The sequence below is a fragment of the Trichomycterus rosablanca genome, chromosome 14 (assembly GCF_030014385.1).
Source record: "Trichomycterus rosablanca isolate fTriRos1 chromosome 14, fTriRos1.hap1, whole genome shotgun sequence".
NCBI classification, from domain to species: Eukaryota; Metazoa; Chordata; class Actinopteri; order Siluriformes; family Trichomycteridae; genus Trichomycterus; species Trichomycterus rosablanca.
The window spans coordinates 19841189-19973365 of NC_086001.1; the positions used below are offsets into that span (position 1 = coordinate 19841189).

The window sequence follows — 132177 nt, forward strand, 5'->3', positions numbered from 1 at the left end:
CCAGGGATTTAAGGGGACGAGGTGTGTTATCAGTAGAGATACTGTGACCACTCGCGTTCACCTGAGAAGTGGAATTACAATTAGGGCAGGTGCGAGACGTGTAGCCAGGTAGAGAACACTTGAAACAATGCGTTTCCTTAGGTAGGTCGCCCCATTTTTGATCATTCGAGCTGCGACGACTGCTGGGGCCAAGAACAGAGTGGAGCTCATGGGTCCGTAAAAGAAGATCCATTACTGAAGACAGAGGAGTGCCACTCTATATCTCTCCAGAGTGTGCTTACATATAAGATCAATTTGGCTTTGTTCAGTGGGGGGGTTCAGCAGTTTGTTGAACTCACTAAGCATGTGAGCTACAAAAGTAGGAAGTGGTTTTTCAGGAGCCTGAAACCGGTCCAGAATTCCCCTCAGAACTCTCTCCTGGTTGTCAGATGGCAGAAAGACTTAGAACAATGTCTGTTCTAAGGACACTAAACCATTTCCGTGGTTCCTTGGCTAGGAACCGCGGAAGTTTAAGGAACACCTGCCCATCTGTTAAGTCAAGTAAATTTCTGTAAATGTTCATGGACTGAAGCCAATCCTCAGGCAAGACTTTACCATCCCCAGCAAATATAGGCAGCTGCTAGACTGGTGGTTATAGGCAGGCACCCTGGCATTTGGAACATCAGTTGGTGAAGACATTGTACAAGGTGTCGAAGTGACTCGGGCGGAATGAATGTGATTAACATCTGAAACATGTATAGCTGAGACACTAGATTTGCTCCACTGGTCAAACATGCTTTTCTGTAATTTCAGCGAGTCATTTAAACATTGTTGGAGGAGTCTCACCTCATCTTGTAGTGACTGTACTTGGTCTTTCAGTTCGCTGTTTGAATGCTGTGGACGCCTTTGTCTGACAGCAGGCGCAGGGTGAGGTAAGTCAGTCTGTGAGTCAGGGGAACAGAACATGCTGCAAATATAATTAGTACAGTATAATGAAAATGTTTCAGATTACCCGAATAAATACAATAACTGAAATAACCATTTTCAGAGTAAACCCCCAAGTCATTAACAATTTCAATGATAAACCGATTAATTTCAATATATCAAACTTGAACTTAATAATTGTATTAATGGAACAAAATGATGACCTATATAGGCAACAAAGCACATACGGCATTACTTAACACTTTGAAACTCAGGTTTGGTTGTTTTCTCTCTTCCAGCGGTTACAATAATATGCAAGGTTATGAGTACACTTAACTTTAGAAGGTCCGAGTGTTAGTCCAGTGCGAACACGCACAATGCGAGGAAGAGGAGAATTAGAGAAATTTTTTTTACCAAAAACAGGCAAACATTCACTAAAGTCACTCACTGTACAATTACTGAGCATCCGTTTCACTCCAACCAGCAAAACATAGGGGCGGAGCGAGAGGAAAACGTGCAGTTTCACCCACATGTGCAGCCGTATACACACACACGAGGGGTAAACAGTTCAGTCACTCCACGGCAAAGTAGGATGCAAACACGCAAAAAAAAAATCACGAAAACACTCACTGTTTGCTCCTCGCAAAAGCATTAACACAGTCAACAGTGTCCCACATGAAAAAATCCACCGACCGTGTTTGACTTCACGCAGTGTGTCCAGAGTCCGCTCGCGCTGTTGCCGCGTATATCTCCGTAGCGAGTAGCTCGTTGCTAACGGCTAACGCACAGTTTAGTTTAAGTCTCCCGGCTAGTTTATAGAGCGTCTAGCTGGTTAAGAACAGTTGCAAAATACAAAAATATCCACTAAAAGTAGGACGTCAGGTCCAGAGACAATTGTTCAGGCGCCACTTGTAATGCTTCTTACCCGGAGTGAGAGACCAGGTGCTCCGGATGACCGCAGAAAAGTTAGAGGGCCGGGCCAACACACACAGCACACAGACACAACTGTAGACGTTCCAATAACGGCTCTTTTATTACTGCAGTGACCATACAAAGTCAGGCCAAACGGCTGCTACGATTCCCTTTACACATAAAAGAATTATAGTAGGAACACCATGGTAGCATTACTAAAAATATAAGAGAGAAGTTAGATATAAGTTAGCTCTATTACAACTAGAGATGGATGAGTACCGATACTAGTATCGGGTATCGGCCCGATACCGCGCTCATTAACTCGTACTCGTACTCGCAAACGAGGCTCCGATACTGACATCCGATACCGTGTACCTAGTGCACGTTGCTGCTTTAACGCAGGGATTTTCAACCTGTGGGGCGCGAGTACTTGTCTGTGGGGCGCGAGTGCCTGACCGGGGGGCGTGACATTACGAGATTTTTTCACTTCTAAAACTAAAGCAATTCATTTTCACCCACAGGAGACAGACTAAATTATTCTCACTGACCACGCTCACATACACGTTTAATGTTATTTAGTTCCGTTTGAGAAAAAAGAAAACCCTTTAAAATAGAGCTAACAGTGAAGATAACCGGTTACAAAAGCAGCGACCGCTGTTACAGGACGTGTGTGTGTTCAATACTCTGTTTACAGTGTCGATACAAGTGATTCATGAGTCGACTCGTTTTAAGCGCAGCGTAAGTTTCTTTTCTCAGTCAATTATCAGTGTTTACTGTTATAATGAATGATGCGGTGGTAAATAAACACCAACTACTACAGAACATTTTGTGTGACTCGCTTACCTTATAAAGCTCAGGCTTAATTATACTGGTCATTACCACAGAGCGGGAGCCGACTCAGAGTCGTTTACGATTTACCGAGGTGAACCACGAATGTATGTGCTGATAGAATCGGCTCAGATGGGATCGGACTGTATTATCTTTTTAAAGTAAATATTTCAATCAGCAGAATCGCATCGCATGTATGATGTGCACAACGTTAATTACGTGCGTTTATTAATGAACGTTTACGTTAGCTTGTCAAAAGCTTTCTCAATGATGTCTGTGCGGTGTTTTTTTTTTAGCAAGTGATGGCAACCGAAGCAACTGTTCCACTGCACTATTTTACTCTAAAAACTACACTATCCCATAATGCTCCAGATTGCATCATTCTAAATAGGTATCGGTATCGGTATCGGCGAGTACAAAAATACATGTACCTGTACTCGTACTCGGTTGGGAAAAAATGGTATTGATGCATCCCTAATTACAACAGTGCATATGCTTAGCCCCGCCTTCCCCACGCTCAACTCTCACGAGATGTCTCTTAAAGACACAGTGCGCTATGTCTGTTACAATAGGAAAGAACAAATAACTATTGCAAAATATTTCAACAAAAATTATCAAATAACTCAAAGGTAAAGTAAAGGTCTCCTTGTACTGCATTTATTATTAGCTAAACTGATAAAAGCCAAATTAAAATATTTTATTTTATTTTAAAAGTTTATAATCATGTGGAGTTGGGGGGCCAGTGATAGCTCAGTGGTTAAGGTACTGGACTAGTAAACAGAAGGTTGCCGGTTCAAGCCCCGCCACCATTAAGTTGCCACTGTTGGGTCCCTGAGCAAGGCCCTTAACCCTCAATTGCTCATTGTGTAAGTCGCTTTGGATAAAAGCGACTTCCGGGGCACGTTGTGCGCTTGTTTGGCTGTTTGGCTGCCACTCCCGACATGGACTGTTTGTTTTGTTTTCGTTTTTCTCTGTTTCATCCGTTTCATCCCGAGGATTTTTATGGACTTAAGAACTAATGTGTGCTTGGTGACGACAATTATATTTTTCACTTTTTGAATCCTCGAACTGCTATGAACTATAACTGCCTTAGCGACTGTGTTTACTGTGGTCTGCTTTGCTTTGGGAGCCATGCGCTGCCGGTGTGTCTGCCTAAGCTAGCCTCGAGCCTTCTTCACTGTTCTAGACGCTGTGCCTTCAGCCCGATGGGTGAGTAAACGCTCTTTCATTTTGCTGTCTGCTATCAGGCCAGTTTTAGTCTCAACTAATACTGACTCTTGGTTCCGTGGCATCTGGTTTTAGTGTCGGCTAACATAGCATTTTAGCGTTTGGCTTCTGGGTGCTGTGTCGCCACCTGTTGCATACCAGCCATGGTCCTAAAGCTGGCTTTTCACCACTTTTTACCACTTTCGCTTTGCTGGGCTTATCTAATTGTTCGTTTTTTTGGAATAATGGCTGCTACTGGTGTCTATTCTGCCTTCGCAAACTTTTCCTGTATTGCCTATTCTACTGCTGAGTTGCGTCTCCTCCGCTTATCCTACCCTTTGGACACTTCTGTCTCCACCCTGTGCTACAACTATGGCATTCTACGACGTCATTATTTACATCGTGGTCGCAAAAAGGTTGCATCTTCTTCTCCAGCTTTGAACATTTCTATACCTACAATCTGGACACCTGTTCGCCGACCCAGACAATTCTTGAAGGCTCGCCGTGGTATAGACTCTTCTGTGCTTCGTGAAATTCCTCGTTCCAATTCATTACCCACTTCAAATCCTGCTCATCGTCATGCATCTACACTGGCCCTGTTTAACTGTCATTCATTATCTGACAAGGCAGTCCTGATCAATGACTTAATTTTTCAACATCAGATTGACATACTCTGCTTGACTGAAACATGGCAACCCCCGGGCGATCATTTTTATTTAAATGCTGCCACCCCAACTGGCTTTAATTACCTTTCTCACCCCAGGCTTACTGGTCGTGGGGGGGGTCTGGCTGTTTTCTTCAGTAATAACTTAAAAGTGTCTGAACTTGGTTTTAGTAATGCTGCTACTTTTGAATATATGGTGCTAAAAGTTCACTCAGACTGTCTGTTTATCATCCTGTTAGTTTATCGACCACCAAAGCATTCCATTCCAGATTTTCTTACTGAGTTCTCTGAAATACTCACATCTGTCAGTTCAATTTCATCTTTATTAATTGTTCTTGGTGATTTCAATATTCACATTGACACTCCATCTACCTCAACTGCTGATTTTCTCGCACTATTAAACTGTTTTGACTTGCTTCAGCATGTCACTTTTCCCACCCATAATCGTGGTCACACTTTGGATTTAATCTGTTCTACTCCCAATCTCATTAGTAATACCTTCACACCTTCTCTCACACCTATCTCTGATCATAAGCTCATTATCTCATCTCTTTCTCTTCCGGTCCCTAAGCCTATGTCTAAAACTTGCTTAACTTATCGCCGAACCTCATCTATTGACCCATCGTCTTTCTCTGCTTCCCTAGAAACATCTCTGCCTAGTCTGCTTGAGCTCCGTTCCCTTGATGAAATAGTTACTTCTTACCATAAAACTGTGTCTGTTACTCTTGACTCCTTTGCACCTATTATAAATGTAGTAGTCCCCTCTACCCATTCCTCTCCTTGGTTTACCCCTGAACTTCGTTCTTTAAAGACTGTTGGGAGGCGTCTTGAACGCCTCTATAGAAAAACGAGATTACATGTTCATTTTCTAGCTTATTCTGACCACATTTCTAAATACAAAGCCGCTCTTAACACTGCTTGTACTTATTACTTTTCCTCTCGCATTCAAGCCTCTGGTCAAAATCATCGTCAGCTTTTTAACACTGTAAACAAGCTCTTGCGTCCCCCCTCTAAACAGACCTCTGACTCTTCTGAACTCTGTGATTCTTTTCTTCAATTTTTCATGGACAAAGTGTCCACAATCTATCATGAACTTTCTCATTCTTCTACTTCCTCCACCACACTGCCATCTCCATCCATGCCTAAGACTCTCCCCACCTGTTGCTTCTCTACTTTTTCTGCTGTCAATGTCAAATACATTGCTAAAATTATTTCTGGTCTTTCATCATCTACCTCTTCTCTCGATCCTGCACCTTCTTCCCTCGTTAAGTCATGTGCTCCGGTCCTCTCTCCTGTTATTTGCCATGTTGTTAATATTTCTCTGTCTTCTGGTTATGTACCCCCTGCCCTAAAGCTTGCCTCTGTGACGCCTGTCCTCAAAAAACATGATCTTGACAATACTATTCTTAGTAATTTCCGCCCCATCTCCAATCTGCCATTTCTTTCCAAGATTCTTGAACGTGTCGTGGCCTCTCAGCTACTTGACTATCTTAATTTAAACAAGCTCTTAGAAACTTTCCAATCTGGTTTTCGCTCACAGCATAGCACTGAAACTGCACTTCTCTATGTTCTAAATGATCTTCTCACTGCTTCTGACCAGGGTCTTGCCTCTGCGCTTATTCTTCTTGATCTTTCTTCTGCTTTTGATACCATCAATCACAACGTTTTAATAACTCGTCTCTCTGAAATAGGTCTTTCTGGTTTAGTCTTAGCCTGGTTTAAATCATACTTAACTGATAGATTGCACTTTGTACGTATTGGTAAATCAACATCTGCCACTGCTAAAATTGAACATGGTGTCCCTCAGGGCTCTGTTCTTGGTCCACTCCTCTTTATCCTGTATATCTTACCACTTGGTTCTATCATACAACACTATGGACTCAGTTTTCATTTCTATGCTGATGACACTCAACTCTACCTAAATTACAAACCTTCCTCTTCTTTCCCCCCTGCTTCTCTTACTAGCTGTCTTCACCATATCAATTCTTGGCTGCATTCTAACTTTCTAAAGCTAAATCCCCACAAAACGGAATTCCTGCTCCTTGGCACTAAATCTGTGGTTTCCTCTCTTTCTCCCTCCTCTCTCTCTATTGCTGGTGTTTCTATTTCCCCATCCCTCACTGTGCGTAACCTTGGTGTGCTGTTTGATCCTTTATTGTCCTTTCTTCCCCAAATAAGATCAATCTCTAAGTCTGCCTTCTTTCACCTACGAAACATTGCTCGTCTGCGTCCCTTTCTTTCCTCTGTGGCTGCTGAAACCCTTGTTCACGCTTTTATTTCCTCCAGACTTGATTACTGTAACTCTCTGCTCTTCGGTCTTCCTGCTAAATCTATCCACCTTCTTCAATGTGTTCAAAATTCTGCTGCTAGGATGCTCACTCACTCCAAAAAAACGGATCACATTACACCTGTCCTTGCCCAACTTCACTGGTTACCCATCTCCAAACGTATTCAATACAAAGTCCTCATACTTACTTTCAAAGCACTTTATGGTCTTGGTCCAATATACTTACAAAACCTGATACATCGGTACACCCCCTCACGCTCTTTACGGTCTACTGATGCTGGTCTCCTGATTGTCCCCAGCTTCAGGCTCTCTACCATGGGTGGAAGATCCTTTTCTGTCTCTGCTCCCCTACTTTGGAATTCTCTCCCTCTTTCCCTGCGTTCTACTTCTTCTTTTACAGAATTCAAATCCCTACTCAAAACTCATCTATTTACCAAACATTTCTCTACTGTTTCATAAGCTTCATTAACTTATGTAAATCTACATTTATTATATTATTATTGTGTCCTATCATTTATGTATTCATGCGTCTCTCATGTGTCTGTCTCTAATATTGTATCTTGATGTATTTTTCTATTTTGTAAAGCGTCCTTGGGTATTGTGAAAGGCGCTATATAAGTCCAACTTATTATTATTATTATTAAAAGCGTCTGCTAAATGCTGAAAATGTAATGTAATGAGTTCATCATCCCCATCTAGTGGTGCTAGAAATACATTACATCTTGTTGAATGGGTACAGATTTGTGACTTTGTTATTATTAATGTATTTTTTATTCTTTTTAATAGTATTTTCATTATTTTATTTGCATTTTTAATACTGTCCCAACTTTTTCTGATTTGGGGTTGTAATAGATTTGAGAAGAAAGAAGTTTAAGGTGAAAATTATCACATTTACCATTTTGTAATGTACACAAATGTTCTCTTTTATGTTTTAAATATTCAGTTTGTCTTTTATTTAATTTAGTTTTAATATCTGAATATTAAAATAAATATTCAAGAAAAGAAGAAATCAGGAAAGGGGGTAAATACTTTTTCACAGCACTGAATAAATGGTGGTTAATAAATTGAAAAAGAAAATCTTCATAAATGTATCACTGCCTCACAGATTCTAAAATCACTCAAACAGTTTAATGTTACACTTTCATGTAAATTTTACATTTAATTTGTTCAATCTGACAGTTTTACTTTTGATCCTGAATGAACTCTAAACCCCGGGTAGAGGAGCTGAGTGAACGTGGTCTGAACTCTGTGGAGGAGCTTCATTCTATCAGAGACGCTGTAGAAGGACAGAGTTCCTGCTTCATAATCCACATACACTCCTATTCTAGAGGAACTCGGCATTATGGGAATTTTAGTCTCTTTGTTATTGTGCCTGAATGAAAATCTGTATGGAGAACAGAACAAACTCCAGGACTGATCATTAAGTCCAAACACACACTCACCACCACCTCCCTTCCTGCTGATGCTTTTATATGACACTGCTATAAAAACATAATTATCCCCACTCCACTCAACCTCCCAGTAACAGCGTCCACTCACACTCTCTCTACACACAACCTGAGAGTAATAATCATCAAATCTATCTGGATGATCAGGATACTGTAATGTTCCACTGTTGGTCACCACTTTGTTCTCCTCAGACAGACGGAGGAAATTATGTGCTGTGTTTGGATCCAGTGTGAACCGACAAACATCTGGAGAGGAAACACAAAATAAACCAATTAACATAGAAGAGTGTGTGTATGTGTGTGTGTGTGTGTATATTGTGTGTATGTCTAAGTGTGTGTGAGTGTGACACTAAACAAACACACACATTCATAACACAAACACTACACAAATACACACAGACACCACACAAATACTACACAAACACACATGAACACTACACAGACATACAGACACCCCACAAACACGGCACATTCACAAAAAGTACACAGACACACTCTGGCAACACACAATCCAAACTCACACAAACACATACAAACCCTACACTTACACACAGACACTACACACACATTACACATAACACATACACACACATTACACATACACTACAAAAACACATACAAACCCCCTCTCACATAAACAGACAAACACTACACAATCACACAAACAAAAACATACATTACACAAACAATACACAAACACACACACATTACACAAACACTACACAAACAAACACTATTCAAACAAACACTACATAAACAGACAAACACTACACAATCACACAAACACATACATTACACAAACACTACAAAAACACATACAAACCCCTTCACATACACACAAACACTACACAATCACACAAACAAAAACATACATTACACAAACAATACACAAACACACACACACACATTACACAAACACTACACAAACAAACACTATTCAAACAAACACTACATAAACAGACAAACACTACACAATCACACAAACACATACATTACACAAACACTACACAATCACACAAACTCACACATACATTACACAAATACTACAGTCACACAAACACTTCACAATCACACAAATCCATACAAACCCTACACATACACACAGACACTACATAATCACACAAACACATACTAACCCTACACATACACACAGACACTACACAATCACACAAACACATACTAACCATACACATACACACAAACACTATACAATCACACAAACACATACTAACCCTACACATACACACAGACACTACACAATCACACAAACCCTACACATACACACAGACACTACACAATCACACAAACACACACATACAAACCCTACACATACACACAAACACTACACAATCACACAAACACATACAAACCCTACACATACACACAAACACATACAAACCCTACACATACACACAAACACTACACAATCACACAAACCCATACAAACCCTACACATACAAACCCTACACATACACACAGACACTACACAATCACACAAACACACACATACATTACACAAACAGATACAAACCATTTACATACACACAGACACTACACAAATACACACAGATACTACTCAAACACAAATACTACTCAAATACACATGAATGCTACAAACACACACATACATTACACATACACTGCACAAATACACAGACACTACACATACACACAAATACTACTCAAACACACAAATACTACACAAACACATGAACACTACACAGACATATAGACACCTCACAAACATGGCACGTTCACAAAAAAGTACACAGACACACACCAGCAACACACACAAACACATACAACCCCTACACGTACACACAGACACTACACAAACACACATACATTACATATACACACACCAGTGGCGGCTGCTGGTCTTTCAAAGAGGGGAAGCTCATCGTTGGCTTACATTATAAAATTTGTCAATTTACTTATATATAAATTCTGCCCTCCGTTCCTTTTCAAGAAAATGGCCTGAAATGGGTTGCAGTTTGTCTTTTGACTTCACTTGCAAAATCAATGATGGGACTGAAGCTCCCAGTGATTAAGTGACGGTATAGATCTAAAAATAGCTGTCAATCAAAACGGGATTTAGCCTTTCGACTGATCCTCCAATCATCTTGCAGAAGCTTCATACACACAGACACTACACAATCTCACTAACACATACTAACCCTACACATACACACAAACACTACACAATCACACAAACACATACTAACCCTACACATACACACACACTACACAATCACACAAACACATACTAACCCTACACATACACACAAACACTACACAATCACACTAACACATACTAACCCCACACATACACACAGACACTACACAATCTCACAAACACATACTAACCCTACACATACACACAGACACTACACAAGCACACAAACAAATACAAACCCTACACATACACACAAACACATACTAACCCTACACATACACACATACACTACACAATCACACAAACACATACAAACCTGACACATACACACAAACACTACACAATCACACAAACCCATACAAACCCTACACATACACACAAACAATACACAATCACACAAACCCATACAACCCCTACACATACACACAGACACTACACAATCACACAAACACACACATATGTTACACAAACACTACACATACATACATACAAACACACACATACATTACACAAACAGATTCAAACCATACACATACACACAGACACTACACAAATACACACAGACACTACACAAACAAACAGACACTACACAAACACACAGACATATAGACACAATACATACACATAAATACTACTCAAACACACAAATAGTACTCAAACACACATGAATGCTACACAAACACACAGATACTACTCAAACACACATGAATGCTACACAAACACACATGAACACCACAAACACACACATACACTGCACGAATACACACAGACACTACACATACACACAAATACTACTCAAACACACAAATACTACACAAACACACATGAACACTACACAGACCTATAGACACCCCACAAACACGGCACAATAACAAAAAAGTACACAGACACACACCAGCAACACACACAAACACATACAAACCCTACACTTACACACAGACACTACAAACACACACATTACACATACATTACACAAACACTACAAAAACATATACAAACTAGGGCTGGGCGATATGGAGCAAAAATAATATCTCGATATTTTTTAGCTGAATGGCGATATTCGATATATATCTCGATATTTTTTCATCCCATACAGTAATAACAAAAAGACACTTCTGAGACAAAGCTACATGTTCCAAATGTTATACAGGCACTTTTATTAACATTCCGCTGTAGAGAAATTCCTCAAAAATAAACTATTGGCATATATTAAATCAGGGGTCACCAACCTTTTTAAAACAGAGGGCTACTTTAAGGGTACTGAGTAAGCCAAAGGGCTACTTGTAGGATACAAACTTCCTGAATAACATAAGGTTGCATGGTTTACCTTTAATGATAATATTATGATTAATAATACTAATAATAAATATTCATATATGTGAAGAGACTGTCTGATCACATGTTAATTATTTCTTGCAATAATTATTAACAATGATTTACCATGGCAGGAAACACAGACATATTTAAACATGTAACATTATTTATTTCTGAAAGTCAGAGTGATCACATCTCTGATATTTTTGTAAATATTGTTCCTGACAGTTTTGTATGAATGAGCACATTTGTAGCATTTTGATCAAAATCACACAATTTTTTTTATTTATTTATTTATTTTTTATAAATTATGACTTCTGTAGCATTTTTTTAGAAAATCATTAACAGTCCCATCTTCAAATAATGTCCCGTTTGTACTGATCCCGTTTGTACTGATCACTACTTTTGTTTTAGAACAAATCATGAACTCTGTCCCATGTTTATACAAATGATAAGTTAAGTAAGATTTTTTAAAAGCTACGATTTAAATGGACGTTTCTGTGACATGTACTGAAGCCTCTCTCCACATTCTGCCGTCGTCCCGCGAATGAAACACTTTTCCTCCCAATCATTGTGAACATATTAAGTTCTCTTTTGCTTTTCTTGTGTGTGTTTTCATTATTATTTTTTCGGGGTAACACCCGCATCTCGCTCCCCATAGTAGCTGCGCTCGCTCGCTCGTCTCAGCGTTCTGCGCCCGATATAAAACCCCGCACCCAGACCAGATCAAAGCTCATATAAACATCAAACAGTTTTGTTCTTGAAATGTTATATTCAGTATTGTCATTTTCAAATCTACATCAATGCAAGTGTTATTGATTCAAAGAGATCAACAACGAAAATATCATTTTTAGACGGAGCTCTATAGTCACTAGAGCTGTTTAGAACATGCCAATAGAACGCAACATCTACTGTATATCGATATACGCGATATTGTCTTATCTTATATCGCGTATGAAAATATATCGATATATCTTTAAAACTCGATATATCGCCCAGCCCTAATACAAACCCTACACACACACATAAACACTACACAATCACACATACATTACATACACACACACACATTACACAATCACACAAACACATACAAACACTACACAATAACACAAATAATACACAAACACACAAACACCACAAACACACAAATACTACTCAAACACACATGAATGCTATACAAAAACACATGAACACCACAAACACATTAACACCACAAACACACACATACATTACACATACACTGCGCAAATACACACAGACACTACACATACACACAAATACTACTCAAACAAACAAATATTACACAAACACACATGAACACTACACAGACATATAGACACCCCACAAACACGGCACATTCACAAAAAGTACACTGACACACACCAGCAACACACAATCCAAACACACACAAACACACACAGACACTACACAAAAACACATACATTACATATACACACACATTATACATACATTACAAAAACGCATACAAACCTTACACATACACAAACACTACACAATCACACAAACACACACATACATTACACAAACACTACAAAAATGCATACAAACTCTACACATACACACAAACAAGAAATAGATCAAAAAAGTAATTGTAATATATCAGTCTGGAAAAAGTTACAAAGCCAGTCCTAAGGTTTTAGTACTCCAGCAAACCACAGTAAGAGCCACGATCTCCAAATGACACCTGGAACAGTTAAGATGCTTTAAGAGCTCATCAATGTCTCATCAAGGAAAACATACAAGAACCCAGACAAACATTTAAGAAACTGCAGGACCTGCTGACCTCAATTTAGATCTGATTTAATGATTCCAGTATTAGAAGGAGACTGAGCACAAATAAAATCCATGGGAGAGTCACAAGGTAAAATCACTGTTAACTAAGAGGAACATAAAGCCTCGCCTCTCATTTACCAATATAACAACCTTAATGACCCTCAAGCTTTTTGGTGATGATGTTCTGTGAACTGATGAGTCAGAATTATTATTCTTACCTGCAATAAAGCTAAAACAGCATTTTACAATAAAAACATCTTACTAACAGTCAGTCATGGTGGTGGTTGTGTGATGGTGTTTCAGGGCTAAAGAACGTCGGGTCATCAGTTCATGATTTAAAGATTAAACACTCCAAACACAACAACTCCAAATAAGAGCAGATCTTTGTTAAAATAAATCTAAGGAAATAAAGTTTAGGTTTTGGACTTAATCAGATTTAGACTTGAACCAAACTGAGCTGCTGTAGCATCTGAACTGACAAATCTGTAAAAATACAGATAACTGGGGGGGGTGCAAATACTTTTTCACTGCACTGTGTATGTTTGTGTGCTTGTGAGAAACTTACAGTATAGAAAATCTTTTCTGATTTTAAGCTCAGTAGGTGGAGTAATCCAGACTTTCTTCACTGCAAAAAGAATGAACAAAATGTGGATTTGATTGTTTTGTTTGATGTTTGAGTACTGAAGCATTTTGGAGACAATGGAACACTGAGGGCTTGAACTCACCTTCATCTGGTATCTTCTCACACTGCTCTTTCCAGAATTCTTCTACTTTCTCTCTCAGCTGAGATACAGACTTTGTAACATCATCAAATGAGAGGAAAGGACTGATTGTGATGGCAGCTGATTCTGCAGATCCAGCAGGAGCCGAGAGAGACTGAAAATTCTACATCCAGACAGATAATGTTCACAGAGAAACAACAAGATGATGATGAATCACAAATGATGGACAACAGACATGAAGCACAGAGTGATGTTTCTCCTAATAACATTAACAGTATTTCATGATCTCTCAGAAAAGCTGATTCTGATTCTCACAATTTCTCAGAACCCCAAGTGTTACAACTTTATGGGTCATAATGTGTTTTGTGTAGGGGGGGTTTCCCTATGTTATAGAGTTGTGGAAGATGAACAAAGATGTGCAAAGCTACCATCAGGGGGAGACGCCTATAAAAAGGAGACCTCTGGGAAGACAGGAAAGGAAGCTTTGCTGTTGCGTTTCCGGCTCTCCCCAACATGTTTGAATGAATGAAAATAACTGAGTTTAAGGGAAGAAATTTCTTGACGAAAGGCATCAACGTTTTAAAGATTTTGCGTTTAGGGGACGTGAAGTTACAAGGTACCGCTGTAATTTATTACTTTATGACTGGTGCAGCAATAATAATAATTGTTAGTGCTGTTACCTGGAGGAAATGGACGGGATCCTCTGTGTGTGAAAGCTGTTCCAGTTCAGCATCTTTCCTCTCCAGCTCTACAATCTGCTGCTCCACCTGCTTCAGGACTTTTTCAGCTCGACTTACTTCTGCTGTCTCTCGATCTCTGATCAGATCTTTTAGCTCAGAGCATCTTCTGTTAATTAAGTTGATTAGTTCAGTACAGATCCTCCCAATGTTCTTCACTGCTGATTGTGCAGAACACTGTTAGAAGATTCAGAAAGAGAAAACATTTCTCACGCAGATATTTGTTCATCCTTCACATTAATATGTAGCTACTGGCCGGACTAAGACTTTCATCACTCATAGCTTGGTGATGGTGCTAAATGGCTTGATTCTTCATACCCTTGAAAATGTTACCATCATCATCATGTCCACATTCTGCAGTACTTGATACTCTACTTCCTAAATATAAGAAAGAGTTCCAGTCTTCTACCTTCTACCTTTAAACTCCAGCACTTCTACAGTGTTCATCATCACTTTATGTGTGTTATATTTCCTCACAGATCTTCGATACAACACACCTGCTCCTGTATGTCCTTAATTAAAAATGATATGTGTGGATTAAACCTAAAAACACCATATATACTGTAAAATGTGCTGGTGGTAGCATACTATTACAGAAATTCTTTTGAGTATCAGGAAACAGCAGCCTGGACTGGACTGGGAAATTCAATGTAGTGATCTTCTGAAATCTTTACCAGAAATCTTAAACAGTAATTTAAGTTTAAGCACCTTGATCCAAAGCAACAATTAATAATCTTTTTGGGTGGCTCAGTCAAAGTCTTAATCTGATCTTTTTACCCTTACAATTATTAGCACAACCTCAGAATTGCTGTACAGCATCAACCACTAACTAACCAGGCAGAATTTAAAGAATTTTTTAAATTCATAAACAAAAATGCTCCATCACATGCAAAGTTACCTGAGATATAAAATATCTCATTTTTAATGGAGATTGGTTTAATGGAGGAGAGTCGGACTGATCCTGAGAGCTTTTTGTTTATAAAACTTACCTTGTGAGACTCCACAGCCTTTATTAGCTCACAAAGTTCCTTCTCTCTGTTCTGGATTTTCTCCTGGAATTTTCTCTGGATCTCCAGCAGCTGCTTCTACACAGAATAACAATTCAGAATTTACTTGTATTGTGTACGAGCACCACATAAACAATGTCATTGTAAATGCTAATGAGTTGTAACGTATTAAAGAGAGCTGTATAATATTGTACCTGTTTCTCAGTTCTCTCTGCTGCAGCTGATATTGTAATATGTCCGTTGTGATCATCCATGGTACACAACATGCAGATACACTGCTGATCAGTACGACAGTAAACCTCCAGCAGTTTATTGTGCTGAGAGCAGATCTGATCCTGGAGTCGTCTGGAGGCTTCAACCAGCTTGTGAGTCTTATAAACAGGAATTTGATAATGAGGCTGAAGGTGAGTTTCACAGAAAGAGGCCAAACACACCAGACAGGATTTTAGCGCTTTGGATTTTCTCTCTGTACAAAAATCACAATCCACATCTTCAGGTCCAGTGGAACAGTGACCAGGATGTGGAGCTTGAAGTTCTGTTTTCTTCAGTTTCTTCACAACTCCAGCCAGCATGGTGTTTTTACTAACTTCAGGTCTTGGAGTGAAGGTTTTTCTACACTGTGGACAGCTGTATGTTCCCTTATCATCCTCCTGATCCCAGCAGTTATTAATACACACCATACAGAAACTGTGTCCACATGGAATAGCAGCTGGATCCTTCAGTGTTTCCAGACAGACTGAACAGCTGAACTCGTCCTGAGCTACTGAAATTTTGGATTCAGCCATTTTTCTACACGTAAACAAAAACACCAGTAAACACAGCAAGTTATTTACAAGTTATTTAATTTTTAAACATTTTTGATTACCTATTGTACTGATGCTGTGGGACTTTTAATTTGTAATGTGGTTGTAGTAAGTAGTATAAGAGACAGAGAAACCACTACAACCTTCGTCTTATCAAAATTTCCGTTTCTCGGTTTTTCTTTGATTACCTACAGTGGCCATACTGTGGGACTTTTAATTTAAAATGGGCCTGTAGTATTTAGTACAAGTCACTAGTTAACTACTACAACCTTTGTCTTATCAAAACTTGTGTTTCTTAATCGTTGTTAATCTTTATCATGTTGTCATGTTGGTTGTCATGGTGATGGTGGATGCTGGCGCATAAGTTTTCAAAAATTTCACAAAACATTTTACTGGATTGTATGCATTGGATTTTACTTCAGGATGTTTTTACTGTGCTTGTACTATGGGGTTCTCTCTCTGCTAACGCTACTATGCTACTATGGTGTGAAGCGGTGTATCCAGAGCAGTGAGAGTTAGTGGAATAACTGTTTTGTGTCCACTGCTCTGTGTAACATCTGCTATTGTGTCTAACTCCTTTCTCTGTCAATGTGGATTGTTTTGGATTGCTTCTTTGGCTGCTGAGATTAGATGGCTGGAATCTCTGCAACTTTTGTGGTCCACACAACGTCTGCAGTCTCATCATGATGATAAAGTACTCTTTCAGTGAACTCTATGCTCTAAGACATTCACGGTATAAAGCTCCGAATTCTTTACTGCTCCACCACGACCTTGGTATTTTGCAAAGGCCTAAATATTCCCACCGAGGCTCAAGTCGGACTTTTGTTGACCAACAGCATGCTAACAACAACATTTCCTCATTCTGGTCTCTGCAACGCTGTGAGGTTGCCACGGTGATGCTAGGCTCCTCCCACCAGAACACCGGAAACTACGGTCGGAATCTACTCTATGTACCAAAAATCTATCTACTCCAACTGAGCGCTGATATAAATGTAAAATGTGCTCTGTTCAATGTTCGCTCTCTTAATAACAAGGGAGCGTATATCGCAGATGTTATTCTGGAACATAACACTGATGTGCTGTGTTTAACTGAAACCTGGCAACAGCCTAATGACTATTTTGCTCTGAACCAAACTCTTCCCACTATAAATATCTGGACACACCATGCTTAACTGGCCGTGGTGGAGCACTTGCTGTGGTTTATCAATCAAAGTTCAGAGTAAAAACGGTTCCTGTACCTCAAATGTCATCTTTTGAATGCTTAGCTGTACTCATTTCTGCTGCTAGACCTTTACTAATAGTGCTTATCTAGTGACCACCTAAAATACCTCCTGTTTTTATTTCTGAGCTTTCTGAATTACTCACCTCACTCAGTCCTAATTATTCTGATTTGCTACTGCTTGGTGATTTTAATATTCATGTTGATTCTGGTAACTGCTCATTTACCACTGAATTCTTAAATCTGCTCCAGTGCTTTGATATCACTCTGAATGTAGACTTTCCTACACATAACAAAGGTCATATCTTGGATATTGTTTGTTCATCTGGTATTTCTCCAACTAATATGCGTGGCATTGATCTGTTCATTTCTGATCATAAGGCTGTTTTCTTTTATTTATTTTTTTACCGTGTCATCAGCAAGGGCATCGTGAATCATGCCAGTTCACTTTTAGAAATGTAAAAAATATTAGTCCTTCTGTCCTGGTAGATATGCTCAGTCAGGTTTCGTCACCTGTGTCGATAAATCCTAACTCACTGGTGGCCCACTATGATAAACTCTTTCATGTATTTGGAATAAATTGGCTCCTCTTAAAACACGTACTGTAACTTTTTCACACCCTGCTTCTTGGTACACAACAGAACTGCGCAAATTGAAAGCGGTTGGTCGTCAGCATGAGCGTTGTTGGAAGAGAACTGGCTTGACGGTGCATGCCCTTGCTTACAGAGATCATGTCCTTTACTACAAGGAAGAATTGCAGAAAGCTAAAACACGATACTATTCTAATGTCATCCAGGGTACCCATGGCAATTCATAATTCACAATTTATACTCAGTTTCAGCCTATTCCAGCTTTACTGAATTGTCATCTGCCATCTTCACAAATTTGTTTTTCCACTTTTGCTGATGTGCAAGAAAGTTTTGCACTACAGCTTATCAAGTCCTCTAGAGCCACTACATGCCAGTTAGACCCTATGCCAACTCACTGGGTGAAAGCCTGTATTACTTCAGTCTGCCCACACATTACTTTATTATTAATGCATCACTGAGTTCAGGATTAGTTCCAGCATGTTTGAAACTGGCTTTTATTACCACGGTTCTCAAAAAGAGTGGCCTAGATCCTGAGAACTTGGCTAACTACAGGCCTATCTCCAATCTCCCAATTCCTTGCTAAAATACTAGAGAGGACTGTAGCTGTCCAGCTAACAGACCATATTGATTCTAAAGATCCGTTTGAGGTCTTCCAGTCTGGCTTTAGGAAAAACCACAGTGTTGAAACTGCTCTTGTTAGGGTGGTCAATGATCTTTCATTGGCAGCTGATCGAGGGTTTGTAACTCTACTTGTCCTGTTGGACCTTACTGCAGCTTTTAACACTGTTTGTCGTAGCCTATTAATATCTCGGTTTGTCTCGATCAGAGGTCATAAATCTGACCCGTGCTCTCTGTCTCGTGTTGTCCGTCAGGGCTCAGTCCTTGGCCCATTGCTCTTTACACTTTACATGCTACCTCTTGGCAACATCATCAGGCGATATGGACTGCAGCTTCATTGTTTTGCGGATGATGTGCAGATCTATACATATACTAAACCATCACACAGTCAACCACCCTTGGTTTTGATGGACTGTTTAGCTGATGTGAGGTCCTGGATGAAAGAAAACTTTCTGAGTTTAAATAGTGACAAGTCAGAGGCCATATTGATTGCCTCTCCAGCTACTTTTAAGAAGCTTAATACCATCACTGTTTCTGTTCCGGATTTCACAGTTTCATCATCTAGCCAGATTAGAAATCTGAAAGTGATCTTTGATTCCACTCTGTCGTTTTGAGCTCCATATAAAAAATACTTGTAAGGTAGCCTTTTTCCATCTTAAGAACATTGCCAGGATCCGCTCCTTTCTTTCGTATGCTGCTGTGGAGACTATTATCCATGCTTTTGTAACTTCTAGAATTGACTACTGCAATGCTGTACTTCACTGACTCCGTGCTAGGGTTTTGAACAAGCTGCAGTATGTACAAAATTCAGCTGCAAGGATTTTAACCAATACTAGACCTTGGGAGCACATCACCCCAAGTTTAAAACACCTACATTGGCTTCCAGTACAATACAGAATACAATATAAACTGTTGTTCTGGTTTTTAGATCTCTACACGGCCTCGCACCTTCATATCTTGGAAGTCTGCTAACATCATATTCTCCAGCTCGGCCCTGGCCCCAAGTTGTGGAATATTCTCCCTCTTGAGCTACGTGCCTCCTCATCTGCAGCTGTGTTCAAAACCCGTCTCAAAATCATCTTTTCCAGCTGGCTTTTGGGTGACCCAGAACTGTGCCACATGTTTGGTGTTTTCCATGTTTGTAAATGTGTATTTTATTCATAATTTTGCTTAGATTTTCTTTATTTTTATTGTACAGTGTCCTTGGGTGTCATTTTATGATTCGTTACTGTACCCATGCTGTGGGACTTTTATATTTGTATTGTGGTTGTAGTAACTAGTACAGGTGACTAGTTAACTACTACATCCTTGGATATATTAAAAAATTATGATTTTTTTTTTACTTTTAATTCTTTATTACAGTACCCATACTGTAGGGTTTGTTTCTGTAATTTACGTGTAGTGGGTGGTACATGTCACTAGGTAACTATTGCATCGTTTATTATATTAAAATGATTGATTTTATATTGACTATATATTTTGACTGTACACATACTGTAGGACTTTATACAGTTGTATTGAATGGTACAGTACATGCCACTGGGTAATAACTACACCTCGGCTTCATGCACTTTGTAGACGCTCCCTTAGCACTTCCTTACCATTTCAACGCAGATGAACCTCACATTTACAAAATAACAGAAAATAAAGATGTACAGAAAAAACGTTTTAAACATATTTGATTGTAGTTTGTTCCTTGTTTACTGCAGAATCAGTTAATGCAGTTTCATTCATTTTTGGATGTTTATTAGCTGAGAACGAGCCGAAAGAAACTCGAATGTCAGGCGAATGTCCAAGACTTCCTGGTTTAGTTCGTGAGTGTTCTGTTCAAAACAAGTGTGTTTAAATCAAATCAACAATCTGAACTACATAAAGTAACAATACACAGTAATGTACAGAAGTGTGGAAATGTATAAACTCACCTGCGTTCATCAACTTCAATTATCAACAAAACTACAAACACAGACACGGAACAGATCCACACTCGAACAGAACAGGATCAGATCAGTTTCACTTCTGCTGAACTGAGAGAGAGAGAGAGAGAGAGAGAGAGAGAGAACCACAGCGTACAGTTTTTAATTTTTAGCACCTGGTCAGTGTCACGGTGGGTCCTTCTTTACATGCTAACACTGAATGTAAATCAGGAACACATGCTGCACAATTATTTGAAGGTAACCAATTATTATTCAGTTTAGTTTTAAATAATACACACACTACGGTGGCCGAGAAGTGCAAAACAAATTTACATTTTAGAAAACAAAATTACAAAAAAAACAAAAAAACAAATTTAAAACAAAAACTAATTTACAAGAGCTGAAACACTTTTACCAAAAACAAAAACAAATTTACAAGAGCTGAAACACTTTTACCAAAAACAAATTTACAAGAGCTGAAACACTTTTACCAAAAACAAAAACAAATTTACAAGAGCTGAAACACTTTTACCAAAAACAAAAACAAATTCACAAACAGCAGATCTGACAGAAAGGGTAGGTACCACACACAGGAAGTGCTCGTTGAGTACATGCTGTCAATCAAACTGTTTCTCGGGGGTAAAGTGAACAGAGTTTGTGATGGTAACGCTAAACAATAGTGATGTGCAGATGAAGCCTCATTAAAGCTTTTGAAGCTTTTTCCTGATTCTGCTGAAAATACCTGAGCGGGGGAGGAGGGGGGGTGGTTAGGGTTGCACCTATAAAAAATATAACGGGTCTTACACCGTCATGAGAACATTATCAAAATGTTTTATTTAGGGTGTTTAACATTTATTATTTTCATTCTTTATAATAAATCAGAACCATATTTTAGGCAAAACACTGCGCTACTCATACAGCGGCGTATTAAACAGGTTATACTGCTAAACCTGCACACACACACTGTTAGTAAGACTATAAGTGAACACGACTTAATATAATAACCAAACGCTTTCTAATTCCCATGATAGCAGCAGTTTCCTTCTGTTTTACACACATCACCCGTCTTCCATTGATAAAAATACGCAACAAAGCGTGTCCTGTATCAGTTCAATACGGAACGCGGCGTTTAGTCTCCAAACAAAGAACAATTCTGTATTTTATGGGACGGTTGGTTAGTTTGACTGTCTCTTATATAGTCAGTGAGATAAAAACACCAAAGCTTTAAATCAGTCCCACACATTCCTGCTGGTTTAATACAAGCTCCGATACTCCGTTACAAAAGTGAAACAAGCTTCAAAGCCTCGGTATCAAATGTTCCGTCCATAATAAACAATGTTTTGTTTATTTTGTGTTAATTATTTCAGCCAGTTGGCCGCTTTTGTGTTTTTTGTGGTTAGTCCTTAGATGTTTAGAAGAGCCGACGCTAGATAGAGATGCACAGGCCACGTCTAAACGTCTGCACAAACAATCTAAAAACTTCCCACAAGACAAACAAAAGCGGGTCAACTGGATAAAATGATTTCCACAAACTAGACAAAACATTGTTTAGCGTTACCATCACAAACTCTGTTCACTTCACCCCCGAGAAACAGTTTGATTGACAGCATGTAAGCAACGAGCACTTCCTGTGTATTGTTCCTACCCTTTCCGTCAGATCTGCCATTTGTAAATTTGTTTCGGCATTGGTAAAAGTGTTTCAGCTCTTGTAAATTTGTTTTTGTTGTAAATTTGTTTTTGTTTGTAGATGTGATGTGAACCCAAACAAATACTGTATACTGGAATCACATCTACAAACAAATTCCATTTATTTACTTTATTTATTTAGTTTCAGAAAAATCCTCTCTTGTACAGAGATGTGTTTGTGTTTGTTTCTGCTTTAAAACATACACGCCATGAACCAATCAGATTTAACATCATTAACTGAGTTTATTCCTTAATTATTTATCCTTATACTAGAGGAGCGACTCGGTTCCTTTAGTTCATTTTAAAGAGTCGTTCAATAGAATCGGTTCGTTCAGTAACTGTAATGTCATTACAAATATGTAACTGTAACGCGTTACATTACTTCGTTACAGATAAAAAGTAATCACGTGACTGTACCGCGTTCCCCCCAACACTGTAGCTGAGAGATACAGGGCTAATGGAGATGTTTTACTGCTAAGCTGCTGTTCAACTCCAGTCCAGTTGGTGACGCTGGTGCGTCTTAAGTTGTTCTGCCAACCGCCATTAAACATCATAAGAAGAACAAGAAGCTGCTGTGTTTGTACTGTAGAGCCTCATCTGTAAGTAAAATATGTATTTAATTATAACCCTTATATTTCATTATAACCACATTCTAATTAATAATAAAACTAGAGTTTATAATAAAACATCACTGTGAGGATTTGAGAAGCTTTAACTCCAGTTTTATGTAAACAAACAAACTATTAGCTGCTCCGCTAACTGTTAGCATCACACATGATTCAGTACTGATGAACCGATTCATTGAACCGAATCAGTCCATTGTAACGGATTCAGAGTTTATTCATTATTAAATCTAACATTTTGATATAAACGCGTCACATTTTCAGCTTTGTTTACAGTTTGTAATGTTTGATAGAAACAGCGAGTTCTTGTAGCTTTGTTTACAGGTTGTTTTACAGGTTTATAGTAAAAGTTAAAAGTATTAGTACAGCACTGTTATTGGGAGTGGATGAGAAACTAGATGTAAAGAACATCAGACTTCATCATTTCACTTTGGGCCACAAAACCACTTCCACCAAACTCAAAGGGTTGTTTCCCAGACAGGGATTAAGGCTTATAGTCCAGGACTACATTTAGCTTTAAATAGATAATCTCCATTCAAAATGCTGTGTAGTCTAGGACTAGGCTTAATCCCTGTCTGTGAAACCAACCCAAAAAGTTCTATTAGAAGTCTTTTCTGTCTGATGCTGCTCAGTCCCACAATAGTTTCAACATTTTCTCTCTGTTTACAGCCTCACAGCATTAAAAATAAACAGTTAAAGAGTCTAAAAGAATTTTCCTGGATTTGTCTTTAATAGGGAATAAAGTACATTTGTCTATCTGTCCGTCTGCCTGTCAGATCTTTTAATAATGCAGTCAGCAGAAGAGGGACACGTCACCCCCATAGATCTACATAATGAAGGATTCCAAGAGAAACTAATAAAAAAGGAGGATGAAGAAGATGGAAGTTACTTCTGTAAGTAAATGTGGAGCAATTTGCCATGTTAGTACAGTACAGTGTGGTTAGTATAGTAGAAATAATAAGAAAATGTGGATAGTGGGATTAGAACCTGTACTGTACCGTACTGTCCTGTGGAGAAGTGCTGATACACTCCAGTCTGGATTAAATCTAAGTAGTATTTATTTGTGGTAACTAAACCCACAACCTTCAGTTTCCTCCAGTTGTTGAGTTTCTTCTTCACATATTGATGAATTTCAGGTGAAGGATCTTTAATCCCTGTGGAACACGTCACCTCTGAGGAACACCTCACCCCAGAGGACCAACAGTGTGGAGGTTTCCAGATGAAGCCTGTGAAGAAGGAAGAACCTGAAGATAAAGATGAACTCAGTAAGATATTTTTTATCTTGAGTAAAATAAGATTTGGATTGAATAGAATCAGAGGAACCTGGGATGAAGCATCATACAGTGAAAGCTTGTATTGTGCTCATGCAGATCAGTGTGAGCAGGAAATGATGAATGCAGGATGAATCACGTTACAGGACTTTAGCATCAGATCTCAGTTTAACAATTACTAACAGTATTTATTATTTATAATGTTATAAATGTATCTGATTATTTATAATGTTATAAATGTATTTGATTATTTATAATGTTATAAATGTATTTATTATTCATAATGTTATAAATGTATTTGATTATTTATAATGTTATAAATGTATTTGATTATTTATAATGTTATAAATGTATTTGATTATTTATAATGTTATAAATGTATTTGATTATTTATAATGTTATAAATGTATTTGATTATTTATAATGTTATAAATGTATTTGATTATTTATAATGTTATAAATGTATTTGATTATTTATAATGTTATAAATGTATTTGATTATTTATAATGTTATAAATGTATTTGATTATTTATAATGTTATAAATGTTTTTGATTATATATAATGTTATAAATGTATTTGATTATTTATAATGTTATAAATGTATTTGATTATTTATAATGTTATAAATGTATTTGATTATTTATAATGTTATTAATGTATTTGATTATTTATAATGTTATAAATGTATTTGATTATTTATAATGTTATAAATGTATTTGATTATTTATAATGTTATAAATGTATTTGATTATTTATAATGTTATAAATGTATTTGATTATTTATAATGTTATAAATGTATTTGATTATTTATAATGTTATAAATGTATTTGATTATTTATAATGTTATAAATGTATTTGATTATTTATAATGTTATTAATGTATTTGATTATTTATAATGTTATAAATGTATATGATTGTTTATAATGTTATAAATGTATTTGATTGTTTATAATGTTATAAATGTATTTGATTGTTTATAATGTTATAAATATATTTGGTTATTTATAAAGTTATAAATGTATTTGATTATTTATAATGTTATAAATGTATTTGATTATTTATAATGTTATAAATATATTTGGTTATTTATAATGTTATAAATGTATTTGATTATTTATAATGTTATAAATGTATTTGATTATTTATAATGTTATAAATGTATTTGATTATTTATAATGTTATAAATATATTTGGTTATTTATAATGTTATAAATGTATTTGATTATTTATAATGTTATAAATATATTTGGTTATTTATAATGTTATAAATGTATTTGATTATTTATAATGTTATAAATATATTTGGTTATTTATAATGTTATAAATGTATTTGGTTATTTATAATGTTATAAATATATTTGGTTATTTATAATGTTATAAATGTATTTGATTATTTATAATGTTATAAATATATTTGGTTATTTATAATGTTATAAATGTATTTGATTATTTATAATGTTATAAATGTATTTGATTATTTATAATGTTATAAATGTATTTGATTATTTATAATGTTATAAATGTATTTGATTATTTATAATGTTATAAATGTATTTGATTATTTATAATGTTATAAATGTATTTGATTATTTATAATGTTATAAATGTATTTGGTTATTTATAATGTTATAAATGTATATTATTATTTATAATGTTATAAATGTATTTGATTATTTATAATGTTATAAATGTATTTGATTATTTATAATGTTATAAATGTATTTGATTATTTATAATGTTATAAATGTATTTGATTATTTATAATGTTATAAATGTATTTGATTATTTATAATGTTATAAATGTATTTGATTATTTATAATGTTATAAATGTATTTGATTATTTATAATGTTATAAATGTATTTGATTATTTATAATGTTATAAATGTATTTGATTATTTATAATGTTATAAATGTATTTGATTATTTATAATGTTATAAATGTATTTGATTATTTATAATGTTATAAATGTATTTGATTATTTATAATGTTATAAATGTATTTGATTATTTATAATGTTATAAATGTATTTGATTATTTATAATGTTATAAATGTATTTGATTATTTATAATGTTATAAATGTATATTATTATTTATAATGTTATAAATGTATTTGATTATTTATAATGTTATAAATGTATTTGATTATTTATAATGTTATAAATGTATTTGATTATTTATAATGTTATAAATGTATTTGATTATTTATAATGTTATAAATGTATTTGATTATTTATAATGTTATAAATGTATTTGATTATTTATAATGTTATAAATGTATTTGATTATTTATAATGTTATAAATGTATTTGATTATTTATAATGTTATAAATATATTTGGTTATTTATAATGTTATAAATATATTTGGTTATTTATAATGTTATAAATGTATTTGATTATTTATAATGTTATAAATGTATTTGATTATTTATAATGTTATAAATGTATTTGATTATTTATAATGTTATAAATATATTTGGTTATTTATAATGTTATAAATGTATTTGATTATTTATAATGTTATAAATGTATTTGATTATTTATAATGTTATAAATGTATTTGATTATTTATAATGTTATAAATGTATTTGATTATTTATAATGTTATAAATGTATTTGATTATTTATAATGTTATAAATGTATTTGATTGTTTATAATGTTATAAATGTATTTGATTGTTTATAATGTTTTAAATGTATTTGATTATTTATAATGTTTTAAATGTATTTGATTATTTATAATGTTATAAATGTATTTGATTATTTATAATGTTATAAATGTATTTGATTATTTATAATGTTATAAATGTATTTGATTATTTATAATGTTATAAATGTATTTGATTATTTATAATGTTATAAATGTATTTGATTATTTATAATGTTATAAATGTATTTGATTATTTATAATGTTATAAATGTATTTGATTATTTATAATGTTATAAATGTATTTGATTATTTATGTTATAAATGTATATGATTATTTATAATGTTATAAATGTATTTGATTGTTTATAATGTTATAAATGTATTTGATTATTTATAATGTTTTAAATGTATTTGATTATAATGTTTTAAATGTATTTGATTATTTATAATGTTATAAATGTATTTGATTATTTATAATGTTATAAATGTATTTGATTATTTATAATGTTATAACTGTATTTGATTATATATAATGTTATAAATGTATTTGATTATTTATAATGTTATAAATGTATTTGATTATTTATAATGTTATAAATGTATTAGATTATTTATAATGTTATAAATGTATTTGATTATTTATAATGTTATAAATGTATTTGATTATTTATAATGTTATAAATGTATTTGATTATTTATAATGTTATAAATGTATTTGATTATTTATAATGTTATAAAGGTATTTGATTATTTATAATGTTATAAATGTATTTGATTATTTATAATGTTATAAATGTATTTGATTATTTATAATGTTATAAATGTATTTGATTATTTATAATGTTATAAATGTATTTGATTATTTATAATGTTATAAATGTATTTGATTATTTATAATGTTATAAATGTATTTGATTATTTATAATGTTATAAATGTATTTGATTATTTATAATGTTATAAATGTATTTGATTATTTATAATGTTATAAATGTATTTGATTATTTATAATGTTATAAATGTATTTGATTATTTATAATGTTATAAATGTATTTGATTATTTATAATGTTATAAATGTTTTTGATTATATATAATGTTATAAATGTATTTGATTATTTATAATGTTATAAATGTATTTGATTATTTATAATGTTATAAATGTATTTGATTATTTATAATGTTATTAATGTATTTGATTATTTATAATGTTATAAATGTATTTGATTATTTATAATGTTATAAATGTATTTGATTATTTATAATGTTATAAATGTATTTGATTATTTATAATGTTATAAATGTATTTGATTATTTATAATGTTATAAATGTATTTGATTATTTATAATGTTATAAATGTATTTGATTATTTATAATGTTATAAATGTATTTGATTATTTATAATGTTATAAATGTATTTGATTATTTATAATGTTATAAATGTATTTGATTATTTATAATGTTATAAATGTATTTGATTATTTATAATGTTATAAATGTATTTGATTATTTATAATGTTATAAATGTATTTGATTATTTATAATGTTATAAATGTATTTGATTATTTATAATGTTATAAATGTATATGATTATTTATAATGTTATAAATGTATTTGATTATTTATAATGTTATAAATGTATTTGATTATTTATAATGTTATAAATGTATTTGATTATTTATAATGTTATAAATGTATTTGATTATTTATAATGTTTTAAATGTATTTGATTATTTATAATGTTTTAAATGTATTTGATTATTTATAATGTTATAAATGTATTTGATTATTTATAATGTTATAAATGTATTTGATTATTTATAATGTTATAAATGTATTTGATTATTTATAATGTTATAAATGTATTTGATTATTTATGTTATAAATGTATATGATTATTTATAATGTTATAAATGTATTTGATTGTTTATAATGTTATAAATGTATTTGATTATTTATAATGTTTTAAATGTATTTGATTATTTATAATGTTTTAAATGTATTTGATTATTTATAATGTTATAAATGTATTTGATTATTTATAATGTTATAAATGTATTTGATTATTTATAATGTTATAAATGTATTTGATTATATATAATGTTATAAATGTATTTGATTATTTATAATGTTATAAATGTATTTGATTATTTATAATGTTATAAATGTATTAGATTATTTATAATGTTATAAATGTATTTGATTATTTATAATGTTATAAATGTATTTGATTATTTATAATGTTATAAATGTATTTGATTATTTATAATGTTATAAATGTATTTGATTATTTATAATGTTATAAATGTATTTGATTATTTATAATGTTATAAATGTATTTGATTATTTATAATGTTATAAATGTATTTGATTATTTATAATGTTATAAATGTATTTGATTATTTATAATGTTATAAATGTATTTGATTATTTATAATGTTATAAATGTATTTGATTATTTATAATGTTATAAATGTATTTGATTATTTATAATGTTATAAATATATTTGGTTATTTATAATGTTATAAATGTATTTGATTATTTATAATGTTATAAATGTATTTGATTATTTATAATGTTATAAATGTATTTGATTATTTATAATGTTATAAATGTATTTGATTATTTATAATGTTATAAATGTATTTGATTATTTATGTTATAAATGTATATGATTATTTATAATGTTATAAATGTATTTGATTATTTATAATGTTATAAATGTATTTGATTATTTATAATGTTATAAATGTATTTGATTATTTATAATGTTATAAATGTATTTGATTATTTATAATGTTTTAAATGTATTTGATTATTTATAATGTTTTAAATGTATTTGATTATTTATAATGTTATAAATGTATTTGATTATTTATAATGTTATAAATGTATTTGATTATTTTCTGCTTCAGAACTGAACAAGGATTTCTGCTGCTCCTCGTGTCCACGTTCCTCTACAACCCAAAATCAGCTCCACAATCACATCAAGAGCTGCAACCATGATAAATATGAGACTCTGGTGAGGATTAAGACTGAACATCTGACGCCCACCAGAAGCTCCAGTAATCAGCAAACGCGTTCTGGTACTGTCAGCATTAACACCTCTCTCAGTCCCACACAGGAAGAAGGAAACGTCTGCTCACAGTGTGGGAAGAGCTTCAGGTTTCTGAGTCATCTCAAAATACACCAGCGCATTCACACTGGAGAGAAACTGTATCAGTGCTCACAGTGTGGGAAGAGCTTCAGTACCCGGGGTGCTCTTAAAATACACCAGCGCATTCACACTGGAGAGAAACCGTATCAGTGCTTACAGTGTGGGAAGAGCTTCAGTACCCAGGGTGCTCTCAAAACCCACCAGCGCATTCACACTGGAGAAAAAAATTATCAGTGTTCACAGTGTGGGAAGAGCTTCAGGACTCAGAGTACTCTCAAAACCCATCAACGCATTCACACTGGAGAGAAACCGTACCAGTGCTCACAGTGTGGGAGAAGTTTTAATCAACATAGTTATCTTAAAATACACCAGCACATTCACACTGGAGAAAAAACGTATCAGTGCTCACAGTGTAAGAAGAGTTTTATTACACAGAGTCATCTCAAAACACACCAGCGCTTTCACAGTGGAGAGAAACCGTATCAGTGCTCACAGTGTGGAAAGGGTTTTAATACAAAGAGTGATCTGAAAAAACACCAGCGCATTCACACTGAAGTTAAACCGTATCAGTGCTCACAGTGTGGAAAAAGTTTTAATCAACACAGCAATCTCAAAAGACACCAGCACATTCACACTGGAGAGAAACCGTATCAGTGCTCACAGTGTGGAAAGAGTTTTAACATACAAAGTAATCTCAAAAAACACCAGCGCATTCACACTGGAGAGAAACCATATCGGTGCTCACAGTGTGGAAAGAGTTTTAATATACAGAGTAATCTCAAAAAACACCAGCGCATTCACACTGGAGAGAAACCGTATCAGTGCTCACAATGTGGAAAGAGTTTTAATATACAGAGTAATCTCAAAAAACACCAGCGCATTCACACTGGAGAGAAACCGTATCAGTGCTCACAGTGTGGAAAGAGTTTTAATAGACAGAGTGCTCTCAAAAAACACCAGCGCATTCACACTGGAGAGAAACCATATCAGTGCTCACAGTGTGGGAAGAGTTTTAATCAACAGAGTCATCTCAAAACACACCAGCGCATTCACACTGGAGAGAAACCGTATCAGTGCTCACAGTGTGGGAAGAGTTTTATAACACAGAGTAATCTCAAAACTCACCAGCGCATTCACACTGGAGAGAAACCGCATCAGTGCTCACAGTCTGGAAAGAGTTTTAATGGACAGAGTAATCTCAAAATAAATCAGCGCATTCACACTGGATAGAAACCGTATCAGTGCTTACAGTGTGGAAAGAGTTTTATTATGAAGAGTGAGCTCAAAAAACACCAGCACATTCACACTGGAGAAAACCATTATCTGCATCCGGAATCAGATACTAACAGAGTCTGTACTAGATTGGAGGAAGTACGCAGCGCTTTCAGTACAGAAGTAACAACACCCCTACATACTACGTCCGCCATCTTACCAACGTCAAGTAATGATGTGATGACGTAATATCGCCATGGTTACAGACCCCCGTAGTTACAGACAAGCCCCACTTGACAAATTTTTGGATATTTATCGTCTTTTTGCGCTAATCATAACGTTATTTAGGGTTGTACACAATAATAACATTTTTTTTTGTTTATTACTTACACCTCTGTAAACCGAGGACTCCTCCTTCTCCCCAATTTCTTGTTTTTTCATCCGCTTCGCAGCTACAGTCGCATTATGGGATACATTATGGGTTGCATACTCGAACATGGCTGCCCAAGAAGTAGGTCATCCGGGTACTTCCCGCGTACCTTTTTATGTATACTGTGTATTCGGACATACTAACCACTCTCGCGTACTGCTCTCGCGTACTATTGAGTATGTAAGTATGCGATTCTGGACACAGCTCTCATCAGTGCTCACAGTGTGGGAGGAGTTTTAATCAACAGAGTTTGTGCTGTTAATACAGTTCATGTGGTAAATGTTTACTGTTTGTTTAAGAGTTGTTTGGTAACTGATGATGATTCATAGTAGCGGTTCGCTAAGTGAAGCGATTCGTGCGCGAGAATGTAGTGGAGCCTCGTGAAGTTCATTTCATGCCTTTGGATGCATTGTGGGTATGTGTATTTGTTAATAGACGTTTTAATTGATGTTTATTAAGAGTATTAGTTGATTTTGTATTACATGCTTGAATCAGGTTAGCTCATGATGCATTAAGTTAAATGAATTTGCACATATTGGATTATTAGTATTGAAATGCATAACTTGGAATAATATGCATATGGACTTTAAACTTAAATATTATTTGATATTCATGTCTTGATGTGCTGAAGTTTATAAACGTGTTGTTTTTACTTCTTGTAGTTTTAACCTACTTCCAGTTTGCCATTAAACAGAGTTGAACTAAACATCTTCTACAGTGTGGTGATTGGTGGAGAAGTTATCTATCTGCCAGTTTATGCAGGGCATATAAAGGTGGTAGAATAGAGTTAATACACCAGCACATTCACACTGGAGAGAAACCGTATCAGTGCCCTGTGTGAGAAAAGCTTTAATGTACAAAGTGACCGTAAAATACACCAGCGCATTCACACTGGAGAGAAACCGCATCAGTGCTCACAGTCTGGAAAGAGTTTTAATGGACAGAGTAATCTCAAAATAAATCAGCGCATTCACACTGGATAGAAACCGTATCAGTGCTTACAGTGTGGAAAGAGTTTTATTATGAAGAGTGAGCTCAAAAAACACCAGCACATTCACACTGGAGAAAACCATTATCTGCATCCGGAATCAGATACTAACAGAGTCTGTACTAGATTGGAGGAAGTACGCAGCGCTTTCAGTACAGAAGTAACAACACCCCTACATACTACGTCCGCCATCTTACCAACGTCAAGTAATGATGTGATGACGTAATATCGCCATGGTTACAGACCCCCGTAGTTACAGACAAGCCCCACTTGACAAATTTTTGGATATTTATCGTCTTTTTGCGCTAATCATAACGTTATTTAGGGTTGTACACAATAATAACATTTTTTTTTGTTTATTACTTACACCTCTGTAAACCGAGGACTCCTCCTTCTCCCCAATTTCTTGTTTTTTCATCCGCTTCGCAGCTACAGTCGCATTATGGGATACATTATGGGTTGCATACTCGAACATGGCTGCCCAAGAAGTAGGTCATCCGGGTACTTCCCGCGTACCTTTTTATGTATACTGTGTATTCGGACATACTAACCACTCTCGCGTACTGCTCTCGCGTACTATTGAGTATGTAAGTATGCGATTCTGGACACAGCTCTCATCAGTGCTCACAGTGTGGGAGGAGTTTTAATCAACAGAGTTTGTGCTGTTAATACAGTTCATGTGGTAAATGTTTACTGTTTGTTTAAGAGTTGTTTGGTAACTGATGATGATTCATAGTAGCGGTTCGCTAAGTGAAGCGATTCGTGCGCGAGAATGTAGTGGAGCCTCGTGAAGTTCATTTCATGCCTTTGGATGCATTGTGGGTATGTGTATTTGTTAATAGACGTTTTAATTGATGTTTATTAAGAGTATTAGTTGATTTTGTATTACATGCTTGAATCAGGTTAGCTCATGATGCATTAAGTTAAATGAATTTGCACATATTGGATTATTAGTATTGAAATGCATAACTTGGAATAATATGCATATGGACTTTAAACTTAAATATTATTTGATATTCATGTCTTGATGTGCTGAAGTTTATAAACGTGTTGTTTTTACTTCTTGTAGTTTTAACCTACTTCCAGTTTGCCATTAAACAGAGTTGAACTAAACATCTTCTACAGTGTGGTGATTGGTGGAGAAGTTATCTATCTGCCAGTTTATGCAGGGCATATAAAGGTGGTAGAATAGAGTTAATACACCAGCACATTCACACTGGAGAGAAACCGTATCAGTGCCCTGTGTGAGAAAAGCTTTAATGTACAAAGTGACCGTAAAATACACCAGCGCATTCACACTGGAGAGAAACCGTATCAGTGATCTTAGTGTGGATCTCAGAGTTTTAATCAACATTGTCATCTCAAATTACACCAGCGCATTCACACTGGAGAGAAATTGTATCTGGACTCTGTAAACACTGTAATACACAGGAATCAAACTCAGATTATCAGATCAGATTGTAAAAGGTAGAAGAAAGAAAGAACAGAGTTAGAGAAGCATGTTGGAGAACTAAACATGACATTATTTCAATATACTTAATTGCCCTTCTGTAAATGGTTTAATGTGCACACTGCTGCTACTGGCTTGTTTTTCTTTTCTACAATGTAAGTTCATACCTTCAGGTTCATTTTATTTGAGGTCTGTGGTTTGTTCATTCATATGAATGTTTTCCATTCTTGCAGGAGTGTGGGTTTACCTTCCACTTCAATAGTGAGGCGTGTCCAGCCCTGCTACACAAACTGTCATTCTGTCCCTGTTAAAAACTTTAGCTTAGTTAAAGCAGATAAAGACACATTTAAAATCTTCATCTTTTATTACAGGTTTAAAGTTGTATAAAACAAGTGTTTGTACAAATAATATAAAACCAAAGTACAAAATAAACATTTCACTTATTTTAATTTATTTTTATTTCTAGCAGCACTTAAATGGCGACGATGTCTGTACAACATTTTAATCTTCACATTTTACTGTAGTAAGAATGAAAGTATGAGCTGATCTTTGTCTCATTGTGTAGCTTTGATGAAGAAAAAGCCGCTGGGTCAGTGTGTAACAGGAGGTTTGGAGTGAAGGTGGGTGTGTGTGGATAAAAGCTTCCAGCACTTGGTATTCCCAGGCGGTCTCCCATCCAAGTACTAACCAGACCCGACCCTGCTTAGCTTCCGAGATCAGGTGTTCTCAGGGAGGTGTGGCCCTCTCATTATCATTAAAGTGGGTGTGGCCCTTACAGGGATCGAACCCGCAACCTTGGCGTTATTAGCACCACGCTCTAACCGACTGAGCTAACCGGCCGGTTCATCTACACACTTTAGATCTTTGTACATAATTCTACACTAACCCCATTCAACCAGCTGCATGGCAGCACAAAAACCATTAGAGATTCTGCACACTTTCAGTGAAGATCTGTAGAAATGAGCGGCTCCTAAACTGAATTTGGTTGTTATTGCACCAAAGATGCAGCAGTTTCATGTTATTTTAATGATCTGAGATCTCAGTCCTACTTCAGACATCACTGTCTAGTCATTTCTTATGATCAGACTTTCTTAATACACATCTAAGAGGTTTTGTAGGTTCTTATATGTGTGAACCATCAAAACTATACATTTCCTAAAAGTTCTTGACTGAGCTTAATGCCGCCAACCAGCGACTGGAGCAGATATGACTCAGGTCCTGCAGGCAGTATGTAGTGCTGAGGGAATCATATGAACGCTTATATGAACGGAAACTGGATACTGGAGGAAAGGACACGCCAGGTGATCTTAATGAACTGGCCGTGATCTTAATGAATTAAACCTACATGCTAGGATCGTGGGTTCGAGCCCCACGTTGGGCGAGTATATTCATTTAACATACGGAAACCAAAAGCACGTTCATCTACTTTGGACAGCCGGTCTCCGGTGACTTATCAGGTGGATATTTGTGCTGTATATAGCGAGTTTTCAGACCCCGAGACTTTTTCTGGTGTTATTGGAGACTTTTGGAGACTCGGACGTGAGAGCACATATCGTTCTGCAGTTACTGTCCTCACCGAGCGGCGGGTGCTGCTTTTGTTCTGTTGATTTATTTTACCCAATACCATCGATTTGTCCTACCGAGCATGTGCATGTGCATCTGTTTTTGACTCATTGAGTGGAACGTCTATAATTCTGTGCTACCTTTGCCTAATTTATTTCTGTTAGCGGTTAGTAATGTGTGGTTTTAGTTTTAATTCCTTTAAAAGTGTAAAGTTTAAGTGTATGTAATGCCGTTATCATGTGACTTATTTTGTATTCTATTTCAGAACTATGCAAGGTGCTCAAATTAGCTATACGTGATTGCATACAGTTGAATAACAGTTGTTTATCTAATGCTATGTGTTAACGTTCTATTTAACCAGGTTTATACATGCGTTCAGTGATACAGCTAGCAAAGCCAATCATTTTTAAATAACCATCTGCGACCTGAACATTACGACAACACAAAATATATTCGGTTATTTTTCAGTTTTGTGCTTTCTTAGCAGTTCAGCTGGTACAGTAAAGGTTGTGTCTAATAATGTTCATTACTGAGTGAATATGTTGAGCATTAATTATGTTAGCTTGTACTTAGCTGTTTGTGTACGTTGCTTTTCCCTTGTCAGTTCAGTTCTAATGATTTGTTTCTTATTCCATGTTTTGTAACTATAGATAAGATCTGTGTGATCTATAATTTTCTCACTGGGATCTTATCCAACGGGGTATAATAAATCACAGATGCAAAACCTTAGAAGAATACAGATCAATTTATCTATCGCTACCTATTGTTAATCATATATAGACATATCAACATGTTCTAACAATTATGCAAATTAGGCGATGACGCCATTTAGCAAATTTTAGGACAGCCAATAGCTACTTTCCTTACTGAGGAGTTGGCAACATTGTTTCACACATAGGAGACATATTTGATTAGTTTTGCTGACAACGCACACGTGCACGTTTAATGATCTCCAGTTCAGTCAGAAAAAAAAAGTAACAATAGGGCTAACAGTAAAGATAAATCTGTGACTGCTGTCATAGGACGTGTGTGTGTGTCTTTAAGAGAGGTGTATAGTGGGACATGCTCTATTCACATTATTAATATAAGTGAGTCGATTCATATGAATCAAAGCCATCTCTCTGTGTTTACTGTTATTAATGAATGTTGCAGTTTTTTATGAGAGGCCGTAGAACAACTATTCTTATTCACATGCACCATCATTCTGTCTTGCATTCACTGTCATTCTGTTCCTTAAACATGATTATTTGCATTCACATACACTATTCAATACGCTTACCAATGCTATTTTTCTTTTGCATATAATAATATTCTCTTAAACATATAGTAGATTTTTGTTTTTCATACAGTATTAACGTCCCGCACACAGACTACCAAACTTACATACATATACTACTATTCTATGTGACCCTGTCTGAGTCTCGGGACCCTTTGGTACGCTGTGCTGCCCCAGTCTTGAGAACTGGCAAGAAGTGGACAACAAAGGCAGTAGTGGCAGATGCAAGGGCGGCTCTCAGACAGCGAGACATAGTTGGCCATGTGCAACAGGGCAGGGGGGGGTTTGGCCTTGGAGTAACGGCTCCTACCTGGGGGAAGCTTCTCCAGCAGAGCGCCGTCGAATGGTGGTGGAGGAGATTCGAAGGCAAGAGGAAGCATCCAGGTGCGTCAGAGCAGTCAGTCAGCCGCAGCAAGGTCGGTGGATGAGATGGGATGGAATTGCCAAAAAGAAAATCTCCTGGAGCGAGCTATGGAATATGGAGTCTAACAGGCTAAGCTTTATCATAAAGGCCACTTATGACATTCTGCCTACGCCAACAAACTTACACCTGTGGTTTGGCGAGGACCCGGCGTGTTCCTTGTGCTCAGCCCCAGCAGGCCTCAAGCATATTCTTGTGGGCTGTAAGACCTCCCTGTCTCAAGGCAGATACACCTGGCGCCACAATCAAGTGCTGCGTTGTCTGGCCTCAGCCATAGAAGAGAAAAGAACCGCCACAAATGCTGCTCCACTTAATGCGTATCAAGAGGCCCAAACGTCAATAGCCTTTATTCGGGAGGGTGAAAGACAGCCAACCAGGGCCCCTCCCATAATTTCAAGCCTTATCCCCATGGTGGTCTTTAGCCCGTGAACGGGCTTTGAATTTTTATGTTTGTGTTTCTCTGTATACTGTCACACCATCAAAATATCATTGTTGGTAAACAAGGAACCTTCTGATAGCTTAAAATCTCTAGTTTTTAGCAACGTAAACATTGAGCTTATTTTGTTTATAAGTTCTTTTAAAAACACAAAAGAATTGTAGGTCTGAAAAATTTCTGCCAGAAATACAGCCTTTATATTTTGTAATATTATACTGCGGTACTTACTTTCATACCGACAACATTTATACCAAACAAGCCAGCACAACTTCACCATCACATTTCTGCTGTTTGTTTTACTTCAAATACATCAGCATCCAAAATATTACAGAAAAGTTTTACATCTGATAAACCTCTGCCATCAATGCATAGCATGCAATGCATCAAGCACTCGGTAAACAACACCACCGCGACAAATGTATATCAAACAAAAGCATGAGAGCTAAACCAGCACATACCTGGATCTTTTATCTTCAATCTGAGTCCAAATTTATGTTCATTAGTCCTTCCATTCCAGATAAAATCCACTTTTTGTAAATGTTTACAAACACCGGCGGCCATTTTGAATAGTTGCAAGCATGTTGTATAAGTTTATAAAGTCAATAACACGCGAATATCAGATCGTATTATAATGAGAGAGCACTCACAGTAATCACAAAACCTCACTCTAACTGATAGCGCTCAGAGTTTGGCTGTGAGATTGCGCAATACCTTTACAGCCAATGTAGAGACAGTATCCATCTCACCACCTAATACTTGTTTTTCATTGGAGAAATGCAAAAATATTAGCATATTTTGCTTTTGATTGGAGGACCAGCTTATATCCCGCCCCGCTTTTTGCATTTAGCCTCTCGGATTAGTCTAAACAGCTGTATTTCACCAGCCGTCACCATGGATACACATTACGCACGCTGGAACGTGAGCTTCTGAATCAGTAGAGTGAGTCAAACTTCCCTCTTAGGGCTGATAATACAGTGTGAATCTATTTAAACGACTCAGTTCGTGAAAAGTTCAACCGGCTGCATGTATCATGTTACAAAAGTAGCGGTTTTTATATGTGTGTGTGCGCTGGGGGAAGGGAGCGCTTACTGGCTCCCTGTGAGAGTTCATCACTCCAAAAAACACTCAAATGTTATAAATAATGACTTTATAAAGTATAAATAATGCATTTTACACATTTTATCTGCAGTATAATCTGTTTATTGTCAGTTAGAAAGCTATGGAAAGATTTGGAGAGCAGTAAAGTGTGATGCCACTCCGGGTGCAATAACTCAAAATCAGAATGAGTTAGAGGTCTAAAATTTGGGCCTGTGACAGAAAACCCCTTTGGCTACAACTCTATATATGTTCTGTAGATGGTCTGCAGACCTGCAGTCCTACTTATACTCACTGAAACTTTGGCTTTAAAAAAAAATGTAAAAAGCGCCTACATTTTGGGGTGTTTTTGTCATCATTTGATCATTGTAACATAACATCATGGCATTTGGCTGTGTTTTTCTGATACTTTAAAGGGTTTTCTATAACACTGAAGTATAATTTTTGTGTTATCTTATAAACTTTCTGAATGAGAAACCTTAGAAACTAGGTATGTCTTTCAGGCGGAAAATGCACAAAAATAGGCCGGACTAACAAGGGGTTATGGGTACTGCCAGGGACTGGCAACTGCGGGCTGACCTTGACAAGAGCCTAGTGTTTCCACCGAACATTGCTGTGTCAAGCTTGCGCCCTGACCTGGTGTTGTGGTCCAACTCCTGTCGCCGTGTTTATATCATCGAGCTCACGGTGCCCTGGGAGGAAGCCATTGATGAGGCTTATGAAAGGAAAAGGTTGCGATATTCTGACCTTGCAGCCCAGGTAGAAGAACGGGGATGGACAGTGTTGGTGTGTCCAGTTGAGGTGGGCTGTAGGGGGTTTGTGGCTAACTCCACCATAAGGCTCCTGAAAGAGGTGGGTGTCAGAGGGCAAGCTCAGAGGAGAACCATCAAAGAGCTTGCCACCACAGCTGAGAGAAGTAGTCACTGGCTGTGGGTGCGAAGAAAGGAAATGGCATGGGGGGCAAAGTGACCACCCAGTTCCTATGCGACACACACCCAGGTCTGATCAGCCTGTGGTGGGCCTGCCACAGAGGAGGGTGTCTTGTGATTAATGGCCGAAACACCTAAAGATACTGGGGTACACAACTGATGATGTGTCGTGTAGGGTAACATCACTGGGTGGTCCTAGCAAGGTCTCAACTGTAACTACTTGGGATTGAAACATCGAGTCCTTTGTCTAACTCTCTTACACAGATTATCATGAAAGCACATAATGCATGTTTAAGTAGCTATAGTTATCTGTGCAAGAGAGAATAGTGCTGTGTGTATGAGAGTATGATAGTGAATAAAAGAGAGTGTGATTATAGTTGTAAGAGGGTATAGTAGTATATGTGAAAGAGTATAGTAATTCATGTATGAGAGTATGCTAGTGCTTGTATGAAGGTAACCTATAGTAGAGTTTGTGTAAGAGTATAGTGGTGTAAGTGTGAGCAAGAATGAATTATCTCTCAAACGGCCTCTCATAGAAAGACGCGACTAACTTACACTTTTACATTTAGTTCTTATTGTTATATTCTGAATTGTGTTTGTTTGTAAACTGTGAATTAGTTCTTAATCTGGTCGTGATGTTAGTGAATTAAACCTACATCTCTCTGATGGTCTGATCGATTACCTGTCTGTTTTGCCCAAGCCCGGCTAGCTCAGTCGGTAGAGCATGAGACTCTTAATCTCAGGGTCGTGGGTTCGAGCCCCACGTTGGGTGAGTATCTTCATTTAACATCTACGGAAACCAAAAGGACGTTCTTCCACTTTGGACAGCTGGTCTCCGGTGATTTATCAGGTGGATATTTGTGCTTGTAGGACTGTTGTTTACTGGATGTTTTCAGTTACTTATTTCCACTATTCTGTGGAGCTACACGTTGTTGTTGTGTCTCATATCCGTTTCATCAACAGGCAGGTTGTGCAATAAAAGGCACTCGTCCCTGGGTGGGCTCGAACCACCAACCTTTTGGTTAACAGCCAAACGCGCTAACCGATTGCGGCACAGAGACACACACAAAAATGTTTCATTGGACAGTACACATGAGTCACATGACTTGCTAACTTTTACAGCAGGGCAATTAAGTTTGGCAAATTAAAATAATCACATGTGTCTGACCTGAATGAGAGGGGCATTAAAACGACCTCACACTTGTCAGAGACAACGTTTGAAGCACAGGTCAATAGGACCTGCTAGTTAGAGAAGGATCACTTGTTTGTTAGTTTAAGTCCTAAAGTGGGTTTACAGCGCCATCTACCGGCCAACTGAGTCCTGAACTTGGTGCAATTTTCCAACAGTGGAACGTTTTGTTGTGATTTTGATACCTGGGTGGCAATGTTTAACTAAAATTACTTTTATTTTGTGTTTAAAACTTCTAAATTACCTCAGTTTGTTCAATTGAGTTCAATCAATTATATCAATCATGTAGTTTAAATCACTTGAGATGTAAAAGTAAAGTCTGAAGTTGTGTACAACAACAACAACAACAACATTTTATTTAACAAGCGCCTTTCAGGACACCCAAGGTCACTTTACAATAAGACCATATAATAAAAACAAAGTAATGTATAATAAAATTATAATAAAATACAACATCGACAATAAAAGAAAATGTAGATAAAATAGAAAATGTAGATAAAATAAGGTAGATAAAAGTGAGAATAAAACTCAGCTATAGGCCAGCTGGAAAAAATGGGTTTTTAGGTGAGCCTTGAATACAGTGAATGATGTACAGGCACGCAACTCAAGTGGCAGACTATTCCACAACTTTGACCCAGCTACACTAAAAGCCCTGTCACCAACCGTGCACAGTTTACTGCTAGGAACTCTAAGCAAATGCTGCTCGGCCGAGCGCAAAGTGCGTACAGGAGAGTGGGTCTGGAGCAGACTACTTAAATACGATGGTGCAAAACCATACAAAGATTTAAACACCAAGATAATTACCTTGTACTGGATACGGTACTGAACAGGGAGCCAATGAAGATGTTCCAGAATAGGAGTAATATGCTCCCAGGATCTGGTGTTAGTTAAGACCCTCGCAGCTGAGTTTTGCACATACTGAAGCCTGTTCAACAGCCGAGCCGGGAGTCCATACAACACAGCATTACAATAGTCAATTCTAGATGTAACAAAAGCATGCATGACAGCCTCAGCAGCAGGAAGGGAGAGGAAGGGTCGAATCTTAGAGATATTCCTTAAGTGAAAGAAGGCTGTCTTGCAGATGTTTTTAATGTGCGGTTCAAAAGACAGGGTAGAGTCCAGAATGACTCCCAGATTTTTGATCTGGGTAGATGATGAAACAATAAAATCTGGAATAGAGACAGTACTGTTACTCATCTTCTTAACGATGGCTGGAGAAGCAATTAATATAGCCTCTGTCTTATTACTGTTGAGACTCAGGAAGTTCACCTTCAACCATGTGCTCACTTCAGCTAAACACTTCACCAGGACAGGCGTCGGTAGGCTGACAGAAGGTTTAGTGCATATATATATTTGCACATCATCAGCGTAGCAATGAAATTGTAGCCCATGTCGCCGAATGATGTCACCAAGAGGAAGCAAATACAATGTGAAAAGTAATGGGCCAAGGACCGAACCCTGAGGGACACCATGTGACAAAATGCTCGAGTCAGATCTAAAGCCTCCAATTGCAACAAACTGTTTCCTATCTGTAAGGTAGGACTGGAGCCAAGCAAGAACAGTACCAGTTGTGCCAATCAGGTTACAAAGCCGAGTAATCAGTATCTTGTGGCTGACTGTATCAAATGCAGCTGTAAGGTCCAATAATATGAGTAAATTTACCAGCCCCTGATCGGCTGCTGTAAGAAGATCATTGACCACCCTTACCAGTGCAGTTTCAGTACTATGATTTTTCCTGAAACCGGACTGAAACACCTCAAACAGATCATTTGATTCAATGTGTTCAGTTAACTGTGCAGCTACAGTCCGTTCTAGCAGTTTCGCCAGGAAAGGAAGATTGGAAATTGGCCTGTAGTTGGCCAGGTTGTCAGGGTCTAAGCCTTTTTTCTTCAGAACTGGAGTAACAGCAGCCAGCTTCAAGGAAGCCGGAACTAGACCTGAAGTCAGAGACGCATTAATACAGTGAGTAATAATTGGACAAACAGAGGTAAGGCAAGCTTTCACCCAGGATGTTGGCAACGGATCTAGTTGGCATGAAGTGGCTCTAGAAGTCCTAATTAAATTTGAAATGTAACCTTCCTGCACAGTATTAAAAGTGGACAAACAACTGCCATTAAAATATAAAGGGGTGCAAATAATATCAGCTGATGTAGGGCTAGATAAAAATTGAGAGTGAATTGCAGCTATCTTCTGGTTAAAGAACTCCATGAACCGAGAACATAGTTCAGTTGATGGGACGAAGGGAGAGCTTTTTACTGGTTGCAGTAACTTATTAACAGTAGAAAATAGAGCTTTTGGATTACCATGAGCACCCTGAATAATGTTTGAATAATAAAAAGTTTTAGCCTTATTTAATTCCTCCTTGTAATTCACTACAAAATCTTTGTAGGCAAGGGCATGCACAGTCAAGCCAGTTCTTCTCCAAAGACGCTCAATTTGACGTCCAGCAGCCTTTAATTTGCGCAACTCTGGTGTATACCAAGGAGCAGAATGTTCAAATGTAACAGTGCGAGTTCTTAGAGGAGCCAGATGATCAACAATAGAAGAAAAAGTATTATCATAGTGAAGCATTAGAGTAACCGGATCCGATGAGTCTGGTATAACAGTGTGACTGACCAAGTCCATAATGGCAGAAGAACTGATATTTTTTATGTTTCTGAACGTGATCTGTCGTGACTCGTGATGCCCCTGCTTAAGACAAGGTAGTGTAAAATCAAAAAAGACAGCCTTATGGTCAGATATAGTTAAATCAATACCGTGCACATTTGTAGGAGAAATGCCAGTAGAGCAAACAATGTCCAGAATGTGTCCCTTGTTATGTGTAGAAAAGTCCACATTCTGGATAAAATCAAAACACTGGAGCACATTTAAAAATTCTTTGGCAAACGAGCATTTATCAGAGTCAACATGGATGTTAAAGTCACCAAGAAGCAAAAAGTCAGAGTAAAGAGGACAGAATAAAGTGAGTAACTCAGAGAGCTCTGAAATAAAAACAGGAGATATCTTTGGAGGACGATAAATAAGTACAATCAGTAGAGGTCTAGCAGCAGTGATAAGTACTGCTAGGCACTCGAACGAGGTAGTATGGGAGACTGGAATGGTTTTAACTTTAAACTTTGATTTATACACAATGGCCAGACCTCCACCACGCCCAGTTGCACGAGGCTTGTCTACAAAAAGATAGTTTGCTGGCATAGCTTGGTTCAAAGCAAAATAATCATTAGGTTGTTGCCAAGTTTCCGTCAGACACAATAAATCAATGTTATGTTCAAGGATAATATCCGCAATAAATGTAGCCTTGTTGTTCAAAGAACGAACATTGAACAGGGCACTTTTAACATTCATAGCGGTACTCGGCAGTGGCAAGTTTTCAACTGGTATGTAGCGTAGATTCCGAGAGCAATTCAGATTGCCTGAACATAACGTCACCTTGGAAACCGCACCGTAACGCTCCGTCCAGATTACTGGAATGATATTGGTGCGTTGTTTGTAAACAAAAGTCCGACCCAAACTCCGGTGAAGGTATTTAGGTCTTCGTAGGATACCAAGATGACGATGAATTAATAATTGGTCCGGAGTTTTGTAGTGTGCTTTTTGAAGCGCATAAAGTTGACTGAGTGAGTACCTTATCGTCATGATGAGCCCACGATGGAAGTTGCACCCAACACAGACCAACAGCCGGAGGAGCAAACACAGAACAAGCCACACAGCCCAGGAGAACAGAAAAAGTTGTGTAGTTTTGCTTTATTTACTCAGCAAATGGCGAATCATTATGTTTAGTTTTTGTGGTGTCAGGGTTTCATGGTGTAATGGTTAGCACTCTGGACTCTGAATCCAGCGATCCGAGTTCAAATCTCGGTGGGACCTTACTGCTTTTATTTGGGGCCCGGTGTGAGGTCCAAGACTGAGAAACATTAGCAGTTTCAGGATGGTATCATTCAGCGCATGTGCAGTACAACAGAGCTTCGCAATTGCTTGTGCTAGTTTAGAGTCACCTTAAATTACATGTTAATTTCCATCCATTCATCCAGCTTGAATATCATAATAGCACTAGTAGTGTTATAGTGTTCCACATGTGACTGCTCCATCCCAAAATATAATCACTAATCATTGTTTACAGCGCCATCAAACAGCCAACCTGCTCTTAAATGACTAATTATTCACTTTTGGGTTTAAGTAAGACCTCACTGTGTGGTTCCATGGTGTAATGGTTAGCACTCTGGACTTTGAATCCAGTGATCCGAGTTCAAATCTCGGTGGAACTTGGTTTTATTTAGGTAAAAACACTGTTATCAATGCTGAGTAGAGAATAGTGTTCCACATATGACTGCTCTATGCCAAACTGTAACACCAAAAGCAGTGGCAGCTGGTGCTAAAAAAATTGAGGGGGCACAAACAAAAGAACACAACAATAAAAAAACAAGCCTTTAAAAGTAGCACTATTTGAACATGAATTTTGCCCTCCTTTCCTTCTGTCTTGCAAATTTCTCAATGACATTATGGTTAAAGTCAGTAATCTCAGTCACTAGTCTCTTCTCTATTGACAACATGGCCAATGCATTCAGCCTGTCCTGGGTCATAGAGTTTCTCAGAAAAGTTTGAATTATTTTCAAGGGTGAGAAGCACCTTTCAGCTTCTGCTGTGGTCATGGGTGTGGTGATGAGGATCTTCAGGAGAGTGACAGTCTCTGAAAATACTTCAAGATTATTTTCCATAAACATCTGGAATAGGCCCACAGCACCACAACAGGCTTTGAACTCTTCCCTGCTGTAGATAAGACTAAGCTCTGTCTTCAGCTTACCTTGATTGAGCACTGGATAGGCTTTTAAGGTGTTGCTCAGTGCATCTTCAGGAAATGCTGTCTTGTATTGTTCAAACCTGTCCCCCTGCAGAGTGTGGCACTAACAAGGTGGTTTGTGAAGGAAAAGCGCTCACTGGTGTGTGATATCACAGACCTAGAGAAGGATAAACATGAAAATTATGAAGTGATCATAATTTATTTATTTCACACATTTATTTCACATCTAAATAGTTATTTTTCTATCACTGTTGAAATTTAGTCATAGATCAAGTCATAGAAATGAGTTTGCTGCCATTTTCAAGACAAAATGTGTTAAAGCATTTTTGGAACAGAATTTTTGTGGGACAGGTTTATAGAAAATTCAGGAACCAAATGTTATGAGAATTTGTTTTATTCCATATTACCCATATATTGCAGTACAGCAAGAATAATAACATATATTGCTGACAAGCATTACACCAGCATACACTGATCATTCATGCATAGCACAGAAACAGCTCTAAACAAATCTAATTGGACTGTGACTTCCACAACTCACCTCTGCAGCAATCCTTTCATGGTCTTCTACACTGAGTGTCCGACGCTTCTTTACTGGCTGACCGCTACCTTCACTGCTTTGTCCAACCATGGAATGGAGAGAATTTCTGCAAAGGAAAAAAATTATAATAACAATAATAATAACAATAATACTAATAAACAAAGGAGGAAAATGCACAACCATTACCTGATCTTTTGAATGTCCTGCTGGAACTGCTGAATGCTCTCCTTGATATAAACTGAATCTATGACCTTCTTCTGGAGTTTGGAATAGAGGAGGTCCACATGAGGCATGATATGGTGGAAAAGCTGCAGAAAGAACTTAAAATCCTGATCCTCCAGTAGCATGGCAAACGCACCTGCCTCTCTGACAGTAACGGGGTCAAAGTCACCAGAGTCTCGTATGCTTTCAAAACAGCGAATGAGGTCCTCTCTGTGTTCAAACACAGTATTGATGGTCCGGCTGTGAAAGTTCCATCTGATATTGCTGGATGCTGGTAGTCTGTGCGCCACAACTTTATCAAGAATACTTGTGCGCTTGGGTGATCTGGAAAAAAAGCTGGCAAATCCACCAAGAAAAAAAAAATTCTCACTTTGGTTATGTGAGAAGTAGCCTGCTGCGTTATCAGATTGAGCTGATGTGCGTAGCAGTGGATGTAGTGTGCATTTGGGTACATGTCTTGTATCTTCTTCTGAACACTTGCAGTGGCACCCCTCATCACGCTGGCTCCATCATATGCCTGGCAGATGAGCTTACCCTTTTGATCCTCAGGAAGGATAGTTGCAAGACGTTCTTTTAGGGCTGTAGCAATGGAATCAGCAGTGGCCGACTGCAAAGGGATGAACTCAAAAAATCTTTCCTGCACATTGTTTTTAGCATCAATATAGCGTAGTACAAGAACAAGCTGGCACTGCGTGGCAATATCCATGGTCTTATCTGCCTGGATTGAAAGAAAATCGCTGCCCTGGGCTTCTTTGATTATATGTTCCTTCAGAACAGACAACACACAGTCCAGTAGCTCATTCTGCACAGTTTTTGAAGTTCCCTTAAACACAGTGGCATTCTCAATGTGCTCTCTCAGCACTCCATCAAGAGAAGCAACAAAATCCACCAACCCTCGAAAAATTCCGGGATTATCTGAGCTCTTACTTTCATCATGGCCACGCAAGGCCAGCTCAAAGGCTCCACAAAATTTCACACAGTCTATTATTCTAGACAGGATGTGCCGATTTTTTGTCACCTCTTCATTGTGCCTTCTAACAGCAATCCTGTAACCTCCTGTAATCCTGTAACCTTCATCTTACAACTAACTTCATCTGCAACTAACTGTTAAACGTGAACCAAGCTGATGAACCGCAGCTGATTGATCAGTTAATGAGTGGACTCGGGGATTGTCCAATCACACGGCGTTTAAAAAAAATAAGCCAATAGTGACACACTTCTAATAAGAGTGGGTGTATACGGGGCGCAGAGAGCTGCGCCCTGTGGAAAATTGAAAACAACCAATTAAAGAGCAGCCTCAGACCACGTGCTTGCCAAAAGTTTATGCACGTACATAGACACTCGTTAGACCGGCGCCCCGCGCATGGGACGTGTGCACGATGTAAACAATTAAATACAAATATTTATTTATTTCAAAAATGCTATCATGACCATTAGATAAACAGTTAATTAGACAATTAGACAAACAGACTTATTAATTTCATAATTATTTTGCAGTATGTAATTTACTTATTTTAACATCTTAATAATTTTAAGGGGGGCGGTGCCCCTGCACCCCGTATTGGCCAGCCGCCACTGCATTTAGGGATGTGTAATGTGTCATTTTAGGACAGCCTATCTTATAAAACTTTTTTAAACTGTATAACCACTGAAGTTGGCATTAATTGTAAATTCTATAGACCAGCCTTCTATTCATCACTAACAAACACCAAACAACATCATACTGCAAATCTCATAACTCAACACAAGTCAAGGTAGTAGTTTAAAAGTGACAGTAAGTCTGTGTCTGTTTCTGTTGTTTATTCTGAATTGTGTTTGTTTGTAAACTGTGAATTAGTTCTTAATCTGGTCGTGATGTTAGTGAATTAAACCTACATCTCTCTGATGGTCTGACCGATGAGCTGTCTGTTCTTACATGCTGCTTAAGCCCGGCTAGCTCAGTCGGTAGAGCATGAGACTCTTAATCTCAGGGTCGTGGGTTCGAGCCCCATGTTGGACGAGTATCTTCATTTAACATCTACTGAAACCAAAAGGACGTTCTTCCACTTTGGACAGCCGGTCTCCAGTGACTTATCAGGTGGATATTTGTGCTTGTAGGACTGTTGTTTACTGAATGTTTTCAGTTACTTATTTCCACTATTCTGTGAGACTACACATTGTTGTTGTGTCTCATATCCGTTTCATCAACAGGCAGGTTGTGCAATAAAAGGCACTCGTCCCTGGGTGGGCTCGAACCACCAACCTTTCAGTTAACAGCCGAACGCACTAACCAATTGCGCCACAGAGACACACGCAGAGATGTTTCATTGGACAGTACACATGAGTCACATGACTTGCTAACTTTTACAGAAGGGCAATTAAGTTTGGTAAATTGAAATAATGGCATGTTTCTGACCTGAATGAGAGGGGCAGTAAAAAGATCTCACACTTGTCAGAGACAACGTCTGAAGCCCAGGTTAATAGGATCTGGTAGTTAGAGAAGGATCACTTGTTTGTTAGTTTAAGTCCAAAAGTGGGTGTGGCCCATACGGGGATCGAACCCGCAACCTTGGCATTATTAGCACCACGCTCTAACCAACTGAGCTAACCAGCCAGTTTATCTACACTCTTTATCTACACTCTTTAGATCTTTGTACATAATTCTACACTAACTCCATTCAAGCAGCTGCATGGCAGCACAAAAACCATTAGAGATTCTGCACACTTTCAGTGAAGATCTGCAGAAATGAGCGGCTCCTAAACTGAATTTGGTTGTTATTGCACCAGAAATGCAGCAATTTCGTGTTATTTTAATGATCCGAGATCTCCGTCCTATTTGAGACCATGCATTAATGCAGTAGGTCAGTATGCTCTCCACAGAGCAGTGGTAGAATGCCACCAAAAGCTCCATGTTCAGGTTGGTTTTCCTGAGTGTTTTCAGGTGGTGTTTGTGGTCCAGGTGAGGTCCTCTATGATGTGGCTTCCCAGAAACTTGAAGCTGGAGACTCTTTCCACTTCTAATCCTTTGATGTTTAAGGAAGTGAGGTTCTCATTGACATGCTGAAGATTTTACTGGTGGGCACAGTCTCTGAGTTCTATTCCTGGGATCCCATCAGGCCCTGCAGCCTTTCTGACATTCACAGATCTAAGGGTTCGTCTGTACAGTAAGAGAGTGCTCACTGGTAGCTGGTGTGGTTACAGCAGCTGGATCCATCCCTTGTGCCTCAAAGCGGGCAAAGAAATTATTTAGATCCTCTGCCAACGAGACGCTGTTAGCTGTTTGAAGATCTTTGCTCTGCTCTGTATCCTCTAGTGATGTTGGAATAGACACAGCACCAGGTATTATATAGAAGCACATGCCCTCTCTGTGACTCTTACCGGAGTCTTTGTTTCTGTCTCTCTGGTGGATTAAGCAGCCTACTAATTCAATAGCTGCATCTGGCACATCTGGATTAAGCTAAGATTCTGTGATTATCATCATACACGTTTTCTGTATAGATGTTGGCGATGTTAAACTTAGTCTCAGTTCATCCATCGTTTGAAAGCGACCTGAGGTTCGTGACGAACAGACTTGTTAGCGGTGGTTTGTAAGGAGCTCTTTAGCCTTGCTAAGACCGGCATCTTCGTTTTTGTCGTCTCTTCCTCCGCCGTCTTCGTCACCTTCCGTTGGGTGTGGTCTCAAGTTCGTCTCGGCTGTAGGAGAGGAGACTTAATGAGTGAATTCAGTTTAAATATTAATTTAAAAAAACTTACCCATGATGATTTACCAGGTCGTTTGTTACAGTTTCCTTTCCAGTCGTACCTCCACAAAAACCAAAACACTTAATCTGTAAAAGAAAGACACGTGCATGAATGTGATGAGGTTCTAAGATCTCTGAATATAATCCTGATCATCCCTAATGAACCCAAATGTAATTCATACTGCACATTCACTGCACTATACTGCACACCCAACATACTGACACTCACTGTCACCCTTATACTGCACCTCTATCTGTTACTGCACCACAGTCAGTATACATACCGTAACCAAATTTATTCAGGTACTGTACACCACACACACCACACACACACACACACACACTCACACACTCAGTACCAGGGTACTAAGTTGCTAATGTTGTGCTCACTAATAAAAGTCAAAAAGTTTTAAGGGTTTTTTTCTGCTCTTAAACATAGTAGAAGGCCACCTAAGAACACACCAGGGTTGGGTAAATTGTCAAAGTGCATCTTTTACAGGGACTATAACAAAGTACATACATAACACATAAAAAACAGTTTAACGTAGAAAGCACTTACTAGTCTAGAGGTTCATGTCAAAGTGTCTGAATTGAGATTTGGCAAGTGGAGCAGTGAAATCCTCAATTTGTTTTGGATCATTTTTTCCAAGTGCATTTGTGATGGACCTGAGTAGGCCGAGCTTTTCATTATGTTGTTGTAGCAGCAGCTCTAATACAGTCAAAATGTCTCCATTACTGTTAGTAAAATATCATTTACAGTATTCAGTTTCTAAATACACACACACACAAACACACACACATCTTGTACACACGTAATACACACACATCATACACACACCTTATACACACATGTAATACACACACACATCAGTACACAATCACACGTCATACACATGTATGAGGTGTTAGTACCAGTACCAGGGTGTGTCATGGTATGGGGGTGTGTCAGTACCAGGGTGTGTCATGGTATGGGGTGTGATTCACTGGGTGGAATTAACAAACCACTCTGGACAGGTTGCCAGACAAACGTAAACAAACACACTTATACCTAGGGTACTCCGTTACCCCCAGGACATGGGGAGAACATGCAAACTTCACCCGGGAATCGAACCCAGGACCCTCCAGAAGCCGTCCCACAGTGGAAATCAAGTCAGTATATGTGCAGTCACATGAATCCAGTCATGCCCATATATGGTAAAGGTAAATTCACTCTGCTCCCTCGGAACGCTGTGACATCACAATGTGGACCTGAGCTCTTCAGCAGCAGCATTTAGATTTTCTCCTCATTTACGATGGCTGCTTCTCTGAGACAGAGGCTTCTGCGTGTGCTGTGTTGCGGGGCGCCTCCCCGGGCGTCCTCCGGGGGCGACCCGGGTCACGGGGGCGGCGCGGAGGCCGAGGAAGCGCTCCTGATGGAGGGATTTCTGTTTAAGAGGACCAGGAGTGTGTTTAAAACCTGGAACAGGTCTGTACACTGATGCTTAGTGTTTATATTAGGATTTATATATATATATTAGGGCTGTCGAAGTTAACGCGATAATAACGCATTAACGCGACCTCAATTTAACGCGATTAAAAAAATTAGTGCCATTAACGCAAATTCTAGTTCATGTTGACACTTGACTGGTAGAACAAACGTTTTAATGTCGGACTTGCCACCGTTTTTCATTTGCGGTTTGTTAACATAATGTAACCGATCGTGGTAGTGATGCACTTGCATAATAAAGAAATAAATACACGCTATATTCACAAGTTGTCGGGAGCAGAACACTTTATTACACTTAATTAACTTCTTCTTCTGTACCGAATACCGGAAAGCTGAGTCGAGCACGTTAGTTCATGAACTATGGAAGCCCCAAAGGGTCAAAACACACTCACTTCGTGTAGAAACGTCCATCAAACCTTCGTCACGATACAACCACAGACAAGTCTGATACAATAACTACGCCTTATCCCACCTAAAGCACCGCTGATCTACAGTGTTTGCTGATGGAGAAATTCTAACCTACAATCTGACATTTACTGCCTAGTATGTGAGTGAATAAATCTCCCTTACAGTTTTCTCTTGTCCCAGCAGTTTTTAACATCAGTACATTTAGCATAAAATGTGTTCACCATTTTAATTGTAACATTTCACTTAAAAATCCTTGTTTTCTATAACATTTACACAGATTTTTTTTAATGCGATTAATCGCGATTAACTATATGAAATTCTGAGATTAATCGCGATTAAAAAATTTAATCGTTTGACAGCCCTAATATATATATACAGTGTATCACAAAAGTGAGTACACCCCTCACATTTCTGCAGATATTTAAGTATATCTTTTCATGGGACAACACTGACAAAATGACACTTTGACACAATGAAAAGTAGTCTGTGTGCAGCTTATATAACAGTGTAAATTTATTCTTCCCTCAAAATAACTCAATATACAGCCATTAATGTCTAAACCACTGGCAACAAAAGTGAGTACACCCCTTAGTGAAAGTTCCTGAAGTTTACCAGAGCTTCACAGGTTGCCACTGGAATGCTTTTCCACTCCTCCATGACGACATCACGGAGCTGGCGGATATTCGAGACTTTGCGCTCCTCCACCTTCCGCTTGAGGATGCCCCAAAGATGTTCTATTGGGTTTAGGTCTGGAGACATGCTTGGCCAGTCCATCACCTTTACCCTCAGCCTCTTCAATAAAGCAGTGGTCGTCTTAGAGGTGTGTTTGGGGTCATTATCATGCTGGAACACTGCCATGCGACCCAGTTTCCGGAGGGAGGGGATCATGCTCTGCTTCAGTATTTCACAGTACATATTGGAGTTCATGTGTCCCTCAATGAAATGTAACTCCCCAACACCTGCTGCACTCATGCAGCCCCAGACCATGGCATTCCCACCACCATGCTTGACTGTAGGCATGACACACTTATCTTTGTACTCCTCACCTGATTGCCACCACACATGCTTGAGACCATCTGAACCAAACAAATTAATCTTGGTCTCATCAGACCATAGGACATGGTTCCAGTAATCCATGTCCTTTGTTGACATGTCTTCAGCAAACTGTTTGCGGGCTTTCTTGTGTAGAGACTTCAGAAGAGGCTTCCTTCTGGGGTGACAGCCATGCAGACCAATTTGATGTAGTGTGCGGCGTATGGTCTGAGCACTGACAGGCTGACCCCCCGCCTTTTCAATCTCTGCAGCAATGCTGACAGCACTCCTGCGCCTATCTTTCAAAGACAGCAGTTGGATGTGACGCTGAGCACGTGCACTCAGCTTCTTTGGACGACCAACGCGAGGTCTGTTCTGAGTGGACCCTGCTCTTTTAAAACGCTGGATGATCTTGGCCACTGTGCTGCAGCTCAGTTTCAGGGTGTTGGCAATCTTCTTGTAGCCTTGGCCATCTTCATGTAGCACAACAATTCGTCTTTTAAGATCCTCAGAGAGTTCTTTGCCATGAGGTGCCATGTTGGAACTTTCAGTGACCAGTATGAGAGAGTGTGAGAGCTGTACTACTAAATTGAACACGCCTGCTCCCTATGCACACCCGAGACCTAGTAACACTAACGAGTCACATGACGTTTTGGAGGGAAAATGACAAGCAGTGCTCAATTTGGACATTTAGGGGTGTAGTCTCTTAGGGGTGTACTCACTTTTGTTGCCGGTGGTTTAGACATTAATGGCTGTATATTGAGTTATTTTGAGGGAAGAATAAATTTACACTGTTATATAAGCTGCACACAGACTACTTTTCATTGTGTCAAAGTGTCATTTTGTCAGTGTTGTCCCATGAAAAGATATACTTAAATATCTGCAGAAATGTGAGGGGTGTACTCACTTTTGTGATACACTGTATATATATATATATATATATATATATATATATATACAGTGCCTTGCAAAAGTATTCGGCCCCCTTGAACTTTTCAACCTTTTGCCACATTTCAGGCTTCAAACATAACGATATGAAATTGTAATTTTTTGTGAAGAATCAACAACAAGTGGGACACAATCGTGAAGTGGAACGAAATTTATTGGATATTTTAAACTTTTTTTAGAAATAAAAAACTGAAAAGTGGGGCGTGCAATATTATTCGGCCCCCTTGCGTTAATACTTTGTAGCGCCACCTTTTGCTGCGATTACAGCTGCAAGTCGCTTGGGGTATGTCTCTATCAGTTTTGCACATCGAGAGACAGAAATTTTTGCCCATTCTTCCTTGCAAAACAGCTCGAGCTCAGTGAGGTTGGATGGAGAGCGTTTGTGAACAGCAGTTTTCAGCTCTTTCCACAGATTCTCGATGGGATTCAGGTCTGGACTTTGACTTGGCCATTCTAACACCTGGATACGTTTATTTGTGAACCATTCCATTGTAGATTTTGCTTTATGTTTTGGATCATTGTCTAGTTGGAAGATAAATCTCCATCCCAGTCTCAGGTCTTTTGCAGACTGCAACAGGTTTTCTTCCAGAATGGTCCTGTATTTGGCTCCATCCATCTTCCCATCAATTTTAACCATCTTCCCTGTCCCTGCTGAAGAAAAGCAGGCCCAAACCATGATGCTGCCACCACCATGTTTGACAGTGGGGATGGTGTGTTCAGGGTGATGAGCTGTGTTGCTTTTACGCCAAACATAACATTTTGCATTGTGGCTAAAAAGTTCGATTTTGGTTTCATCTGACCAGAGCACCTTCTTCCACATGTTTGGTGTGTCTCCCAGGTGACTTTTTATGGATATCTTTGAGAAATGGCTTTCTTCTTGCCACTCTTCCATAAAGGCCAGATTTGTGCAGTGTACGACTGATTGTGTCCTATGGACAGAGTCTCCCACCTCAGCTGTAGATCTCTGCAGTTCATTCAGAGTGATCATGGGCCTCTTGGCTGCATCTCTGATCAGTCTTCTCCTTGTTTGAGCTGAAAGTTTAGAGGGACGGCCGGGTCTTGGTAGATTTGCAGTGGTCTGATACTCCTTCCATTTCAATATGATCGCTTGCACAGTGCTCCTTGAGATGTTTAAAGCTTGGGAAATATTTTTGTATCCAAATCCTTCTTTAAACTTCTCCACAACAGTATCTCGGACCTGCCTGGTGTGTTCCTTGGTCTTCATGATACTCTCTGCACTTTAAACAGAACTCTGAGACTATCACAGAGCAGGTGCATTTATACGGAGACTTGATTACACACAGGTGGATTCTATTTATCACCATCAGTCATTTAGGTCAACATTGGATCATTCAGAGATCCTCACTGAACTTCTGCAGTGAGTTTGCTGCACTGTAAGTAAAGGGGCCGAATAATATTGCACGCCCCACTTTTTAGTTTTTTATTTCTAAAAAAAGTTTAAAATATCCAATAAATTTCGTTCCACTTCACGATTGTGTCCCACTTGTTGTTGATTCTTCACAAAAAATTACAATTTCATATCGTTATGTTTATAGCCTGAAATGTGGCAAAAGGTTGAAAAGTTCAAGGGGGCCGAATACTTTTGCAAGGCACTGTATATACACACACTCAATATTATATTTATACACTCAATATAAAATATATATATAAACGATGCGTTTGATCTCTGCAGGTGGTGGTTCATCATACACAACAATCAGCTTCTCTACAAGAAGAGGTTTAAGGTAGGTCACATGACTTTACATGATCTAAATCAGCTCTCTCCTGGACCCATAATGCACCCTCATCTTTTGGGCGCATCACAGCAGAGGTCGACTTCTGTGCCGGGCTGTGTCCCAAACCGCCCTCCGTCATGTTTAAGTCTGGGACGATTTCACCAGCGTTTATATCATCGACTGTATAAATAAGAAGGTTTTATGTTCTATTCCCCCAGCGTGACTTCACGGTACTGGCGGAAGACCTGCAGCGCTGTTCGGTCCAGAGCTGTGAGGACGCCGGGCGACGCTTCTGCTTCCGTGTGGTCACCCCCACAAGGTAAGACCAGATCTATAATCATCAGAGATAGACAGACAGACAGATGATCAATAGACAGACAGACAGGTAGATAGACAGACTATTTATCTATCTGTCTATCCATCTGTCTGTCTGAATGTCTGTCTATCTATCTGTTTATCTATCTACTCAATCTGTCTGTCTGTCTGCATCCTATATAATCTGTATCTATCACCGTGTGTGTACAGGAGCTGTACGTTCCAGGCCGACTGTGAGGCAGGTAGACGGGCGTGGATCAGCGCCATTCAGAACCTGACTGAGAGAGAAGAAGAAACAGTCGAGAACGAGGTGAATTATCATTACCACTATACTCCGGGAGGGGAGGGGTTCAGTTCTCGTCTCTGTAACACCAGTTTAATCCGTCTAAATCAGCAGGAATCAGACGGGTACGAGAATGATTCAGAATCAGGGTCACACCCACTTTAATGATTAAAGCTAGCATGGCTGAGAGTCAGGTGAGCATGTTCTGTGTATCAGGACTTTCTAACCTGAGTAATTTAATCACTGAAAGTAAGAATATCACCCTGTTCTTCTACGATCTTTAATTCTGGCTTCATTTCACCTAATGAACGTGGCATGATCTTTATAAATGCTTACAATCAATTTTATCAATAAAATTTTGTCAATTTTGTCAATAAAAAAGGGAACTGCTGTGTAATTTAGTGAATTCTTGCACTGCACATGGCAGAAGACTAAAAGAAATTAAGACCGTGTAGAATAAAAGTATTAGTAAAGTATGAGGTTAAAAGCATCAGCTTTTATTTATTCTTAAAATAAAAATACATGAACCTCAGTCATCTCACACAATGATCTGTTCTGCTCAACAACAGTAAAGCTCTCCATCGTTTCTGTGTGGCAGCTCCATAACTGAAGGGCTGTCAGTGTAGAATCGGGTATGTGGGCATATGCCCTGCTCTTGTACACTGGCCGGTTAGCTCAGTTGGTTAGAGCGTGGTGCTAATAACGCCAAGGTCGCGGGTTCGATCCCCGTATGGGCCACACCCACTTTTGGACTTAAACTAACAAACAAGTGAGGTCAATAGTACCTGCTAGTTAGAGAAGGCTGGCCAAAAGTGACCAAACCCCTGGCCCTTTTGCCCAATTAGTTAGGTAAAGATTAAAACAGAAAAAAGGGTGAAAGCAGATTAAAAGCTATGGTCAAGTGTGTTTCTAAAGCCGATGGATTTAAGAACGGTCACTATCAAGCTGGCGTTCTGCTTGTTACTCTTGAACTTTAAGAATGTGCTCAGCTTCCAGTTGTTACTTTTGCACAAGAACGTTTTCTCAACTTTCTGCCAGCTACCTAGAGAGGCGCGATGGCCAAGTGGTAAGGCGTCGGTCTCGTAAACCGAAAATCACGGGTTCAATCCCCGTTCGTGCCTTTAACATGCATGCTCTCATTTTAAAACATGACCAATATGCTCTAGTTCACATTCCCCCTAGGCTAATTTAAGAATCACAACTCTTTTCCTATTTTCCTTGCAGGTGTTATTTACCACATTAATGCTGTGCTTCCACACCAGCACATTTCCTCTACATAGGGATGGCAGCTTAGAGGTACTGCATGCCGTGCCTGTGTGAGCTCCAGAGTGTCACAATCCCTTGAAATATCCAGGTACTTAGTCAGACTCAATCACAAGCTTGTTTTAAACTTCACCCGGCTGACTGAGCAAAGGTACAGGAGTTAGATGAATTTTGGATGGGACTTTCTATTGGCTTGCATGACATGATGGTGCTTGTTAACCGAGTGTTTTATGTATTTTGCAGCCAACCGGTTCAGAGAGCCAGTTCTTAACCGCTACCACAGAAGACTATGCAAGTGTGCTGTTAAATCTGCAATCCCTCACTTGACAGAGGCTAGAGATTCCTGCTCCTGGTTCTGCTTCTCTTTTTGCAAAGACTCTCGTACCTGTTGGAGGTTTACAGTGGTGTATAGTAAGGAAGTAATAATACTTCGTTACAGTACTTAAGTAGTTTTTTGGAGTATCTGTACTTTACTGGAGTATAAAAAAATTCGGCAACTTTCACTTTTACTCCACTACATTTCCTAAAGAAATTGTGTACTTTTACTCCGATACATTTGCTGTATGCGAATTCGTTACTCGTTACTACAAAATAAAACGACAAGAATTTTTTAGCTAAACAATGTGAGATGTGTGACAGACTGCAGCAGGTTTGGCGAATCTGCGCTTGTAAATTACATCAGCGGTTAAACACATTAATGCGCAGATGCAAACGTTTTGTTAAAGCGCATCGTTCACTCAAAGATACGGAATAATCGGCATTTTAGAATCTCCCCATCTAACACACTGATGTAAGTTAGGAATGATTAACAAAGTAAAGCCACAGCACCATTGTTTTTATTATTATTATTATTATTATTAGCATTAACATTGTTCAGATATCTAGCTACCGATTACATTCGAACCACAAATAAAACGTTTCACTACATTAGTTTGTAATTAATTCAGTGCAGACATGATGTCCCATCATTTTTTAAAACTCACCTACAGACAAATATTTCCTCAGATAACTTCTGTATTACACTGACAGAGGAAACATTCATGGTGCTGAGGAACATGCACGTCTTTAACCCTTTAATGCTCTCAACAAGAACTCAACTTTCAAAATTTTATGGATGATTTTTCAGCTGCTGCTTCAGGTTGACACATAAGTTAGAAATGGTGTTTTCTTAAAGTAAGAATACCAATGTTTTTTACGTTTAACACAAGCCAATCAGGGAGTAGATACAGCCCAAAAAAGATTATTTAAATACAGCTTATTTTACCCAGCTATTTACATTATACTAATGGTCAGGCACGTGCACAGACATTTTTGGGGGCAGGTGCTCAAGCCTAAAAAAAGGGCACCCATCACCAAAATTATTAATAAAATTAAATAATAATAAAAAAACAGTAGAATATTTAACTAATTTACTTATTTTGTTAACACATTCAGTACACATCTAATCAAATAACTCAAATTATCAAGCTGCTAAATAAAAACAGGCAAAAACAAGGCCATATTGTGCATGCTTTTTAATAACCAAACATCTCATACTGATACATCTCCCTCATGTGCTTTACTGGTAGATGGCCTAATCCAGGATAAAAGAGAGCTGCTACCCTGAGCTGCTGCTGTAGTTCCTTTTTTTCTGCTTTTGTAACCTTTCTTTTCTTGGCAGTATGCTGCAAAATTTATAAATGAGATAAATGTTGTGCATAATAATCAAGAGTGACTTACTGAAGGGGAGAACACAGTATACATCATTTTACTGTTTTCTGACAGAGTTGAAGCATTACACTAATAATATACCATTACTAGTATCAATTTACCTCACCAGACTGTCATGTAGCTCAACTTAAGACCTACCTTTGATCAGAAACCCACTTTGGGTAGTTAATGTTAACAATGGGCCTATTATTATGCCAATAAAATCAAATAAAATAATATAAAATCAAATAAAAGCTAAATAACATTTTCATATTTATTCATCATTTTTTGTACGCTGTTCTATATCATAGAGCATTATATTTAGCCTTCTACATATATTAGTTTGTGATGTTAATTACCTAGCAAAATTATTCCTCATTTGTAAACCTCAACTGTTGAAGAATAAATGTTTGCATGAAAATAACTCCTTGACTAAAGGTGACTTTTCCTACACAGTGGTTTGGCCAGGATGCTGTAAGTATATAATATTGTGTGTTTGTGTCTATTTTCAACACTTTACTGTCAGAGCTACTTCACATTCTCCTGGAAATTGTTTGTGCTCATGATTTTTTTTTTCTTCAGGCTATTTCTTCATGGCAATTTCCTCATCCAGGGCAAAAGGGCAGGTGCTTGAGCACCACTAGGGGTCTATCTGTGCACGTGCCTGCTAATGGTTGAGCAGATCATTAAAGGGTTAAAAGTGCCACAAGTTTAGTTAAACTTGCTTTTAAATTAATTCTGCCAAAATTCTGTTGTTTTAGGTTATTGGGATATATACAGTATCTATACCTTGAATGTACTACCCAAATAAAAAAATGGAACAGTATAGAAAATGCAAATAAAATAGATGCAGTGTTTTTTACATTTACATCGACTCTTATTCCATCTTATATGAACCCAAAATATTTCATGTTTTGTCTGGTCAACTTCATTCTTAACATACACATACATGCATTTTAAGTTACAACACATTCTAAAAAAAAATGGAACAGGGCAATTTAGTCCTCGTAATAAGGTTAAAAAACAACTAAATAATGACGTGATTTCAAACAGGTGATGTGAACAGCTGATTATAATCATGAATTGGCACAGATCATGTTCAGATGGAAGGAAGAAAAAAGCTTGTTAAGTTGGTTTACAGGCTTAAAAGAACAATCTTATATTTTTCTAAATGACCGCTTCAGTTTATACTAACAGCATTTACTTTTACTTCTACTTTTAATAATTAAGTACATTTAATATCAAATTACTTTTAATACTTAAATACATCAGATACTTTTAGACTTTTACTCAAGTAATATTTTAAAAGGTGACTTTTACTTCTATCTAAGTAAATTTCTGGTAAGATACTTGTACTTTTACTCAAGTATGGCCTTCAGGTACTTTATACAGCACTGGAGGTTTACACTGGGAAGCACAAGTTGGGGATGTAGCTCAGTGGTAGAGCGCATGCTTCGCATGTATGAGGTCCTGGGTTCAATTCCCAGCATCTCTGTTCAGAAGCTTTTAATTAGGGACCATGTCTTGCCTGTCGGTCTTATTCTCTACAATAGCGCTGTCGAGCCACAGCAATCCTGCCATGTTACAAAAGGGGATGTAGCTCAGTGGTAGAGCGCATGCTTTGCATGTATGAGGTCCTGGGTTCAATCCCCAGCATCTCCATTCAGAAGCTTCTAATTAGGGACCATGTCTTGCCTGTCGGTCTTATTCTCTACAATAGAGCTATAGAACCACATCAATCCTGCTGTGTCAGAAAAGGGGATGTAGCTCAGTGGTAGAGCGCATGCTTTGCATGTATGAGGTCCAGGGTTCAATCCCCTGCATCTCCAGCTTGTTGTTTCACTCACTTGAAACAAATTCAAGTTTGCTTCCACACCCGATAGCTTTAAGAATTAGCACTTTCAAGCACACATTCCAGTGCTTACTCGTGCACAGGGACATTTTTCAGTGTGTGACCTTTCTTTGCTGTGCTGCCATGGCCTTGGGCTAAGGCATCGCTCTCGTAAACCAAATCTCACAGCTCATTCCCAGAGTGTGTCTTATTCGTGCTTTGTTTTTAATGTCACAGACAAAATGCTCCTTGAAAAATACACTTGGCCAATAAAGACTCAATCACAAGTTTTTTCTTTTGTAAACTTCACCTGACTGAAAGATCAACGGCTATAGGACAGCACAAGAGAACTTAATACATCAAAGCTGTAATTCCACAGCAGCATCTTACTGCTACACAGGGATTGTAGCTTATATTAAACCGTTCAAATATCCGGGTAGTTGTTTCAGACCCTGTTAGAACATCAAGTTCTTTTGAAGAAAATCTTCTACTCCAGTGTCGTTTACTGAATATGAGAAAACAAGCCTTTGAATTCTTAAGTGTACACTAGGAGAGACTTAAACACACACACTTATAATAAGTCTTCCAATTTATTAGGTATATGAAGCAGGCTTATATAGTATGTGTCTGCATGAGAAATGTGAGCCTATGCCTAAACTTAGTTGAATTTTAATGGTGAGATAGCCCGAAGCTAAGTTAATGGTTAGGGAGCTGGGATTAGAGAACACACAAAAAAACCTATATAAATAGGTGCTATGGTTAACTATTGCTGGGATGTGTAACTCTGTTGCAACACAGAGGTCAAAGGAGAAGGACAAATGCCAAAAGTTTATGAACACTTTTTTATTCTATCTATCAGTTCCCCTTTTTCAGGCCCAAAAGGCCTGATCTAAATAATACAATTGTTTCTGGGCCTGGGAATGAGATTCTGTGAATGGAAATTTATTATTTTATTAGTTATTTGCATTAAACTTATAAGTTTCTGCTTTCTTAGTTCAATTAGCAGAGGTAGAAGAGACTTTTGGAAGGTTTCTTAGGTCCAGAGATATGTTGACCTTGGCATGGGCATCTTGCTTCCGTGGGAATGCATGGGTGTCAGGACTGTTTGTGTGGGGGTGCACGCGGGCTTTTGATAAGGGTGCATTCTTGTGGAAGTACGCCATGTTTCTAACAAACTGACTATTCTTGTAGGATGATAAACAAGTTTGGTTTGGGAAGCTGACCTTGAGCTGGGTTGCTGAGCAGAGTTAGCCTGAAGGGGCAGTAAGCGGGGTATAAATACTGTGATAGGGCAGACAGAGTCGCCCTTTCTCTCCTGTAAAGGCACGTGTGCGTTTGCATTGAGATTGGCCCTCAGCTCAGCTGCTTTTATCATTATCCCGGTTGTCTGTGTCAATCTTTAAGGGTTATTTTGAATTCCCACAACACATTCAGGTCAGAAACATGTGATTATTTTAATTAGCCAAACTTAATTGCCCTGCTGTGAAAGTTAGCAAGTCATGTGACCCGTGTGTACCGTCCAATGAAACATCTGCGTGTGTGTCTCTGTGGAGCAATCGGTTAGCGCGTTTGGCTGTTAACCAAAAGGTTGGTGGTTCGAGCCCACCCAGGGACGTGTGTCTATTATTGCACAACCTGCCTGTTGATCAAATGGATATGAGACACAACAACAATGTGTAGTCCCACAGAATAGTGGAAATAAGTAACTGAAAACATCCAGTAAACAACAGTCCTACAAGCACAAATATCCACCTGATAAGTCACCGGAGACCAACTGTCCAAAGTGGAAAAACGTTCTTTTGGTTTCTGTAGCTGTTAAATGAAGATACTCGCCCAACGTGGGGCTCGAACCCACAACCCTGAGATTAAGAGTCTCATGCTCTACCGACTGAGCTAGCCAGGCTTAAGCAACATGTCAGAACAGACAGCTCATCGATCAGACCATCAGAGAGATGTAGGTTTAATTCACTAACATCACGACCAGATTAAGAACTATTTCACAGTTTACACACAATTCAGAATAAGTAACAGAAACAGACACAGACTTACTGTTACTGTATTGTATTATAGTGTTAAATTGTAGCATATTTTATTGAGATTATGTTTTAATGCTGTATTTTCTTAAATGTATTTAATCCAGCACAATGGACAACCCAACAAGTTAAAATAACCCATCATGTGTTCTGTCCAATATTTACACAGTGCTGGTTGCCAAATAACACATTTTCACCTGCATTCAGACTTTTCTTTCCTGTATACCAATGCAGGCCATTGCAGGTCTACAACATGTTACAAAAACACTTGGGACATTTTATTTTTACTTTCTTTATCTTGCCGGTGTCACGTTGTATTGAAACTAAAATAAATAAATAAAAACTTTGTGTTTAGGTTCATTCATCATCTTAACACAAATTACAAACTAATCAAGCTCGGCAAATTTCAGACATTGTTCACATAAACAAAAATCTCAGTTGGAAGCACAAGGTGATTCATTTATTTATAGACGGTGCTGTTTATGGTTTTACACTTAAAAACATGAACAGTTGAAAAATAACAACAAACACGACAACTATTCTGCCCCTGCTCGTGTGTGTGTGTGGCTACAAGCTTGACAGATAGACAACAGGTTTCCCAAGAAAAGCCGGACACCAAAATTCTCCTCAAAGCTTTACTTAAGACTCACTGTAAAACTGTAAAGCAGACATACAAAATGTGTCTTAGTTACATTTGTTTCCTGAGTGCATTTACATGACATAAAATGAATAGAACCCAAATCGTTAGCTGAAAGCTAACTTCTATGGAAAAACCCATATTTAGAGTCTTTGCTGGGAATGGCGTTCACAACCACTCCAACAGGCCACTCGTTTCTCTTGACTTGAGTATCTTTAAGAAGCACAACATCCTTCTGACAGGTTTGGCTTGTCCACGTGCCACTTTTGCCTTGGTTGAAGTGAAGGCAGATACTCTTGACGCCAGCGTTTCCAGAATGCATCAGCCAGAGCCTGGACCTGCTTCCACTGCTTGCAGTAGAGGTCTTTGAGTTTGTACTCTCCTGGTGGTGGCGAAACTGGATCAATCTTTTGAGTCAAGAGCATAGCAGGTGTCAAAACAGTGGGCATGTCTGGATCAGAAGAGACGGGAACTAGCGGTCTGGCATTCATAATGGCCATAACTTCGGACATGAGCGTGACCAGAACCTCATGAGTCAGATGGACCGTTTTTGTCTTAAGCAGCAAGGCATCCAGTATTCTACGAGCAACACCTATCATACGCTCCCACACTCCACCCATGTGTGAGGAGTGGGGAGGGTTGAATGTCCATGAGCTGCCTCGGTCTTGAAGATCGGTTGCCAGTTCGGGGTCTTCGGGGTTTATTTTAAGCTCCTTGCACGCCCCGACGAAGTTTGTTCCTCTGTCAGAACGGAAGTGATGGACAGGACCACGGACAGCTATGAATCTTCTCAATGCATTTACAAAGCTTGAGGAAGACAGAGATTCAAGCACTTCAATGTGCACAGCTCTTGAAACTAGGCATGTGAAGATGCCCAGCGTTTATCCTCTACAATGCCACCTCGAGTTCATCTTGCACTGATGATCCATGGGCCAAATACGTCGACACCTACATTTGTGAATGGAGGACCTGGGTTGAGTCGTTCAGCAGGTAAGTTTGACATTTTTTGTTCTTCCATTCTTCCTCTTAACTTATTACAGATCACACATTTATGTATGACGTTTAACACTAGCCTTTTGCCTCCAATCATCCACAGACCAGCAGAACGGACTGCACCTTCTGTCAGATGCCTGCCCTGATGTGCGACCTGCTCATGGTAATGCCTTACCAATAATGTAGCTGTGTGGTGCTTCTTGGGAATGATTATCGGGTGTTTCTCTTCCCAGAGTATGTCAGCCAATGGGATGCGCCCTCCAACTCTCAGCAGGCCATCTGCGTCCACAATGGGGTTAAGCTTCCTCAGAGGACTGAACTTAGGGATGACATCGCCCCTGGAAAGACTTTTAAACTCTTCTGCAAACACATCATGTTGGGCATTTCTTATTATTACCAGTTTTGCTTGCGTCAGTGCATCCGTTTTGCTGTTCAAACTTTTCAGACAGCTTCTGACCTTGAGTATGAGCTTGGCTATAGCCCTACTGAGTGTCCTCCAACTGGAGAAGTGTTCAAATCGGTGTGACCCCAACTCACTTTCAGAAGCATTGGTTGTGAAAGCTGTAACCTGCTGTGGGTGTATATCTTTGTCTGCGTCAGGGTCTATGAGCTCAAAAGTCTCTCATTGTGAGCAGGTGTCTCTGGACAAGAAAGCTGGGCCTTTAAACCAGTTGGTGTCTTTCAACACAGCTGCTGGCACTGAGCGGGTCCCATGGTCTGCAGGGTTGTGTTCTGAGCTGACAAAGTGCCACTGTTCAGGGCTTGTGGACCTCTTGATGCGGGCAACTCTGTTGGCTACGTATACATAAAATCTTCTACTTGTGTTGTGAATGTAGCCCAAAACAATCTGACTGTCAGTGTAGAATGTGGTCTTGTGGATGTCTATGTCCAGTTCGTCAGTGATCAAGTCTGCCATTTCAGTGGCCAAGACAGCAGCACAAAGTTCCAATCGTGGAATGGTGTGAGGACGGTGTGGGGCCAGCTTTGACTTGCCCATGAGGAATCCAATGTAACTGTTTCCCTCCATGTCCGTTGCTTTGAGGTAGGCCACTGCTGATATGGCCATAGTGGATGCATCAGAGAAGACACAGAGTTCTCTGTGTCTTGCGGAGTGCAGAGAAATGGGCACATAGGCTCTGTTTATCTGAAGCTGTTCAAGATCAAGAAATGAGTCAGTCCACAGTCTCCACTGTTCTTCCTTCGGCGCTGGTAGAGGATCATGCCATTCAGCTTGTTTGGTAGACAGCTCTCTGACCAAAGCCTTCCCTTGGATAGTTATAGGTGACACGTATCCCAGGGGATCATAAAGGCCATTAACAGTAGACAAGATTCCCCTTCTAGTGAATGGCTTCCGTTCTCTGGAAACATGGAAGGTGAAAGTGTCAGACTGTAGGTTCCAGATAAGACCTAGACTCCGTTGTAGTGGCAAGGGGTCTACGGTTAACTCCAAATCCACTAGGTATTTGGCCCTCTCTTCTTAAGGAAAAGCATCCATCACAGCCCGGCTGTTGGATGCTATTTTGTGTAACTTGATGCTTGACTCTGCTAACATTTCCTTTGTTCTTTTCAGGACCGAGATGGCTTCACCTTCAGTGGGAAAAGAGGAAAGCCCATCATCAACGTAGAAGTTCCTCATGATGAATTCTTTAGCTTCAGCACCATGTTCTTTCTTACCATGCAAGGCTGCTTTTCTCAGGCCATATATGGCTACTACAGGGGAGGGAGAATTTCCAAACACATGCACTTTCATGTGATACTCAGTGATACGTTCTTCCTGGACGATGAAGCAATAAAACATCTGTTGAATATCGTCTGTCACGGCTATGGCCTCTTTGCAGAAACGCATGAGGACACCCAGTAGGGTATTGTTCATGTCAGGCCCTCGTAGAAGAACATCGTTGAGGGAAAGGCCCTCGTGTTTGGCGCTAGAGTCAAACACCACACAGATCTGGTCTTTTTTCTGTGGGTGATAGACACTGAAGACCGGTAAGTACCAGCGTTCTTATTGTGGTGTCAGCACTGGAGCAAGCTCTGCTTGGTCTGCGTCAAACATAGCTTGCATAAATTTGAAGAAATGTTCCTTCATGCCTTGTTTCTTTTCCAGCATACGGCACAGGGACGTGAGACGATTGATGGCGTGTTGTATGTTGTAGGTTGTTGGCCTGAAGGGCAGAGGTGCTACCCAACAGTTTGCTTCATCCAAGTAAACCTCTCTTTCCATGAGGTCAAGGAAAAGCTCATCTTCAATAGACATGCCAAGCCTGTCATCATGCTGTGTTTTTTGAAACACATTTCTGCTCAGGCTGTCTACCTCGTTACTGTGACAATGCAGAGACACTTGGGAAGCTGTGGGGAGGCTCAAGGCCTCCAATCTTTTCTTTTACGACTAAGCTGCTGGTGCATGGGCTGAGAATGGAGTGCTGCCAACACACCTGCACACTGGTTCTGAAGACGCTGACACCGGTTGTCCTGTGAGTTCGTCCCAGGCACACGTCTCCGATAATCACCCATCCAGGTGCACAAGGTTTGTCACTGTTACACTCCTTGCACTGCACAGACTTGTCACAGTTTTTGGCCACATGAGTAGATGATGGACAGCACTTGAAACAGATGTGTTTTTCCTTCAGATATGCTTTTCTTTCATCCAGTGTTTTGTTTCTGAAGCCGCGACACTTTCTTAGTGGATGTGGCTTGTTATGTAAAGGGCACTGTTTGTCAGGATTATCAGGTTGGGTTGCTGTGGTGCCGCCACTGTCGTTGCTGTCAGCTGAGACTTCAGTCTTTTTTAAAGCAACTGATGTTCTCACCTGATTACTGGTTAGGCTACTCTTTTCTGTCTTGGCTACGCACCATGATCCTGTTATGCTGGCAAAGCTGGGGTCATTGCGTGTTTTTGCTTGTTCACAGATGAAGTTTACGAAGACTGAGAATGGTGGGTATGGAATCCTGTGTTGTTCTTTGTAACGTGATCCAACAGTAATCCACTTTTCTTGTAGGGTGTGCAGGAGTTTCTGGACTATGGGACTGACTCTGCGGGAGGTGTTAAGATATGAGAGGCCAGGTAAGTATCCATCTGTCCTAGCTGCTTCGAGCTCCATGAGAATGTCTCCAAGTTCCATTAGCTTGTGATTATCCCTGACTGAGATTTTGGGGAAATCTTCAACCTTTTTGAGGAGGGCGTTCTCAATCACCTCCGGTGAGCTGTAAACATCTTCCAGTCTCTGCCACAACATCCTGAGTCCTGAAGGTGGATTGTGAATGTGTACTGCTCTGATTCTTTTAGCTTGCTTGGATGATGATGGCCCAAGCCATTTGCACAGCAGATCGAGTTCCTCTCTAGAAGAGAGCTTTTAGTCATCATCAACTAAGCCGAGGACAGATGTCTTCCAGGCCCAATAGTTCTCCGGCTTGTCATCAAACTTTAGCAGGCCTGAACTCACTAACTCACATCGCATCAGGTACTTCCCTAGGTCAGTTGTAGCTGCTGCACTGAATGGGCTGGTGTTGTACATAGGGAATGAATGTGTTTGATATGGCTGGGGAGGCCTGTATTCATTGTTGATATGGTTAATGTTATGGGAGAATTCCCTGTAGCTGTATGGTCTGTTCTGTGCAGTGCTAGTGTGCTGTTGTGAAGTCCAGGTGGCTTGTCCTTGTGACGAGTGATGTGGGGCTAATTCAGTAAACTCATGATCACTGATTTCACTTGATGGCATACCACTCTGATTCCTGCAGCTCTGAACACCATTGTCCATGGTAGGCTGGCGCACTGGTGAATGTGAGGTCATAGGTGGTTTTACATCAGGAGGCGAGGCTGTGAATGAGTTTAATGTGTTGGCTGTTACACTCTGATAGAACTGGCGACCCGGCTGTTGAACAGGCATCTGCACTGCAGCATTTTCACCATGTAGTTCAGCTGGGGTCTGAGGCAGCATGCTGTTTTTTCTCTGCTGAGGTGGGCTCATTTGTTCATATTCTTCGGCAGCTGCCTCTAGTATTTCAGCTTTTGCTTGCCCAGCTGCAGCCGCTTTTTCCATTCTCAATTCATGCAAGTTAGCTTGAATTATAGCTTGCTGCTTTAACATCTCTGCTTCTTGTTTAGCGAACGCCAGCTCTGCACGTGTAGCTTCGGCTTTAGCACGTGCTTTCAAGGCGAGAGAGCTAGCTACAGAAAGTTTGCTGGTTCGTGAGCAGCTGGATATTTGTGATCACGTTTCCAGTTCCTCAAAATCCACATCTTTTTTGTTCTGTGTCATGATGATTGCTTGAGTTCGTTTTCTACTCACAGGTTGGAGGATCGATGGCCGTTGGAAAACATTTGCCTTTTTACTATTCTGCCCCTGCTCGTGTGTGTGTGTGGCTACAAGCTCGACAGATAGACAACAGGTTTCCCAAGAAAAGCCGGACGCCGAAATTCTCCTCAAAGCTTTACTTAAGACTCACTGTAAAACTGTAAAGCAGACATACAAAATATGTCTTAGTTACATTTGTTTCCTAAGTGCATTTACATGACACTGTACATTAAAATGAATATAACCCAAAACATTAGCTATTAGCTAACTACTATGGAAAAAACCATATAGATGCTAGTGGTTAGCATTTACAAATTACTCAAGAGATTTAGAACTTATTTTCATCCATTAACCAAGGTTTAAATCAGAGATAGTCTAAGTATAAAGTTATACAGCAACTGAACATAAAAACACTCACAGGCAAATGTTTTCCTGGCCATATAGACCTTTTCAAATGAATATTCATGAGTCCAGGAAGTGACGTAGATGTTCCTAAGACGCTTCCGCTTGGTGGTACACAGCGCTCAGAACAACAGCGATTGAGCACAACTGCTTCGATTCTTTTGCGCTAGTTCAGTTGTGATTTATTGACAGTATGTCTAAATTTAAGTTAGGACCATGTTGTTCGGTTGGCGGATGTTCCCTCAGGCCAGGTACAAACTTGCTTTCAGAAATTAAGGTGAACAGATTTCCAAAAGAATGCACAGCGAAACGCTTGGATTGCTGCTATAAATAGAGACGGCTGGATACCCACCATCAACTCTTATAATAAATGTAATATATATTATTTCATAATAAAATATTGTAAACAAATGTACTCAGTTGAACGCTGTTCTTATGGTGTCTTGTCCCTGACGTTTAGCTTAAGTGTATTAAAATACGCAGGCACTTAATATTTGTATTAATAGAACAAAATAAACATAAACTAACATAAGCCTTAAAAAGTTTACATTTTCCTTAGAATACGATGTAAAAGCCATAACTTTATAGGACTATATTTTGGGGAAATGTCACTATATGAAATTATATTAACTAGGGCTGTCGAAGTTAACGCGATAATAACGCATTAACGCGATCTCAATTTAACGCGATTAAAAAAAATAGTGCCGTTAACGCAAATTCTATTTGGCCCTGCGAGTCATCCGTAGTTTATGTTGAGACTTGACCGTGCACGGCATCTCTCATTAAGACAGCGTTTCTCAAATGTAACCGAGCGTCGTAGCATCGTAGCACTTGCTTAATAAAGAAATAAATACACGGTATATTCACAAGTTGTCGGGAGCAGAACACTTTTATTACTTTTTCTGTTATGGTACCGAATAGCGGACAGCTAGAGTCGTTAGCCAAGCATGCTATTCCATGAACTATGGAAGCCCCAAAGGGTCAAAAAACACTCACTTAGTGTAGAAACGTCCATCAAACCATTGTCACGATACAAGCACAGAAAAGTCTGTTACAATAACTACGCCTTATCCCACCTAAAGCACCGCTGATCTACAATGTTTGCTGATGGAGAAATTTTAACCTACAATCTGACATATATACGAAGTCAAGGGTCTCTGCTGGATAGTATTACTGCCTAGTATGTGAGTGAATAAAACTCCCTTACAGTTTTCTCTTGTCCCAGCAGTTTTTAACATAAGTACATTTAGCATAAAATGTGTTCACCATTTTAATTGTAACATTTCACTTAAAAATCCTTGTTTTCTATAACATTTACACAGATTTTTTTTTTATGCGATTAATCGCGATTAACTATATGAAATTCTGAGATTAATCGCGATTAAAATTTTTAATCGTTTGACAGCCCTAATATTAACAGCTTAATTAGCTGTATTAATTAGCTTAGCTTAATTAGTAAATGACACACAGACCTGTAAAGAAACATGGTTCTACTTTTGTAATACAAAAAGTAAACATACTACAGTATTTATGAATACATTGTGCTTACTGTAAAATATTTCATGTATTTCCAGTTAGGCTAAAAAAAAAATCGTTTTAGCATTAGCTAATATGTTCTAATTCATATGATAAGTAATTCACTGTGGTTTGTCATATTTGTATCATATTATAATGGCTCTTAGCTCAACAGACACAAAAGGGGAGATGACACAATAATTATTTTAATAATTAATTGTATGTGTCCAAACTGCGGTAAGCTTTCACTGCCTCTCTGGTGTAAACACACTCCGTTTCAACAGGGTAGTGATACACGGCTGGGTATGTTACCTCAGGCAAACGTTTTAGGTCAGCGGAAAAACACCGACTTCTTAAATTCTTCTCAAAAAAGGCTGGTAAAGATACTTGATGATCTATCATTCATTTCTGCTAATATCGCATTTGTTCCGCGTTCGGGAGACTCGCAAAGTACGAGCTCGTCATGTTGACAGCTGGATTGATGTTTAAAAATGGCGCTACCGGAAAAGCGAAAGGAACAGATATGCGCAGTAGCGTTGTTATTGTTTACCCTCAATGAAACGGTCTATAATGCAGAGCAAGAAAACCACAACTGATCAGTCTCCTCATACAGTCCAAAACTACCCACGGGAACAGTGAAGGTACAAATGAATGCTACTGCGATAAATCCTGACCACTAGGGGTCTCCCTTGCCCAATGTAAATAACAGAACATCACAAATAGTTTAACCTAAAGATTTATACTTTTATTATTACTATTTACTTATTAATGTTTACTGTGTAATTATTTACCTATTAATTACACAGTATAATTCATTCATGGTTAACCATTTCTCCCAAACACTCACTATATTTGATATTTTTATGTTTTAGCTTGTTGGTACAATCTGATGAGTCACACTTGTGTCTAAGTGCTGATAAATGACCAAAGCGGCTTCAAAACTGTGAGCATCATTTCTGTAAAATGTGAATGCGCTGAAGTTTTTTGAGATCACTCTGTGTATTAAAACTCTTTCCACACTGTGAGCACTGATATGGTTTATCTTCAGTGTGAATGCGCTGGTGTATTTTAAGCTCACTCTTTGTATTAAAACTCTTTCCACATTGTGAGCACTGCGACGGTTTCTCTCCAGTGTGAATGCGCTGGTGTATTTTAAGCTCACTCTTTGTATTAAAACTCTTTCCACACTGTGAGCACTGATATGGTCTCTCCAGTGTGAATGCGCTGGTGTATTTTAAGCTCACTCTTCTTATTAAAACTCTTTCCAAACTGTGAACCAGGGTTATTATCGTTAACGAAAACGAACGAAATAACGAAAACTGAAATTGAAAAAACATTTTCGTTAACTGAAATAAATAAAAACGGTAATTAAAAGAAAAAACGATAACTAACTGAAACTGTATTTTGCGTTTACAAAACTAACTAAAACGTACTAAAATTATAGATGAAATAGCCTTCGTTTTCGTGTTTGTCTATTTATGAGCATTGTGAACTGATATGAAATCGATTATTTCCACTCGAGCAGTTTTACGTTAGCTACCGGTCTTTCCCAATCCGCTCCCTCCTCACTAACACTTCCACTACAGAGGGACACTCCACGTGAACGCGCAAACGGAGGCGGAGTGGAGAGGGGGAGTGAGTAGGGAGCGGATTGAGATTGGGGAGCTGCTCCCTGACGGCACTTCATGTTTACAAAAAGACTGTTTCTTTTTCTGCTCACCACGCTGCAAAATGACCACAGCAAAAGTTAAGTTCATGTTTTTCTCAGATTTAGCTCCCTGATGTGTGTCTCATTAATTATTTTATATTATTATTAGGGCTGTCATAATCGCGATTAACGCGTTACATTTTTAATCGCGATAAAAAAAAAATTCTCAAGATGAAACATTTTAATCAAACTATTTTTATTGGGCTCTTTGTGCCACGTAAATGTGTGTCTCTGTGGTTAATTGCATTTCTTAAAAGTGCATGAAGCAGAACGCTGATTAAGAACAATATAATGGCCAGTGATAGCTCAGTGGTTAAGGTACTGGACTAGTAAACAGAAGGCTGCCGGTTCAAGCCACCACCAAGTTGTCACTGATGGGTCCTTGAGCAAGGCCCTTAACCCTCAATTGCTCATTGTGTTCCGCTCATCGTGTAAGTTGCTTTGTATAAAAGCGTCTGCTAAATGCTGAAAATGTAAAAATAAGCACAGGCGGACACGGTCAATTTTGAGACCTTCCCTACACACTTGCTCCCTGTGCCCTATAGTACACTTAACATTCTTAAAAGACCAGAAAATATATTTGTAATTCACATTACATGACCAGTGAGACGTTAGAAAACAACATTCATTTTCTTAGAATAGCCCTTTTTTTAAGAAAAAATTGTTCTTGTGTAAATTACAAGTGCAGGAAAAACTACGGCAGATACAAAAGGTGCACTGGGGCCCATGGCAGGGGGGCCTCCACAACATGAACTCAACCACTCACCTCACTGCCCCCCAACTGGCTGCACTCGCCAGGTCGTTATTATTATATTACAATATTTTCGTTAAGTAAAATTAAAAGAACTGAAACTGTGCAGTAAAAATACCAGAGGCAGGAATTTGGACCTGAAGTGTAACTTCTGAGTGACATTTAATTCATTCTGATCAGCTATCAGCATCTGCAATTTGTTAAGGGGGCCCAACATTATTTATCGCGTGACAGCCCTAATTATTATGTTCATGTGTGTCCTTTTCAGCAGCAGTATTGCATACATTTTGCACCTAAGGCTGCTATCTTGTGGATTGTTACAGTTTTTGTGGACAGTTGGTTGTTCAACAGTAATTGAATACATTTTTTAAATGGTGTCTTTTGTTGAGTTTTTATTACACAATACTTACTCTGCCCTTTTTGAATCCTGCACCTGAAAAATAATCCAAAGTATAAAAAAACTAAAACTAATACTAGAACTAATAAAAACTAAACTAAAACTAAGCATTAAACAAATAATAAAAACTAATAAAAACTAGAAAACCCACTCTAAAAACTAATTAAAACTAACTGAATTAGAGAAAAACGAAATAAAACTAAACTATAATGAAAAATCCAAAACTATTATAACCTTGCTGTGAACACTGATACAATTTCTCTCTAGTGTGAATGCGCTGGTGTCTTTTCAGAACACTTTGATAATTAAAACTCTTCCCACACTGTAAGCACTGATATGGTTTTTCTCCAGTGTGAATGCGCTGGTGTATTTTGAGATAACTCTGTATTTTAAAACTCTTTCCACACTGTGAGCACTGATACGGTTTCTCTCCAGTGTGAATGCGCTGATGTATTTTAAGCTCACTCTTTGTATTAAAACTCTTTCCACACTGTGAGCACCAATACGGTTTCTCTCCAGTGTGAATGCGCTGGTGTATTTTGAGATGACTGTGTATTAAAAGTCTTTCCACACTGTGAACACTGATACAGTTTCTCTCCAGTGTGAATGCGCTGGTGTATTTTGAGATGACTCTGTGTATTAAACCTCTTTCCACACTGTGAGCACTGATACGGTTTCTCTCCAGTGTGAATACGCTGGTGGATTTTAAGCTCACTCTTTGTATTAAAACTATTTCCACACTGTGAGCACTGATACGGTTTCTCTCCAGTGTGAATGCGCTGGTGTATTTTGAGATGACTCGGTCTATTAAAACTCTTTCCACACTGTGAGCACTGATACGGTTTCTCTCCAGTGTGAATGCGCTGGTGGATTTTGAGACTAGACTGTGTATAAAAACTATTTCCACACTGTGAGCACTGGTACGGTTTCTCTCCAGTGTGAAAGCGCTGGTGTATTTTGAGCACACTCTTTGTAATAAAACTCTTTCCACACTGTGAGCAGAAATACGGTTTCTCTCCAGTGTGAATGTGCTGGTGTATATTGAGAGCACTCTGTTGATTATAACTCTTCCCACACTGTGAGCACTGATACGGTTTCTCTCCAGTGTGAATGCGCTGGTGTCTTTTGAGCGCACTCGGGAACCTGAAGCTCTTTCCACACTGTGAGCAGACGTTTCCTTCTTCCTGTGTGGGACTGAGAGAGGTGTTAATGCTGACAGTACCAGAGGACGTTTGCTGATTACTGGAGCTTCTGGTGGGCGTCAGATTCTCATGTTCAGTCTTAATCTTCACCAGAGTCTCATATTTAACATGGTTGCAGCTCTTGATGTGATTGTGGAGCTGATTTTGGGTTGTAGAGGAACGTGGACACGAGGAGCAGCAGAAATCCTTGTTCAGTTCTGAAGCAGAAAATAATCAAATACATTTATAACATTATAAATAATCAAATACATTTATAACATTATAAATAATCAAATACATTTATAACATTATAAATAATAAGTACATTTATAACATTATAAATAATCAAATACATTTATAACATTATAAATAATCAAATACATTAATGACATTATAAATAATCAGATACATTTATAACATTATCAATGATCAAATACATTTATAACATAATAAATAATCAAATATATTTATAACATTATGAATAATAAATACATTTATAACATTATTATAATCAAATACATTTATAACATTATAAATAATCAAATACATTTATAACATTATAAATAATCAAATACATTTATAACATTATAAATAATCAAATACATTTATAACATTATAAATAATCAGATACATTTATAACATTATAAATAATCAAATACATTTATAACATTTATATGTTATACATTTATGTTATACATTTATAACATTATAAATAATCAAATACATTTATAACATTATAAATAATCAAACACATTCATAACATTATAAATAATCAAATACATTTATAACATTATAAATAATCAAATACATTTATAACATTATAAATAATCAAATACATTTATAACATTATAAATAATCAAAAACTTTTATAACATTATAAATAATCAAATACATTTATAACATTATAAATAATCAAATACATTTATAACATTATAAATAATCAAATACATTTATAACATTATAGTCAAATACATTTATAACATTATAAATAATCAAATACATTTATAACATTATAAATAATCATATACATTTATAACATTATAAATAATAAATACATTTATAACATTATAAATAATCAAATACATTTATAACATTATAAATAATCAAATACATTTATAACATTATAAATAATCAAATACATTTATAACATTATAAATAATAAATACATTTATAACATTATAAATAATCAATTACATTTATAACATTATAAATAATCAAATACATTTATAACATTATAAATAATCAAATACATTTATAACATTATAAATAATAAATACATTTATAACATTATAAATAATCAATTACATTTATAACATTATAAATAATCAAATACATTTATAACATTATAAATAATAAATACATTTATAACATTATAAAAAATCAAATACATTTATAACATTATAAATAATCAAGTACATTTATAACATTATAAATAATCAAATACATTTATAACATTATAAATAATAAATACATTTATAACATTATAAATAATAAAATACATTTATAACATTATAAATAATAAAATACATTTATAACATTATAAATAATCAAAAACATTTATAACATTATAAATAATCAAATACGTTTATAACATTATAAATAATCAAATACATTTATAACATTATAAATAATCAAATACATTTATAACATTATAAATAATCAAATACATTTATAACATTTTAAATAATCAAATACATTTATAACATTATAAATAATCAAATACATTTATAACATTATAAATAATCAAATACATTTATAACATTATAAATAATCAAATACATTTATAATATTATAAATAATCAAATACATTTACAACATTATAAATAATCAAATACATTTATAACATTATAAATAATCAAATACATTTATAACATTATAAATAATCAAGTACATTTATAACATTATAAATAATCAAGTACATTTATAACATTATAAATAATCAAATACATTTATAACATTATAAAAAATCAAGTACATTTATAACATTATAAATAATAAATACATTTATAACATTATAAATAATCAAAAACATTCATAACATTATAAATAATAAATATATTTATAACATTAAAAAAATCAAATACATTTATAACATTATGAATAATTAAATACATTTATAACATTATAAATAATCAAATACATTTATAACATTATAAATAATTAAATACATTTATAACATTATAAATAATCAAATACATTTATAACATTATAAATAATAAATACATTTAAAACATTATAAATAATCAAATACATTTATAACATTATAAATAATCAAATACATTTATAACATTATAAATAAGCAAATACATTTATACCATTATAAATAATCAAATACATTTATACCATTATAAATAATCAAATACATTTATACCATTATAAATAATCAAATACATTTATAACATTATAAATAATCAATTACATTTATAACATTATAAATAATCAAATACATTTATAACATTATAAATAATCATATACATTTATAACATTATAAATAATAAATACATTTATAACATTATAAAAAATCAAATACATTTATAACATTATAAATAATCAAGTACATTTATAACATTATAAATAATCAAATACATTTATAACATTATAAAGAATAAATACATTTATAACATTATAAATAATAAAATACATTTATAACATTATAAATAATAAAATACATTTATAACATTATAAATAATCAAAAACATTTATAACATTATAAATAATCAAATACGTTTATAACATTATAAATAATCAAATACATTTATAACATTATAAATAATCAAATACATTTATAACATTATAAATAATCAAATACATTTATAACATTTTAAATAATCAAATACATTTATAACATTATAAATAATCAAATACATTTATAACATTATAAATAATCAAATACATTTATAACATTATAAATAATCAAATACATTTATAATATTATAAATAATCAAATACATTTACAACATTATAAATAATCAAATACATTTATAACATTATAAATAATCAAATACATTTATAACATTATAAATAATCAAGTACATTTATAACATTATAAATAATCAAGTACATTTATAACATTATAAATAATCAAATACATTTATAACATTATAAAAAATCAAGTACATTTATAACATTATAAATAATAAATACATTTATAACATTATAAATAATCAAAAACATTCATAACATTATAAATAATAAATATATTTATAACATTAAAAAAATCAAATACATTTATAACATTATGAATAATTAAATACATTTATAACATTATAAATAATCAAATACATTTATAACATTATAAATAATTAAATACATTTATAACATTATAAATAATCAAATACATTTATAACATTATAAATAATAAATACATTTAAAACATTATAAATAATCAAATACATTTATAACATTATAAATAATCAAATACATTTATAACATTATAAATAATCAAATACATTTATAACATTATAAATAATCAAATACATTTATAACATTATAAATAAATAAAAACATTTATAACATTATAAATAATCAAATACATTTATAACATTATAAATAATCAAATACATTTATAACATTATAAATAATCAAATACATTTATAACATTATAAATAATCAAATACATTTATAACATTATAAATAATCAAATACATTTATGACATTTTAAACAATCAAATACATTTGTAAAATTATAAATAATAAAATACATTTGTAACATTATAATCAAATACATTTATAACATTATAAAAAAAAATACATTTATAACATTATAAATAATAAAATACATTTATAACATTATAAAAAATCAAATACATTTATAACATTATAAATAATCAAGTACATTTATAACATTATAAATAATCAAATACATTTATAACATTATAAATAATAAATACATTTATAACATTATAAATAATAAAATACATTTATAACATTATAAATAATAAAATACATTTATAACATTATAAATAATCAAAAACATTTATAACATTATAAATAATCAAATACGTTTATAACATTATAAATAATCAAATACATTTATAACATTATAAATAACCAAATACATTTATAACATTATAAATAATCAAATACATTTATAACATTTTAAATAATCAAATACATTTATAACATTATAAATAATCAAATACATTTATAACATTATAAATAATCAAATACATTTATAACATTATAAATAATCAAATACATTTATAACATTATAAATAATCAAATAAATGTATAACATTATAAATAATAAAATACATTTATAACATTATAAGTAATAAATACATTTATAACATTATAAATAATCAAATACATTTATAACATTATAAATAATCAAATACATTTATAACATTATAAATAATCAAATACATTTATAACATTATAAATAATCAAATACATTTATAACATTATAAATAATCATATACATTTATAACATTATAAATAATCAAATACATTTATAACATTATAAATAATATAATACATTAATAACATTATAAATAATCAAATACATTTATAACATTATAAATAATCAAATACATTTATAACATTATAAATAATCAAATACATTTATAACATTATAAATAATCAAATACATTTATAACATTATAAATAATAAATACATTTATAACATTATAAATAATCAATTACATTTATAACATTATAAATAATCAAATACATTTATAACATTATAAATAATCAAATACATTTATAACATTATAAATAATCAATACATTTATAACATTATAAATAATCAATTACATTTATAACATTATAAATAATCAAATACATTTATAACATTATAAATAATAAATACATTTATAACATTATAAATAATCAAATACATTTATAACATTATAAATAATCAAATACATTTATAACATTATAAATAATCAATACATTTATAACATTATAAATAATCAATTACATTTATAACATTATAAATAATCAAATACATTTATAACATTATAAATAATAAATACATTTATAACATTATAAATAATCAAATACATTTATAACATTAAAAATAATCAAATACATTTATAACATTATAAATAAGCAAATACATTTATAACATTATAAATAAGCAAATACATTTATAACATTATAAATAAGCAAATACATTTATAACATTATAAATAATCAAATACATTTATACCATTATAAATAATCAAATACATTTATAACATTATAAATAATCAATTACATTTGTAACATTATAAATAATCAAATACATTTATAACATTATAAAAAAAAATACATTTATAACATTATAAATAATAAAATACATTTATAACATTATAAAAAATCAAATACATTTATAACATTATAAATAATCAAGTACATTTATAACATTATAAATAATCAAATACATTTATAACATTATAAATAATAAATACATTTATAACATTATAAATAATAAAATACATTTATAACATTATAAATAATAAAATACATTTATAACATTATAAATAATCAAAAACATTTATAACATTATAAATAATCAAATACGTTTATAACATTATAAATAATCAAATACATTTATAACATTATAAATAACCAAATACATTTATAACATTATAAATAATCAAATACATTTATAACATTTTAAATAATCAAATACATTTATAACATTATAAATAATCAAATACATTTATAACATTATAAATAATCAAATACATTTATAACATTATAAATAATCAAATACATTTATAACATTATAAATAATCAAATAAATGTATAACATTATAAATAATAAAATACATTTATAACATTATAAGTAATAAATACATTTATAACATTATAAATAATCAAATACATTTATAACATTATAAATAATCAAATACATTTATAACATTATAAATAATCAAATACATTTATAACATTATAAATAATCAAATACATTTATAACATTATAAATAATCATATACATTTATAACATTATAAATAATCAAATACATTTATAACATTATAAATAATATAATACATTAATAACATTATAAATAATCAAATACATTTATAACATTATAAATAATCAAATACATTTATAACATTATAAATAATCAAATACATTTATAACATTATAAATAATCAAATACATTTATAACATTATAAATAATAAATACATTTATAACATTATAAATAATCAATTACATTTATAACATTATAAATAATCAAATACATTTATAACATTATAAATAATCAAATACATTTATAACATTATAAATAATCAATACATTTATAACATTATAAATAATCAATTACATTTATAACATTATAAATAATCAAATACATTTATAACATTATAAATAATAAATACATTTATAACATTATAAATAATCAAATACATTTATAACATTATAAATAATCAAATACATTTATAACATTATAAATAATCAATACATTTATAACATTATAAATAATCAATTACATTTATAACATTATAAATAATCAAATACATTTATAACATTATAAATAATAAATACATTTATAACATTATAAATAATCAAATACATTTATAACATTAAAAATAATCAAATACATTTATAACATTATAAATAAGCAAATACATTTATAACATTATAAATAAGCAAATACATTTATAACATTATAAATAAGCAAATACATTTATAACATTATAAATAAGCAAATACATTTATACCATTATAAATAATCAAATACATTTACACCATTATAAATAATCAAATACATTTATACCATTATAAATAATCAAATACATTTATAACATTATAAATAATCAATTACATTTATAACATTATAAATAATCAAATACATTTATAACATTATAAATAATCATATACATTTATAACATTATAAATAATAAATACATTTATAACATTATAAATAATCAAATACATTTATAACATTATAAATAATCAAATACATTTATAACATTATAAATAATCAAATACATTTATAACATTATAAATAATAAATACATTTATAACATTATAAATAATCAATTACATTTATAACATTATAAATAATCAAATACATTTATAACATTATAAATAATCAAATACATTTATAACATTATAAATAATAAATACATTTATAACATTATAAATAATCAATTACATTTATAACATTATAAATAATCAAATACATTTATAACATTATAAATAATAAATACATTTATAACATTATAAATAATCAAATACATTTATAACATTATAAATAATCAAATACATTTATAACATTATAAATAATCAAATACATTTATAACATTAAAAATAATCAAATACATTTATAACATTAGAAATAAGCAAATACATTTATAACATTATAAATAAGCAAATACATTTATAACATTATAAATAAGCAAATACATTTATAACATTATAAATAAGCAAATACATTTATACCATTATAAATAATCAAATACATTTATAACATTATAAATAATCAAATACATTTATAACATTATAAATAATCAATTACATTTATAACATTATAAATAATCAAATACATTTATAACATTATAAATAATCATATACATTTATAACATTATAAATAATAAATACATTTATAACATTATAAATAATCAAATACATTTATAACATTATAAATAATCAAATACATTTATAACATTATAAATAATCAAATACATTTATAACATTATAAATAATCAAATACATTTATAACATTATAAATAATCAATTACAATTATAACATTATAAATAATCAAATACATTTATAACATTATAAATAATCAAATACATTTATAACATTATAAATAATCAAATACATTTATAACATTATAAATAATCAAATACATTTATAACATTATAAATAATAAATACATTTATAACATTATAAATAATCAATTACATTTATAACATTATAAATAATAAATACATTTATAACATTATAAATAATCAATTACATTTATAACATTATAAATAATCAAATACATTTATAACATTATAAATAATTAAATATATTTATAACATTATAAATAATCAAATACATTTATAACATTATAAATAAATAAAAACATTTATAACATTATAAATAATCAAATACATTTATAACATTATAAATAATCAAATACATTTATAACATTATGAATAATTAAATACATTTATAACATTATAAATAATCAAATACATTTATAACATTATAAATAATTAAATACATTTATAACATTATAAATAATCAAATACATTTATAACATTATAAATAATAAATACATTTAAAACATTATAAATAATCAAATACATTTATAACATTATAAATAATCAAATACATTTATAACATTATAAATAATCAAATACATTTATAACATTATAAATTATCAAATACATTTATAACATTATAAATAATCAAATACATTTATAACATTATAAATAATCAAATACATTTATAACATTATAAATAAATAAAAACATTTATAACATTATAAATAATCAAATACATTTATAACATTATAAATAATCAAATACATTTATAACATTATAAATAATAAAATACATTTATAACATTATAAATAATCAAATACATTTATAACATTATAAATAATCAAATACATTTATGACATTTTAAACAATCAAATACATTTGTAAAATTATAAATAATAAAATACATTTGTAACATTATAAATAATCAAATACATTTATAACATTATAAATAACCAAATACATTTATAACATTATAAATAACCAAATACATTTATAACATTATAAATAACCAAATACATTTATAACATTATAAATAACCAAATACATTTATAACATTATAAATAACCAAATACATTTATAACATTTTAAATAATCAAATACATTTATAACATTATAAATAACCAAATATATTTATAACATTATAAATAATCAAATACATTTATAACATTATAAATAATCAAATACATTTATAACATTATAAATAATCAAATACATTGATAACATTATAAATAATCAAATACATTGATAACATTATAAATAATCAAATACATTTATAACATTTTAAATAATCAAATACATTTATAACATTTTAAATAATCAAATACATTTATAACATTATAAATAATCAAATACATTTATAACATTATAAATAATCAAATACATTTATAACATTATAAATAATCAAATACATTTATAACATTATAAATAACCAAATACATTTATAACATTATAAATAACCAAATACATTTATAACATTATAAATAACCAAATACATTTATAACATTATAAATAACCAAATACATTTATAACATTATAAATAACCAAATACATTTATAACATTATAAATAATCAAATACATTTATAACATTATAAATAATCAAATACATTTATAACATTATAAATAATCAAATACATTTATAACATTATAAATAATCAAATACATTTATAACATTATAAATAATCAAATACATTTATAACATTATAAATAATCAAATACATTTATAACATTATAAATAATCAAATACATTTATAACATTATTAATAATCAAATACATTTATAACATTATAAGTAATCAAATACATTTATAACATTATAAATAATCAAATACATTTATAACATTATAAATAATCAAATACATTTATAACATTATAAATAATCAAATACATTTATAACATTTTAAATAATCAAATACATTTATAACATTATAAATAATCAAATACATTTATAACATTATAAATAATCAAATACATTTATAACATTATAAATAATAAAATACATTTATAACATTATAAATAACAAAATACATTTATAACATTATAAATAACCAAATACATTTATAACATTATAAATAACCAAATACATTTATAACATTATAAATAACCAAATACATTTATAACATTATAAATAATCAAATACATTTATAACATTATAAATAATCAAATACATTTATAACATTATAAATAATCAAATACATTTATAACATTATAAATAATCAAATACATTTATAACATTATAAATAATCAAATACATTTATAACATTATTAATAATCAAATACATTTATAACATTATAAATAATCAAATACATTTATAACATTATAAGTAATCAAATACATTTATAACATTATAAATAATCAAATACATTTATAACATTATAAATAATCAAATACATTTATAACATTATAAATAATCAAATACATTTATAACATTATAAATAATCAAATACATTTATAACATTATAAATAATCAAATACATTTATAACATTATAAATAATCAAATACATTTATAACATTTTAAATAATCAAATACATTTATAACATTATTAATAATCAAATACATTTATAACATTATAAATAATCAAATACATTTATAACAATATAAATAATCAAATACATTTATAACATTATAAATAATCAAATACATTTATAACATTATAAATAATCAAATACATTTATAACATTATTAATAATCAAATACATTTATAACATTATAAATAATCAAATACATTTATAACATTATAAATAATCAAATACATTTATAACATTATTAATAATCAAATACATTTATAACATTATTAATAATCAAATACATTTATAACATTATAAATAATCAGATACATTTATAACATTATAAATAATCAGATACATTTATAACATTATAAATAATCAAATACATTTATAACATTATAAATAATCAAATACATTTATAACATTATAAATAATCAAATACATTTATAACATTATAAATAATCAAACACATTTATAACATTATTAATAATCAGATACATTTATAACATTATAAATAATCAAATACATTTATAACATTATAAATAATCAAATACATTTATAACATTATAAATAATCAAATACATTTATAACATTATTAATAATCAAATACATTTATAACATAATAAATAATAAAGATTGTTAGTAAATGTTAAACTGAGACACAAATAAATTCAATAATTAATGTTTTTTTACTTACTGAGTTCATCTTTATCTTCAGGTTCTTCCTTCTTCACAGGCTTCATCTGGAAACCTCCACACTGTTGGTCCTCTGGGGTGAGGTGTTCCTCAGAGGTGACGTGTTCCACAGGGATTAAAGATCCTTCACCTGAAATTCATCAATATGTGAAGAAGAAACTCAACAACTGGAGGAAACTGAAGGTTGTGGGTTTAGTTACCACAAATAAATACTACTTAGATTTAATCCAGACTGGAAGTATCAGCACTTCTACACAGGACAGTACGGTACAGTACAGGTTCTAATCCCACTATCCACATTCTCTTATTAGTTCTACTATACTAACCACACTGTACTGTACCAACATGGCAAATTGCTCCACATTTACTTACAGAAGTAACTTCCATCTTCTTCCTCCTCCTTTTTTATTAGTTTCTCTTGGAATCCTTCATTTTGTAGATCTATGGGGGTGACGTGTCCCTCTTCTGCTGACTGCATTATTAAAAGATCTGACAGGCAGACAGACAGATAGACAAATGTACTTTATTCCCTATTAAAGAGAAATCCAGGAAAATTCTTTCAGACTGTTTTAACTGTTTATTTTTAATGCTGTGAGGCTGTAAACAGAGTGAAAATGTTGAAACTATTGTGGGACTGAGCAGCATCAGACAGAAAAGACTTCTAATAGAACTTTTTGGGTTGGTTTCACAGACAGGGATTAAGCCTAGTCCTAGACTACACAGCATTTTGAATGGAGATTCTCTATTTAAAGCTAAATGTAGTCCTGGACTATAAGCCTTAATCCCTGTCTGGGAAACAACCCTTTGAGTTTGGTGGAAGTGGTTTTGTGGCCCAAAGTGAAATGATGAAGTCTGATGTTCTTTACATCTAGTTTCTCATCCACTCCCAATAACAGTGCTGTACTAATACTTTTAACTTTTACTATAAACCTGTAAAACAACCTGGAAACAAAGCTACAAGAACTCGCTGTTTCTATCAAACATTACAAACTGTAAACAAAGCTGAAAATGTGACGCGTTTATATCAAAATGTGAGATTTAATAATGAATAAACTCTGAATCCGTTACAATCGACTGATTCATCGGTTCAATGAATCGGTTCATCAGTACTGAATCATGTGTGATGCTAACAGTTAGCGGAGCAGCTAATAGTTTGTTTGTTTAAATGAAACTGGAGTTAAAGCTCCTCAAATCCTCACAGTGATGTTTTATTATGAACTCTAGTTTTATTATTAATTAGAATGTGGTTATAATTAAATATAAGGGTTATAATTAAATAGATATTTTACTTACAGATGAGGCTCTACAGTACAAACACAGCAGCTTCTTGTTCTTCTTATGATGTTTAATGGCGGTTGGCAGAACAACTTAAGACGCACCAGCGCCACCAACTGGACTGGAGTTGAACAGCAGCTTAGCAGTAAAACATCTCCATTAGCACATCTGTATCTCTCAGCTACAGTGTTGGGGGGAACGCGGTACAGTCACGTGATTACTTTTTATCTGTAACGAAGTAATGTAACGCGTTACAGTTACATCCCTGATAGCACATATACGTCTCAGAGACGTCTGGAAAGGTCGGAACATCTTAAATGCATCGCGTTCCATTTAACTTGATCTTACATTGGTCTTATCATCATCACCGCGTTCTACATATTGAACACATACACATATACGTCTTTTTGACATCTGCATTAAGCAGCGATTTTCACCCGAGCTGCAATTTCCCAGTTCGGATTCTGACCTCGTCGAAGTTTCACACCATATGCTCACAACATGAAAAAAGTAGTTAGTATTGTATCCAGTACGCTGTAAGGTAGAATTAGGACATAACTACACTGGTCGAGTCGCAGGGCACACCAGTTCATACAGGCAGAGAAACACACACGCAGCAGTTTCTGCAGTGGCCAAGCTGAATTGTACATATGACCATATGCATTTATTCTCCATTAGTGCAACTAGGAAACCTCATACTTGTCTAAACAGAGCTAAATAAAGGATCAAGTACATGCAAGAAAAATAAAGGTTTCTTTAAAGTTCATGGAAAGTATAACATTCGTGGATCTTACCTCTGCTAAGAAAAGTTTACAGACATTTGAATATTTAATCTACTTAATATAGTAAAAAAAATATTTACACACACACACACACACACACACGTACATTAGACTTGGACTAATTGCAGCATGCATGAATTCACACCTTATACCAAGCCCTGAAAATTAGGTCATAAATTGTCCAGTAGCTGGACAAGATCTTTGTTTACTTTTCATACTTCCTGAGTTACATTACATAATCAAAACAAAAACATGGATAACTCAGCAAAAGACTACTGTATGTGGTATTTGATGACCTGATGGACCCAAGTTCAACATCGCAAAATGAAAACGAAGCAAGACACGTTGAAGGTAAGCACACTTATTTTATTGCAAATAGTAACAGAAGTAGCATAGATCAATGCCTTCAGAAATGTTACACTCTTCTTTGCTCATATGTTCCATGCGTGTTGCGACATGCACAAATTTAAAGTTCAGCAAGAGTCAAAGTAATTAAACACTTTACGAAGCTGTAAATGTGGTCTGCATTATAGGAGCGAGGAGGGTAGCAGTTTTTATACTACCATGCAGAAATGGTCAAGAATCCATGCAGTACAGGTGCAGCAGATGGAAATTGGGTTAAAACTCCACTCATCAGAAACGTTCAAGACAACTCAAACCCCTTGCATGGCTGCTACAGGCAACACATATGATGTCTGCATTCACCTAGAAACAAAAATAGCAAGATTTAAAATACAAAAAAGGTGCACTGTAGAAATTCTACAAGTAGTAGAAGGAAGTGTTCTTATAACTGTGTGCATTGGTGTGTGTGCACTGCTGCAACAAAACACTTCATCTGGAAAATACACTTTGTATTACTTATATTTAACTTTCAACTAAATGTCTTAAGATTCGAATGAGGTTTAAGTTTTTGAGAAATGTAACATCGACAAAAAAGCCTGTGCTTCCCTCCAGCTAAAAGAAAGCAGTGTAAACTCACTTCCACTGCATAAGCTTAATAAAGCACCTGAACTAAGGATGCTGTGTGAGAGCTCTGCTGCAGCTGGCCAACATAATGCTCCATTTGGGTCACGGTCATCAGTTGGGCCCAAATAGTATAGCTAACCTTTTTTTTTTTTTACTCTATCAGCTGGCTAACAGAGCTTCTGTCTGTATCACACACATACCAACAGTTTCTGTAATATTCAGAAGTGTTTGAGCACTGTGATATACTGCATTTTGAGTTTCCTTTTAATTAACCGTCAGTTGTTTGTTAAATTTTTACCATTTGTCTCTCCGGAATGCCTGAATCCTAAATTATAGCTGTAGTATCTCATTGTTTGAGCACTGTGATATGCTACAGTAATTTGCACAGAGCTGAAAGAAGTTTACACTGCTGCTTTCACTTAACCACAAGGGTTTTGGTGAAAGTTTATTACTCAGCATGCAAGTGATGGAACTAACAAAGCAGCCAGAACTCATTCATTTGTAAGTAGTACTGAAATTTTGAGTTATGCAATGAAGTTCAGCTCTGCATTTTTTGTAAATGAGCAGTGAAATTGGGCATTGATAACCAGTCAGAGGAGAGGTTCCTTCTTCCGCCCGTTTTTCAGCCCCATTGAGTTAGAATCTTCGTGGCGAATTTAAAAGGTTAGCGCGAGCGAACCAGTTAACGGACACTCAACGGTTTTGTAAGCTATCGCCTGAGACGCTGCTCTTCTACCCATCAAAGCCATCGATTTATTGTAGCATATAGTTGCTTTTTGTATATAATAATTCCACTGACTTTTCTTCAGTACATCGTCCCTGAGTATAAGTTACACTCCTGTTTGCATACAAAGTATTTACCCCCATTTACAAAGTAAGTAGCACTAGCTAGCTAACTTGGCTAACATTACGACTTTAGCTTGAAGCTAAAAAAAAACTAGCTATAGCGTTAGCCGAAAATAGTTTTGGTATTTGTTAGTTAGAAGTGTCAATTCTGAATACAATTCTGTTATTAACTTACATCAGTGGCGTAATTACGGGCTAAACGACCTTTGCTAGCTAGCACTAGTATCCTAGCTAACCTCGTCTCATTTTAGCTTTAGCTAACGCTAAGAAACATGCCTTTAGAAAAACACGAAATGTTAGTATTACCTCTCCGCAGACTTTTAAGCAGTGAAAATTTCAACATACTACGTGAAATCCCTCCGTTTCTCATCAGCCGCAGCTAAACCACTCACCTTTAGTTCTTTGGGGTTTTTTTTGTTTGTTTTTTTGAAGTCACACCTCTCCACGTAAAGCATGTGATACATGTGATACATGCTTCAGCCAGTTAAATAAATAGTAGGCGGGTACCCTACATCCGCAAAGGGCCGGTGTGGCTGCAGGTTTTCATAAAGCAGCCTGGGCACATACAGTGTATCACAAAAGTGAGTACACCCCTCACATTTCTGCAAATATTTTATTATATCTTTTCATGGGACAACACTATAGAAATAAAACTTGGATATAACTTAGAGTAGTCAGTGTACAACTTGTATAGCAGTGTAGATTTACTGTCTTCTGAAAATAACTCAACACACAGCCATTAATGTCTAATGTCTAGTGAACATGTCCAAATTGTGTCCAAAGTGTCAATATTTTGTGTGACCACCATTATTATCCAGCACTGCCTTAAGACTCCTGGGCTGGGAAATCACCTGAGCTGCACAGGTTGCTACTGGAATCCTCTTCCACTCCTCCATGATGACATCACGGAGCTGGTGGATGTTAGACACCTTGAACTCCTCCACCTTCCACTTGAGGATGCGCCACAGGTGCTCAATTGGGTTTAGTCCATCACCTTTACCTTCAGCTTCCTCAGCAAGGCAGTTGTCATCTTGGAGGTTGTGTTTGGGGTCGTTATCCTGTTGGAAAACTGCCATGAGGCCCAGTTTTCGAAGGGAGGGGATCATGCTCTGTTTCAGAATGTCACAGTACATGTTGGAATTCATGTTTCCCTCAATGAACTGCAGCTCCCCAGTGCCAGCAACACTCATGCAGCCCAAGACCATGATGCTACCACCACCATGCTTGACTGTAGGCAAGATACAGTTGTCTTGGTACTTCTCACCAGGGCGCCGCCACACATGCTGGACACCATCTGAGCCAAACAAGTTTATCTTGGTCTCGTCAGACCACAGGGCATTCCAGTAATCCATGTTCTTGGACTGCTTGTCTTCAGTACACTGTTTGCGGGCTTTCTTGTGCGTCAGCTTCCTTCTGGGATGACGACCATGCAGACCGAGTTGATGCAGTGTGCGGCGTATGGTCTGAGCACTGACAGGCTGACCTCCCACGTCTTCAACCTCTGCAGCAATGCTGGCAGCACTCATGTGTCTATTTTTTAAAGCCAACCTCTGGATATGACGCCAAACACGTGGACTCAACTTCTTTGGTCGACCCTGGCGAAGCCTGTTCCGAGTGGAACCTGTCCTGGAAAACCGCTGTATGACCTTGGCCACCATGCTGTAGCTCAGTTTCAGGGTGTTAGCAATCTTCTTATAGCTTAGGCCATCTTTGTGGAAAGCAACAATTCTATTTCTCACATCCTCAGAGAGTTCTTTGCCATGAGGTGCCATGTTGAATATCCAGTGGCCAGTATGAGAGAATTGTACCCAAAACACCAAATTTAACAGCCCTGCTCCCCATTTACACCTGGGACCTTGACACATGACACCAGGGAGGGACAACGACACATTTGGGCACAATTTGGACATGTTCACTGTGGGGTGTACTCACTTATGTTGCCAGCTATTTAGACATTAATGGCTGTGTGTTGAGTTATTTTCAGAAGACAGTAAATCTACACTGCTATACAAGTTGTACACTGACTACTCTAAGTTATATCCAAGTTTCATGTCTATAGTGTTGTCCCATGAAAAGATATAATGAAATATTTGCAGAAATGTGAGGGGTGTACTCACTTTTGTGATACACTGTATACTTGTGTAATCAGTTGGCCTCAGTCTTTAAACAGTTAACCTGATGTGCTCTGGCTTGTCTGGAAAGAAATCCAGCAGTTAACTGGCCAGTTGTGGATAAGTCTGGACGACGCTGAATAAAAATACACAGGTTCTTTCAAACATCAAGAAACTACTGTATATATTAAAGAAGCATGTTAATTTAGTCGTTCAATGGATAGTTAACATTATCTCCCATTTATTATTAAATACATGTGTAAAAATGATCAAACCTACATTTAAATATATTTACCTTCACTAAATTTGAGCAGTCGAAAAAGTGCACAAAATCAGGAACTTTGCAAACATTTCAACACACCACAGGGTCAGTGTTCCCAGATAGTGATTAAGATCAATCCAGGATGACTTTTTTCCTTATGGAAAACTGTCAAAGGGTTCTCTGAGTGATGCCACAGAAGATCCACATTTGTTACCATAAAATACAAAGTTTGCACACGGGACATGAGAGTGTGAAGAACTTTTAAATTAAAAAAAAAAAAAAAAAACACAACCTTTTCCAAATTAAGATTCTTTAAGACTTCTTCACACTCACACATCCCTTCTACAAACATAGTATTTTATGGAACCAAAAGTACTTCTTTTGTGGCATGACTCAGAGAACCCTTTGACAAAACAATGATTTTTTCAAGGGTTCTTTAGTTAAGGAAGTAGTTCTACTTAGAACTATGATTTCTATATGGAACCATTTCATGCTTAAAAGGTTCTTTGCATAGTGAAATGGTTCTTTAGATTGATGGAGATTGTGTTGTGCATGGTTCTATATAGCACCAAAAGGGTTCTTCTATTGTTACAAGCTTGACATTGTAACACTACAAGCACTCTCTTGGTGCTAAATAGAAACATGTACAACAAATTCTCCATTCTATATAGGTCCTTAATGCTCATGGTCATTCACTTTACGAAAGAACCCTTGAAGAACCATTTTTTTTTTTTAAGTGTGTACACTTATCAAAGGAGTATGGATTATTTACCATATTAACCTTTTTTTATACAATTACTCACAGTTGTCTTCTTATACTCAGGTTCACTAGCAAGACAGGTGCGCAAAAGACAAAGGTATGTAATGAACAAGCAATAGATCATTTAATAACTTTAATAACATACATTGAATGTGACAATGATTCTGTTTTGTATCTTTTGTTTAACTGTACAGAATGTCTTGCAGAAAACCATCATATTGGACACTTAGGCGAAAAGCAAAAGCATGGGTTGATCGAGACTTAGTCAATTCAGGCACAAGGGGGGGAGGGGGGGCAGAGCATTGATTCAGAAACAGAAAACAATGCTCTACTTGAAGACGAAAACGATGATGATGATGATTTGGAGTTCATGGATTGCCAATCTGCTGTGTGTAATAATGACCTCAGTTGCATTACTAATGATGTATTTTTTGACTGTGAGGACTTTGATTCTGGATCAGAGTCAGAACTGGAGTTTGATTCTTTGCGTGATGAACTAGAAAAATGGGCAATTCAACACCACATCACGCACAGTGCAATAAATGCAGCTAGATGTCCTTGGCAAGTATCACTCAATCTTGCCAAAAGATGCCAGGACACTCTTGAGTACAGCAAGACCAAATGATCTTGCAATTCAGGATAAAGCCGGTGGTCAGTACTACTACTTTGGTGTGCTCCAATCAATTACACACATTCTGCAAAAAAACAAGGGTTTAGTGGCCAATACAAAACACCTGAAACTTCAAGTCAATATTGATGGGCTACCACTTTTCAAAAGCTCACCAACACAGCTGTGGCCCATCCTTGGCACTGTTATTAACTTGCCACATCATGAGCCAGTGACAATTGGGCTGTTTTGTGGTGAAAGAAAGCCTAATTCACCAAACGAGTTTATTGATGACTTTGCATTAGAGATAGTCAAGCTTGCTGAGGGGTTTGACTTTGAGGGAGTAAGGTTAACTTTGCAGCTCTCTTCAATGGTCTGTGATGCCCCAGCCCGTGCTTTTATTAAGTGTATAAAAGGTCACACAGGGTACCATGGGTGTGAGAAATGCACACAGGAAGGCGTTTACATAGACAACAGAATGATGTATCCTAGAACCCGACCTGCCACAACGGACAGATCAAAGTTTCAGGGATAAGACCGATTTGGATCACCACCATGGTATTTCAGCTCTAGAAAAGACTGGGTTCCCTCTTGATTACATGCACCTTGTGTGCCTAGGTGTCATGCGGCGACTTCTGTACCTGTGGCTGAAGTTAGGTCCTCTCACTTGTAGGCTGTCCAACTTTCAGGAAAATGCATTAACGGAAAGGCTGCTGGGTATCCAAAGCTATGTACCTATTGAGTTTGACTCTCAGAGAAATTGACAGGTGGAAAGCCACAGAGTTTAGACAATTTTTATTGTACACTGGCCCTGTTCTGCTCAAAGATACATTGAGCAACGCAGTGTACCAAAACTTTCTGCTGCTATTTGTGGGCATTTTCATCCTTAGCAACAACACTCTGATTGAGGACTATCTTGAATATGCTAATAACATCCTAGGTCTTTTTGTTTCTCATTTTGGAAAGCTCTATGGCCCTAAATTTGTGTCGTACAATGTTCACAATCTAGCGCATCTTGCGCAAGACGTTAAAAATCACGGTGTTCTTGACAGCTTCAGTGCCTTCCAATATGAAAACCACCTGAGTAAAATGAAAAAAATGATTAGAAAACCTAGCAGCCCACTCAGTCAAATTGTAAAAAGACTGTCAGAGGTGCCATGAAGAGATAGCCCAGAGAAAAAGATATGTTTATTAAGACAAAGCATCTCTGGTCCTCTTCCTCCACCTTTTTATGGTGCAACCCAATACAAAAAGCTGGTAACACCACTGTTCACTGTCAAGCTTGACCAGGCCAACAGTTATATTTACCTTGAGGGAAAAGTTGCAAAGGTTAAAAATATCATCTCTTGCAGGAATGAGGTATTTGTGGCATACAGCAGATTTGAGCAGCATGAATCATTCTTTGATTATCCACTGTCATCATCTACCTTTGGCATATATTTGGTTCATGGGCTCACAAGAACGATACATTTCTGCAAAGCTGATCAAATAGAGGGGAAGGCCTTCCTAATTCCATATAAACACAAATTTGTGTCAATTCCACTCTTGCATGCAAAAACTCAGTAAATGTGTACTACCTTTCATAATGTTTGGAATCACTAGCAAGATTTTTTTTTATATCCAAAACTAACTCATACAATGTGGATTTAAATATAGCAAACTACATATCAAACTGTCTATTCAATTAATTCAATATTTTTTATTTTATTTTTTAAAAGTGATAAATCAAATACTGCAATTCCGTTTACCATTTTTGTTTACCCTGAAATGTAAGCATCACATTTGATAAGTGGAGAATTGTGTGTGTAATGTAAAACTAGAAGTTTCAGATAATTAGGAAGCTACAAATGTAGCACAATATCCAAAATGTAGATGTATCCAGAGTAATGACCGTGTGTATAAAAACACACACACACACACACACACACACACACACACACACACACACACACTACTCTGGATACATCTACATTTTGGATATTGTGCTACATTTGTAGCTTCCTAATTATCTGAAACTTCTAGTTTTGCATTACATAATATTGCAATGATATATTTATAACTGTGATCCCAAACGGTGAATGGTAGTATGTGTGAAAAATGTTAATTTATTAATGCATCTATCTAAAGCTCACTTTTAAAAATAACAAAAGTATTAGTACCTTTCTGTCAGAAAAAACTTGTCATTTGGGGGGGGGGGGGGGGGGGGGGTTGGGCATGGTGCAGCTCCTGCAATGTACCTCATAGTAGAGTTTGTTGGGGAGGAGCAGACCGGACCAGTGGCAAAATCTTGGTATAAGGATGGCTTCTCCTGGTGGCCTCCCTACAAAGATGAAAACCGACTCTTGAAAAGTGTCAGGAAATCAGAGGTCCCACAGCCTGATAAAGGGTGGAGCCAGCACAGCGTGCGAATACTTTATGAATCAGGTGATAATAAAAGTTTGGTGACCACACACTGTATGGATCTAAGCTGCTCTTTTCTTTTTTTGCCCTCCTCACAGAGTCGTTTGACAACATTGTTGCCAACTGGAAAAAGTCATGCTACACATCAGATCTTAACTCAGAAACTCCAGCACAGAAACTCTGGGAAAGAGAGTCAGGAAGTGAGCTGTGCATACTGTGCTATAAATATTGTAAAACAATTCTGCAGTGTGTACGACCTATTGCTAATTTATTACTGTACTCTCGTAGAAAGAAAATATACTCTTCATCTGAACAAGAAGAAGAAGAACCACAACCTGCCAAAGTAAAAAAACTTGCAAATGCACCAAGGCCCCCAGCCCCACTACAAAGACAGAAACATGGTTCAAAAAATAACAGTTAGTGCATTTAATTTTACAATTGTGTGGATCCAACCACACAGACTACACACATTTTTGTTGTTGAAGCAACCACAGTGCATGTCATCTACTAACAATCTCATACCATAGCTACACCTTTAATCACAAAAGAGTAGCAAAAATGTCAACGCTCTAAACCTGACTTTTTTTTTTTTTTTTTTGCATTCTTAGCACTAACCAGCACCTTTCAGCCTGGAAGAGCAGAGCAGGAGTGGTGTAACAATCTGTCAGATAGTCAAGGTACAGTGTATCACAAAAGTGAGTACACCCCTCACATTTCTGCAGACAACACTGACAAAATGACACTTTGACACAATGAAAAGTAGTCTGTGTGCAGCTTATATAACAGTGTAAATTTATTCTTCCCTCAAAATAACTCAATATACAGCCATTAATGGCTAAACCACCGGCAACAAAAGTGAGTACACCCCTTAGTGAAAGTTCCTGAAGTGTCAATATTTTGTGTGGCCACCATTATTTCCCAGAACTGCCTTAACTCTCCTGGGCATGGAGTTTACCAGAGCTTCACAGGTTGCCACTGGAATGCTTTTCCACTCCTCCATGACGACATCACGGAGCTGGCGGATATTCGAGACTTTGTGCTCCTCCACCTTCCGCTTGAGGATGCCCCAAAGATGTTCTATTGGGTTTAGGTCTGGAGACATGCTTGGCCAGTCCATCATCTTTACCCTCAGCCTCTTCCATAAAGCAGTGGTCGTCTTAGAGGTGTGTTTGGGGTCATTATCATGCTGGAACACTGCCCTGCGACCCAGTTTCCGGAGGGAGGGGATCATGCTCTGCTTCAGTATTTCACAGTACATATAGGAGTTCATGTGTCCCTCAATGAAATGTAACTCCCCAACACCTGCTGCACTCATGCAGCCCCAGACCATGGCATTCCCACCACCATGCTTGACTGTAGGCATGACACACTTATCTTTGTACTCCTCACCTGATTGCCGCCACACATGCTTGAGACCATCTGAACCAAACAAATTAATCTTGGTCTCATCAGACCATAGGACATGGTTCCAGTAATCCATGTCCTTTGTTGACATGTCTTCAGCAAACTGTTTGCGGGCTTTCTTGTGTAGAGACTTCAGAAGAGGCTTCCTTCTGGGGTGACAGCCATGCAGACCAATTTGATGTAGTGTGCGGCGTATGGTCCGAGCACTGACAGGCTGACCCCCCACCTTTTTAATCTCTGCAGCAATGCTGACAGCACTCTTGCGCCTATCTTTCAAAGACAGCAGTTGAATGTGACGCTGAGCACGTGCACTCAGCTTCTTTGGACGACCAACGCGAGGTCTGTTCTGAGTGGACCCTGCTCTTTTAAAATGCTGGATGATCTTGGCCACTGTGCTGCAGCTCAGTTTCAGGGTGTTGGCAATCTTCTTGTAGCCTTGGCCATCTTCATGTAGCGCAACAATTCGTCTTTTAAGATCCTCAGAGAGTTCTTTGCCATGAGGTGCCATGTTGGAACTTTCAGTGACCAGTATGAGAGAGTGTGAGAGCTGTACTACTAAATTGAACACACCCGCTCCCTATGCACACCTGAGACCTAGTAACACTAACGAGTCACATGACATTTTGGAGGGAAAATGACAAGCAGTGCTCAATTTGGACATTTAGGGGTGTAGTCTCTTAGGGGTGTACTCACTTTTGTTGCCGGTGGTTTAGACATTAATGGCTGTATATTGAGTTATTTTGAGAGAAGAATAAATTTACACTGTTATATAAGCTGCACACAGACTACTTTTCATTGTGTCAAAGTGTCATTTTGTCAGTGTTGTCCCATGAAAAGATATACTTAAATATCTGCAGAAATGTGAGGGGTGTACTCACTTTTGTGATACACTGTATATAATGTCTGAAACATTTAGAATGGTGGATTTAAAAGGAACACTTCAGTATTTTTAACCTAATGACTGAAGTAATCAACAGCATGCATTTTCCCCTGTTACCTTTGAGCAGTTTTCGGAATCCTGGTCCTAGAGTACCTCTGCACTGCACACAACATTGGGCTTTGAACAAAGATGAGTTACAGAGGGTTCAATTTTACAGAGACAGGAAAGTTAAAAAATAAAAAAAAAAGAAGAAAAAAAGAAAAGAAAGAAAAAAAAAGACTCACCAGGCAAGGGAAAAGTCATGTAAAACTCCCCTGGACTTCACCCTTTGGGAAGAGTAGTTTGAATGTCTAATTAAAAATGTAAGCAAATGTAAGCTCTTGACAAAGTACAAATATTACAAATACTGTACTAACATTCTTGTACTAAAGTAAAAGTCTTCCAAAAACAATACCCAAGTATAGTAAAGTACAATTACTTTATTTATTAGTGTGTAGTTTAGTCGAGTAGTTTAGACCAACACTTTCACAACTGCAACTCAACCCTTCAGCCAGAACTGTTTATTCTACAATCAGCTGAAAAGCAATGTGATGATGGCAGTAGAAATCTCCCTCATCATCAGGACCAGTTCAGAATGTTTATGTTAATGGAAGCAGATCAGTAGCGAAAATCTAATGAAAATATGATATGTAAAATGTAGTCTTACACTATACTGCCAAAAGTATTCGCTCATCTCCCTTTCGCACGCATATGAACTTGAGTGACGTCCTATTCTTAATCCATAGGGTTTAATATGATGTCGGCCCACCCTTTGCAGCTATAACAGCTTCAACTCTTCTGGGAAAGCTTTCCACAAGGTTTAGGAGTGTGTTTATGGGAATTTTTGACCATTCTTCCAGAAGCGCATTTGTGAGGCCAGACACTGATGTTGGACGAGAAGGCCTGGCTCACAGTCTCCGCTCTAATTCATCCCAAAGGTGTTCTGTCGGGTTGAGGTCAGGGACTCTGTGCAGGCCAGTCAAGTTCTTCCACACCAAACTCACTCATCTATGTCTTTATGGACCTTGCTTTGTGCACTGGTGCGTAGTCATGTTGGAACAGGAAGAGGCCATCCCCAAACTGTTCCTGCAAAGTTGGGAGCATGAAATTGGCCAAAATCTCTTGGTTTGCTGAAGCATTAAGAGTTCCTTTTACTGGAACCAAGGAGCCGAGCCCAACTCCTGAAAAACAACCCCACACCATAATCCCCCCTCCACCAAACCTTACACTCGGCACAATGCAGACAGACGAGTACCGTTCTCCTGGCAACCGCCAAACCCAAACTCATCCATCGTATTGCCAGATGGAGAAGCGTGATTCGTCACTCCAGAGAACACGTCTCCACTGCTCTAGAGTCCAGTGGAGGTGTGCTTTACACCACTGCATCCGACGCTTTGCATTGCGCTTGGTGATGTAAGGTTTGGATGCATCTGCTCGGCCATGGAAACCCATTCCATGAAGCTCTACACACTGTTCTTGAGCTAATCTGAAGGCCACATGAAGTTTGGAGGTCTATAGCGCTTGACTCTGCAGAAAGTTGGTGACCTCTGCGCACTATGCGCCCCAGCATCTGCTGACCCCGTCATTTTACAAGGCCTACCACTTCGTGGCTGAGTTGCTGTCGTTCCCAATCGCTTCCACTTTGTTATAATACCACTGACAGTTGACTGTGGAATATTTAGCAGCGAGGAAATTTCACGACAGGACTTGTTGCACAGGTGGCATCCTATAACGGTACCATGCTGGAGTTCACTGAGCTCCTGAGAGCGATCCATTCTTTCACTAATGTTTGTAGAAGCAGTCTGCATGCCTAGGTGCTTGGTTTTATACACCTGTGGCCATGAAAGGGATTGGAACACCTGAATTCAATGATTTGCGTGGGTGAGTGAATACTTTTGGCAATATAGTGTATGTTTGAATTTAAATTTCCCACTCAATGTTGGTCTCCAAATGATAATTCAAATTCAGTTTTAACATTTAAATTTGCCATTTGATGCACTATTGACATTTCATTTACACAAATGATTAATTAAATTCAATTGATAATTAAATTAACAATTTAATTATAAATGCATTTTAATTACAACGCATTTCCAGAACTGCATATTCATGCCTTAAGATTACACAATAATGACGTCAAAATGATAATTCACCTTATATGCATTTGCACTCTCTAATAATGTTTTTATACGTTTCTATTATCATAGACAACACCAAGCTAGAAAGATGACAAAATTGAAATATTAAAAGGAAATAGCACCTCTCCTTTTTGCAATTACATATTTTAGCCTACTACACTCATTCTGTGACAAAATGTCTTTGAAAACGTGTTGCCAAGTTATTTGGTTTATCAGTCTGGTTGACAAAACAAGGCTGAGCTACGAGCAATTATGAAAATTCACGTCCAATTCACCAGCTTATTTTTCTAATTTTCCGTTCCTCTTTAAACGATACAGCAGTTACGTTCTGGTGCCTAAATGAAAGGTAAGAATAAAAAATAAGAATAAGAAACTAATTTCAGCTCGGTTTCGTCGCACAGATTCTAGTTGAATAATTGGAAGAGGAGGAGAATTCCACTTGAACAATAGTGTTATGAACACAACACAAAAAGATTGAAGTGTTGTGGAGCACCATATAACCATCCAAAGAAGCCACATCCACAGTCTTCCAAAGAGGAGGAGCTGCGTCTGTGGTTGAAGTTGCTAAATTTAAAACATCCACCCAAACATCCACACGTCTGCTCTTACCATTTTGTGGTGGGGAAACCAAGACCACGTCCTTACCCAGAGTAATTATGTTATTATGCTTGCGAGGCTCTTGGCAAGGATCTCTCTTAGGCTAACATCTTACCAGATAGCTTCACAAACACCTGACGTGTCCTTTTCACTGGAGCTTCATAACCAAGTTTCCCCATCCACAAAATAATAACAACAGACGTGTGGACGTTTGGGTGGATGTTAAATTTAAATGTAAATTTTGCTCCTTAACCCATAGATGCAGGTCCTCTTCTTCTTTAGATATGGTGCCCTACAACACTTTATTATTTGTGTGTTGTGTTGGAAATCTGTTGGAATGTTGGGTTAGCATAGCTAGCTACTTTATGATCAGTGTCCACAGCAGAAGCCTACTTCAGACTGCATTCACTTTGAATACGATACGACCGTAAACCATCTGATATGAAATGACCGGAAATTCTAACGCAAAGGCGGAAGAAACAAACTCTTTGTGGCGTGGGCGTGGCGGAATAAGGAAGACAGCCTATGGTCAGCTAACACGGACTATTAAATCAGAAATATCTGCCACACATTCCAGAAAACATAATACTGATATGCTTCCATAGATTGTGTAAAGTCCTGTTTGCAGTCAAATGCCTCTCATGGTTCTTCCATTTTGGGTCTTGAACTTGGATATCAACTCCTGTTATGAGTCCAGTTGAGGGTCTTTTTTTATTTTGTCAAGTCGAGTCTCAATTGACTTGTCATCAAATAGACCCTTTCAAAGTTGTCGCGAAGATGAGTGCGCATTCTGGCAACAGAAGTGAAGCATTCACTCACTGACCCATGCTAGCCGAGGGAACAAATCCATTTTGTGTTATTCTCAATAAAAACCTGACTGTTTTAGGCTAAACTAAACAAGGCTAACTACATTTCTATTTTGAGATTTATTTAAACCCATAAATCTGTGCATCTGTATCATCACTCAGTACAAACTTTAAGAAGCTAATATACATTAAGATATGTTGTCCTGTATTATTGATTTATTCCACTGATCAACACAGTGGATCAATGGAATAAATCTCAACTTCTGTTGCCAAAATGAGCGCACATCTTTTTAGTAACGTTGCTCATGAAACCATCTATTCATGAGTTGAGTCCAAGTCTTATGACTCAAGTAAAAACCTCTGTTTTAATAAAATAGTAGTATCAATCTCATTATGCAAATAGAACATCCAGACGTCATCAATCCAACTTGTTAATATCATGTTTCGTTAATGATCAGAAAGCCATTTTTGTTTCCCCACATAAAGGAAATGACTGTTGTCCACTATAGATATTGGCACTTCTGAAAAAAGACATAATACTTACCCGGTCTTTTCTGCTTTATTCAACACATGGATCACCACAGCAACACTGTCCTAAATGATGACAAATCAGAAGCAGGGGACAATTGTATGTCAGGCCACATTTTATGTTAACTTTTTTCCAACATGTTAAATTCAGCCAAAATAGTAATCGTGTTCTCTGTAGAGTATCTGTACTTATTTTCACTTACCAAGGGCTCACAAATGTTAAACACAACAAAGACAACATTCAAGGAATTTTTAATTACATTTAAGAAAAAAGTTGATGTTATCATAATGTCAATGCTAGTTTGCAATTTGAAAGTGTTTGTGCATTTGGAACAATAGATTACTTTTACGCCAAGGATAAATTGGGATCATAGTTACATACGTCAAATTACAACTGAGACTTCAAGGCATCAACATTAAACACTTCTGATTTGAAGCCAACATGAGCACACAACAAACTTGTGATTTATTTTTTAAGATTACCCCATTTGTTCCGCAGTCAGAGAAAATGTTTAATTCTCTAAATTCTATAAATTTTGTATACTATCTAGGCCCTTAAAGATTTGGAACTTTCATTTTTAGTAATTCAGTACAGTAAGTGTTTTAAGGGGGCTGCTTAGCTGCTGGTTGCTTTGTTTAGTATCCACCTTAGTGGCCTGTTTAAAAATAAAATGCTAGTGTACAAAATCATCACTCCTGGCTTTAAATAGATGGGGCTGTATCAGCTAATAAAGCTGGACATAGCACTGCAAATTGTTTCTATGTTGACAATACACATGGTGAAACAATTTCTAACGAGCAATTATTAACTAAACACAGGACTTAACAGCCATGTGAGTTAGTTATAAATCAGGCATGGGGTTTTTAAAAGCATCTTAGCATGAATATGATTCTTAAATTAGTGTTTAAGAATCTTAACTAGTAGAGCGTAAGTCTTAAGTGTAATGCTCGCTCTACAAGTTAAGATAATCTTAACACTAAGATCCTTTTGGGAATCTTGGCCCAGGTTAGTTAGTCTTCTTGTGACATTCCATAATTGAGCCATAATTGTCATAACCAAACTAATCTAGTCATGCCCTGTCAATACCAAAACTATAAATAAATAATCTCAGAGTTAGAGGTGGGTGATATGGAAAAAATATAATATCACAGTCTTTTTTTTTTTCTGTAAACAGCACCTACCATGCAACAAGATGCATCAAGGTGGCCCATGTCCAACCAGTGTACATGGGCAGATGCTTCTCATGGGACAGCACAAGGCCAGGGTGTTCTACCTCATGTCAGTGGTGAGTTTACTGAAGAAGCAGAAAAATATTTTTTTTCCAGTTGGGCATTAATACATGAATAATATAGTTAACAATGACACTTTAGGTCGCTAAAATAAAAGAATAAAAGTCAGGCATTTTCTGTAGAGTAACCATTTTTATTTTAATTTCCCCATTAACAGCACCCACCATACAGCTATGACAGTTAAGTACACTTTTAATCTCAAAAGCATCTGAGCACGAATATGATGCTTAAAATAGTGTTAAGATAATCTTAACTGTCAGAGTGTGTGTTTAGTGTGATGCTTGCTCTACCAGTTAAGTTTATCTTTACACCAAGATTCTTTTAAGAATCTGGGCCCAGGTTAGTTAGTCTTCTTGTGACACACAGGATGAGCCATAATCACCATAACCAAGCTAATTTTCTCATCATGCCCAGTCAAAACAAAACTAGAGTCACACATTTTCTGAGTATCTTTTTTTTTTATTCCCTGTAAACAGCATATACCATGCAACAAGAACCATCAAGGTGGCCCATGTCTGACCAGTGTACAGGACAAGGCCAGGGTGTTCTACCTCAAATAATAAAAATCAGGCATTCTCAAAAGCACAGGATGTGCCATAATTGCCATAACCAAGCTAATTTTCTCATCATGCCTTGTCAAAACCAAAACTACAGTGGTGCTTGAAAGTTTGTGAACCCTTTAGAATTCTATATTTCTGCATACATTTGACCTAAAACATCATCAGATTTTCACACAAGTCCTACAAGTAGATAAGGAGAACCATATCAAACAAATGAGACACAAATATTAGACTTTGGACCATTTTCTTCAATAAAAAAATGACAATGTTACAGATCTGTGAGTGGTAAAAGTATGTGAACCTTTGCTTTCAGTATCTGGTGTGACCCCTTTGTGCAGCAATAACTACAACTAAACGTTTCCGAAAACTCCTGATTAGTCCTGCACATCGGCTTGGAGGAGTTTTAGCCCATTCCTCCGTACAACTTCACAGCTTCAACTCTGTTATGTTGGTGGGTTTCCTCCCATGAACCGCTTGCTTCAGGTCCATCCACAACATTGTTTCATTAATATCGGGACTTTGACCTGGCCATTCCAAAACATTAACTTTATTCTTCTTTAACTATTCTTTGGTAAAATGACTTGTGTGCTTCTGGTTGTTGTCTTGCTGCGTGACCCACATTTTCTTGCGGATGCAGCAAAACAGGCCTAAACCATGATACTACCACCACCGTGTTTCACAGATGGGATAAGGTTCTTATGCTGGAATGCAGTGTTTTCCCTTCTCCAAACATAACGCTTCTCTTTTAAACCAAAAAGATCTGTTCCATTGTTCCAATAGTCTTCTGGCTTGTTCATGTGATCTTTAGCAAACTGCAGACGGGCGGCAATGTTCTTTTTGGAGAGCAGTGGCTTTCTCCTTGCAACCCTGCCATGCACACCATTGTTGTTCAGTGTTCTCCTGATGGTGGACTCATTAACATCAACATTAGCCAATGTGAGAGAGGCCTTTAGTTGCTTATATGTTACCTTGGGTTCCTTCGTGACCTCGCAGACTATTACACGCCTTGCTCTTGTCGTGATCACTGTTGGTCGACCACTCCTGGGGAAGGTAATAATGGTCTTGAATTTCCAACATTTGTACACAATCTGTCTGACTGTGTATTGGTGGAGTCCAAACTCTTTAGAGATGGTTTTGTAACCCTTTCCAGTCTGATGAGAATCAATGACTTCTCTCAGAAATCTCCTTTGTTCATGCCATGATACACTTCCACAAATGTGTGCTGTGAGAAGCAGACGTTGATAGATCCCTGTTCTTTAAATAAAACAGGGTGCCACTCATACCTGATTGTCATCCCATTGATTGAAAACACCTGACTCTAATTTCACCTTCAAATTAACTGTGAATCCTGAAGATTCACTCACAGATTTGATATATTGGATCATTTTCCTTAATAAATAAATGACCAAGTCTAATATTTGTGTCTTATTTGTTTGATTTGAATCTCCCTATCTACTATGAAAACTTGTGTGAAAAGCAACTTTCAAAAAAAAAAAAAAAAAAAAAAAAAAAAAAAAAAGTCATGTATTTTTTTTTTTTTTTTTATTCTTTGTAAACAGCACCTACTGTACAACAAGATCCATCAAGGTGGCCCATGTCCAACCAGTGTACATGGGCAGATGCTTCTCAGGGGACAGGACAAGACCAGGGTGTTCTACCTCATGTCAACGGTGAGTTTAATGAAAAAGGAGAAAAGCAATTTATCAGTTTATTAATACATAAATATTATAGGTAAGAACAACGTCTTAGGTTGCAAAATGCATCTTCTGTAGAGTGAACTTTTTCATTTTAATTTCTGCTTTAACAGCACCCACCATACAGCAGGGACTGTCAAGGCGGTTCATACCCAATCAGTGTGCACGTAAGTTTGATCAGTTAGAATGAACAGCCCTACAACACATTATTCATTAATAGAAAATGGACTAGATCTTGTAAAATGATAATTATTTTCCATCAAATAAGACCATGACATGATTCACAAAGTATTCACAAATATTTCCTGTTGTTTTATATTTTTAAGTGTATGATAGCTTTAACTTTAAAAATGTACTACAAATGCAAGAAAAAAAAATACAAATAACACTTGGGTGAGTGACAATGGGAGAATGTAACTTTATATATACGGATTCATACTTAATTAAAAAAAACCTTTAAATAAAATGCAAATAAGACATTTAATAGTAACAACAAAATGTATGAAGTTTATACATTTCTATTACTGTGCATTATTTCAGATTAACATGCTGTCACTAAGTGGTGGACATACCATGAAAAAGACAATCTGGAGAATTGCCAGCAAGGTGTTCACCTCCAACCTTGCGAAAAGCCTTAACTGGTGTGGCAGGGGAGACAAGCGAGGTCTAAAACAAACCGCATGTGGACAAGTTATTATTGGTAAGTCAAGATAAACAATTTACACCTAAAGAAACAATCAAAATGTTTATATAATACACTGTTAAAAAAAATTAAAGGAACACTTAGAAAAAATCATGCAGATTATCTTTCCTGATATGAACTGGGTAATGTGTTAGGAACTAAAGAATGCCACATAGTTTAATGGAAATGATAATTATCATCCTAGAGAGGGTTGAATTCAAAGACACTCCAAACATCAAAGCGAAAAAGTTATGCAGCAGGCTAGTCCATTTAGCCCAAATTTCATTGCAGCAACTCAAAATGGTACTCAGTAGTTTGTATGGCCTCTACCTGCCTGTATGCATGCCTGACAACATCGGGGCATGCTCCTAATGAGACGACGGATGGTGTCCTGGGGATCTCCTCCCAGATCTGGACCAGGGCATCACTGAGCTCCTGGACAGTCTGAAGCACAACCTGGCGGCGTCGGATGGACCAAAACATAATGTCCCAGAGGTGTTCTACTGGATTCAGGTCGGGCGTGCACCAGGAGGAATCCAGGACCCACTGGGCGCCAGTGGCGGATCTGCCAATTCCGGTGTTCTATGGCAAATGCCAATCAAGCTCTAAGGTGCTGGGCTGTGAGCACAGGACCCACTACAGGACGTGGGGCCTTCAGGCCACCCTCATGAAGCCTGTTTTGATTGTTTGGTCAGACACATTCACACCAGTGGCCTGCTGGAGTTCATTTTGTAGGGACTTTAACCTTATACCAATCATGCAGCCACCTGACTAGCTAGCTTATCTTATTCGGTACACCACAAACTTTTGCCACAATGCACCTGGTAACTCACACTGATAATTCTACAAACATGTCCAAACTGCACTCACGTATTCATATACCTAAACTGTAATGATAAACACATTTATTTATTTATTCATTTAGTTTACAAACTGAAACCTACCGTTTAGAAAGCTGATCTCCGCCACGTGTCCTCCTCCTCCTCAGGAGTCTTTTCGCTACAGGTCAGTCACAGCGTTTTACTGCCGGCTATTTGGTCAGGTGGTTTTCACGTGTTGTCAAAGCACATAGGATACAATTTGTGTAATTTGTACAAAAAAATCGACTTTACTTCAAATGGGGTAAAGCTCTCAGCAAATTTAACCTTTAATGTCCCATTTAATCTTATAAAAACTCAATAAAAGCTCAAATACAAATAAAGAAGCAACATGTTTAAAACCATGTCCTTTTGTCAGATTAGGCTACGTTTTGCTTACATACAGCACCATTTATCTATTTTATTATAACATAAGTGTAGCACTTATTTTGTGACTCTTTTAATACTGTTTGTTTCTCACACACAGCTGCCGCGATGAAAAATCCAGTACTGCCAGCGCCAACTGAAGCAGAAGCGGAGAAATGCTTAAAAGATTACTTCCCAGCTAGCAAAAAATGTATGGCCCAGTTCTGGGCCAAATCTGGCATGCCGGAACTTTTTGTGTCGGCCCACATCCGGCAGCCGGATCTGGCCTGGTGTCAAAAAGAATGACGGTTAGATTGTGGCCCGTATACAGCTGCCCAGATCCCAGCCATGACTGCCAGCAATATACCAGCACTTAACCACCTGCTAGCCAGAATAGCCATTATCGGGCCAATAATGGCCCAGTTCTGGCCTGCAGTAGATTTTTAAAAGGCTTTTCCCTGCCATATTTAACCTTTAATGGTCACTGGAACTACTACAACTGTTCTTGCTTCTTATTGCTATGAAAATACTCTGTAAAATATATATACTTTATTATAATTATAAGTAATAATAATAGAGTACAATTAAAACAGTAACAGAAAAAAAACAAAACGTACACTTTAGTAGGCTGAAGAACATAAGCGCAAACTTGGAAATATGTGCTTTAGACATGATAATGTGCTTTTTGATTATAATATTTTACAGTGTTATGTACAGTACTTGCATACATTATCCCTAATCAATCCTGAAAATGTCTTTCAAACTGTATGTTGATAAAAGCAGCTTTTGTAAACATCTTACCAAGATCAGTGTAGGACAAATAACAGAAGATGGCTGAGTGAGCTGGGTGCACAAAAAGTCACTGCAGAAATATAAACACTTAATTAGTTAAATAATTCAATCAAGGAACTTCATAAAGACTTGTAAATAAGTGCTTTAGGCATGATAATGTGCTTTGTCTTTGTAAACATGTTTCCTGGGTTATTTATGCCAGCCAATGACTAAAAGTTTTTATAATATTGTCAACTGCCAGGAAGAGGGAACTAATGTAACCTTTTATATACATCATGACCCTTACTTAAAAAAGATGGACCACCAGCTCCATTCAACTGTAGGTATAGGTAACTAATGTAATCGTTTTATAATATTATGTTTGTAATATAACTTGGCTATATTGTTAGATGGTTTATATCGTATTTATAATATCAGTGTAAGTTTCCTTTAGATGTATGTTTTAAATTAATTTTGATAGCCTTTTGCTGCCATATTTATGTATAGCTGGCTAGATAGTTAGTTTATCGTACCTGCCAAGCTAGCATTTTTTGGCTAACGTTAAAACATAGCTATAATAAATTTATTAATTATCAAAAATATGAAATTATTTGATTATATATATTGTTCTGTTACTACAATATATCGGTATTTTCAATATAATGTTTTAGTAAGTTTTTAGTCATAAAGAGCAGCTGTTAACGTTACCTTGAAATCCTCAGTGAGTAAGTGTTAAAGATAACGGTTTTCCTATTTAAACTGAACTATGTGAGCGAGGCTCCTCGCGCATGCGTTTAGGGTAGCTTTCGTATTGAAGTAGTGAACTGATTCTATCTGACACCCCCATGTATTAACGTTAAGGTAATAGTTAAAAATCACTTTTCAGTTATCATTGTTATAAGCAGTTATCATGGTTTATAGTACATACATCGGATTCAAGTCAAACAAGCTTATCAAGCGACTGTAAAATAATTTTACACATACATATACAACTATTAAATTGGATAAAAAAAAGTTGCTTTGAGTCTCAGTCAGCCGTCATGCAGCCATAATCGGGCCAGATGTGGGGTGCCGCAATGTAGCCGAGTCTCAGTCAGCCGACAGTGCCGACATGCAGCCATATTCGGGCCAGATGTGGGGTGCCGAGCCAACAGACAGCCGACACTGCCGAACCGGAGCCGGAATCGGCCCAGATCTATCGTGCGAGCTGGGTAATTATTAACTTTTGGGCTTAAATAAGACCTCACTGTGTGGTTCCATGGTGTAATGGTTAGCACTCTGGACTTTGAATCCAGTGAACTGAGTTCACATCTCGGTGGAACCTGGTTTTATTTAAGTAATAACACTGTTATCAGTGCCGAGTAGACAATAGTGTTCCACATGTGACTGCTCTATGCCGAATTGTAACACCAAAAGGCAAATCATTGCTTACAGCGCCATCTACCGACCAACTGGGTCCTAAACTTAACTCAGTGCAGTTTTCCAACAGTGGAATAGTTTGTTATTTTGATACTTGGGTGGCAATGTTTAACTAAAATTACTTTTATTTACTGCCTAAAACTTCTAAATTACCTCAGAATTACAATCACATAAGTTTAAAAACTCTGAGATGTAAAAGTCTGAAGTTGTCTGTGTATTTTTCTTTTTGACTTCATTTACTCAGCAAATGGTAAGTTTCATTTGGGAGCTGGCGTAAGTTTCAAGTTCAGAAACATTAGCAGTATCAGGATGGTAGCGTTCAGCGCATGTGCAAGTACAACAGAGCGCTTGTGGGGTGTAGACCACGATTACTTGTGCTAGCTGTGTCAACCAAGCAGATCACCATTCAGGAAGGTATATCAGTGCCAAAATACGAGCCAGTTTGTTCAGTAAAACTTTATAAGCCAACAGCAGCGAATAAACTTAAGAGTCACCTTAGATTACATGTTAACTTCCATCTATCCATCCAGCTTAAATACCATAAACACTACGTACAAAACATGTGGAGCTATTCTTACTACAGTAAAACACACTGAACTGACTTTTAAAGTGAAGTTTAAACTGTTGTACAGAGATCGTTCCCATCTAGTGGTGCTAGATAAATTACAGCTTGTTGCTTGGGTACAGATTTGTGACATTATTATTAAATTGTTGTTGTCGTGTTTGTTGTTATTTTTAACTGTTCATTTTTTAAGTGTAAAACCATAAACAGCACCGTCTTTAAATAAATGAATCACCTTGTGCTTCCACTTGAGATTTTTGTTTACGTGAACAATGTCTGAAATTTGACGAGCTTGATTAGTTTGTAATATGTGTTAAGATGATGAATGAACCTAAACACTTGCTTTTCAATTTTAAGTTTTTATTTATTTATTTTAGTTTCAATACAACGTGACCAGCAAGATAAAGAAAGCAAAAATAAAGTGTCCCAAATGTTTTTGTAACGTGTTGTAGACCTGCACTGGCGACTGTTTTTGGTATACAGGAAAGAAAAGGCTGAATGCAGGTGGAAATGTTATTTGGCAAACCAGCACTGTGTAAATATTGGACAGAACACATGATGGGTTATTTTAACTTGTTGGGTTGTGCAGTTTAACCATTGTGCTGAGCTGTGAGGTTCTTTTTTACCATGGGTCAACTATGTAACTTTACTAAAGCTTGTATTTAAATAAAATATTTACATTGCTGTCTTCAGGATTTCCTCTTTAGTGATATTTTGTGTTAATAGCTGTTCTGATCTAAAAGATGCTGCTGCCTTTGAACTTTAAAACTGAGAAGTGATTTGTGAGATAATTAATAATGAGATAAGATAAATGGGCCAGTGATAGCTCAGTGGTTAAGGTACTGGACTAGTAAACAGAAGGTTCCCGGTTCAAGCCCCGCTACCACCAAGTTGCCACTGTTGGGTCCCTGAGCAAGGCCCTTAACCCTCAATTGCTCAATGTGTAAGTCGCTTTGGATAAAAGCGTCTGCTAAATGCTGAAAATGTAAATGTAATTAACGTACCACACTGACAAGTAAAGAAGGACCCACCCCAGATAGCACGGATGTGGGCCACTCCTGGCTGAGATATGGCATTGCTGGCCCACTGTCGGGACTGGCAAACTGCATGTGAGCCAAAGGTGGCCCTCATATTGAAAACACACATTTGGCCCACATGCCCCAAAACACATCTGGTCCACTTCTGGCAAAGATATGGCAATGTTACCTACACGTGTGCCATAAGTGGCCCACATATAAAAAAACTCATATGGCCCACAAGTTCCAAAACAGATGTGGTCCACTTCTGGTAGAGATGTGGCAGTGTTACCCACATGTGTGCCATAAGTGGCCCACATATAAAAAAAACTCATATGGTCCACAAGTTCCAAAACAGATGTGGTCCACTTCTGGTAGAGATGTGGCAGTGTTACCCACATGTGTGCCATAAGTGGCCCACATATAAAAAAAGTCATATGGCCCACAAGTTCCAAAACAGATGTGGTCCACTTCTGGTAAAGATGTGGCAGTGTTACCCACATGTGTGCCATAAGTGGCCCACATATAAAAAAACTCATATGGCCCACAATTTCCAAAACAGATGTGGTCCACTTCTGGTAGAGATGTGGCAGTGTTACCTACATGTGTGCCATAAGTGGCCCACATATAAAAAAATAAAATCATTCAACTGAATCGAAGGAGTGTGCATTTAAGCCAAGCTTCAAAAGAAATTGTTCTCAAATAATCCGCACCAACATATAAACATATAAAACATGTCTGTTGATGCATGGTCAATAATCCAGGTACACAATTCTACAAAGTTGAATCAGTTCATCTGGACACAAGTAGAGATACGTTTCGTCTCTTCCTGACTGAAGAAGTCATTCGGATTGAGTGAAGAAACGTATCTCTACTACAAACTTGTGTCCAGATGAACTGATTCAACTTTGTGGCATATAAAACATGCTTTATTTATATATATATATATATATATATATATATATATATATATATATATATACAGTACAGGCCAAAAGTTTGGACACACCTTCTCATTCCTGTGGTTTTTCTTAATTTTTTTTAAATTTTCTACATTGTAGATTAATACTAAAGACATCCAAACTATGAAGGAACACATATGGAATTATGTAGTAAACAAAAAAGTGTTAAACAAACCAGAATATGTTTTATATTTTAGATTCTTCAAAGTAGCCATCTTTTGCTTTAATGACAGATTTGCACACTCTTTGAAATTTTCTCAACCAGCTTTATTAGGTTTCCACCTGGAATGGTTTTCAATGAATGTTTGTGCCTTGTCTAGAGTGAATTTTTGGAATTTGTTGCTTTTTTAATGTGTTTGAGACCATCAGTTGGGTTGTGCAGAGGTAGAGTTGGTAAAATATAAAACATATTCTGGTTTGTTTAACACTTTTTGGTTCACTACATAATTCTTCATAGTTTGGATGTCTTCAGTATTAATCTACAATGTAGAAAATAAAAATAATCAAGAAAAAACATTGAAGAGAAGGTGTGTCCAAACTTTTGGCTGGTGTGTCCAAACTTTTGGCCTGTACTGTATATATATATATATATATATATATATATATTGCTGCTGCAAGATTAAAGGTGGAACAAAAACTTCCAAGCTAGTAAGGTGAGTGTATGTTTCAACCACACACCGTACATATATAGCCTGTTTACATTTACATCACATTCAGATCACATTAACAAGCATCTGAGTTTAATCACAAGAACCAGCAGTAGAATTTACTGCATGGGCTGAATCTCAAACAGCACCCCCTTCCTACACAGTGTTCTATAGAATACACTAGGATCGATGGGCTTGTAGCGCACTACAGGAGTTGGAAGGTATTCAGCCACAAAGTGAGAGGCTGCTTCAGCCTGACAACATGATCTGAAGAGGTAAAACAAGACGATGCTGTAAAAGAAGTAAATAATTCTGCATAAAATATTATTTAGAATGTTTTACCTTAGCATATCATGCAGCTCTATGATTGTAAAATAACGCACGTATTGGGAACACAGCCGTTGAACCGAACGCGCATGCGCAGCACAAGGCAACGTTGATTGATGAGCAGAGCAGCAACTTCTGATGCCCAAACTGGTAAGTAAATAATTTTATGGTTTACCTAGCTAGCTGTTACTATTTATTACGCTTATATTTCTTGGGTGATCTTAAACAAAACACAAACAGCATTTTAAAAAACAGTATTCAAAAATCGCATTTACAAGTGTTCTGCTGAGTAAAACACAGCCGGTGTTCTGTCGATTTGTCCTACCCTATCGAAACTTCCTACCGTAGCGCAGATTTATAGATCTATCTGTCGATTTGTCCTACCCTATCGAAACTTCCTACCGTAGCGCAGATTTATAGATCTATCTGTCGATTTGTCCTACCCTATCGAAATGTATTCCTGTAGTAAATATTTAAGTTTTATCGATCTATTCTTATTAAAATTATGTCTATCATATTATAAATTATAGGTATCTTATTATAACTAGTGGTAGCACATCTCGATAGGTATGTATCTTATTATAAACAATAGGTAGGACATCTCGATAGCTCTATATCTTATTATAAACAATAGGTAGGACATCTCGATAGGTATGTATCTTATTATAAACAATAGGTAGGACATCTCGATAGGTATGTATCTTATTATAAACTATAGGTAGCACATCTCGATAGGTATGTATCTTATTATAAACAATAGGTAGGACATCTCGATAGCTCTATATCTTATTATAAACAATAGGTAGGACATCTCGATAGGTATGTATCTTATTATAAACTATAGGTAGGACATCTCGATAGGTCTATATCTTATTATAAACAATAGGTAGGACATCTCGATAGCTCTATATCTTATTATAAACAATAGGTAGGACATCTCGATAGGTATGTATCTTATTATAAACTATAGGTAGGACATCTCGATAGGTATGTATATTATTATAAACAATAGGTAGGACATCTCGATAGGTATGTATCTTATTATAAACAATAGGTAGGACATCTCGATAGGTATGTATCTTATTATAAACTATAGGTAGCACATCTCGATAGCTCTATATCTTATTATAAACAATAGGTAGCACATCTCGATAGGTCTATATCTTATTATAAACAATAGGTAGGACATCTCGATAGGTCTATATCTTATTATAAACAATAGGTAGGACATCTCGATAGCTCTATATCTTATTATAAACAATAGGTAGGACATCTCGATAGGTATGTATCTTATTATAAACTATAGGTAGCACATCTCGATAGGTATGTATATTATTATAAACAATAGGTAGGACATCTCGATAGGTATGTATCTTATTATAAACTATAGGTAGGACATCTCGATAGGTATGTATCTTATTATAAACTATAGGTAGCACATCTCGATAGGTATGTATATTATTATAAACAATAGGTAGGACATCTCGATAGGTATGTATCTTATTATAAACAATAGACAGCGCATCTCGATAGATCTATGTCTTATTATAAATAGTGTTAGCACATCTCGATGGGCTTATATTTTATTACAAATGATAGGTAGCACACTTGATTTATTGACCTGTCTCTCAGACATTTATCTTAATTTTTAATTTATTTATTAGGATTTTAACATCATGGTTACATTCATGACAGGGCAGGTAGTTACTCATTACACAAGATTTATTAGTTCACACATTTAATATCAAACACAGTCAGAGACAGTTTTGTATCTTCAATTTACCTCACTTGCATGTCTTTGGACTGTGGGAGAAAACTAGAGCACCCGGAAAAAACCCCCCACATACACATGGGGAGAACATGCAAACTCCTCACAGAAAGAATCCACCTGTAAATGGAGCCCAGGACCTTCTTGCTGTGAATCAACAAAGCTACCCACTGAGCCACTATACAGCCCATACATCTCAAATAATTGTGTAATTTTTAAACTAGTTTATTAACAACAACACATCCTGAGTCTCTGGTGGATGTGTCTACATTTTTTACATATGTATTTTGGGTGTGATTTGTTATATTCTGCACATTAAAATGTACCCATCTACTGTCACACTGCACCTGAGTAAAACAGGTAACAATGCTGTACAAATCAGTAAATAATGTTCACAATAACTTTTTAATAATAAAGGTAAAATTAGATAAAATATATCTGTATATCTGTATAATATAGCTGCTCTAAATATCTATCATTTCAATCATGCTCTTGTCAGCTCTGTCTTGCAGCATGGAGCAACTTATGCAGTAATCCTCTGCATTGTCTTAAATCACCACTCAGCCCTGCTGTCATGAAGTTCACTTGGCTTTATAATTCCTATTAATTAATGGAGACAGTGGCAAAATCTGGTTTAGCAAAATTCTAACTAGTTTAAAATGTTCAATAACAATATTACCTCCAGCTATTTATACATGCATATGAACTTGAGTTCATCCTGAAAAACTTATCATGTATAAGCACTCTGTAGTTCTAAAATTACTGACTGTAGTTCATCTGTTTCTCTACATACTTTTTAACCTGCTTTCACCCTGTTCTTCAGTGGTCAGACCCCCCACAGGACCACTACAGAGCAGGTATTATTTGGGTGGTGGATCATTCTCAGCACTGCAGTGACACTGACATGGTGTTAGTGTGTGTTGTGCTGGTATGAATGGATCAGACACAGCAGTGCTGAGTTTTTAAACACCTCACTGCTGGACTGAGATTGGTCCACCAACCAAAAATATCCAGCCTACAGCACCCTGTGGGCAGTGTCCTGTGACCACTGATGAAGGTCTAGAAGATGACCGACTCAAACAGCAGCAATAGATGAGCGATCGTCTCTGACTTTACATCTACAAGGTGGACCAACTAGGTAGGAGTGTCTAATAGAGTGGACAGTGAGTGGACACTGTATTTTAAAACTCCAGCAGCACTGCTGTTTCTGATCCACTCATACCATCACAACACACAATAACACACCACCACCATGGCAGTGTCACTGCAGTGCTGAGAATGATCCACCACCTAAATAATACCTGCTCTGTGGGGGTTCTGACCATTGACGAACAGCATGAAGGGAGCTAACAAAGCATGCAGAGAAACAGATGGACTACAGTCAGTAATTGTAGAACTACAAGCGAGTTCTTTTGGCTATGTAGTGTGTATATGTAGTGTTGGCTATGTAGTGAGTATTATATGTATATACAGTATATGTATGTATATACAGTATGTATATATATATATATATATATATATATGTGTATGTGTGTATGATGTATGTACATTTTGATTTTGTAGTAAATAATATTCTAACCCGAAGAACATCTTAATCTCAAATAATTAGAACTAAACTGACAGGGGAGCAGCAAAAAATAGTTGTACATATACAAATAACTGAGTACATAAAAAACGTAATAAATGCTCAACATATTCATTCAGTAATTCACTTTAAACTCAACTTTAACTTCAAACAACCGTTACTGTACATATTGAACTGCTAATAAAGCACAAAACTGAAAAATAACCTAATACATTTTGTGTTGTCATAATGTTAAGGTCGCAGATGGTTATTTAAAAATGATTGGCTTTTCTAGATGTATGAAAAACGCATCTAAAATTACCAAAGGCATGTATAAACGTGGTTAAATACAACGTTAACACAGCATTATTAAGATACACAGTTATTTAACTGTAATCAATCAAGTACAGCTCATTTAAGCACTTTGAATATTTTTATATAGCTTTTTTTTTTAAAGTCACATAATAACATCATTACATACACTTAAACTTTAAACTTTTTAAAGAATTAAAACGAAACCATACGTTACTAACCGCTAGAACAAATAAATTAGGCAAAGGTAGCACAGAATTATAGGCGTTCCCCGCAACGAGTCAAAACCGATGTGCGCATGCTCAGTAGGACAAATCGATGGGTAGGATAAATCGACAGAACACCGGGTGTAAACAGCAACAGAAACACGACTTAAACAAACTGAGGTAAAACAAAAAGTCGCGATATTGGTTCATTTTACGCGAAATTTTTGTGTTTGTTTTGTTTTATCAGGTTATACAGCATAAAATATTTGGATGAAAGTCAGGACTGATTGACAGTTCACCTCAGCAGGCAGGTTATCTACACACAGCTAACGGCTAATTTACCTCAGGACTGCAATATCGTTCTGCATGAAAAAATACAAACACGTCGATATTTAGTCAAGGTAATCCAACATGCTTTAGAATTACGAAAATATAAATGTTGGCATGTTTAAATCAAACGGGGATTATAAAAACCATAATATTAACTTCATGCAGGGTAATATTTGAGCTGAAGTTACTGTATTTTGACGAGGATTTCATGTTGGAGGTTGATAAATGAGTGAACACTAGTGCTAACTATAAGCTAAAATTAGCTCCCGCGCGCAGGAAACAAGTAGCTAATACAAAATAATGAATATAAAATAATTATTCATCATTAAGTGCTGTTAAATCCATTCTGATTTCTGGCTCACTACAAAACAACTTTTATTTCTCCAAAAGAGTTACTGTCAATTTGGAAATTCCAAAATTAATGTTTTCCACAGTCACATACCTTTCTTCACTAACCAGTTGAAACAGATTCTCACAGCTACAGGCTAAACCAAATTCAGCTTTCAGTAACCATAATTATAAAAGCTTGATTGATTTACATGTTAAAATTAGTTCATCTGTGTAAACGTTCTCTCTGTGTAAACTAATCTTTAATTTCAGTGAAATCAGTGGGTCAGAAACATCTCTATCTCTGTCCTTTAAGAGGCTATCTAAAAAGCGCACAAAATAACCTAATACGTTTTATTTCCATCTTGCACAACGAAGAATTTATTTGTTGCCTATGTGTTACTGCACCATCACCATTAGATGTATGGAAACAAAGTCAAATGTGTATGTATTATTAATGTGTTAAAAAATCAATTTTTACCATCATACGTTTATTCAGTTTTCGGCTTCTATACTTTATTGAATAAATAAACGGTACAGTGATCCACAAACCAGCCAACTTGGTTTCACAGTGCATTAGTAAAGTGTTAATACTTCATTTTTTCTTTTCCCTTTTAGAGCATCTGACTGGAGATATTCTGAAGAGCAGAAAAAAAAACAGTTAAGTGTATAATGGAGAGACATTGGTGGAATACAACACGCAGCAATTTAAGGAAGAAAGCTAAGAAAAGGATCAATGGTTTACTAGAATCTTTGAGTGAAGAAGATGTGGGTGGAAGTTTTGGAGATGTTTCCTTAGTGTCCCCCAAAAACTGTGCGATATGTGTGTCAGGGAATAATGGGGCTAGTATGTCATCTTGTCACAGTTCTGACGATGATGAAGATTCTCCCAAAGATGATTTAGTAGGCTGTTTGAGAGAGTGGGCAACTTGTTTTAGTATTTCATTGGTTGCGTTGTCTGCTCTGCTGTGTATACTGAAAGCTCACCATCCATCCTTGCCCAAAGATGCACGATCATTGCTCAAAACACAAACTTCATACAATGGTGCTTATTTGGCTGGTGGATCATTTTATTACTTTGGTGTGTTGAATATGTTCAGTGGGGTGTTTGAAAAATTGTCATCTTTTGTCCCAAATCGGCACACTTTTAAGTTACAGTTGAATATTGATGGTCTTCCGATTTTTAAAAGCTGTGCTGTGCAATTCTGGCCAATTTTAGGGATGCTTAAAGGCTGTACAAAGAAGCCTGTTTTGATAGCCATATTTTGTGGTAATTTGAAGCCTCGGTCATTGTCAGAGTACCTGAAAGATCTGGTCAGTGAATTGAAATCAATGAGTAGTGGGTTTGTTGTCAGTGGTAAAACTTTTTACTTGACATTGTCCTCAGTTGTTTGTGATGCTCCTGCTAGGGCATTTATTAAGGGTATTAAATCCCACAATGGCTACAGCGGCTGTGACAAATGTGTACAGTCTGGTGTTTATATCAGCAATCGAATGACATTTCCTGAAGTGGATGCAAGACAAAGAACAGATGTGTCTTTTGCAAACTTAGAGGATGAAGACCATCATGTGCAACCTTCTCCTCTTTCTGAAACCACTGTTGGTATGGTCAGTGGTTTTCCACATGACTACATGCATTTAGTGTGCTTAGGCGTGATGTGTCGCCTGCTGGACTTGTGGAGGGGCAATGGTGGCCCCTTGCGTTGCCGGATTTCATCTCAACAGGTGTATTGCATCTCAGAAAAATTGATTGCTCTGAGGCCTAACATACCAACAGAATTTGCCAGAAGACCTAGCAGGCTTTCTGAGCGGTTACGGTGGAAGGCAACAGAGCTACGCCAGTTTTTACTGTACACAGGTCCTGTAGTTCTCAGAGATGTGTTACCTACTGAGATTTATCAGAACTTTATGTTGTTATCTGTGAGCATGAATTTTTGGTTTATAATATACATGGGCTGATACACCTTTGTGGTAATGTAAAGATTCATGGCCATTTGGACCTTATATCAGGGTTTCCTTTTGAAAATTACCTGAAACAATTAAAAAAAATGGTCCGGAAGCCTAGATATCCATTGTCCCAAGTCATACGAAGACTTTCAGAACTTAATTGTTCCACAGATGTTTCTTTGCCCTCCCCTAGAACAGCATTGAAAATGCAGCATTCGGGTGGTCCTGTCACTCAGACCTTTGAAGGAACCATTTGTCAGTTTAAAGAGCTGGTAATGGATGAGTTCATCATTAACACATCAGAGAGGGATTGCTGCATTACAGTGAATAGCAAAATTGTCTTGGTTCAGAATATCATTGTCCTTGAGGGAGTGAAATACATTGTCTGCAAAGAATTCAGGCATGCCACAAAGGTTTTTGACTATCCAATTGATTCAACAGATTTAGGAATTTGTTTTGTGTCAGATCTCTCTTCTACTCTACTGTGCCTTAAGCTTGAAGGCTGTATACGGAAGTGTGTCCGGTTACCTGTAGAGTCTGGTTTTGTTGTCATTCCGCTTCTACATGCAGAGTCCTCCTAAATATTTGAGATATTGTGACCAAAAATATTTAATTAATAGTAATATATTCCAAACAAGAGCAACAGGAATAATAATATAAAATATATAAAATGAGCATAAAGCTATGGTTATCACTTGATTTTTGGTCACAATATTCCTTTGAATTAAAAGGGGCTACTTTACAGTTTACTGTGTTTTTTTTATTTGCAATGTTACATAAAGCTGATCTAATATGTAGTATTGGCTGCGTGTGCCACGCTTAGCGTATACTACATATCACATCAACAATATTTTAACCCTGCAAATTGTAAAGAAGCGAGCGGAGTGTAGCAAACATGTAGAAATGGAGGTTGAGCTGTAAGGTTTAGTGACTGACTTGTATATAGATTCATCCTAATTCTTTGTCTGAAATATGCAGTGTGGTAACAGATTTTTATTTTTTTTTAACTGTGATTCATGGTCTCTGTGCAGACAGACCGAGTGCTGACTGACTGGCTCTTAGTTGTGTATGTGAGTGATTTAATTTCAGCTATTACTGTTTGTTGTAAATGCTATCATTACAATTTCATTGACGTTACTGCTTATTGATGCCAATACTTATCAATATTCTTATTAATACTACTCTCCATAATTTATAATTGTCTGTGTGTGTGTGTGCTTGCTTGATTTTTAGATAATGTATTATATTGTAGAGTTTTTACAAACAAACGAAGTTGCAGTTGTCCCATCAATTTGGGTTAAAAATGGAATGTGTCAGTGGCCGCTGACATATAAAATGAGTGACATCATGAGAGCTACACGGAATCAAGAGCAGCCTGGAGACCATTGGGAGTCATTCAGTATAAAGATTTTATATACAACTGGTATGTACATAAAGGATTTATTTGCAGATTGATGGAGTTTAACTCTGGTTAATACTTGTGGAGACGTACCTTCAAATTAATGTACATTGTAGAAAGTTTTTTGCATTGTGGGAATGGTTTCTTCTGTCTACAAGGAGTTCAAACTGTACTTGCAACTCATTTAACAAAATGTGCCCTTTTTTCCTTTGTTTCTCTTCAGACAACTATAACAGTGCACGTTTGAAACTCCCTGAGGCAGAAGCCATGACTGACATCCACACAGCGGAAGAAGATCAAGATGACACAATGGCAAAAAAATCCAAGAGAAAAAAAATGTAAATGAGTTAAAAGTTATTTTCCTATATCGTAATGCTTGTCATTTAAAATAATTTAGTTTTCTATGTATTACCCTCACAAGACCCAACAACAGACTTCTTGACAGTGAAAGTGATGATGACCTCCCTATCAAAAAGAGCAAAAAACTCCCACCACCACCAGTAATAAAGCATCCAAACCCAGGATTGGCTAGCTCCAAGATTCAACCAAGACCAGTGAGCCCCGAGACCGGAGGTGGATCGGCGAGCCCCGAGACCGGACATGGAACATCTCAAAGCAGAAGATGGCCCTCTCATGATTTTGCATGTGAGTAATTTTATAACTTGTTTACAATATGATGTTCTAAGTCAGTGTTCTTATTACTGTTTAACTTGATGCTTTTATTCTGAGCGACTTACAAGGTTACTTGTATTACAGATAGGTCAACATGTTAGGAGTCTTGCCCAATGAGTGTAGCACAGTGTGGTTACCCAGACCGGGAATCAAACCCCAGATTTCTTTCAGTCTAAATTAATATTAATTTCACTGCTTTTAATTACTGGGTAAATAGTATTAGCATGACTAATGACATTTATATACAATTTATTTAAAATCTGCCTGTATCCTAAGTCTAACCCTTTCTGTTATCATGTATTGTTCTTATTGTTTTTCAGCTGTTCTACATCATCTACTGATAAAACAAGAAATGGTCATAGACCAATTGAAGATCATCCTGAGAACTGTTCAGGCTATACAAGGAAGTACTGGAGGTCCAAGCGAGCAAGATTTTGATGAAGGGGCACTGCCGCTTACAGATCTTGAGTCACTGCTTGATCTGGAGAATGTTCTGAAAAATGAACAAGAGCTCAAAAACAAAATGGTAATAATACATTACTTTTACGTCTTTCTGACTTTTCTTGATGAAAGGTCTGTATCTTGTACACACAGTTAGTGCATAATTGTTTGCAGATCACTGCTTTGGGGCTTAATGGAGGGGTGGACCTGAAGGATACCGTGTGGCGAATTATGAAGCGAACTGTGACTAACTCTCTGGCCAAGAAATTGAACTGGCGGGGCATAAATGGGAAAACGGCATTCAACAGCTTGTTACTAAAAGATGTGATTGCTGGTAAGTGCTGTTTTATACTACTGACTTGTTTGGTTACCATAAACTCTGATTCCTTGAAATTGACTTAATGCTTTAAAGCCACAATGTTTCTGTGTGATAAAAATAGTGTACTTGTTGCCCACTTTTGTTCCACTGCAACTTAAGGAATGAAAAAATAGAAATTAAGGGTTTAAGCAAAAGAGTAGCTTTTATATTGAAATGCATTGTTTGGTGTGTGAGGTAAAATGATGTGGATTTGTTAAGATGTTGACCCATTTGAAAAGTTATGAGAAGTTGTCGGTAAATCAGAATGAGATTAAAAGAAAATTATTTAATCAAAATGTCAGCTGTGATAAAGGAAGTGTTAAATTCAGCATGAGTGAAAAGGTTAATTTCGCATGGTTAACGTTTTTCATTTTAAAAAGGATAAAAGGCAACAGCTATTTTAAACATTTTGTTAAAACGGCAGATGGATTTAAATTAAAATTTTGAGCTCAGTAGTGCATTTATGAGTGTCACGTTCTGTAATAACACTTGCTTTACTAAGCATTATAATCTCTGTTTTTTTGTTGTTGTTTGTTTTTTCCATAAAGGAGCTGTTAGAAGAAATCGGCTCACCAGACTGGCAACAAATCAAGAAATTGAGTTCTACATAAAAAGATGGCTACATTTAGCAATAGATAGAGAAGGAGGGAGGAAGTTACGGCAGGAGAGACGGTCTGTCTTGTAAGGTCCCCGTCCCCCCCTCTTCTTATCATTTGTAGCTCTCTGGTCCTACTTGGATGCTGTCTATGCAACGGATAGAAAGAGAGAATTTCTCTTTGTTAACTTTGGACTGTTTGATTGTTAAAGATGTTGGTGCTGTTTCCAAATATTCACTTGTTCCTGAGTTTCATGCTGACCATTGTATTGGACAGAGAAGTAACTTGTAACTTTAGTTATTTTTGGTTTTAAAGAAATACAAGTATTGTGTGCACTATGATTTCAGTGTTTATTTTAAATGTTTACAATGGAAAATGGGCAATGGAAAGAGAAAGCAGGACAGTAGTTTGAATGTTAGATAAATTAAATAGTTTTGCACTATTCCAGTGTTTGCTTCCATTTTTTGCTTTCAGATGGCATTGAGATAGTATATAGTATACAGTGTATCACAAAAGTGAGTACACCCCTCACATTTCTGCAGATATTTAAGTATATCTTTTCATGGGACAACACTGACAAAATGACACTTTGACACAATGAAAAGTAGTCTGTGTGCAGCTTATATAACAGTGTAAATTTATTCTTCCCTCAAAATAACTCAATATACAGCCATTAATGTCTAAACCACCGGCAACAAAAGTGAGTACACCCCTAAGAGACTACACCCCTAAATGTCCAAATTGAGCACTGCTTGTCATTTTCCCTCCAAAATGTCATGTGACTCGTAAGTGTTACTAGGTCTCAGGTGTGCATAGGGAGCAGGTGTGTTCAATTTAGTAGTACAGCTCTCACACTCTCTCATACTGGTCACTGAAAGTTCCAACATGGCACCTCATGGCAAAGAACTCTCTGAGGATCTTAAAAGACGAATTGTTGCGCTACAAGAAGATTGCCAACACCCTGAAACTGAGCTGCAGCACAGTGGCCAAGATCATCCAGCATTTTAAAAGAGCAGGGTCCACTCAGAACAGACCTCGTGTTGGTCGTCCAAAGAAGCTGAGTGCACGTGCTCAGCGTCACATCCAACTGCTGTCTTTGAAAGATAGGCGCAGGAGTGCTGTCAGCATTGCAGCAGAGATTGAAAAGGTGGGGGGTCAGCCTGTCAGTGCTCAGACCATACGCCGCACACTACATCAAATTGGTCTGCATGGCTGTCACCCCAGAAGGAAGCCTCTTCTGAAGTCTCTACACAAGAAAGCCCGCAAACAGTTTGCTGAAGACATGTCAACAAAGGACATGGATTACTGGAACCATGTCCTATGGTCTGATGAGACCAAGATTAATTTGTTTGGTTCAGATGGTCTCAAGCATGTGTGGCGGCAATCAGGTGAGGAGTACAAAAATAAGTGTGTCATGCCTACAGTCAAGCATAGTGGTGGGAATGCCATGGTCTGGGGCTGCATGAGTGCAGCAGATGTTGGGGAGTTACATTTCATTGAGGGACACATGAACTCCAATATGTACTGTGAAATACTGAAGCAGAGCATGATCCCCTCCCTCCGGAAACTGGGTCGCAGGGCAGTGTTCCAGCATGATAATGACCCCAAACACACCTCTAAGACGACCACTGCTTTATTGAAGAGGCTGAGGGTAAAGGTGATGGACTGGCCAAGCATGTCTCCAGACCTAAACCCAATAGAACATCTTTGGGGCATCCTCAAGCGGAAGGTGGAGGAGCGCAAAGTCTCGAATATCCGCCAGCTCCGTGATGTCGTCATGAAGGAGTGGAAAAGCATTCCAGTGAAGCTCTGGTAAACTCCATGCCCAGGAGAGTTAAGGCAGTTCTGGGAAATAATGGTGGCCACACAAAATATTGACACTTCAGGAACTTTCACTAAGGGGTGTACTCACTTTTGTTGCCGGTGGTTTAGACATTAATGGCTGTATATTGAGTTATTTTGAGGGAAGAATAAATTTACACTGTTATATAAGCTGCACACAGACTACTTTTCATTGTGTCAAAGTGTCATTTTGTCAGTGTTGTCCCATGAAAAGATATACTTAAATATCTGCAGAAATGTGAGGGGTGTACTCACTTTTGTGATACACTGTATATTGCTATATATGATGCAATTTCACCTGTGTCTTGGATAGAAATCAAGGCTAAGTATTTTAAGTTTAAAAATTATTTCATTCCAGTATCCTGTGTGAAGGCCTGTAAAGACTGCAACAAAAGTGAAATTGCAAAATATACTGCTTTTTAATTGCTAAAACACTGCATGGTTTTTCCCAACAGCTCACTGCTGAAAAATGCGTTCAGGACTCATTTATTTAGCAACACTAGTGAGTTTATCATTATGCATTAAGAAGAATTTCATATTTTAGATGTTTGGAGTTGCTTAAGAGTGTAAAAAGTGCTATGAAATGGTGTCTATATGACCAAGTCTGCGGCCGGGAGCGGTCCACCCAAGTGCCGTCAATCCATGCGGCAAGTGAGCCGGATGAAAATGGGGAATGTGGGCCAGATCTGGGCCAGAATCGTTTTACTGTCTAAAATGAGTCTGGTGCAGATCTGTTCCAGATATGGCCCACATCTTGTGGTCAGCTTCTGGTCCAGATTTGGCCCAGTTGTGTGCTTCACTTTTGGCTGACGTGTGACCCTAATCTGGTGCATATGTGGCCCAAATCTTGCAACTGGGAGCGGTCCGCCCAATCGCCGTCAATCCATGTGGCAAGTGGGCCAGATGAAAATGGGGGATATGGGCCAGATCTGGGCCAGAATTATTTTGCTATCTGGGTAGCCTAAAAATCTACTCAAGTAAAAAGTAGAATGTACTTTTTTTTTTACAGAGTAAACGTTACAGAGTAAACGTTACTTCGTTACTTTTTTAACCACAGGGGGGCGTGTCTCTTCTGTGTAATGCAAACATAACAAGTGGATATAAATCTCACAATAGTTGTTTTTAATTAAAATATAATAGAATAAACATGTTGATACAACATTTAAAACATTTAGTGCTGTGTAATGTGTCATTTTAGTTCCATAAAACATTTTGAACTGTATAACCACTAGTGATGTGTCGGCTCTTGAAAATGAACTGAGTAAAAGATCCGACTCCCCATCTCAGAATTCACTGCAGCAGTTTCCCAGACGCGATTTTATTTTGCGTTTTTTTATTTTACTCAGTAACGGATGTTATTTAAAATGTAGCGAATTACAGTTCTTAATACAAAACATACTTAAGTAAAAGTAAAATTACTGGCTGTAAAATCTACTTTAAAAAGTACAAGTACACACAAAAAAATACTCAATTACAGTAACACGAGTAAATGTAATTCGTTACTTTCCACCTCTGTAAAATACTTCCCACACTCTTAACAGTGATGTAGTTTCTCTATGTGAATATGCTGATGCCGTTTGAGATTATTTTCATTAGCAAAAATATTTCCACACACTGAGCAGTGATATGGCTTCTCTCCTGTGTGAATACGCTGGTGTACTTTAAGGGCACTACTTTGAGTAAAGCTCTTTCCACACTCAGTGCAGTTATACGGTTTCTCTCCTGTGTGAATACGCTGGTGTTTTTGAAGCAAATTCTGTTGAGAAAAACTGCTTCCACACTCTAAGCAGTGATATGGTTTCACTCCTGTGTGAATACGCTGGTGTATTTTAAGGTTACTGCTTTGAGTAAAACTCTTTTTACACTCTGAACACTGATATGGCTTCTTTCCTGTGTGAATGTGCTGGTGTTTTTGAAGCGTACTCTGACAAGAAAAACTGCTTCCACACTGAGCAGTGATACGGCTTCTCTCCTGTATAAATGCGCTGGTGTCGTTAGAGATTACTGTGCTTCATAAAACTCTTTCCACACTCTGAGCAGTGATGAAAGTTCTTCATGTTTATGCTTTGATAAGACTGTAGAAACTGTTTCCTTGGAAAGCAACAGAAACAAAGAAACAAGTGGATTAATTAGAATTACTTTTACTACATTAATACCACAATAATATTAAACTCATCACCTAGTAATAAAAGCATTAAATTCACTTCACGTCTAAGTGAGAATCTGAATTCAAAGAACATCAGGATAAAATACTTATAAATACTGCAGATATTAATAATTAAATAACTATAAATAACTTGATATAAATAAAGATATAAGAGATCTGACTTTCTCAACATCAGTCCTGCACCAAGCAAATCTAATCCAGTTCATGACAGGACTAATAATTAGCTCACAAGTGTAAATCTTTGGTGTGCTGGGAGTAAAAAAGGCTTCATAAATCACCACAATTATGAGCATAAAGCTATTTTAAACAGTCTGAATATATTAATCTAATAATATTAAATAACATAATAAAATAAAAAGAACAACAAATGCAACATAAATGTAAAAGAAACAAACAAGAAAACCCTTTACCTTCCTGTTAGAATCCTGGCAGCCACTTTAACAAAGCTGGTGTCTCCAGCAGGTCGTTTCTAATGAAGAACGTGCAGAAGATCCTTCTTACCAAGTGACTCAGCTACAAGTCTAGAGTTTAGTCCTTAAATAGAGCTGAGGACAAAGACCCAAGACCAGTTCAAAACTCTGCATTGGTCAATCATCAGACAACTATTCACACCTTCTTGTGTGAAGTACTAGCTCATTATCTATGGAACGTGTGCAAATGAACTAGATGGAGCCACAAAGCATGATGTGGTGCTAGAAATAAATTACAGCTTGTTGCTTGGGTACAAATTTGTGACTTTATTAATATTATTTTATTTTTATAATTATTAATTGTTGCCGTTGTGTTTGTTGTAATAAAAAAACCTCCTCATATTTTAAAGTGTAAAAGCACAAACATAATCTATCGTCTATAAAGATGAATCCTCTTGTGCTTATAGACTAGTTGGTTTGTAGTGTTATTTTTAAACTTCTACTGGTGTGAATGTGTGAGTTGGAAAACAAAACATGACATTAGAGAAACTGCTTGGAAGAACGTCTAGGACTGACTGTAGTCCTCTCTAAAGCTACATGAGCAGTGTTGGGGTAGTTACTCAAAAAAGTAATCCATTACTCATTACTTATTACTTAACTACAATTGTAATGGGATTACTTTACTCATTACATCCTGGAACATGTAATCTCGTTCCTCATTACTTTACTTTCACGTTACATTCTAAACCCAAACAAATACTGTATACTGGAATCAAATCTACAAACAAATTCCATTTATTTACTTTATTTATTTAGTTTTAAAAAATCCTCTCGTGCAGAGATGTGCCTGTGTTTGTTTCTGCTTTAAAACACAAACGCCATGAACCAATCAGATTTAACATCATTAAACAAGTTTATTCCTTAATTATTTGTCCTTATACTAGAGGAGCGACTTGGTTCCTTTGGTTCATTACAAAGAGTCGTTCAATAGAATCGGTTCGTTCGGAACGACAAATCCCTCATCACAGTAACTGTAATGTCATTACAAATATGTAACTGTAACGCGTTACATGACTTCGTTACAGATAAAAAGTAATCACGTGACTGTACCGCGTTCCCCCCAACACTGTAGCTGAGAGATACAGGGCTAATGGAGATGTTTTACTGCTAAGCTGCTGTTCAACTCCAGTCCAGTTGGTGACGCTGGTGCGTCTTAAGTTGTTCTGCCAACCGCCAATAAACATCATAAGAAGAACAAGAAGCTGCCGTGTTTGTACTGTAGAGCCTCATCTGTAAGTAAAATATGTATTTAATTATAACCCTTATATTTAATTATAACCACATTCTAATTAATAATAAAACTAGAGTTCATAATAAAACATCACTGTGAGGATTTGAGGAGATTTAACTCCACTTTCATTTAAACACAAACTATTAGCTGCTCCGCTAACTGTTAGCATCACACATGATTCAGTACTGATGAACCGATTCATTGAACCGAAGAATCAGTGGATTGTAACGGATTCAGAGTTTATTTATTATTAAATCTCACATTTTGATATAAACGCGTCACATTTTCAGCTTTGTTTACAGTTTGTAATGTTTGATAGAAACAGCGAGTTCTTGTAGCTTTGTTTCCAGGTTGTTTTACAGGTTTATAGTAAAAGTTAAAAGTATTAGTACAGCACTGTTATTGGGAGTGGATGAGAAACTAGATGTAAAGAACATCAGACTTAATCATTTCACTTTGGGCCACAAAACCACTTCCACCAAACTCAAAGGGTTGTTTCCCAGACAGGGATTAAGGCTTATAGTCCAGGACTACATTTAGTTTTAAATAGAGAATCTCCATTCAAAATGCTGTGTAGTCTAGGACTAGGCTTAATCCCTGTCTGTGAAACCAACCCAAAAAGTTCTATTAGAAGTCTTTTCTGTCTGATGCTGCTCAGTCCCACAATAGTTTCAACATTTTCACTCTGTTTACAGCCTCACAGCATTAAAAATAAACAGTTAAAACAGTCTAAAAGAATTTTCCTGGATTTCTCTTTAATAGGGAATAAAGTAAATTTGTCTATCTGTCCGTCTGTCTGTCAGATCTTTTAATAATGCAGTCAGCAGAAGAGGGAGACGTCACCCCCATAGATCTACAAAATGAAGGATTCCAAGAGAAACTAATAAAAAAGGAGGAGGAAGAAGATGGAAGTTACTTCTGTAAGTAATTGTGGAGCAGTTTGCCATGTTAGTACAGTACAGTGTGGTTAGTATAGTAGAAATAATAAGAGAATGTGGATAGTGGGATTAGAACCTGTACTGTACCGTACTGTCCTGTGTAGAAGTGCTGATACCTCCAGTCTGGATTAAATCTAAGTAGTATTTATTTGTGGTAACTAAACCCACAACCTTCAGTTTCCTCCAGTTGTTGAGTTTCTTCTTCACATATTGATGAATTTCAGGTGAAGGATCTTTAATCCCTGTGGAACACGTCACCTCTGAGGAACACCTCACCCCAGAGGACCAACAGTGTGGAGGTTTCCAGATGAAGCCTGTGAAGAAGGAAGAACCTGAAGATAAAGATGAACTCAGTAAGTAAAAATAACATTTATTATTGAATGTATTTGTGTCTATCACTAATACTAACACTAACAGCACCACTAAACCCTCACAGTCACGCAAACGACTCTAATCTATTTACACAAATAAAGAAAACCGTCGACCCCAACTTGTGAGAATCTGTTCAGCCATGATAATAGAGACAGCAGCTGATCTGGTGTTAAGAACCACACAAACTACAATAATAATAATAGTAATAACTTTAACTTATATAGCGTCTTTCACCAAACTCAAGGTCGATGTACACTGACAAAACAAACATAACAGAAGGGATCGATTACACATAGAATTCAAGAAGAAAAATTTAAGTATTGTGTATAGAGAAATTCACAGAGAGAAGAGATCCAGCAAAGAGTCGAGCAGAGAGTTCTAGAGTGCCTCCCATAGTGGACAACCTAAAGAAATTAATCATTCATGATGCATCATGGTACAGGACTTTATCATCAGATCTCAGTTTAACATTTACTAACAATCTTTATTATTTATAATGTTATAAATGTATTTGATTATTTATAATGTTATAAATGTATTTGATTATTTATAATGTTATAAATGTATTTGATTATTTATAATGTTATAAATGTATTTGGTTATTTATAATGTTATAAATGTAATTGATTATTTATAATGTTATAAATGTATTTGATTATTTATAATGTTATAAATGTATATGATTATTTATAATGTTATAAATGTATTTGATTATTTATAATGTTATTAATGTAATTGATTATTTATAATGTTATGAATGTAATTGATTATTTATAATGTTATGAATGTAATTGATTATTTATAATGTTATAAATGTATTTGATTATTTATAATGTTATGAATGTATTTGATTATTTATAATGTTATAAATGTATTTGATTATTTATAATGTTATAAATGTATTTATTATTTATAATGTTATGAATGTATTTTATTATTTATAATGTTATAAATGTATTTGATTATAATGTTATAAATGTATCTGATTATTTATAATGTTATAAATGTATTTGATTATTTATAATGTTATAAATGTATTTGATTATTTATAATGTTATAAATGTATCTGATTATTTATAATG

The 132177-nt window shown here is 35.9% G+C and overlaps 3 protein-coding genes, 10 non-coding genes and 1 pseudogene across 15 annotated transcripts; 12 read left to right on the forward strand and 2 right to left on the reverse strand.

The window, feature by feature from the left end:
* Nucleotides 1-7967: 7967 nt before the first annotated feature.
* LOC134326940 (tripartite motif-containing protein 16-like) lies at nt 7968-21241 on the reverse strand. The gene is made up of 7 exons (XM_063009032.1): nt 21154-21241; nt 16196-16790; nt 15984-16079; nt 14938-15171; nt 14261-14420; nt 14101-14160; nt 7968-8494 (listed from the first exon to the last, which is right to left on the reverse strand). The coding sequence occupies exons 2-7, from the start codon at nt 16784-16786 to the stop codon at nt 7968-7970; spliced, it is 1668 nt and encodes a 555-aa protein (XP_062865102.1). The 5' UTR covers nt 16787-16790; nt 21154-21241.
* On the forward strand, nt 17491-32731 carry LOC134326171 (zinc finger protein 345-like; annotated as a pseudogene).
* An 8303-nt stretch (nt 32732-41034) lies between these two features.
* trnak-cuu (transfer RNA lysine (anticodon CUU)) lies at nt 41035-41107 on the forward strand. The gene has a single exon. It is a non-coding gene; the product is annotated as a tRNA-Lys (tRNA).
* Nucleotides 41108-45319: 4212 nt separating this feature from the next.
* On the forward strand, nt 45320-45391 carry trnaq-cug (transfer RNA glutamine (anticodon CUG)). Its single transcript has one exon. It is a non-coding gene; the product is annotated as a tRNA-Gln (tRNA).
* A 326-nt stretch (nt 45392-45717) lies between these two features.
* Nucleotides 45718-45789, forward strand: trnaq-uug (transfer RNA glutamine (anticodon UUG)). Its single transcript has one exon. It is a non-coding gene; the product is annotated as a tRNA-Gln (tRNA).
* An 11887-nt stretch (nt 45790-57676) lies between these two features.
* On the forward strand, nt 57677-57750 carry trnai-aau (transfer RNA isoleucine (anticodon AAU)). The gene has a single exon. It is a non-coding gene; the product is annotated as a tRNA-Ile (tRNA).
* Nucleotides 57751-58061: 311 nt separating this feature from the next.
* On the forward strand, nt 58062-58133 carry trnat-cgu (transfer RNA threonine (anticodon CGU)). The gene has a single exon. It is a non-coding gene; the product is annotated as a tRNA-Thr (tRNA).
* A 3254-nt stretch (nt 58134-61387) lies between these two features.
* On the forward strand, nt 61388-61459 carry trnaa-cgc (transfer RNA alanine (anticodon CGC)). The gene has a single exon. It is a non-coding gene; the product is annotated as a tRNA-Ala (tRNA).
* Nucleotides 61460-61554: 95 nt separating this feature from the next.
* trnaa-ugc (transfer RNA alanine (anticodon UGC)) lies at nt 61555-61626 on the forward strand. The gene has a single exon. It is a non-coding gene; the product is annotated as a tRNA-Ala (tRNA).
* A 95-nt stretch (nt 61627-61721) lies between these two features.
* On the forward strand, nt 61722-61793 carry trnaa-ugc (transfer RNA alanine (anticodon UGC)). The gene has a single exon. It is a non-coding gene; the product is annotated as a tRNA-Ala (tRNA).
* Nucleotides 61794-63625: 1832 nt separating this feature from the next.
* On the reverse strand, nt 63626-63698 carry trnak-cuu (transfer RNA lysine (anticodon CUU)). Its single transcript has one exon. It is a non-coding gene; the product is annotated as a tRNA-Lys (tRNA).
* A 29926-nt stretch (nt 63699-93624) lies between these two features.
* Nucleotides 93625-108983, forward strand: LOC134326446 (uncharacterized). 3 transcript variants are annotated; one of them, XM_063008612.1, is made up of 8 exons: nt 93625-93700; nt 96709-96810; nt 96899-97026; nt 104178-104288; nt 106412-106522; nt 106660-106713; nt 107087-107246; nt 108573-108983. In XM_063008612.1, exons 3-8 carry the CDS (start codon nt 96970-96972, stop codon nt 108755-108757), a joined length of 678 nt encoding a protein of 225 aa, XP_062864682.1. In that variant the 5' UTR covers nt 93625-93700; nt 96709-96810; nt 96899-96969; the 3' UTR covers nt 108758-108983. The 3 variants fall into 3 exon arrangements, with proteins under 3 accessions (XP_062864682.1, XP_062864681.1, XP_062864683.1); XM_063008611.1 differs by lacking the exon at nt 93625-93700 and adding an exon at nt 96469-96634; XM_063008613.1 differs by lacking the exon at nt 93625-93700 and adding an exon at nt 96469-96612.
* Nucleotides 108984-110474: 1491 nt separating this feature from the next.
* Nucleotides 110475-110546, forward strand: trnaq-uug (transfer RNA glutamine (anticodon UUG)). The gene has a single exon. It is a non-coding gene; the product is annotated as a tRNA-Gln (tRNA).
* An 8841-nt stretch (nt 110547-119387) lies between these two features.
* LOC134326634 (uncharacterized) lies at nt 119388-124508 on the forward strand. Its single transcript, XM_063008803.1, has 8 exons — nt 119388-119430; nt 121641-121679; nt 121843-122032; nt 122232-122346; nt 122430-122653; nt 123001-123206; nt 123296-123455; nt 124028-124508. Exons 3-8 carry the CDS (start codon nt 121846-121848, stop codon nt 124162-124164), a joined length of 1029 nt encoding a protein of 342 aa, XP_062864873.1. The 5' UTR covers nt 119388-119430; nt 121641-121679; nt 121843-121845; the 3' UTR covers nt 124165-124508.
* Nucleotides 124509-132177: the final 7669 nt, after the last annotated feature.

Excerpts from the sequence above, each read along its gene's own strand:
- LOC134326634 (XM_063008803.1), top strand. The coding sequence starts at position 121,846 with ATGTATTATATTGTAGAGTTTTTACAAACAAACGAAGTTGCAGTTGTC. Across the intron at positions 122,033-122,231 it reads AAAGATTTTATATACAACTG|ACAACTATAACAGTGCACGT; the intron begins GTATGTACATAA and ends GTTTCTCTTCAG. Across the intron at positions 123,207-123,295 it reads AAGAGCTCAAAAACAAAATG|ATCACTGCTTTGGGGCTTAA; the intron begins GTAATAATACAT and ends AATTGTTTGCAG.
- LOC134326940 (XM_063009032.1), bottom strand. The coding sequence starts at position 16,786 with ATGGCTGAATCCAAAATTTCAGTAGCTCAGGACGAGTTCAGCTGTTCA. Across the intron at positions 15,172-15,983 it reads AGGCTGTGGAGTCTCACAAG|TGTTCTGCACAATCAGCAGT; the intron begins GTAAGTTTTATA and ends ATCTTCTAACAG. Across the intron at positions 14,421-14,937 it reads ATCCCGTCCATTTCCTCCAG|AATTTTCAGTCTCTCTCGGC; the intron begins GTAACAGCACTA and ends GTCTGGATGTAG.
- LOC134326446 (XM_063008612.1), top strand. The coding sequence starts at position 96,970 with ATGCACCAAGGCCCCCAGCCCCACTACAAAGACAGAAACATGGTTCAA. Across the intron at positions 106,523-106,659 it reads TGTTCTACCTCATGTCAACG|CACCCACCATACAGCAGGGA; the intron begins GTGAGTTTAATG and ends CTGCTTTAACAG. Across the intron at positions 106,714-107,086 it reads CATACCCAATCAGTGTGCAC|ATTAACATGCTGTCACTAAG; the intron begins GTAAGTTTGATC and ends GCATTATTTCAG.